Consider the following 144,179-nt stretch of genomic DNA (forward strand, 5'->3'; position numbering starts at 1 on the left):
AAGGAACACCTATGTGAGAATGCTATTCATTGACTACAGCTCAGCGTTCAACAGCATAGTGTCCTCAAAGCTTATCAATAAGCTAAGGACCCTGGGACTAAACACCTCACTGTGGAACTTAATCCTGGACTTCCTAACAGGCTGCCCCAGGTGGGAAGGGTAGGTAACAACACACTGATCTTCAACACAGGGGCCCTTCAGGGGTCCGTGCTCAGTCCCCTCCTGTACTCCCTATTCACTCATGACCCCATGGCCAGGCACAACTCCAAAACCTTCATTAGCCAGCAGCATACCACCCTGCATACTACTGCTGGCTTGCTTCTGAAGCTAAGCAGGGTTGGTCCTGTTTGGTCCCTGGATGGGAGACCAGATGCTGCTGGAAGTGGTGTTGGAGGGCCAGTAGGAGGCACTCTTTCCTCTGGTCTTAAACAAAGTGTCCCAATACCCCGGTGCAGTGATTGGGGACACTGTGTAGAGTGCTGTCTTTCGGGTGGGACGTTAAACGGGTGTCCTGATTCTCTGAGGTCATTATAGATCCCAAGGCACTTATTGTAAGAGTAGGGTAGTTAACTCCAGTGTCCTGGCTAAATTCCCAAGCTGGCCCTCAAACCATCACGGTCACCTAATAATCCCCCAGTTTACAATTGGCTTATTCACCCCCTCCTTTCCCCTGTAACTATTCCACAGGTTGTTGCTGTAAATGAGAATGTGTTCTCAGTCTACTTACCTTGTAAAATAAGTTTGCCGATGACACAACAGTGGTAGGCCTGGACAACGATGAGACAGTCTGTAGGCAGGAGGTCAGTGACCTGGCTGTGTGGTGCCACAAAAAAATTAGAGTGGCCTGTGTAATGATCATTACACTAGTTATTGCAGTAAATAAAGAGTAAATAAAGAGGTTTGTGGTAAGAAGAGGGAACGAAGAAGGAAATTCCACCAACGTGGTATTTAAACCCCCCAAAATAAAATAAAATCTATTTAGAATGGTTTACAGTCTAGTGAGCTTCAGCAGCCCCATCAATGGAGAGCTGGATGGGGAAAGGAGCTGTGTATTGGTTGTCATTTACATTTACATTTACATTTAAGTCATTTAGCAGACGCTCTTATCCAGAGCGACTTACAAATTGGTGAATTCACCTTCTGACATAAACTACATTGACTCATAGATAAGAGTTACCTTCTCCAACATTGTCCATACTTGTCCACTGCCTTCCACACAGGTAAACATACTGTAGACGGAATGCAATTACATTGTATCCTTCTGTAATCCTTTTATCTCAGCAGATGACACCACAGAGCATCTGCCACACAATGGATGATAGCTGTGGTCTCTTGTGGAGAATGGGGAGTAGAAAGGGAATGTTTGACCTCAAAATGTAAGTGACAGGCTCATACACATCCATGTATACCAGGGCTGTTCAATGTCGCTCCTGGAGGGCCGAAACACTTCTGGTTTTCATCTTAAGGGACTAATTCAGACCTGGGACCCCAGGTAAGTGCAATTAACTACCAGGTAGAATCACCAACCAGAAGTGTCTTGGCCCTCCAGGGCTGAAACTGAACCGCCCTGATATATACAAAAAGGTTACAATTTGTGCATTAATCTTAAGACAGTTAGGTGAGACATCAACATATCACAATCGTATCATGTACATTTTCCTTCAACAAAGTATTTATCAGCAAAACCAGTGCTAGTAGGAAAAGATAAGTGCCTTTTCTACTAACCAAGCTTCATCTTTGTGATGACCAAGAGGTGTAGTGGAATGTCAGATGTGTTGACTTGTAGACACCCCTCAGGCAACTCAGGACCTGTGCACATTGGTTTCCCTGTGTTTGATGCCATTCCATTGGCTCCATTCCATCCAGTATTATGAGCCGTCCTCCCCTCAACAGCCTCCACTGGTCTGGACACTCAATAAAATGACATGGCATTCCTGTCATTCCACAGGGGAGGTAATACAGTGGTTATCCTCATACATACCCCTTTTCTCTCCCAATGTTTACTGGTCAGGACTGCCACCCATTGTATGCATGGCTCCCTGCCCCTGTTTAGCCGCTGGAGAGGGGAGTAGGGGAGGAAGGGGTTAGGTTTAGGGTTGTGGTTGAGACTGGGGTCAGGGTTGAACTGGGATGTGGACATGAAGCTAGGGTTAGGTTTAGGGTTGTGGTTGAGGCTAGGGTTAGGGTTGAACTGGGATGTGGACATGAAGCTAGGGCTAGGTTTGTGGTGGAGGGTTGTGACTCAACTAGAATGTGGACTTGAAGCTAGGGTTACATTTAGGGTTGAGGCTGAGGTCAGGGTTGAACTGTAATGTGGACATGAAGCTAGGGTTAGGGTTATGGTTGAGGTTGAGGTCAGGGTTGAGCTGTGATGTGGACATGATGCTTGGGTTAGGGTTATGGTTGAGACTGAGGTCAGGGTTGAGCTGGGATGTGGACATGATTCTTGGGTTAGCGTCATGGTTGAGGGTGAGGTCAGGGTTGAGCTGGGATGTGAACATGAAGCTGGTGTTTGGGTTATGGTTGAGGCTGAGGTCAGGGTTGAGCTGGGATGTGGATATGAAGCTGGAGTTAGGGTTGAGGCTGGGGTCAGATTGGAATTGGGATGTGGACATGAAGCTAGGGTTAGGGTTATGGTTGAGGCTGAAGTCAGAGTTGAGCTAGGATGTGGACATGAAGCTAGGGTTAGGGTTATGGTTGAGGCTGAGGTCAGGGTTGAGCTGTGATGTGGACATGATTCTTGGGTTAGGGTTATGGTTGAGGCTGAGGTCAGGGTTGAGCTGTGATGTGGACATGATTCTTGGGTTAGGGTTATGGTTGAGGCTGAGGTCAGGGTTGAGCTGGGATGTGGACATGAAACTAAGGTTAGGGTTATGGTTGAGGCTGAGGTCAGGGTTGAGCTGTGATGTGGATATGATGCTTGGGTTAAGGTTATGGTTGAGGCTGAGGTCAGGGTTGAGCTGGGATGTGGATATGAAGCTGGAGTTAGGTTTATGGTTGAGCCTGAGGTCAGGGTTGAGCTGGGATGTGGATATGATGCTTGGGTTAAGGTTATGGTTGAGGCTGAGGTCAGGGTTGAGCTGGGATGTGGATATGATGCTTGGGTTAAGGTTATGGTTGAGGCTGAGGTCAGGGTTGAGCTGGGATGTGGATATGAAGCTGGGGTTAGGGTTATGGTTGAGGCTGAGGTCAGGGTTGAGCTGGGATGTGGATATGAAGCTGGGGTTAGGGTTATGGTTGAGGCTGGGGTCAGGGTTGAGCTGGGATGTGGATATGAAGCTAGGGTTAGGGTTATGGTTGAGGCTGAGGTCAGGGTTGAGCTGGGATGTGGATATGAAGCTCGGGTTAGGGTTATGGTTGAGGCTGGGGTCAGGGTTGAGCTGGGATGTGGATATGAAGCTAGCGTTAAGATGATGGATGTAAATGAGACTAGGCCAGTCGTATGGTGGTGGGAATCTTCTGCCTAAATCTTTTAATGACAATTTCCACCGTTTCTTTTCATCTTTATCTTTTAAGATTCTTTGAATGATGTGTTTCAATAATAATAATGCATTTGTTATATATAAATAATAATGTTAATGTATGTTATATCCATAAAACAATACATTTGTAATTTTAATTGAATTAATCTACTAGTCAAATTGTGGGGGAAATGTGGGAAATCTTTGGTTAGCCTGAGGGCCCTGAGGATCGACACATTCCTTACAAATCTTTGAACCTTTCGTAACCCATAAACCTTTCATAAGTCACGCTATACGAGGATGAGTCACACTATCTTACCACCTTTCATAACCCATAAACCTTTCATAAGTCACGCTATACGAGGATGAGTCACACTATCTTACCACCTTTCATAACCCATAAATCTTTCATAAGTCACGCTATACGAGGATGCGTCACACTATCTTACCACCTTTCATAACCCATAAATCTTTCTGTAGTCACGCTATACGAGGATGCGTCACACTATCTTACCACCTTTCGTAACCCATACATCTTTCTGTAGTCATGTTATTTGAGGATGTGTCACACTACTGCCAAAGCAAAACTTACGACAGGACAGGGAGTCGTGTCAAGGTTCCTCTAATCTCGAGAAGAGAGAACTGCCAGCTTGGAAGTGATAAACGAGTGGTGAGAACTATGGGGAAAGATTCATCCCACCTACTGTTTGTGTGTATGTATGTGCAAGTAATAGGTAAGGAGGGAGTGAGTTATAAAATTGCATGTCTTTGTATTATGGACTTTAGCACGTTCTCTGAATAAACTTTACGGACCTTTTGCTTAGTCTTTGCCTAATTATTATTAAACCCAGGGTCTTACAAACCTCGAGGATTGGTCAAAGCTTAAGTAATTGTTAGTTATCATCATTGGGATTGAACATTCTCGTGACACCTGCCTAAATGACTACTGACCCATGGCACTCACGTCTGTAGCCATTTAGTGATTTGAAAGGCTGGTCATGGCTCACATCAACACCATCATCCCAGAAACCCTAGACCCACTCAAATTTGCATACCGGCCTAACAGATCCACAGATGATGCAATCTCTATTGCACTCCACAATGCCCTTTCCCACCTGGACAAAAGGAACACCTATGTGAGAATGCTATTCATTGACTACAGCTCAGCGTTCAACAGCATAGTGTCCTCAAAGCTTATCAATAAGCTAAGGACCCTGGGACTAAACACCTCACTGTGGAACTTAATCCTGGACTTCCTAACAGGCTGCCCCAGGTGGGAAGGGTAGGTAACAACACACTGATCTTCAACACAGGGGCCCTTCAGGGGTCCGTGCTCAGTCCCCTCCTGTACTCCCTATTCACTCATGACCCCATGGCCAGGCACAACTCCAAAACCATCATTAGCCAGCAGCATACCACCCTGCATACTACTGCTGGCTTGCTTCTGAAGCTAAGCAGGGTTGGTCCTGTTTGGTCCCTGGATGGGAGACCAGATGCTGCTGGAAGTGGTGTTGGAGGGCCAGTAGGAGGCACTCTTTCCTCTGGTCTTAAACAAAGTGTCCCAATACCCCGGTGCAGTGATTGGGGACACTGTGTAGAGTGCTGTCTTTCGGGTGGGACGTTAAACGGGTGTCCTGATTCTCTGAGGTCATTATAGATCCCAAGGCACTTATTGTAAGAGTAGGGTAGTTAACTCCAGTGTCCTGGCTAAATTCCCAAGCTGGCCCTCAAACCATCACGGTCACCTAATAATCCCCCAGTTTACAATTGGCTTATTCACCCCCTCCTTTCCCCTGTAACTATTCCACAGGTTGTTGCTGTAAATGAGAATGTGTTCTCAGTCTACTTACCTTGTAAAATAAGTTTGCCGATGACACAACAGTGGTAGGCCTGGACAACGATGAGACAGTCTGTAGGCAGGAGGTCAGTGACCTGGCTGTGTGGTGCCACAAAAAAATTAGAGTGGCCTGTGTAATGATCATTACACTAGTTATTGCAGTAAATAAAGAGTAAATAAAGAGGTTTGTGGTAAGAAGAGGGAACGAAGAAGGAAATTCCACCAACGTGGTATTTAAACCCCCCAAAATAAAATAAAATCTATTTAGAATGGTTTACAGTCTAGTGAGCTTCAGCAGCCCCATCAATGGAGAGCTGGATGGGGAAAGGAGCTGTGTATTGGTTGTCATTTACATTTACATTTACATTTAAGTCATTTAGCAGACGCTCTTATCCAGAGCGACTTACAAATTGGTGAATTCACCTTCTGACATAAACTACATTGACTCATAGATAAGAGTTACCTTCTCCAACATTGTCCATACTTGTCCACTGCCTTCCACACAGGTAAACATACTGTAGACGGAATGCAATTACATTGTATCCTTCTGTAATCCTTTTATCTCAGCAGATGACACCACAGAGCATCTGCCACACAATGGATGATAGCTGTGGTCTCTTGTGGAGAATGGGGAGTAGAAAGGGAATGTTTGACCTCAAAATGTAAGTGACAGGCTCATACACATCCATGTATACCAGGGCTGTTCAATGTCGCTCCTGGAGGGCCGAAACACTTCTGGTTTTCATCTTAAGGGACTAATTCAGACCTGGGACCCCAGGTAAGTGCAATTAACTACCAGGTAGAATCACCAACCAGAAGTGTCTTGGCCCTCCAGGGCTGAAACTGAACCGCCCTGATATATACAAAAAGGTTACAATTTGTGCATTAATCTTAAGACAGTTAGGTGAGACATCAACATATCACAATCGTATCATGTACATTTTCCTTCAACAAAGTATTTATCAGCAAAACCAGTGCTAGTAGGAAAAGATAAGTGCCTTTTCTACTAACCAAGCTTCATCTTTGTGATGACCAAGAGGTGTAGTGGAATGTCAGATGTGTTGACTTGTAGACACCCCTCAGGCAACTCAGGACCTGTGCACATTGGTTTCCCTGTGTTTGATGCCATTCCATTGGCTCCATTCCATCCAGTATTATGAGCCGTCCTCCCCTCAACAGCCTCCACTGGTCTGGACACTCAATAAAATGACATGGCATTCCTGTCATTCCACAGGGAGGTAATACAGTGGTTATCCTCATACATACCCCTTTTCTCTCCCAATGTTTACTGGTCAGGACTGCCACCCATTGTATGCATGGCTCCCTGCCCCTGTTTAGCCGCTGGAGAGGGGAGTAGGGGAGGAAGGGGTTAGGTTTAGGGTTGTGGTTGAGACTGGGGTCAGGGTTGAACTGGGATGTGGACATGAAGCTAGGGTTAGGTTTAGGGTTGTGGTTGAGGCTAGGGTTAGGGTTGAACTGGGATGTGGACATGAAGCTAGGGCTAGGTTTGTGGTGGAGGGTTGTGACTCAACTAGAATGTGGACTTGAAGCTAGGGTTACATTTAGGGTTGAGGCTGAGGTCAGGGTTGAACTGTAATGTGGACATGAAGCTAGGGTTAGGGTTATGGTTGAGGTTGAGGTCAGGGTTGAGCTGTGATGTGGACATGATGCTTGGGTTAGGGTTATGGTTGAGACTGAGGTCAGGGTTGAGCTGGGATGTGGACATGATTCTTGGGTTAGCGTCATGGTTGAGGGTGAGGTCAGGGTTGAGCTGGGATGTGAACATGAAGCTGGTGTTTGGGTTATGGTTGAGGCTGAGGTCAGGGTTGAGCTGGGATGTGGATATGAAGCTGGAGTTAGGGTTGAGGCTGGGGTCAGATTGGAATTGGGATGTGGACATGAAGCTAGGGTTAGGGTTATGGTTGAGGCTGAAGTCAGAGTTGAGCTAGGATGTGGACATGAAGCTAGGGTTAGGGTTATGGTTGAGGCTGAGGTCAGGGTTGAGCTGTGATGTGGACATGATTCTTGGGTTAGGGTTATGGTTGAGGCTGAGGTCAGGGTTGAGCTGTGATGTGGACATGATTCTTGGGTTAGGGTTATGGTTGAGGCTGAGGTCAGGGTTGAGCTGGGATGTGGACATGAAACTAAGGTTAGGGTTATGGTTGAGGCTGAGGTCAGGGTTGAGCTGTGATGTGGATATGATGCTTGGGTTAAGGTTATGGTTGAGGCTGAGGTCAGGGTTGAGCTGGGATGTGGATATGAAGCTGGAGTTAGGTTTATGGTTGAGCCTGAGGTCAGGGTTGAGCTGGGATGTGGATATGATGCTTGGGTTAAGGTTATGGTTGAGGCTGAGGTCAGGGTTGAGCTGGGATGTGGATATGATGCTTGGGTTAAGGTTATGGTTGAGGCTGAGGTCAGGGTTGAGCTGGGATGTGGATATGAAGCTGGGGTTAGGGTTATGGTTGAGGCTGAGGTCAGGGTTGAGCTGGGATGTGGATATGAAGCTGGGGTTAGGGTTATGGTTGAGGCTGGGGTCAGGGTTGAGCTGGGATGTGGATATGAAGCTAGGGTTAGGGTTATGGTTGAGGCTGAGGTCAGGGTTGAGCTGGGATGTGGATATGAAGCTCGGGTTAGGGTTATGGTTGAGGCTGGGGTCAGGGTTGAGCTGGGATGTGGATATGAAGCTAGCGTTAAGATGATGGATGTAAATGAGACTAGGCCAGTCGTATGGTGGTGGGAATCTTCTGCCTAAATCTTTTAATGACAATTTCCACCGTTTCTTTTCATCTTTATCTTTTAAGATTCTTTGAATGATGTGTTTCAATAATAATAATGCATTTGTTATATATAAATAATAATGTTAATGTATGTTATATCCATAAAACAATACATTTGTAATTTTAATTGAATTAATCTACTAGTCAAATTGTGGGGGAAATGTGGGAAATCTTTGGTTAGCCTGAGGGCCCTGAGGATCGACACATTCCTTACAAATCTTTGAACCTTTCGTAACCCATAAACCTTTCATAAGTCACGCTATACGAGGATGAGTCACACTATCTTACCACCTTTCATAACCCATAAACCTTTCATAAGTCACGCTATACGAGGATGAGTCACACTATCTTACCACCTTTCATAACCCATAAATCTTTCATAAGTCACGCTATACGAGGATGCGTCACACTATCTTACCACCTTTCATAACCCATAAATCTTTCTGTAGTCACGCTATACGAGGATGCGTCACACTATCTTACCACCTTTCGTAACCCATACATCTTTCTGTAGTCATGTTATTTGAGGATGTGTCACACTACTGCCAAAGCAAAACTTACGACAGGACAGGGAGTCGTGTCAAGGTTCCTCTAATCTCGAGAAGAGAGAACTGCCAGCTTGGAAGTGATAAACGAGTGGTGAGAACTATGGGGAAAGATTCATCCCACCTACTGTTTGTGTGTATGTATGTGCAAGTAATAGGTAAGGAGGGAGTGAGTTATAAAATTGCATGTCTTTGTATTATGGACTTTAGCACGTTCTCTGAATAAACTTTACGGACCTTTTGCTTAGTCTTTGCCTAATTATTATTAAACCCAGGGTCTTACAAACCTCGAGGATTGGTCAAAGCTTAAGTAATTGTTAGTTATCATCATTGGGATTGAACATTCTCGTGACACCTGCCTAAATGACTACTGACCCATGGCACTCACGTCTGTAGCCATTTAGTGATTTGAAAGGCTGGTCATGGCTCACATCAACACCATCATCCCAGAAACCCTAGACCCACTCAAATTTGCATACCGGCCTAACAGATCCACAGATGATGCAATCTCTATTGCACTCCACAATGCCCTTTCCCACCTGGACAAAAGGAACACCTATGTGAGAATGCTATTCATTGACTACAGCTCAGCGTTCAACAGCATAGTGTCCTCAAAGCTTATCAATAAGCTAAGGACCCTGGGACTAAACACCTCACTGTGGAACTTAATCCTGGACTTCCTAACAGGCTGCCCCAGGTGGGAAGGGTAGGTAACAACACACTGATCTTCAACACAGGGGCCCTTCAGGGGTCCGTGCTCAGTCCCCTCCTGTACTCCCTATTCACTCATGACCCCATGGCCAGGCACAACTCCAAAACCATCATTAGCCAGCAGCATACCACCCTGCATACTACTGCTGGCTTGCTTCTGAAGCTAAGCAGGGTTGGTCCTGTTTGGTCCCTGGATGGGAGACCAGATGCTGCTGGAAGTGGTGTTGGAGGGCCAGTAGGAGGCACTCTTTCCTCTGGTCTTAAACAAAGTGTCCCAATACCCCGGTGCAGTGATTGGGGACACTGTGTAGAGTGCTGTCTTTCGGGTGGGACGTTAAACGGGTGTCCTGATTCTCTGAGGTCATTATAGATCCCAAGGCACTTATTGTAAGAGTAGGGTAGTTAACTCCAGTGTCCTGGCTAAATTCCCAAGCTGGCCCTCAAACCATCACGGTCACCTAATAATCCCCCAGTTTACAATTGGCTTATTCACCCCCTCCTTTCCCCTGTAACTATTCCACAGGTTGTTGCTGTAAATGAGAATGTGTTCTCAGTCTACTTACCTTGTAAAATAAGTTTGCCGATGACACAACAGTGGTAGGCCTGGACAACGATGAGACAGTCTGTAGGCAGGAGGTCAGTGACCTGGCTGTGTGGTGCCACAAAAAAAATTAGAGTGGCCTGTGTAATGATCATTACACTAGTTATTGCAGTAAATAAAGAGTAAATAAAGAGGTTTGTGGTAAGAAGAGGGAACGAAGAAGGAAATTCCACCAACGTGGTATTTAAACCCCCCAAAATAAAATAAAATCTATTTAGAATGGTTTACAGTCTAGTGAGCTTCAGCAGCCCCATCAATGGAGAGCTGGATGGGGAAAGGAGCTGTGTATTGGTTGTCATTTACATTTACATTTACATTTAAGTCATTTAGCAGACGCTCTTATCCAGAGCGACTTACAAATTGGTGAATTCACCTTCTGACATAAACTACATTGACTCATAGATAAGAGTTACCTTCTCCAACATTGTCCATACTTGTCCACTGCCTTCCACACAGGTAAACATACTGTAGACGGAATGCAATTACATTGTATCCTTCTGTAATCCTTTTATCTCAGCAGATGACACCACAGAGCATCTGCCACACAATGGATGATAGCTGTGGTCTCTTGTGGAGAATGGGGAGTAGAAAGGGAATGTTTGACCTCAAAATGTAAGTGACAGGCTCATACACATCCATGTATACCAGGGCTGTTCAATGTCGCTCCTGGAGGGCCGAAACACTTCTGGTTTTCATCTTAAGGGACTAATTCAGACCTGGGACCCCAGGTAAGTGCAATTAACTACCAGGTAGAATCACCAACCAGAAGTGTCTTGGCCCTCCAGGGCTGAAACTGAACCGCCCTGATATATACAAAAAGGTTACAATTTGTGCATTAATCTTAAGACAGTTAGGTGAGACATCAACATATCACAATCGTATCATGTACATTTTCCTTCAACAAAGTATTTATCAGCAAAACCAGTGCTAGTAGGAAAAGATAAGTGCCTTTTCTACTAACCAAGCTTCATCTTTGTGATGACCAAGAGGTGTAGTGGAATGTCAGATGTGTTGACTTGTAGACACCCCTCAGGCAACTCAGGACCTGTGCACATTGGTTTCCCTGTGTTTGATGCCATTCCATTGGCTCCATTCCATCCAGTATTATGAGCCGTCCTCCCCTCAACAGCCTCCACTGGTCTGGACACTCAATAAAATGACATGGCATTCCTGTCATTCCACAGGGAGGTAATACAGTGGTTATCCTCATACATACCCCTTTTCTCTCCCAATGTTTACTGGTCAGGACTGCCACCCATTGTATGCATGGCTCCCTGCCCCTGTTTAGCCGCTGGAGAGGGGAGTAGGGGAGGAAGGGGTTAGGTTTAGGGTTGTGGTTGAGACTGGGGTCAGGGTTGAACTGGGATGTGGACATGAAGCTAGGGTTAGGTTTAGGGTTGTGGTTGAGGCTAGGGTTAGGGTTGAACTGGGATGTGGACATGAAGCTAGGGCTAGGTTTGTGGTGGAGGGTTGTGACTCAACTAGAATGTGGACTTGAAGCTAGGGTTACATTTAGGGTTGAGGCTGAGGTCAGGGTTGAACTGTAATGTGGACATGAAGCTAGGGTTAGGGTTATGGTTGAGGTTGAGGTCAGGGTTGAGCTGTGATGTGGACATGATGCTTGGGTTAGGGTTATGGTTGAGACTGAGGTCAGGGTTGAGCTGGGATGTGGACATGATTCTTGGGTTAGCGTCATGGTTGAGGGTGAGGTCAGGGTTGAGCTGGGATGTGAACATGAAGCTGGTGTTTGGGTTATGGTTGAGGCTGAGGTCAGGGTTGAGCTGGGATGTGGATATGAAGCTGGAGTTAGGGTTGAGGCTGGGGTCAGATTGGAATTGGGATGTGGACATGAAGCTAGGGTTAGGGTTATGGTTGAGGCTGAAGTCAGAGTTGAGCTAGGATGTGGACATGAAGCTAGGGTTAGGGTTATGGTTGAGGCTGAGGTCAGGGTTGAGCTGTGATGTGGACATGATTCTTGGGTTAGGGTTATGGTTGAGGCTGAGGTCAGGGTTGAGCTGTGATGTGGACATGATTCTTGGGTTAGGGTTATGGTTGAGGCTGAGGTCAGGGTTGAGCTGGGATGTGGACATGAAACTAAGGTTAGGGTTATGGTTGAGGCTGAGGTCAGGGTTGAGCTGTGATGTGGATATGATGCTTGGGTTAAGGTTATGGTTGAGGCTGAGGTCAGGGTTGAGCTGGGATGTGGATATGAAGCTGGAGTTAGGTTTATGGTTGAGCCTGAGGTCAGGGTTGAGCTGGGATGTGGATATGATGCTTGGGTTAAGGTTATGGTTGAGGCTGAGGTCAGGGTTGAGCTGGGATGTGGATATGATGCTTGGGTTAAGGTTATGGTTGAGGCTGAGGTCAGGGTTGAGCTGGGATGTGGATATGAAGCTGGGGTTAGGGTTATGGTTGAGGCTGAGGTCAGGGTTGAGCTGGGATGTGGATATGAAGCTGGGGTTAGGGTTATGGTTGAGGCTGGGGTCAGGGTTGAGCTGGGATGTGGATATGAAGCTAGGGTTAGGGTTATGGTTGAGGCTGAGGTCAGGGTTGAGCTGGGATGTGGATATGAAGCTCGGGTTAGGGTTATGGTTGAGGCTGGGGTCAGGGTTGAGCTGGGATGTGGATATGAAGCTAGCGTTAAGATGATGGATGTAAATGAGACTAGGCCAGTCGTATGGTGGTGGGAATCTTCTGCCTAAATCTTTTAATGACAATTTCCACCGTTTCTTTTCATCTTTATCTTTTAAGATTCTTTGAATGATGTGTTTCAATAATAATAATGCATTTGTTATATATAAATAATAATGTTAATGTATGTTATATCCATAAAACAATACATTTGTAATTTTAATTGAATTAATCTACTAGTCAAATTGTGGGGGAAATGTGGGAAATCTTTGGTTAGCCTGAGGGCCCTGAGGATCGACACATTCCTTACAAATCTTTGAACCTTTCGTAACCCATAAACCTTTCATAAGTCACGCTATACGAGGATGAGTCACACTATCTTACCACCTTTCATAACCCATAAACCTTTCATAAGTCACGCTATACGAGGATGAGTCACACTATCTTACCACCTTTCATAACCCATAAATCTTTCATAAGTCACGCTATACGAGGATGCGTCACACTATCTTACCACCTTTCATAACCCATAAATCTTTCTGTAGTCACGCTATACGAGGATGCGTCACACTATCTTACCACCTTTCGTAACCCATACATCTTTCTGTAGTCATGTTATTTGAGGATGTGTCACACTACTGCCAAAGCAAAACTTACGACAGGACAGGGAGTCGTGTCAAGGTTCCTCTAATCTCGAGAAGAGAGAACTGCCAGCTTGGAAGTGATAAACGAGTGGTGAGAACTATGGGGAAAGATTCATCCCACCTACTGTTTGTGTGTATGTATGTGCAAGTAATAGGTAAGGAGGGAGTGAGTTATAAAATTGCATGTCTTTGTATTATGGACTTTAGCACGTTCTCTGAATAAACTTTACGGACCTTTTGCTTAGTCTTTGCCTAATTATTATTAAACCCAGGGTCTTACAAACCTCGAGGATTGGTCAAAGCTTAAGTAATTGTTAGTTATCATCATTGGGATTGAACATTCTCGTGACACCTGCCTAAATGACTACTGACCCATGGCACTCACGTCTGTAGCCATTTAGTGATTTGAAAGGCTGGTCATGGCTCACATCAACACCATCATCCCAGAAACCCTAGACCCACTCAAATTTGCATACCGGCCTAACAGATCCACAGATGATGCAATCTCTATTGCACTCCACAATGCCCTTTCCCACCTGGACAAAAGGAACACCTATGTGAGAATGCTATTCATTGACTACAGCTCAGCGTTCAACAGCATAGTGTCCTCAAAGCTTATCAATAAGCTAAGGACCCTGGGACTAAACACCTCACTGTGGAACTTAATCCTGGACTTCCTAACAGGCTGCCCCAGGTGGGAAGGGTAGGTAACAACACACTGATCTTCAACACAGGGGCCCTTCAGGGGTCCGTGCTCAGTCCCCTCCTGTACTCCCTATTCACTCATGACCCCATGGCCAGGCACAACTCCAAAACCATCATTAGCCAGCAGCATACCACCCTGCATACTACTGCTGGCTTGCTTCTGAAGCTAAGCAGGGTTGGTCCTGTTTGGTCCCTGGATGGGAGACCAGATGCTGCTGGAAGTGGTGTTGGAGGGCCAGTAGGAGGCACTCTTTCCTCTGGTCTTAAACAAAGTGTCCCAATACCCCGGTGCAGTGATTGGGGACACTGTGTAGAGTGCTGTCTTTCGGGTGGGACGTTAAACGGGTGTCCTGATTCTCTGAGGTCATTATAGATCCCAAGGCACTTATTGTAAGAGTAGGGTAGTTAACTCCAGTGTCCTGGCTAAATTCCCAAGCTGGCCCTCAAACCATCACGGTCACCTAATAATCCCCCAGTTTACAATTGGCTTATTCACCCCTCCTTTCCCCTGTAACTATTCCACAGGTTGTTGCTGTAAATGAGAATGTGTTCTCAGTCTACTTACCTTGTAAAATAAGTTTGCCGATGACACAACAGTGGTAGGCCTGGACAACGATGAGACAGTCTGTAGGCAGGAGGTCAGTGACCTGGCTGTGTGGTGCCACAAAAAAATTAGAGTGGCCTGTGTAATGATCATTACACTAGTTATTGCAGTAAATAAAGAGTAAATAAAGAGGTTTGTGGTAAGAAGAGGGAACGAAGAAGGAAATTCCACCAACGTGGTATTTAAACCCCCCAAAATAAAATAAAATCTATTTAGAATGGTTTACAGTCTAGTGAGCTTCAGCAGCCCCATCAATGGAGAGCTGGATGGGGAAAGGAGCTGTGTATTGGTTGTCATTTACATTTACATTTACATTTAAGTCATTTAGCAGACGCTCTTATCCAGAGCGACTTACAAATTGGTGAATTCACCTTCTGACATAAACTACATTGACTCATAGATAAGAGTTACCTTCTCCAACATTGTCCATACTTGTCCACTGCCTTCCACACAGGTAAACATACTGTAGACGGAATGCAATTACATTGTATCCTTCTGTAATCCTTTTATCTCAGCAGATGACACCACAGAGCATCTGCCACACAATGGATGATAGCTGTGGTCTCTTGTGGAGAATGGGGAGTAGAAAGGGAATGTTTGACCTCAAAATGTAAGTGACAGGCTCATACACATCCATGTATACCAGGGCTGTTCAATGTCGCTCCTGGAGGGCCGAAACACTTCTGGTTTTCATCTTAAGGGACTAATTCAGACCTGGGACCCCAGGTAAGTGCAATTAACTACCAGGTAGAATCACCAACCAGAAGTGTCTTGGCCCTCCAGGGCTGAAACTGAACCGCCCTGATATATACAAAAAGGTTACAATTTGTGCATTAATCTTAAGACAGTTAGGTGAGACATCAACATATCACAATCGTATCATGTACATTTTCCTTCAACAAAGTATTTATCAGCAAAACCAGTGCTAGTAGGAAAAGATAAGTGCCTTTTCTACTAACCAAGCTTCATCTTTGTGATGACCAAGAGGTGTAGTGGAATGTCAGATGTGTTGACTTGTAGACACCCCTCAGGCAACTCAGGACCTGTGCACATTGGTTTCCCTGTGTTTGATGCCATTCCATTGGCTCCATTCCATCCAGTATTATGAGCCGTCCTCCCCTCAACAGCCTCCACTGGTCTGGACACTCAATAAAATGACATGGCATTCCTGTCATTCCACAGGGGAGGTAATACAGTGGTTATCCTCATACATACCCCTTTTCTCTCCCAATGTTTACTGGTCAGGACTGCCACCCATTGTATGCATGGCTCCCTGCCCCTGTTTAGCCGCTGGAGAGGGGAGTAGGGGAGGAAGGGGTTAGGTTTAGGGTTGTGGTTGAGACTGGGGTCAGGGTTGAACTGGGATGTGGACATGAAGCTAGGGTTAGGTTTAGGGTTGTGGTTGAGGCTAGGGTTAGGGTTGAACTGGGATGTGGACATGAAGCTAGGGCTAGGTTTGTGGTGGAGGGTTGTGACTCAACTAGAATGTGGACTTGAAGCTAGGGTTACATTTAGGGTTGAGGCTGAGGTCAGGGTTGAACTGTAATGTGGACATGAAGCTAGGGTTAGGGTTATGGTTGAGGTTGAGGTCAGGGTTGAGCTGTGATGTGGACATGATGCTTGGGTTAGGGTTATGGTTGAGACTGAGGTCAGGGTTGAGCTGGGATGTGGACATGATTCTTGGGTTAGCGTCATGGTTGAGGGTGAGGTCAGGGTTGAGCTGGGATGTGAACATGAAGCTGGTGTTTGGGTTATGGTTGAGGCTGAGGTCAGGGTTGAGCTGGGATGTGGATATGAAGCTGGAGTTAGGGTTGAGGCTGGGGTCAGATTGGAATTGGGATGTGGACATGAAGCTAGGGTTAGGGTTATGGTTGAGGCTGAAGTCAGAGTTGAGCTAGGATGTGGACATGAAGCTAGGGTTAGGGTTATGGTTGAGGCTGAGGTCAGGGTTGAGCTGTGATGTGGACATGATTCTTGGGTTAGGGTTATGGTTGAGGCTGAGGTCAGGGTTGAGCTGTGATGTGGACATGATTCTTGGGTTAGGGTTATGGTTGAGGCTGAGGTCAGGGTTGAGCTGGGATGTGGACATGAAACTAAGGTTAGGGTTATGGTTGAGGCTGAGGTCAGGGTTGAGCTGTGATGTGGATATGATGCTTGGGTTAAGGTTATGGTTGAGGCTGAGGTCAGGGTTGAGCTGGGATGTGGATATGAAGCTGGAGTTAGGTTTATGGTTGAGCCTGAGGTCAGGGTTGAGCTGGGATGTGGATATGATGCTTGGGTTAAGGTTATGGTTGAGGCTGAGGTCAGGGTTGAGCTGGGATGTGGATATGATGCTTGGGTTAAGGTTATGGTTGAGGCTGAGGTCAGGGTTGAGCTGGGATGTGGATATGAAGCTGGGGTTAGGGTTATGGTTGAGGCTGAGGTCAGGGTTGAGCTGGGATGTGGATATGAAGCTGGGGTTAGGGTTATGGTTGAGGCTGGGGTCAGGGTTGAGCTGGGATGTGGATATGAAGCTAGGGTTAGGGTTATGGTTGAGGCTGAGGTCAGGGTTGAGCTGGGATGTGGATATGAAGCTCGGGTTAGGGTTATGGTTGAGGCTGGGGTCAGGGTTGAGCTGGGATGTGGATATGAAGCTAGCGTTAAGATGATGGATGTAAATGAGACTAGGCCAGTCGTATGGTGGTGGGAATCTTCTGCCTAAATCTTTTAATGACAATTTCCACCGTTTCTTTTCATCTTTATCTTTTAAGATTCTTTGAATGATGTGTTTCAATAATAATAATGCATTTGTTATATATAAATAATAATGTTAATGTATGTTATATCCATAAAACAATACATTTGTAATTTTAATTGAATTAATCTACTAGTCAAATTGTGGGGGGAAATGTGGGAAATCTTTGGTTAGCCTGAGGGCCCTGAGGATCGACACATTCCTTACAAATCTTTGAACCTTTCGTAACCCATAAACCTTTCATAAGTCACGCTATACGAGGATGAGTCACACTATCTTACCACCTTTCATAACCCATAAACCTTTCATAAGTCACGCTATACGAGGATGAGTCACACTATCTTACCACCTTTCATAACCCATAAATCTTTCATAAGTCACGCTATACGAGGATGCGTCACACTATCTTACCACCTTTCATAACCCATAAATCTTTCTGTAGTCACGCTATACGAGGATGCGTCACACTATCTTACCACCTTTCGTAACCCATACATCTTTCTGTAGTCATGTTATTTGAGGATGTGTCACACTACTGCCAAAGCAAAACTTACGACAGGACAGGGAGTCGTGTCAAGGTTCCTCTAATCTCGAGAAGAGAGAACTGCCAGCTTGGAAGTGATAAACGAGTGGTGAGAACTATGGGGAAAGATTCATCCCACCTACTGTTTGTGTGTATGTATGTGCAAGTAATAGGTAAGGAGGGAGTGAGTTATAAAATTGCATGTCTTTGTATTATGGACTTTAGCACGTTCTCTGAATAAACTTTACGGACCTTTTGCTTAGTCTTTGCCTAATTATTATTAAACCCAGGGTCTTACAAACCTCGAGGATTGGTCAAAGCTTAAGTAATTGTTAGTTATCATCATTGGGATTGAACATTCTCGTGACACCTGCCTAAATGACTACTGACCCATGGCACTCACGTCTGTAGCCATTTAGTGATTTGAAAGGCTGGTCATGGCTCACATCAACACCATCATCCCAGAAACCCTAGACCCACTCAAATTTGCATACCGGCCTAACAGATCCACAGATGATGCAATCTCTATTGCACTCCACAATGCCCTTTCCCACCTGGACAAAAGGAACACCTATGTGAGAATGCTATTCATTGACTACAGCTCAGCGTTCAACAGCATAGTGTCCTCAAAGCTTATCAATAAGCTAAGGACCCTGGGACTAAACACCTCACTGTGGAACTTAATCCTGGACTTCCTAACAGGCTGCCCCAGGTGGGAAGGGTAGGTAACAACACACTGATCTTCAACACAGGGGCCCTTCAGGGGTCCGTGCTCAGTCCCCTCCTGTACTCCCTATTCACTCATGACCCCATGGCCAGGCACAACTCCAAAACCATCATTAGCCAGCAGCATACCACCCTGCATACTACTGCTGGCTTGCTTCTGAAGCTAAGCAGGGTTGGTCCTGTTTGGTCCCTGGATGGGAGACCAGATGCTGCTGGAAGTGGTGTTGGAGGGCCAGTAGGAGGCACTCTTTCCTCTGGTCTTAAACAAAGTGTCCCAATACCCCGGTGCAGTGATTGGGGACACTGTGTAGAGTGCTGTCTTTCGGGTGGGACGTTAAACGGGTGTCCTGATTCTCTGAGGTCATTATAGATCCCAAGGCACTTATTGTAAGAGTAGGGTAGTTAACTCCAGTGTCCTGGCTAAATTCCCAAGCTGGCCCTCAAACCATCACGGTCACCTAATAATCCCCCAGTTTACAATTGGCTTATTCACCCCCTCCTTTCCCCTGTAACTATTCCACAGGTTGTTGCTGTAAATGAGAATGTGTTCTCAGTCTACTTACCTTGTAAAATAAGTTTGCCGATGACACAACAGTGGTAGGCCTGGACAACGATGAGACAGTCTGTAGGCAGGAGGTCAGTGACCTGGCTGTGTGGTGCCACAAAAAAATTAGAGTGGCCTGTGTAATGATCATTACACTAGTTATTGCAGTAAATAAAGAGTAAATAAAGAGGTTTGTGGTAAGAAGAGGGAACGAAGAAGGAAATTCCACCAACGTGGTATTTAAACCCCCCAAAATAAAATAAAATCTATTTAGAATGGTTTACAGTCTAGTGAGCTTCAGCAGCCCCATCAATGGAGAGCTGGATGGGGAAAGGAGCTGTGTATTGGTTGTCATTTACATTTACATTTACATTTAAGTCATTTAGCAGACGCTCTTATCCAGAGCGACTTACAAATTGGTGAATTCACCTTCTGACATAAACTACATTGACTCATAGATAAGAGTTACCTTCTCCAACATTGTCCATACTTGTCCACTGCCTTCCACACAGGTAAACATACTGTAGACGGAATGCAATTACATTGTATCCTTCTGTAATCCTTTTATCTCAGCAGATGACACCACAGAGCATCTGCCACACAATGGATGATAGCTGTGGTCTCTTGTGGAGAATGGGGAGTAGAAAGGGAATGTTTGACCTCAAAATGTAAGTGACAGGCTCATACACATCCATGTATACCAGGGCTGTTCAATGTCGCTCCTGGAGGGCCGAAACACTTCTGGTTTTCATCTTAAGGGACTAATTCAGACCTGGGACCCCAGGTAAGTGCAATTAACTACCAGGTAGAATCACCAACCAGAAGTGTCTTGGCCCTCCAGGGCTGAAACTGAACCGCCCTGATATATACAAAAAGGTTACAATTTGTGCATTAATCTTAAGACAGTTAGGTGAGACATCAACATATCACAATCGTATCATGTACATTTTCCTTCAACAAAGTATTTATCAGCAAAACCAGTGCTAGTAGGAAAAGATAAGTGCCTTTTCTACTAACCAAGCTTCATCTTTGTGATGACCAAGAGGTGTAGTGGAATGTCAGATGTGTTGACTTGTAGACACCCCTCAGGCAACTCAGGACCTGTGCACATTGGTTTCCCTGTGTTTGATGCCATTCCATTGGCTCCATTCCATCCAGTATTATGAGCCGTCCTCCCCTCAACAGCCTCCACTGGTCTGGACACTCAATAAAATGACATGGCATTCCTGTCATTCCACAGGGGAGGTAATACAGTGGTTATCCTCATACATACCCCTTTTCTCTCCCAATGTTTACTGGTCAGGACTGCCACCCATTGTATGCATGGCTCCCTGCCCCTGTTTAGCCGCTGGAGAGGGGAGTAGGGGAGGAAGGGGTTAGGTTTAGGGTTGTGGTTGAGACTGGGGTCAGGGTTGAACTGGGATGTGGACATGAAGCTAGGGTTAGGTTTAGGGTTGTGGTTGAGGCTAGGGTTAGGGTTGAACTGGGATGTGGACATGAAGCTAGGGCTAGGTTTGTGGTGGAGGGTTGTGACTCAACTAGAATGTGGACTTGAAGCTAGGGTTACATTTAGGGTTGAGGCTGAGGTCAGGGTTGAACTGTAATGTGGACATGAAGCTAGGGTTAGGGTTATGGTTGAGGTTGAGGTCAGGGTTGAGCTGTGATGTGGACATGATGCTTGGGTTAGGGTTATGGTTGAGACTGAGGTCAGGGTTGAGCTGGGATGTGGACATGATTCTTGGGTTAGCGTCATGGTTGAGGGTGAGGTCAGGGTTGAGCTGGGATGTGAACATGAAGCTGGTGTTTGGGTTATGGTTGAGGCTGAGGTCAGGGTTGAGCTGGGATGTGGATATGAAGCTGGAGTTAGGGTTGAGGCTGGGGTCAGATTGGAATTGGGATGTGGACATGAAGCTAGGGTTAGGGTTATGGTTGAGGCTGAAGTCAGAGTTGAGCTAGGATGTGGACATGAAGCTAGGGTTAGGGTTATGGTTGAGGCTGAGGTCAGGGTTGAGCTGTGATGTGGACATGATTCTTGGGTTAGGGTTATGGTTGAGGCTGAGGTCAGGGTTGAGCTGTGATGTGGACATGATTCTTGGGTTAGGGTTATGGTTGAGGCTGAGGTCAGGGTTGAGCTGGGATGTGGACATGAAACTAAGGTTAGGGTTATGGTTGAGGCTGAGGTCAGGGTTGAGCTGTGATGTGGATATGATGCTTGGGTTAAGGTTATGGTTGAGGCTGAGGTCAGGGTTGAGCTGGGATGTGGATATGAAGCTGGAGTTAGGTTTATGGTTGAGCCTGAGGTCAGGGTTGAGCTGGGATGTGGATATGATGCTTGGGTTAAGGTTATGGTTGAGGCTGAGGTCAGGGTTGAGCTGGGATGTGGATATGATGCTTGGGTTAAGGTTATGGTTGAGGCTGAGGTCAGGGTTGAGCTGGGATGTGGATATGAAGCTGGGGTTAGGGTTATGGTTGAGGCTGAGGTCAGGGTTGAGCTGGGATGTGGATATGAAGCTGGGGTTAGGGTTATGGTTGAGGCTGGGGTCAGGGTTGAGCTGGGATGTGGATATGAAGCTAGGGTTAGGGTTATGGTTGAGGCTGAGGTCAGGGTTGAGCTGGGATGTGGATATGAAGCTCGGGTTAGGGTTATGGTTGAGGCTGGGGTCAGGGTTGAGCTGGGATGTGGATATGAAGCTAGCGTTAAGATGATGGATGTAAATGAGACTAGGCCAGTCGTATGGTGGTGGGAATCTTCTGCCTAAATCTTTTAATGACAATTTCCACCGTTTCTTTTCATCTTTATCTTTTAAGATTCTTTGAATGATGTGTTTCAATAATAATAATGCATTTGTTATATATAAATAATAATGTTAATGTATGTTATATCCATAAAACAATACATTTGTAATTTTAATTGAATTAATCTACTAGTCAAATTGTGGGGGAAATGTGGGAAATCTTTGGTTAGCCTGAGGGCCCTGAGGATCGACACATTCCTTACAAATCTTTGAACCTTTCGTAACCCATAAACCTTTCATAAGTCACGCTATACGAGGATGAGTCACACTATCTTACCACCTTTCATAACCCATAAACCTTTCATAAGTCACGCTATACGAGGATGAGTCACACTATCTTACCACCTTTCATAACCCATAAATCTTTCATAAGTCACGCTATACGAGGATGCGTCACACTATCTTACCACCTTTCATAACCCATAAATCTTTCTGTAGTCACGCTATACGAGGATGCGTCACACTATCTTACCACCTTTCGTAACCCATACATCTTTCTGTAGTCATGTTATTTGAGGATGTGTCACACTACTGCCAAAGCAAAACTTACGACAGGACAGGGAGTCGTGTCAAGGTTCCTCTAATCTCGAGAAGAGAGAACTGCCAGCTTGGAAGTGATAAACGAGTGGTGAGAACTATGGGGAAAGATTCATCCCACCTACTGTTTGTGTGTATGTATGTGCAAGTAATAGGTAAGGAGGGAGTGAGTTATAAAATTGCATGTCTTTGTATTATGGACTTTAGCACGTTCTCTGAATAAACTTTACGGACCTTTTGCTTAGTCTTTGCCTAATTATTATTAAACCCAGGGTCTTACAAACCTCGAGGATTGGTCAAAGCTTAAGTAATTGTTAGTTATCATCATTGGGATTGAACATTCTCGTGACACCTGCCTAAATGACTACTGACCCATGGCACTCACGTCTGTAGCCATTTAGTGATTTGAAAGGCTGGTCATGGCTCACATCAACACCATCATCCCAGAAACCCTAGACCCACTCAAATTTGCATACCGGCCTAACAGATCCACAGATGATGCAATCTCTATTGCACTCCACAATGCCCTTTCCCACCTGGACAAAAGGAACACCTATGTGAGAATGCTATTCATTGACTACAGCTCAGCGTTCAACAGCATAGTGTCCTCAAAGCTTATCAATAAGCTAAGGACCCTGGGACTAAACACCTCACTGTGGAACTTAATCCTGGACTTCCTAACAGGCTGCCCCAGGTGGGAAGGGTAGGTAACAACACACTGATCTTCAACACAGGGGCCCTTCAGGGGTCCGTGCTCAGTCCCCTCCTGTACTCCCTATTCACTCATGACCCCATGGCCAGGCACAACTCCAAAACCATCATTAGCCAGCAGCATACCACCCTGCATACTACTGCTGGCTTGCTTCTGAAGCTAAGCAGGGTTGGTCCTGTTTGGTCCCTGGATGGGAGACCAGATGCTGCTGGAAGTGGTGTTGGAGGGCCAGTAGGAGGCACTCTTTCCTCTGGTCTTAAACAAAGTGTCCCAATACCCCGGTGCAGTGATTGGGGACACTGTGTAGAGTGCTGTCTTTCGGGTGGGACGTTAAACGGGTGTCCTGATTCTCTGAGGTCATTATAGATCCCAAGGCACTTATTGTAAGAGTAGGGTAGTTAACTCCAGTGTCCTGGCTAAATTCCCAAGCTGGCCCTCAAACCATCACGGTCACCTAATAATCCCCCAGTTTACAATTGGCTTATTCACCCCTCCTTTCCCCTGTAACTATTCCACAGGTTGTTGCTGTAAATGAGAATGTGTTCTCAGTCTACTTACCTTGTAAAATAAGTTTGCCGATGACACAACAGTGGTAGGCCTGGACAACGATGAGACAGTCTGTAGGCAGGAGGTCAGTGACCTGGCTGTGTGGTGCCACAAAAAAATTAGAGTGGCCTGTGTAATGATCATTACACTAGTTATTGCAGTAAATAAAGAGTAAATAAAGAGGTTTGTGGTAAGAAGAGGGAACGAAGAAGGAAATTCCACCAACGTGGTATTTAAACCCCCCAAAATAAAATAAAATCTATTTAGAATGGTTTACAGTCTAGTGAGCTTCAGCAGCCCCATCAATGGAGAGCTGGATGGGGAAAGGAGCTGTGTATTGGTTGTCATTTACATTTACATTTACATTTAAGTCATTTAGCAGACGCTCTTATCCAGAGCGACTTACAAATTGGTGAATTCACCTTCTGACATAAACTACATTGACTCATAGATAAGAGTTACCTTCTCCAACATTGTCCATACTTGTCCACTGCCTTCCACACAGGTAAACATACTGTAGACGGAATGCAATTACATTGTATCCTTCTGTAATCCTTTTATCTCAGCAGATGACACCACAGAGCATCTGCCACACAATGGATGATAGCTGTGGTCTCTTGTGGAGAATGGGGAGTAGAAAGGGAATGTTTGACCTCAAAATGTAAGTGACAGGCTCATACACATCCATGTATACCAGGGCTGTTCAATGTCGCTCCTGGAGGGCCGAAACACTTCTGGTTTTCATCTTAAGGGACTAATTCAGACCTGGGACCCCAGGTAAGTGCAATTAACTACCAGGTAGAATCACCAACCAGAAGTGTCTTGGCCCTCCAGGGCTGAAACTGAACCGCCCTGATATATACAAAAAGGTTACAATTTGTGCATTAATCTTAAGACAGTTAGGTGAGACATCAACATATCACAATCGTATCATGTACATTTTCCTTCAACAAAGTATTTATCAGCAAAACCAGTGCTAGTAGGAAAAGATAAGTGCCTTTTCTACTAACCAAGCTTCATCTTTGTGATGACCAAGAGGTGTAGTGGAATGTCAGATGTGTTGACTTGTAGACACCCCTCAGGCAACTCAGGACCTGTGCACATTGGTTTCCCTGTGTTTGATGCCATTCCATTGGCTCCATTCCATCCAGTATTATGAGCCGTCCTCCCCTCAACAGCCTCCACTGGTCTGGACACTCAATAAAATGACATGGCATTCCTGTCATTCCACAGGGGAGGTAATACAGTGGTTATCCTCATACATACCCCTTTTCTCTCCCAATGTTTACTGGTCAGGACTGCCACCCATTGTATGCATGGCTCCCTGCCCCTGTTTAGCCGCTGGAGAGGGGAGTAGGGGAGGAAGGGGTTAGGTTTAGGGTTGTGGTTGAGACTGGGGTCAGGGTTGAACTGGGATGTGGACATGAAGCTAGGGTTAGGTTTAGGGTTGTGGTTGAGGCTAGGGTTAGGGTTGAACTGGGATGTGGACATGAAGCTAGGGCTAGGTTTGTGGTGGAGGGTTGTGACTCAACTAGAATGTGGACTTGAAGCTAGGGTTACATTTAGGGTTGAGGCTGAGGTCAGGGTTGAACTGTAATGTGGACATGAAGCTAGGGTTAGGGTTATGGTTGAGGTTGAGGTCAGGGTTGAGCTGTGATGTGGACATGATGCTTGGGTTAGGGTTATGGTTGAGACTGAGGTCAGGGTTGAGCTGGGATGTGGACATGATTCTTGGGTTAGCGTCATGGTTGAGGGTGAGGTCAGGGTTGAGCTGGGATGTGAACATGAAGCTGGTGTTTGGGTTATGGTTGAGGCTGAGGTCAGGGTTGAGCTGGGATGTGGATATGAAGCTGGAGTTAGGGTTGAGGCTGGGGTCAGATTGGAATTGGGATGTGGACATGAAGCTAGGGTTAGGGTTATGGTTGAGGCTGAAGTCAGAGTTGAGCTAGGATGTGGACATGAAGCTAGGGTTAGGGTTATGGTTGAGGCTGAGGTCAGGGTTGAGCTGTGATGTGGACATGATTCTTGGGTTAGGGTTATGGTTGAGGCTGAGGTCAGGGTTGAGCTGTGATGTGGACATGATTCTTGGGTTAGGGTTATGGTTGAGGCTGAGGTCAGGGTTGAGCTGGGATGTGGACATGAAACTAAGGTTAGGGTTATGGTTGAGGCTGAGGTCAGGGTTGAGCTGTGATGTGGATATGATGCTTGGGTTAAGGTTATGGTTGAGGCTGAGGTCAGGGTTGAGCTGGGATGTGGATATGAAGCTGGAGTTAGGTTTATGGTTGAGCCTGAGGTCAGGGTTGAGCTGGGATGTGGATATGATGCTTGGGTTAAGGTTATGGTTGAGGCTGAGGTCAGGGTTGAGCTGGGATGTGGATATGATGCTTGGGTTAAGGTTATGGTTGAGGCTGAGGTCAGGGTTGAGCTGGGATGTGGATATGAAGCTGGGGTTAGGGTTATGGTTGAGGCTGAGGTCAGGGTTGAGCTGGGATGTGGATATGAAGCTGGGGTTAGGGTTATGGTTGAGGCTGGGGTCAGGGTTGAGCTGGGATGTGGATATGAAGCTAGGGTTAGGGTTATGGTTGAGGCTGAGGTCAGGGTTGAGCTGGGATGTGGATATGAAGCTCGGGTTAGGGTTATGGTTGAGGCTGGGGTCAGGGTTGAGCTGGGATGTGGATATGAAGCTAGCGTTAAGATGATGGATGTAAATGAGACTAGGCCAGTCGTATGGTGGTGGGAATCTTCTGCCTAAATCTTTTAATGACAATTTCCACCGTTTCTTTTCATCTTTATCTTTTAAGATTCTTTGAATGATGTGTTTCAATAATAATAATGCATTTGTTATATATAAATAATAATGTTAATGTATGTTATATCCATAAAACAATACATTTGTAATTTTAATTGAATTAATCTACTAGTCAAATTGTGGGGGAAATGTGGGAAATCTTTGGTTAGCCTGAGGGCCCTGAGGATCGACACATTCCTTACAAATCTTTGAACCTTTCGTAACCCATAAACCTTTCATAAGTCACGCTATACGAGGATGAGTCACACTATCTTACCACCTTTCATAACCCATAAACCTTTCATAAGTCACGCTATACGAGGATGAGTCACACTATCTTACCACCTTTCATAACCCATAAATCTTTCATAAGTCACGCTATACGAGGATGCGTCACACTATCTTACCACCTTTCATAACCCATAAATCTTTCTGTAGTCACGCTATACGAGGATGCGTCACACTATCTTACCACCTTTCGTAACCCATACATCTTTCTGTAGTCATGTTATTTGAGGATGTGTCACACTACTGCCAAAGCATCATGTTGCTCATTTTTCAGTCCAGCATACAGTATTTTGAACCACAGATTGTTTCAATAATTAAACCCACTTCTAGCAACTGGCGATGACATTTTCTTTACTGTGTTTTAGTGGGAGATGATGTGAAAGGTGTGTGTAATTTACGAGTGGCTGAGAGCGGAGCGCCACAGCTTGGGACAGGAATGTCCCCTAAGGCTCTCCCGTCTAGGGGACCTGTCAGTGAGCTGGCTCCTAGGAGGATGAGAGGAGGAGGTGGCGCTCTGTTTCAACATTCATGAAAGCAGTCAGAAAGGTTTTGCTTACATTTTTGTGAAGTTGTTTGAGTGATCACCTACGGCGTAAAGAGAAGTGTGAGTAATTGCTCTGTAACTGTCAAGTTCAAGACACCGGGTCATATATTTAATTAACACGTGAGTGACAGTATAAAATAACTACTCGGTTTGAACCACAGAGACATTTACTGCGCAATGGAGTTCATGAAAGAAGCTCTGGCTTGAACGTGGGACAATTTTATTGGTCCATTTGGTGTCTTTATGTAAAAAGCATGAGGTCATGTTGCAGTTAGGTTCCATAAGAACTCTTTATGCACCAATCACAAATCCCCAAATGTTGTTTGTAATAGAAGATTCCCTCAGATTGCTCTGCGTGCCCCCTTGTGGTAGGAGAAGTATATTTTATGCAACAGGCAGTAACAAAACTCTCAGCAGGGTTGCTAAAGACCTTCAGAATGTTTTGCTGCCATACACTGGCCATAAGAGAAAATATTTCATAACTCCAAGCCATATGCTATAAATATATTTGATTCATAGAGTAAAAATAACCATTATGTATGGACATTATGAAAATTACATGATACTCCTGGAGAGAGTGATTCCTGAAGAGAGTCTTGCCTGAACAAGTAGTACAATGTGGCTGCGTTCCAGATCAGTGTGTGAGAAATATAGAGAGAAAGAAAGAGGGAGAGAGAGAGAGATTGTGTGTGTGTTAGTGTGTACAGGAAGGCATCAGGCCACAGGCCCTTCCACTTCATTAAGAAACAAATACAAGTATATGTGAATAGTAAAATGTAAACATCCAAATCATCTTTGGTATTTTTATTTTGTCGAGGCTTATGGTTAACTAAAGAAACACAACATCACTTCTCAATACACTAACAGCAACAATGCAGTAGGACTGAGTTTAATAATATTCTCACCCTAGGCATTGTATTATCAGGTTTTAAAAGGGGCATCAAGTCTGACGAGGTCTAATGCTTCGATGCCTTGTACAGTCGTGGTCAAAAGTTTTGAGAATGACACAAATATTAATTTCCACAAAGTTTGCTGCTTCAGTGTCTTTAGATATTTTTGACAGATGTTACTATGAATTACTGAAATATAATGACAAGCATTTCATGTGTCAATTTCAAGTGTCAAAAGCTTTTATTGACAATTACATGAAGTTGATGCAAAGAGTCAATATTTGCAGTGTTGACACTTCTTTTTCAAGACCTCTGCAATCCGCCCTGGCATGCTGTCAATTAACTTATGGGCAACCATCCTGACTGATGGCAGCCCATTCTTGCATAATCAATGCTTGGAGTTTGTCAGAATTTGTGGGTTTTTGTTTGTCCACCCACCTCTTGAGGATTGACCACAAGTTCTCAATGGAATTTTAAAATCTGGGGAGTTTCCTGGCCACAGACCCAAAATATCAATGTTTTGTTCCCCGAGCCACTTAGTTATCACTTTTGTCTTATGGCAAGTTGCTCCATCATGCTGGAAAAGGCATTGTTCGTCACCAAACTGTTCCTGGATGGTTGGGAGAAGTTGCTCTCGGAGGATGTGTTGGTACCATTCTTTATTCATGGCTGTGTTCTTAGGCAAAATTGTGAGTGAGCCCACTCCCTTGGCTGAGAAGCAACCCCACACATGAATGGTCTCAGGATGCTTTACTGTTGGCATGACACAGGACTGATGATAGCGCTCACCTTGTCTTCTCAGGAAAAGCTTTTTTCCGGATGCCCCCAAAAAATCGGAAGGGGGATTCAACAGAGAACATGACTTTACCCCAGTCCTCAGCAGTCCAATCCCTGTACCTTTTGCAGAATATCAGTCTGTCCCTGATGTTTTTCCTGGCGAGAAGTGGCTTCTTTGCTGCCCTCCTTGACACCAGGCCATCCTCCAAAAGTCTTCACCTCACTGTGCGTGCAGATGCACTCACACCTGCCTGCTGCCGTTCCCGAGCAAGCTCTGTACTGGTGGTGCCCCGATCCCGCAGCTGAATCAACTTTAGGAGATGGTCCTGGCGCTTGCTGGACTTTCTTGGGCGCCCTGAAGCCTTCTTCACAACAATTGAACCACTCTCCTTGAAGTTCTTGATGATCCGATAAACGGTTGATTTAGGTGCAATCTTACTGGCATCAATATCCTTGCCTGTGAAGCCCTTTTTGTGCAAAGCAATGATGATGGCACATGTTTCCTTGTAGGTAACCATGGTTGACAGAGGAAGAACAATGATTCCAAGCACCTACCTCCTTCACTCTAACACTCTACTCAACAAAGTGGATGCAGTCTAAAAGCCCCATATGCTACCCACCACTGCGACCTGTATGCTCTCGTTGGCTGGCCTTCGCTTCATACTCATCGCTAATCCCACTGGCTCCAGGTCATCTTCAAGACCCTGCTAGGTAAAGCCCCGCCTTATCTCAGCTCACTGGTCACCATAGCAGCACCCACCCGTAGCATGCGCTCCAGCAGGTATATATCACTGGTCATCCCCAACGCCAATTCTTACTTTGGCCGCCTCTCCTTCCAGTTCTCTGCTGCCAATGACTGGAACGAACTGCAAAAATCTCTGAAGCTGGAGACTTACCTCCCTCACTAGCTTTTAAGCACCAGCTTTCAAAGCAGCTCACAGATCACTGCACCTGTACATAGCTCATCTGTAAATAGCCCATCCAATCTACCTCATGCCCATACTGTATTTATTTATTTTTCTTGCTCCTTTGCACCCCAGTATCTCTATCCTACCGTTATTGTAATGTGAGAGGTTAGCATGTCTTGGGGGTTTGATATTTGTGTGTTTGTAACTTCCTCATACATTAGTAAGAACCCGAAAACCATCAGGCTCTGGACCTCATAGGGCAGCGTTTCCAAAACTCTGTCCAGGAGATCCCAAATGGTGCACTTTGTAGTTTTTGCTAGATGATAAGTTGATTATTTGAATCAGCTATGTAATGCTAGGGCAAGAAACAAAATGTGCACCTCTTGGGGTCCCCAGGACCGAGTTTGGGAAACCATGTCATAGGGTAAGAGCTGAATACCCCTGCTGTACACTCATGCTTGAGCAGAGAATATAAAATGTTTTCACATATACTGTCTCAATATAGAGCATATGTGTAGTGTAAACAAACATGTTAATCTAAAATGTGTCAGTGGTTTCAAATCAGTTTTAACCGTACAAAGTTTAAGAATAAAGCACCGATGAATCTAATGTGAATGTGCTTGTGTTAGGCAATAGATCTACAGACTGGGGGATAAACAAGTGATCTGGGCTTGGAGGTCTAAGAGCAAGCCAGCGGTTATGTAGAGAAATATTTTCCTTTGGATCAAGTAAGCTACAGAAAGGTGTGTTTGGAGAGGAGACAGAGGGGCGCTTTGTGCCCCTCTCTGCCAGGTCAGCTTCCTCGATCACCCTTCCCCATTCCCCCTCCCTCTCTCTCACTTGTTAACCTTCCTTCCCACTTTTTCTTTCACAAGCTCCCAGAGCTCACATCAACCTGAGTACTTAAAAGATGCTATCTCTGCTCTGCTCTGCTCTTCGCTCTTGGTCATTCTAGCTCAACAGGTGAGAGCTGCGACTTTCCGTTTCTCTTGCCTCACAATAATGATGAGTTGTGTCTCTGACAGGACGGGGCTTGATGTGATACTCAACACCTGCTTTCTAGGGAGAACCAGGAAAAGGGTGATGACAGCAAGTCACAGAGAAAGATGGTAGGGTTGGTATTAGAGTAAGGCCTTGGGTGTATATGTTATTCATACGTTACAATATGTTGAACTTGCAATGGTTACTTTCTAGGTTATTTTATTTGAGTGAAAGTATTTTCTTGTCCTTATTTATTTAAAAAAAATGTAATGAATTGAGTCGCCAAGTCTTCAGTTGCAGGAAATTACTATTGAGCCTTGTTGAGTGAGAGGTAATGTTGTAGTAAAGTTGCAGTAAAGAGGGTTCCCTTTGCATCCCTTTTGAATCTCCTAGAGTCGATTGACACACCGGTCTGTCAATCTAAGTTACATACCCAAATATTCCCCATCATAATATGTCCGTTCAAGCTACAGATATCAGGTTGTTTGCATTGGATGCTTCTGAATCCACTGCATCCGCCAGTCTCACATTTCTACATCTGCAGTGAAAGGTGGCAGAGCTAGAGCTGTGTTTGTCAGACCATGAGACATCCTGACTTCAGACCATGAGACATCTTGAAAATTGGTCTTCTCGCGAAAAAGAACGGTTTGACCTACACAACTATTGACTATGACCACTCTACGGAAAGAGGAAACTCTCACGAAGACGATGGTGTTCTCCCCCACAAGTGTCAGGAGACGCGTCTGAAGTTGGTACCGTCGATGTTTGGTAGTGTCCAAACTCTTGGCTGATTTCTTTTGATTTTCCCATGATGAAGGTAGGCCTTGAAATACATCCACAGGTACACCTACAATTGACTCAAATTATGTCAATTAGCCTATCAGAAGCTTCTAAAGCCATGACATCATTTTCTGGAATTCTCCAAGATGTTTAAAGGCGCACTCAACTTAGTGTATGTAAACTTCTGACCCACTGGAATTGTGATACAGTGAATTATAAGTGAAATAATCTGTCTGTAAACAATTGTTGGAAAAATTACTTGTGTCGTGCACAAAGTAGATGTCCTATCCGACTTGCCAAAACTATAGTTTGTTAACAAGAAATTTGTGGAGTGGTTGAGAAACGAGTTTTAATGACTCCAACCTAAGTGTATGTAAACTTCCAATTGCAATTGTATGTTTGACAGTTAATGAAAAATACAAAAATTCTGTAATTTACACATCAGGAATGTATGATATATTGTAAAGTGTGTACCAAAACGTTAATCAAAATTATAGCTCCTTTGACTAAGATAGATTTTTCAAATTGATTTATGGAATTTGTTGATACTTTTACTAATCATACTTTGTTTTGGTGTTCTGTTCTTTGTATCCTTGTTTTATCCTTTAGCCTCTTAACTGTTGTGAAATGTGAATGTTCTGAATGTTTTAACCATAGGTGACTTCTTGGTGAACTTTAAACTTTATCAAGAACTTCTATATTATGTCACATAAAGCAACACTTTCAGAACAGTATATCACAGGCTTTGTATAATATTGTTTGCTTTAGTAGGGCAGCAAGGCCATGTTGGAGAGGAAACAGTTCTGTCAGTGGCCCTGTAAGTGCAGGGTTAAGCCCCAGTGCCCCCCTGGGGTCAGCTCTGTGCTGGACGGCTGTGGCTGCTGTAAGAGCTGTGCCCAGCAGATCAGAGAGGCCTGCAATGAGAAGGACATCTGCGACCCCCACAAGGGCATGTACTGCGATTTCTCTAAAGACCAGCTGCGATATGAGGCTGGAGTCTGTGCTTTTGAGTGAACGTGTCAAATCTAGCCCATGGGCTATCAACAGAGTTAAGTCAATGTACAATTGAATGTCTCAAGGTCAATTACTTATTTTCAAAGGGGGAAGGAGCTGTACTGTGTAATAGGACTCTGCTACTTCAAAGAACTGGCTAGAAACGTTAGTACATGAAAATACTTCAATCCCATGCGATTCACTCAGGATTGGAGATTTGCATAAACCTGTAGTTCCACAGGACTGGTTTACTCATTTACCCATGGTCTCTTTGATCATCAAAGGACCCCATTAGGTCAAACACACATTTCAAATCAGGCAAATACCCCAAGGCTGACCACACTTAGAGACACGCTAACACCACAAGAATGTGGCAAGCACTGCACAGGCCAGTCAACTGAGTTGAGTGTTGTTTCCCTTATCTCCTGCTTCTAGACTTGATGGCAGTGGGCTGTGACTTGAACGGGGTCCACTATGAGAACGGCGAGGCCTTTCAGTCCAGATCACTGTTTAAGTGCACATGCACTATCGTCTGCACCCTGGCCTTCATACTCTGGCCTGCTGTTCTCCTGGGTCCTGCCCCTCTGAGGAGCAACACACCCCTCCCAGCCGTCCTCCAGAGCGCCCCCGGTGCTTCTAGGAAGCACCAGCAGGATACGACCTACATGGCCGCCATGCCAGGTGTATGTTAGTAGAGAAAACCAGGGCCAGGATTGCCAGCTTGTCTGCCCTGGAATGCTAATTGCTGTGAAAGTAAGCTGGATGGAAAGAGGGAGCAGAGGGCTTTTAATGACTTTGGCTGGGAAGTACAGAGAGGATGGAGTGTGCCTGACTGGCTGTTAGGGAGTAGGGTGCATGGTTCCAGTCATGAACGAATGTCCATACAGAGCTGGAGCTCACTTTCCATCATAAGCAACAAGGCCTCTTTTAAGTATGTTTTGATATATTTGAATAAATGTCTGCTTTGCTTGGCTTGAAAAACAAGAAACATCCTGCTTTCTAGTGAATCTGAAAGGTTAGCAGCCACTTGGTCTTGATGTTTTTGATATTGCCATTACACAACTCAAATACAGTATATCTTCAATCGCTGAATTCAAACCATACAAATAGGCAATTGAAACTATCTTGGCATCATGGCCTGCCTAAAGATTTATCTCCAACTGGGTTATCCAATAGTCTTTAGCAGGAAGAATGATTGAGGACTGAGGGCTCTTGATTCTCTCTGAACAGCATGTGCTCTGTGGTAGAATGGCAGGTACAGGCGGGTTTCTTCCTCTAGCCGTCTGGGTGTTCACCCGGTGCCCTTTAATACTGAAAGCTTACAGGGATCCTCCTTTAGTCTGGAAGAAGAACTGCCTGACCCAGACCACTCCATGGAGTCCCTGCTCCAAGACCTGCGGCCTGGGTATCTCAGTCCGGGTCAACAACGACAACGGCAAGTGTGAGATGAGGAAGGGCCGCTGCCTCAGCCTGCTGCGGCCGTGTGAGAAGAGCATCATGAAGAACGTCAAGTTGACCGACCACCAGCCAGACTCTCTAGGGGTTGATGATGCATTGTTGAGATGGTGATGATGGGTGAAATGTAAAAAGAATTCCCCCTATGCCCACAACACCCTGAATATGACAGTGGTCTTGGATCGACTGTATACCTTCACATTCACAGGTTCCTATGTGAATCTTAAGTAATCATTTGGTGGGTGCTTACATTTGTCTTATTTCAGGTGTGTATTAATATGCATGTGTGAATTGGATATGTGTTTTTTTGCATATCCCAACTCTCCCTAAGACACCCTTGGAGTGTGGGATCATGGCCAGGTTCAATCTAACTATGTCCTTTTCCCCTCTAGATGCAGAGAGGAAAGATGTGTAAGTCCAAGTTCCAGGCCAAGAAAACTGAGAAGCTGACCTTGTCTGGGTGTAGCATCACCAAGAGTGTCGAACCCACTTACTGCGGCATCTGCACCGACAAATGCTGCTGCGTCCCCAACAAATCCAAAATGGTGGCCGTCAACTTCAAGTGCAATGGCGGCTCCAACGTGCGCTGGAAGATGCAGTGGATAACGTCCTGCGTGTGCCAGAGTTTGTGCGACGACCCTGGGGACATGTTCGCAGAGCTACGCTTCTTCTAGCACCTTCTCTAGCATCTATATCAACCTTTGAGCCTCATCCATATTGATGCCTACAGACTCCAACACAGGCCTTACTGCCTCTGACCGAGTCATGGTGGTTAAGCGGACAGGACTTAACCTTCAGTCTGGACATCAACTGCTGCTGAACAGTGCCTGTGTTCTCTGGCTAGATGCACGTGGGCTGATATGAAAGTTGAAACACGTAGAACCTCAACTCATGAAGTGTGACTGGATAGAGACAACTAGGGTTTGGCTGATTACTTAACAATTAACATGAAGGGAAACGTAATGTAAGTAATGACAATTTGGAGTTGAACCTCAAATGCTATGGTTTTTACAGTACCTCATTAACAGTAGGGCTGTCCCTGAGGCCAATAGTGGTAACAGGGATAGATAGAGCAAACATGTTCTGGGTCAGTTATCTTCTTAAACCTTTTTTATGATCTAGAGAACAACTGATCGTAACCTCTTATCAATACCAAACACAGTGTTATACCAGCTGGATAAAAAATGAATCTTTCTACCAGTTAATTCTCAACCAAGTGAGCTCCAAAATATCTTACAATCTCACATCCACTTTGATTCACTACATATTTGGATTGTTAGTTTGAATTGTTAGTTTGGTATAAATGTTTATTTGTATTGTTGACATGATAACCTTTTGTGTCAAGGTATACATACTCACTACTCAGCAAACCATTGTCATTTATTTTGACGGGTGAGTAATATAAATTATACACAAAAGTGTATGAAATCGTTTGAAACTTGAAAACAAGAAATAAACCAGTTATTTATAAAATGACAGTACTATTTTCTTCTAGTAAAATACTAAATTGCTTTGCACGTATACACCGACACATTACCACACATGGTCCACTGTGTGTACAGTCTGCTAGTGCTAACACACTCACACAGAGGAACTTCAAGTGGCAATGTTGAGTCTGGCAGCGTCAGGCATTAGTCTGTCCTTGGTGTAGTCCTCTATCACGGAGGAGAGGGAAGAGATGGGCCCCGTGAAGCAGCCCTGCTCCATCCTGTCCATCAGAGAGAAGATGGCTTCGGTGAAGCAACCCTTCTCCATCCCGTCCATCAGGGAGGAGATGGCCTTATTGAAGCAGCCCTGCTGCATCCTGTCCACAAACAGGTAGTGATGCAAGTGAGCCTGCCAAAACAATACATTATGTCAGATAGGGATGTACTCTACACTGATCACAGGGAAAATCCTGATGCCTACAGCCTTGCTTAGAGAACCGCTTCTCCTTCTTTAACAGAACTCTGCTATTGTCCTCTGTGAAATGGAAATGGTCTTGTTGCTGTCTTTACCTCTCAATGTTCTGGACCCTAAACACTTCTTTGCAACAGAGTTTAAGGTTGTTGTGATTGAAGATTAGGTTCGGATGCACCTTCTTCCTGTAGAGCTTGGTGATGTGGTCTCAGAGCTCTATGAAGGTGGGCTTGACGCAGGTGTTGTTGGTCAGGGCCAGTAAGGAGTGATCCACATGGGGCATAGAACACAGCCCTGACTTCCATCCCTCCTGGTTCCACGACACAAAGGGCAGTGGGCCTCAGTCTGAGATGAAGAAGAAGAGAGAATAAATATGGGGCTACCATTGGTCAACCTGCTTTTCGATGAAAACATATAGGGTCGATTTCTCATTCTCAAAGGAGAAGTTTAGGCGCCTGGAAATGAGCCCATAGGTGACCAGACACGGAATCAGCCCACATTTCCAGGGTTTACTTTAAATCACATCTAGATGTACAGTCTAATTGAACAACCAAAGTATATAATACTGTCACTATCCAAAGTCACCTAAATGTGCCACAAGGTGTCTGTGCTCCAGGAGATTTCTCCTCCAGATTTACATGGTGGTCATCCACAGGTATGTGCTCTCATAAAACCTCCTGTTTCTGCTCTTGACAACATGCCACATGAAAAAGATCTCTGCAGGGAGAGGAGAAGGTGGGAGCTGAATTGGTCAGTCATGATTCAATGGCATCTATAGTGGAACACAAACACACAGCGGTGAATTGGAACACTATTTGAGAGTGAGCAGCTGGGAAGGTCTTTTGCAACAGGTTGTTGTGATTGAAGATTAGGTTCGGATGCACCTTCTTCCTGTAGAGCTTGGTGATGCGGTCTCAGAGCTCTATGAAGGTGGGCTTGACGCAGGTGGGCTTGACGCGGCAGTGTAGCCTAGTGGTTAGAGCATTGGACTAGTAACCGAAAGGTTGCAAGTTCAAATCCCCGAAAGTTTGCAAGTTCAAATCCCCGAGCTGACAAGGTACAAAATCTGTCGTTCTGCCCCTGAACAGGCAGTTAACCCACTGTTCCTAGGCCGTCATTGAAAATAAGAATTTGTTCTTAACTGACTTGCCTAGTAAAATAAAGGTAAAATAAAAAAATAAAAGGTAATCTCTGGGCCTTACGAGTATGGATGAGTCTGGGTGAACAGGCAGTTTGTCACGACTCCCACCGAAGGTGGCTCCCCTGCCTGTCCGGGCAGTGCTCGGCGGTCGTCTAGCCGCCATCTATCCCTTTTTCCTTTTCTGTTAGTTTAGTCTTATTAGTTGCACCTGTTCCTTTTTGTGTTTCTTGATTTTTGGTCTATTTAAGCTTGTTAGGCCCGCTTAGGTTTGTGCAGGATTAATTTTGTTCTCTGTCGGTTGTGGATGTGTTCTCATTTTCTCCGGGCCGTTTGTCCTGTGTTTTGGGCTGGTCAGTGTTATGCGCCCTGTATTTGGCGTGACCGTTTTGTGCTGGAGAATAAATACAACAAATCACCAAACCCTCTGCTCTCTCTGCCTGACTCCTACCCACCACTCCTTGTAACCTGTGACACAGTTGCAGTCCTTTTTTATTAGAGATTGGAAACAGGAATGGGGGGATAGCTGAAATCAGACACCTGCATGTTGCCCCAGAACCCGAGGGCACAGGCCAGGTATTGGTCTTTACTGGAGGCATCAGTGAACATCTGGTCCAGTCTGAGGTAGGATAGACACAGACAGTATTGAATGCATACATTTTCATACGGGTCCCTCTTGGGAATCAAACCCACAACCCTGGCGTTGCAAGCGCCATGCTCTACCAACTGAGCCACACAAGACTGCAATGTACCGTAACTAAATTTGTATTTTTTTCAATTTTTCTTGGGTCACTATAACTATACTGTCACGAATATTACCGAAGGTGACTCCCCTTCTTGTTCGGGTGGCGCTCGGCGGTCGTCGTCGCCGGTCTACTAGCTATCACCGATCCATTGTTCTGTGTTCCTTTGGTTTTGTCTGATTGGTATCACCTGTTTCTTGTTTGGTTGTTAGGGTGGGGTTATATATAGTTTGTTCAGCCCGCTTCTGTTTCGTGCGGGCTTGTACGTCTGTTCTGTGTTTGAGTGTATTTTGTTTGTATTTTGGGTTTCGCGCTGTCCGTTATTATTTCTGATCATTTGTTTTCCTACTTTTGTTCATGTTATTTTTCCTGGACATTAAAGCGTGTTTTTTCCCACATCTTTTGCTCTCTGCGCCTGACTCCACACCTCCTCACTCATTTGTCGTAACATATACAGTATATATTTTGCCAATTGGATTGATCCCCTCTACCACACGGAACCCCACTAATCTACCGACGGAAACGCACAAATTGGCTAAAAACAGACCTCCATCCTATGCTAGCTTGCTACCGATGGCCCGGCTAGCTGTCTGAATCGCCATCACCCCAACCAACCTCACTACTCACTGGACCCTTATGATCACTCGACTAAGAATGCCTCTACTTAATCTCAATATGCCTTGTCCATTGCTGTTCTGGTTAGTGTTTATTGGCTTATTTCACTGTAGAGCCTCTAGCCCTGCTCACTATGCCTTATCCAAACTTTCAATTCCACCACCCACACATGTGATGACATCACCTGGTTTCAATGATGTTTCTAGAGACAATATCTCTCTCATCATCACTCAATACCTAGGTTTACCTCCACTGTATTCACATCCTACCATACCACATCCTCTGTACATTATACCTTAAAGCTATTTTATCGCCCCCAGAAACCTCCTTTTACTCTCTCTTCCGGGTGTTCTAGACGACCAATTCTCATAGCTTTTAGCCGTACCCTTATCCTACTCCTCCTCTGTTCCTCTGGTGATGTAGAGGTGAATCCAGGCCCTGCAGTGCCTAGCTCCAGTCCTATTCCCCAGGCGCTCACTTTTGATGACTTCTGTAACCGTAATTGCCTTGGTTTCATGCATGTTAGCATTAGAAGCCTCCTCCCTAAGTTTGTTTTATTCACTGCTTTAGCACACTCTGCTAACCCAGATGTTCTAGCCATGTCTGAATCCTGGCTTAGGACGACCACCAAAAATTCTGAAATTTTTATCCCTAACTACAACATTTTCAGACAAGATAGAACGGCCAAAGGAGGCGTTGTGGTGCAATCTACTGCAAAAATAGCCTGCAGAGTTCTGTCCTACTTTCAAGGTCTGTACGCAAACCATTTGAACTTCTACTTTATAAAATCCACCTCTCTAAAAACAAGTCTTTCACTGTTGCCGCCTGCTATAGACCACCCTCTGCCCCCAACTGTGCTCTGGGCACCATATGTGAACTGATTGCCCCCCCATCTATCTTCAGAGCTCGTGCTGCTAGGCAACCTAAACTGGAATATGCTTAACACCCCAGCCATCCTACAATCAAAGCTTGATGCCCTCAATCTCACACAAATTATCAATGAACCTACCAGGTACCACCCCAAAGCCGTAAAAACGGCACCCTCATAGATATCATCCTAACCAACTTGCCCTCTAAATACACCTCTGCTGTTTTCAACCAAGATCTCAGCGATCACTGCCTCGTTGCCTGCATCCGTAATGGGTCAGCGGTCAAACAACCTCCACTCTTCACTGTCAAACACTCCCTGAAACACTTCAGTGAGCAGGCCTTTCTAATCGACCTGGCCAGGGTATCCTGGAAGGATATTGATCTCATCCCGTCAGTAGAGGACGCCTGTTTTTTTTAATGCCTTCCTCACTATCTTAAATAAGCATGCCCAGGAACAGATATAGAACCAGGAACAGATATAGCCCTTGGTTCTCTCCAGACCTGACTGCCCTTAACCAACACGAAAACAACCTATGGCGTTCTGCATTAGCATCGAACAGCGCCCGTGATATGCAACTTTTCAGGGAAGCTAGAAAGTTAGAAAAGCCAAGCTAGCTAGCTTTTTCAAGGAGGAATTTGCTTCATGCAACACAAACTCCAAAAAGTTCTGGGACACTATAAAGTCCATGGAGAATAAGATCACATCCTCCCAGCTGCCCACTCCACTGACGATAGGAAACACTGTCAACACCGATAAATCCACTACAATTGAGAATTTCAAGAAGCATTTTTCTACGGCTGGCCATGCTTTCCACCTGGCTACCCCTACCCTGGTCAACAGCACTGCACCCCCCCACAGCAACTCGCCCAAGCCTTCCCCATTTCTCCTTCTCCCAAATCCAGTCATGTAACTGCTTTCCTCCTCCTCTTCTTCTGAGGAGTAGCAAGGATCAGACCAATGCGCAGCGTGGTAAGTGTCCATGATACTTTAATAATAACTGAACACGACTCAATACAAAAATAACAAAGTGAATGGAAACGAAAACCGAAACAGTCCTGAATGGTGACACAAACAACAAAACAGGAAACAATCACCCACGAAACACAGGTGGGAAAAGGCTACCTAAGTATGATTCTCAATCAGAGACAACCAACACCACCTGCCTCTGATTGAGAACCATACCAGGCCAAACACAAAACACAACATAGAAAAACGAACATAGACAACCCACCCAACTCACTCCCTGACCATACTAAAACAAAGACATAACAAAAGAACTAAGGTCAGAACGTGACAGTACCCCCCCTAAAGGTGCGGACTCCGGCCGCAAAACCTGAACCTATAGGGGAGGGTCTGGGTGGGTGTCTGTCCGTGGTGGCTGCTCTGGCGAGGGACGTGGACCCCACTCCATCATAGTCTTTACCCGCTTCTTAACCCGCCTCCGTGGCACCTTTCGAGCGGCGACCCTCGCCGGACTGGGGAACCTAGCAACGGGTCTCGAATGGATGGGAGAATCCGGCAGCACCGGACAGACGGGAGACTCCGGCAGCGTCGGAGTGAAGGGCGACTCCGACAGCGCTGGAGTCATGGGCGATTCAGGCATCTCCTGGCTGATGGACAGCTCTGGCAGCTTCTGACTGACGGGCGGCTCTGGCAGCTCCTGACTGACGGGCGGCTCTGGCAGCTCCTGACTGACGGGCGGCTCTGGCAGCTCCTGACTGACGGGCGGCTCTGGCAGCTCCTGACTGACGGGCGGCTCTGGCAGCTCCTGACAGACGGGCGGCTCTGGCAGCTCAGGACAGACGGGCGGCTCTGGCAGCTCAGGACAGACGGGCGGCTCTGGCAGCTCAGGACAGACGGGCGGCTCTGGCAGCTCAGGACAGATGGGTGGCTCTGGCAGCTCAGGACACACGGGTGGCTCTCGCAGTTCAGGACAGACAGGAGACTCTGGAAGCGCTGGACAGGCGGGAGCACCTGGAGGAAGGATAGACCGAACCGTGGAGGTGCACTGGAGGTCTCGAGCACAGAGCCTGCACAACCCTACCTGGCTGGATACTCCCCGTAGCCAGGCCAGTGCGGCGAGGTGGAACAGACCGCACTGGGCTGTGCTGGCGAACCGGGGACACCTTGCGTAGGGATGGTGCCATGTAGCCCGGCCCGAGGAGACGCACTGGAGACCAGATGCGCTGAGCCGGCTTCATGGCACCTGGCTCGATGCACACTCTAGCCAGGCCGATACGAGGAGCTGCAATGTAACGCCACCTCTCTCCACGGTAAGCACGGGGAGTTGGCTCAGGTCTAGAGCTCAGGTCTCCTAGCCACCCCCCCCCCCAATCCAGCCGCGCTGCCGTACTTCCTCCTTATATCGCCGCCTCTCAGCGATATTCCCCAGCCTGTGCCCAGGGTCCTTCTCAGTCCAGAATCTCCTCCCATGTCCATGAGTCCCGAGATTTCCGCTGCTGCCCGATACCACGCTGCTTGGTCCTTTGGTGGTGGGTGATTCTGTAACGTCTTTCCTCCTCTTCTGAGGAAAACTAAGGTCAGAACGTGACAACTCAGCTGATGTTCTGAAAGAGCTGCAAAATCTGGACCCCTACAAATCAGTGGGGCTAGACGATCAGGACCCTTTCTAAAATGATCTGCCAAAATTGTTACAACCCCAATTACTAGCCTGTTCAACCTCTCTTTCGTGTCGTCTGAGATTCCCAAAGATTGGAAAGCAGCTGCGGACATGCCCCTCTTCAAAGTGGGTGACATTCTTGATCCAAACCGCTACAGACCTGTATCTATCCTACCCTGGCTTTCTAAGGTCTTCGAAAGCCAAGTCAACAAACAGATTTCCGACCATTTCGAATCCCACCATACCTTCTCCGCTATGCAATGATGGCTTAGGCTTTCGACTCTGTCAATCACCACATCCTCATCGGCAGACTCGACAGCCTTGGTTTCTCAAATGATTGCCTCGTCTGGTTCACCAACTACTTCTCTGATAGAGTTCAGTGTGTCAAATCGGAGGGTCTGTTGTCTGGGCCTCTGGCAGGCTCTATGTGGGTGCCACAGGGTTCAATTCTTGGACCGACTCTCTTCTCTGTATACATCAATGATGCCGCTCTTGCTGCTGGTGAGTCTCTGATCCACCTCTACGCAGACAACACCATTCTGTATACTTCTGGCCCTTCTTTGGACACTGTGTTAACAACCCTCCAGATGAGCTTCAATGCCATACAACTCTCCTTCCATGGCCTCCAATTGCTATTAAATACAAGTAAAACTAAATGCATGCTCTTCAACCGATCACTGCCTGCACCTGCCCGCCTGTCTAACATCACAACTCTGGACGGCTCTGACTTAGAATATGTGGACAACTACAAATACGTAGGTGTCTGGTGAGACTGTAAACTCTCCTTCCAGACTCACATCAAACATCTCCAATCCAAAGTTAATTCTAGAATTGGCTTCCTATTTCTCAACAAAGCATCCTTCACTCATGCTGCCAAATATTCCATTGTAAAACTGACCATCCTACCAATCCTTGACTTCGACGATGTCAATTACAAAATAGCCTCCAATACCCTACTCAATAAATTGGATGCAGTCTATCACAGTGCCATCCGTTTTGTCACCAAAGACCCATATACTACCCACCACTGCGACCTGTACACTCTCGTTGGCTGGCCCTCGCTTCATACTCGTCGCCAAACCCATTGGCTCCAGGTCATCTACAAGACCCTGCTAGGTAAAGTCCCCCCTTATCTCAGCTCACTGGTCACCACAGCAGCACCCACCGTTGCTATGTTGTATTTACTTCGCCACCATGGCCTTTTTTTTGCCTTTACCTCCCGTATCTCACCTCACTTGCTCACATTGTAAATAGACTTATGTTTCTACTGTATTATTGACTGTATGTTTGTTTTACTCCATGTGTAACTCTGTGTTGTTTTATGTGTCAAACTGCTTTTCGAACTTGTTCTCAACTTTATTTACCTGGTTAAATAAAGGTGAAAAAATTGCATCCAACAAAAGATAATATGCTACTGTATAGCACTTTCACACTACACTATACATGCCAGGACACACCACTGGCATAATGGGCTATTCATAGGTCTCTCTAGTATTCCTGGTTTACTGTGAGATTCCACTTTGAGACACCAGAATATATAATGAGTGCATGATATCATGCTATCACTATCACGTCACTATCACTCACTGTTTTTGTTATAAAGTGATAAATGATGCTGGCTCATCTAACCAATATGCGGCGCTATCACCTGTCCTAGGTTGGTAACCGTTCTGTGAGCAATAGAGATAGTTAGTTGAGTATTGGTCTCCGTGATAGATGGTGGTGTAAATCAGTTCCTAATAAATGACAAGTAAAGATTACATCCAGTGTCCTCCAATTATATGTTGGTCTATTCAAGATACTACAATTTTATATAGCATAGAGTAGACAGCATCAGTGAGACGGAGCTTTGCTATTCACTGAGTGTCAACAAAGGGCACTTGTACAGAGGGCAGTGGGCAATGTAATATCCTGAGTTCCAGAGAAGTCTATGGGTAAAAATAGCTGTTGGGACAGGAGAGCAGATATCCTAGTGGGGAAGTTAACATCAGCCAGGGTGTAGAGAGGGGTAACACTGGGCACCAGGTAGTAGGTCCATGTCATTCAGGTCCATGTTGAGCGATCCTTCAAAACGAGCCGAACTACAGCAGCAGAGAAACATAAACAGTGAATTGGTAGCACATCAGCCATGTAAGAACCAAGCAGACATATGCTAACAGCAGCAGAGAAACATAAACAGTGAATTGGTAGCACATCAGCCATGTAAGAACCAAGCAGACAGATGCTAATACCTCAGACAAACAAACATGATTCTTTATTGACACAAATAACCTCCAATTAACAGTGCAATGACTGCACTGTGCAATTACGTTGTTGGTAGTGGGGTGGTTCTTTTGTAATTCTATTATAGCACTTTTATAACTCCGAATTTTCTCTCAATTTTCTTAAAAAGGGCTTTTTTATGTTTTTTTAAATCCAAAAACAGATGTTGGTTTTTACAATGGCAGTAAAATGCACTGGAGGAGACCAGACTGCAAACACCTGGGAGGCTCAATGAAGAGGCCTAGTGCCACAGACTGCAGCCTGTCTATCTCCAATAGTCTACCTGGTGATATTGAGCAGCAGGTTGGCTACGACATTGTTCATGGCATTCTCCGCTCCACTGACGCCTCCCTGACCTGAGACGATGGCAGTGTCCTTCTTGATCACAGAACCTACTTTTCCACTGTGGGGCATGTGCTTTATCTTGTTCACTCTGCCTACCAATGACTGGAAGAAGAACAACAAAAATGGACAAAGGAAGTAAATCACTGCGGTTTAACTTTAACTGTCAGAAACAGAATGGAGGACATGCATAATGAGGAAAGACCTGAGCACTGAATCAAAGTCTAGGATTACACTTTAACCCTGACACACAGGCAGTAACACACCTGATTCTCCACGAGGAGAACACAAGTCGGCATGCCCGGTGAGCTACTGCATGGCCAAGACACTGTTGTAGGAGGAGGTGATGACGTCAAGTTTTAACACACAGTTGCCCAGTCCCTGGCCATCACAGCATAGGACACAACACATTATGCTCATCCCAAACTTTACACTGGAAAAACAATTGAAAGCACCAATGCTGTTCATGCAGTTATAATGTGTTTATTAATGTGGTTCAGTAGTTATGAGACTATGAATGCATTTGTACACTCCGAGTCCTCACCTCCAACCATTGAGTGAATGAGAAAGCATTGCAGCCAGTCACAATGCTCTTCTGCCCTCTTCAACTGGTCCACAATCTGTTCCCTGTAGGCTGAGCCAAACGTCCAGCGGCCCACTGCCCTGCAGATAAATTAATGAGGTTTGCACACTTGCTGTACAGAAGAAGTTTGGCATTGTTTGACCACAGAATTACCTCAATAATTAGAAGTTTATTGACTAGTCCTAATGTTCAGGTTTTAGCCAGAAACCTATCGTCAGTGTCAGTGGTGCTTGACAATTAGTGCTGAGCGATTAACCAACGATGTCGGTTTAAATATCTGAATGCCATTTAGTTTTTTTTTCTTTCCGTGAGCTAGATGTGCAGTTTCTTTAGAGATAAATTAGGTCAAGCCTGAACTGTGCGATGTAGTAGGGAGTTGTAGTTTCCAGCAGGACAATATTCTACATAGTTTAGCGCAGAGAACGTTGTAATTAATTACAACAACCATAATACATTGCAAGTCAGCTTAAACTTGTCCGGTCTGTGCGGAACACATGACCGAGAGGGTTAGAAAGCAGGTGCTTAGTGAGCCGAAGATGCATGATCTATGTGATTGATAGTTTGTATAAAAGTAAGCCTTATTTACTTTGAAGAACTACTAAATAGTGATTTTTGTCAGACAGCATAGGCAGCAGCTCTATAGAGATGATGACTTGGAATGAAATAATATAGTCATCAACTAAAACAAATATTTTATTAAAGTAAAGTAATGAGAATAAATTATGGTTAATGAGTGATAAGCAATAATGGGCAGTGCCCACCATCAAGGGACTTTTGTGAATTGTTTTATTCTGTGTTGTTACAGCATTAAACCCACATAATGCATAGTGCATTTAATGTCTAAAAAATAAATAATCGTAACCGAAAACCATGATCATTTTTTATAATCGTACCGAAACCGAACAGACATAAAAAAGCACTAATCACTACACACCAAACTACTGACAATGCTGTCTACACTGAAAAATACTATTTATGTGCCATATAATGAAGCGATTACCATGTAAAGCTCAGGGGTACTGAACTCTTTACCCCTACAAGGTAATAGGTGTTCTGTTTTTCTGTGATACCTGATAATTAATTGCACCCACTTCGAGACCTACTGTAGGCCTAAGTCAGTCCCTGATTAGGTGAGAACAATGGAAAAGCACATTGAAACTAACTTTGAGGTGCCTAGCCTATACAGAACTTTTACAAAAAAATGAGTTTCATAATCTGCATGTGAGATGGCAGAGGCAGGCATGCAGACAGAGAGACAGTCAGTCACTCAGTTAGTCACTCAGTCCCTCACCAGGACACGTCAATGAGCAGGACACGTCAATGACATCTCTCGCATGCGGGCCCTGTAGGATCTCATTTACCATGCCCTCCTCCACTCCTCCATGTCTACCAACACCGCCTGTAGAGAGGGCATTCCTCTTGTCAGAGGGTGTGTGAAGCTGACACACACACACACAGACATAAATCAAGCAGAGACAATAAATCATCACTGGAATTTACCCTGGGATCGTATCCTCCCACCGGTGATGTCACAAGCTCCTCCATTGCTTCTGCTGGAAATACATACATAGCAGGGAACAACAATGGTCATTTGAGAAGGTGAGTGAAGGTTGACTGACTGACTGAGCATGCACATTTCACAGGCAATGGGTCACAGCAAAAGATGGGCGGGATGGAATTACCTTGGGTCAACATTCTGGGAAAAGCTGCTCAGAGCCTCATTGTAGATTACTTTCTAAATGACAAAGAAAATAGGAAAGAAATGTGAGAGATACTGTAGCCCAGTTATGAATATGTCAAATGAGAACATACCACTAGCCTTACTTCCTGTCCCATTTTACACAACAGGGGGTAAAAACCACAGGTGACTGGCATTCATCTAGAATACATTGTTAAACATTATGAAATATTTTCTCCACTACTGGTAGCCTTGACCTTTTCCCATCAAATCAAATCAAATAGATGTACCTTTTAATAACTACAATTATTTTTAAGGAAAAGTTTACTTACCTTGTTGACATGAATGCTCCCGCAAAGCAAGATCCCATAAACTGCAGCCCACCTGGTTACCACACTGTCCAACTGCAGAACACAGCTAACCCATGTTACATAAATATTAGCGAGCTCTTCCATTTTAAAGCAATGCTATATTGCTACCTTACTCAACATCTGACGTCAGCATGCCTGAGTGGACAAAACATTAGGAACATCTGCGCTTTCCTTGACATTGACTGACCTAGTGAAAGCTATGATTCCTTATTGATGTCACCTGTTAAATCTACTTCAATCAGTGTCGATTAGGGTTCATAATAAATTATTTATATGAACAGCATAGCGTGAAATGGAAAATTAAATTATATGCTATGTCTAAATCTTCTCTATGGCCTCTGCATGATAAATCAGCGCTCAGGGTGGGACAGACAGCCCAGCACAGTACGGAAAGCAGTTTTTGCCCAATTATATTTAAAAGTATAAATCAAATTCGCTAGCCTACAGCATACTTGAAACTTTGTGGGCCGCATGTGCTGCACTAGAATCGCATGTTCTCTTCTGCTTTATCATGGGTTGAAAGATGTGCATAATTCCATTCCATATAATACACTATTTTACAATACAGGACAGTAATACAGTTCACACTAAAAAAGATTAGGCTACTGGAGCTAGTTTCATTTATCTACTCAAGATAGAATATAGTTAGCTACATCTATGGGCTTTATGTTTTTCTGTAATGTGTAATGTGCAGTAGCCTATATCATATATGAAATGGATAACAGCACAATCATTTGGGCTAATTAAAAATCATTAATGCAGGCTCATAAAGTGTATTTAATATATGGCTCATCAGCAGGGTTGGGTAGGTTACTTTCTAAATGTAATCTGTTACAAGTTAAATTGTAATCAGTAACGTAACTTTTGGATTACCCAAACAGTAATGTAATCTGATTACATTCAGTTACTTTTAGATGACTTTCCCCTTAAGAGGCATTAGAAGAAGGCAATGTCATGGATCCCTCTGGAACTTTTTTTTTACGCACACCTGGCCCCTATTCCCAGTGATTAGTAATTGTATAAGTGTGCCCTTGGTTTACCAGTGTCCTGTCGATTATTGTTACAGTGTCCGTTGGTTCGTGTGAGTACCTGTCTGTGTGTTATGGCTTTCGTGCCATTGTGGATAGCGCAGATGATTACGGGTCTCATCCCGTGTGTTAATCATTGTGCTCTTGTGTTATTTATTTGAGTTACACCTCACTCTTTTGTTTGGGTTTCTAACCTGTATTTGTATAGTGTTCTTTTGGTCTTTTGGTCTTTGTCCCCGTGCCTTTACACGGCACGCCGTAATTTGGGTATAATAAAAACACCTATTACGCATTCCTGCGTCTGTCTCCCGAATCATTCATACCAGCGTGACAGACAAAAATGTATGTTACCAATTGAACAACATCTATTGCATGATAAATCAATGTTAAAGTTTACATAGCTGGCCATATACGGATGTTACATTTTACCTTATGGCTTGGTTATGTATGCTTCTATCCCATCACTTTCTACTGCATGTAATAATATGATTAAATTATATAATTCCCAATAAATGTTAGAACCCTTGATCTTCAAGAATAGGACTTGAAAATCTGGAAGTATAGTTTAGCCAAATTGTTTTACCTGAGCACGACCCCAGAACTATGGACTTATTAGCCACCTCTACTCTGTTGTTTATGATTTTGTTGTCATGGAGGATTGATTGGGCTCATTGATTTGAGTTGAAAAATTAATGCAGCGCTCATGGAATGGCATGTTTTGCCAAGAGTGTGCAAAATGTATTAAACCCTAGCGTAGATGAAGAGGAGACAGGTTAATTACAATTGTTTAAGCCTTCAGACAAAGATTGTGTATGTGTGCCATTTAGAAGACAAAATATTTAAGTGCCTTTGAACAGAGTATGGTGGTCGGTGCCGTTTAAGTGTGTCAAGAACTGCAATGCTGCTGGGTCAACATGGCACTCCACAGCACCCCTGTGGAACACTTTTGACACCTCCTAGAGTCCATGTCCCGACGAATTGAGGCTGTTATGAGAGGACAGTGTTCCTAATGTTTTGTACACTCAGTGTATATTAACACTGGATTGTTGCTATGTATTGGCCATTGAGAAGCTTGGAAACCACCTGTTGGCCATATTATCATTCCCTACTAAGAGCAGTCCTCCATATAAATGAATAGAATTGTACAGTACTTCAATTAAATGTTTGAAGGACAAAATTACATGTATTTAAGTATTTTCGTTGTTGTTGTGAGAACAATAACATTAGTAATCTCAAACAATGATACTTTAAGGAATTCATTTTGTTTTTGTTTAGAGCACCTAATATAATTTACAAGTATGCAGTAAGGTGTTTGTAATAGAATAAACGTCCCAAAAACGAAAGGAGACATTAACTTGTTATGGCTGGGGGCAGTATTGAGTTCCTTGGATGAATAAGGTGCCCAGAGTAAACTGCCTGCTACTCAGGCCCAGTTGCTAATATATGCACATTATTAGTAGATTTGGATAGATAACTCTGAAGTTTCTAAAACTGTTTGAATGATGTCTGTGAGTATAACAGAACTCATATGGCAGGCAAAAACCTGAGGGAAAAAATCTAACCAGGAAGTAGGACATCTGAGGTTTGTAGTTGTTCAACTCTTTGCCTATCAAATACGCAGTGTTCTGCCAGAGAGGCATGAGCTGACCACGCGCGTTCACGTGAGAGTTGTCTTCAGAAATGCAATGGAACTCAAGCTAACGGAATTCTCCGGTTGGAACATTATTGAAGATTTATGATAAAAACATCCTAAAGATTGATTCTATACATCGTTTGACATGTTTCTACGAACTGTAATAATATCATATATTTCGTCGGAACTAAGCAATCGCGCATTGAGCATTTGGATTACTGGGCTAAACGCCCAAACAAAAAGAAGGTATTTGGACATAAATTATGTACTTTATCGAACCAATCAAACATTTATTGTGGAACTGGAATTCCTGGGAGTGCATTCTGATGAAGATCATCAAAGGTAAGTGAATATTTATAACGCTATTTCTGACTTCTGTTGACTCCAACATGGCGCATATCTGTATGGCTTGATTTGTTGTCTGAGCGCCGTACTCAGATTATTGCATGGTTTGCTTTTTCCATAAAGTTTTTTTGAAATCTGACACTGCGGTTGCATTAAGGAGAAGTGTATCTATAATTCCATGCATGATAGTTGTATCTTTTATCAATGTTTATTATGAGTATTTCTGGAAATTGATGTGGCTCTCTGCAAAATCACCGGATGTTTTGGAACTACTAAACATAACGTGCCAATGTAAACTCAGGTTTTTGTATATAAATATGAACTTTATCGAACAAAACATACATGTATTGTGTAACATAAGTCATATGAGTGTCATCTGATGAAGATCATCAAAGGTTAGTGATTAATTTTATTTCTATCTGATTTTTGTGACTCCTCTCTTTGGCTGGAAAATGGCTGTGTATATTTTTGTGACTAGGCTCTGACCTAACATAATGTTGTGCTTTCGCTGTAAAGCCTCTTTGAAATCGGACACTGTGGTGGGATTAACAACAAATGTATCTTTAAAATGGCGTTAAATACTTCTATGTTTGAGGAATTTTAATTACGAGATTTCTGTTGTTTTGAATTTGGTGCCCTGCACTTTCACTGGCTGTTGTCATATCGATCCCATTAGCGGGATTCAAACCATAAGAAATAACATTTCTATAGCTTCCAAAATATTTTTTACAGTGGTGGGGGAGTGACAAGATGGAGGCATGATGGCTTCAACACAGCACCCCCTTTGCAAGGTGTTGCAGCCATAGACATTAAAACAGTTAGAGCAGGTAGAGCAAACAGATATAAGAAAGTATCAAGCTCACATGGTACACCAAAGGATTGTCATTTCTTCATAGAATATCAGACGATAACTTCTTGGAATATTATAATTTACAGAACTTCATATATCAAACTTTCAGACCAATGTACAAGGCAGTTTGAGAATTTGAGCACAGAGTTTCTAAACCCAAAGGCGCAACATTGTCTACTTGGTCAGCGATGCAGACCAAGTAGAGAGGGCAGGGGTCTGGGGTTTGAGAAATCAATAAGAGAAGTGAAAAATTATTCTTCAGTTGTTCATTTTCTCAAAATCTGAAGGCACAACCTATTCTGAATGAAAATGTAATGCAACATGTAAAGTATTGAGTTAAAGCATTGTACGGGACTTGACTTACCCCTAACCAATAGAACTATAAAAGCTTAGAATATTTCCTGCACCTTGGTAATGGATTGTGAAATAAGCCCAAACCCTGTTCAAAAGAACCAATGTGTCACGCCCTGGTCTAAATATATTATGTTCATCTTCATTTATTTGGTCAGGCCAGGGTGTGACATGAGTTATTGTGGTGTGTTTTTGTCTTGGGGTTTTGTGGGGTGTCTAGCGTAGTCTATGGCTGCCTGAGGCGGTTCTCAATCAGAGTCAGGTGATTATCGTTGTCTCTGATTGGGAACCATATTTAGGCAGCCATATTCTTTGAGTGTTTCGTGGATGATTGTTCCTGTCTTTGTGTTTATATTCACCAGATAGGCCTTATAGTTTTTTCACGTTTCCGTCTGTTGTTTTTTGTACATTTCAGTTATTTCATGTCTCGTCATTTTTTCATCAATAAACATGAGTAACCACCACACTGCATTTTGGTCCGCTCCTCATTCAACAGAAGAACGTCGTTACACAATGAATGTTGAACATGTTGAACCTGTTAAAATGTCTTTAGGATCATTGGGTCTCCCCCCACGGGACGGTTGAGCTAACGTGGGCTAATGTGATTAGCATGAGTTTGTAAGTAACAAGAACATTTCCCAGGACATAGACATATCTGATTTTGACAGAAAGCTTAAATTCTTCTTAATCTAACTGCACTGTCCAATTTACAGTAGCTATTACAGTGAAAGAACACCATGCAATTGTTTGAGGAACTTGAACTAGAAAAGTTATATACCAATCAGGCACATTTGGGCAGTCTTGTTACAAAATGTTGAACAGAAATGCAAAATGATTCATTGGATCAGTTTAAAACATTACACTGCTACCATCTAGTGGCCAAAATCTAAGTTGCGCCTGGACTGGAATAGTACATTACAGCCTTTCTCTTGCATTTCAAAGATGATGGCACAAAATTAAAAAAAAGGTGTTTTTTTTCTTTACATTTTCTTTTACCAGATCTAATGTGTTATATTCTCCTACATTAATTTCATATTTACACAAACTTCAAAGTGTTTTCTTTCAAAAGTTATGAAGAATATGGATATCTTTGCTTCAATGCCTGAGCAACAGGCAGTTAGATTTGGGTTTGTCATTTTAAGCGAAAATTGAAGAAAAGGGCTGGATCCTTAGTTATTAAGAGGTTTTAAATAAACTTAAAAGGCTACAATTTATTGTACTTCCGATGGAGTTGTAGTTGATATCTCAAATGATGAAGTTATAAAGCAATTTGTAAGTCGGGAAAATGGAGACTGCGTCTGTTTCACTATTGTCTCAGGTGCCAGACTTATTATGGACAGAGAGTGACATCTGCTGGGCACTAAGACAGTGCAACCCAGTTACAGTTTTTCTCAGTCGCTTTGGTGCATTTTTCACATCATCCCTAACATGTGCAAAATAATAAGTGCATTTCTCAGAACAATTTGTACAAACTGCAATATACAATAGATATGTTTCTAAAGCTAGTCAGTCACTAAAAATCCTTAATACATCTCTCAACAGTAAATATTCATGCCAATGATCATGTCAGTGTCATAAGAATGATAAGTCATTGAGTCATTGTTCACGAACAAGGTCGTCAAAATGTTTAGGCATGTTGTCAATGTAACTGTGTGACAGTATTACCTGATGTAAACTTAGGCTACAGTTTGGATGACAGTTACTGTATTGAAAATGCACAAGGCTGAACTTCTATGGCATATATCAATTTCAACAGTACTATTTACATATTCCTGTATGTGGGTTATTGATTGAAAGAGACTGGACAACCCAAGGGGCACAAAGGAAAAAACACTAAATTAGAAAGAAACACAAGAAACCACCCCTAAGGCACAACTTTGCCCGCAGCACTGTTGTGCTGTCTCTACACAGCCAGACGCTCCTGTCTGTCGGCCCACATATTCTCATCCACATCACACCGGATATTTTCCCTTCCAATGGAATGTGGAAAGAATCTTTTGGAATGCCTTATCCATCCTCTGCAGGCGTCTACTGTGATGTCCTCACATGCTGCATCCATTGCAGCCAGCAGGGTCATCTGTGTGTGTGGCTGACGATCGTACACCTTCCACCTCCATGCTGAAAAGAACTCCTCAATTTGGTTAAGGAATGGTGAATAAGGTGGGAGGAATTCTATGAGCATCCTCGGGTGGGTCACAAACCATTGCCTTATGATGTTTGATCAATGGAAACTCACATTATCACAAATGACCACATACTTTGGCAAATCCTCTCTAAACAGACCCCTCTCATCATCAGGGATGAGAGCCCTGTAGAGAGTCTCTAAAAAGTTAAGTAGATGCTGGGTGTTGTATGGCCCTATAAGGGGAATATGGGTTAGGACACCATGCTCCGCAATAGCAGCACACATGGTGATACTTCCTCCCCGTTGGCCTGGCAAATCCACAGTTGCTCTGTGACCGATGATATTCCGACCCTTCTGCATTTGGTCAGGTTGAAGCCAGCCTCATCCACGTATACAAAGTTGTGAGAGGGTTCACTTGATTCCAACTCCATTATACGCTATATCCCAGAACACACAGTTGAATTTGTTTTGGTAAGGAAGAGTGACATAAAATGTACATATATTGCATGTTCCTTCCACAGCCATGGAAATGTGTGCAGGTTATGTTTACTGTACTATGTATCACTATAAAATGTTGCTGTAAAGTAGTTACATAGATATATGTTTTACCTGTACATACTGGTACCGTAGCTCCTTAACTCTGTCCTCATTCCTTTGGAATGGTACACGGTACAGCTGTTTCATACTCATCTGGTTTCTATGCAGCACCCTGTCGATGGTTGAGATGCTAACCGTATGGATGTTTTCAAAGACATTGTTGTCTTCAATAATGGTCCTTTGTATTTCCCTGAGTCTCATGGCATTGTTTGCTAGGACCATGGTGCAAATAGCCTCCTCCTGTTGAGGTGTGAAAAGGTGTCCTCTGCCACCGGTTTGAGGTAATCTTGCAGTCCTATGTGGGGAAAAATGCAGTGATGCATCGCACACTTTCACATAGACAAAAACTATGCGAACACACATTTTACTGTAAAACATACAGGTGGGTGCATGCAAGGTGCAGTATGTATCTGTATAGAGTATCTTTCTGTACGCTGTGAAATGCAAGTGGACTACTGTAATATGAATCATTGTAGGAAGTATACAGTATACTGCTTATATACAGTAACAGTGCACTGTACATTGGTGGACATACCCGTTCTCTCTTCGAAACGTTTGAACGATTGAGGACACGGTTGATCTCCCAATATTCGGCTGCACCCTTCGACCCGCCTCAGCCATTGTAAGGCCATGATTAACAACATGGTCTAAAATACTGGCCCTTATGTCATCAGATATGCGCCTATGTCCTCTTCTGCCTCTTCCTCTGTTTTGCCTTCCACCACGCATCCTTGCTCCTCTTCTTCCTCCTCTTGGCTGTTGACCCTGTTCGTTTCCTGGTCCCTCCATTATTGGAAAATTGCAACTCTGTTTTGTGTCTGTCTATATATGCTTGCCAATTGATTCTTCATGAGATGCACCTTTGAGCAATTTAGACAACTGGTTGATTGTTGGTTGAACTAACACTTTACATTCCTTCATGAGTGAGGGTCAATTTCACCTGCACAATTCATCAATTCACGTTTTTGTACAAAAGGTCTAATAGAAATGTGTAAAACTATGCTTGACAGATTATGACAAAATAGTTCAACAATTTTGCATGTAATGGCTTATGCAAGGAACTAATGCCCTAGATGTTTTGAGGGGTAAGACTATTCAACAGAAAACCATCTACTATAGTTTGATCAACATGACATGAGCAATTGCTAATGTGGAAAAAAGCTGACACTTGTACATTATCAATTGCAATTTGTTCAAAGGAATAAGAAATTGCTTTAATGATGTGCACAAGTGACTAGATGATTTGGAATTTGTACAAGTAGTATCAAGAATTGTACTTTTGATCTAAGAAATGCACCAAAGCGACTGAGAAAAACTGTAATACATATTGATCCCTCCAAAGCATTACATATGAATCTTAAAATAATAGACATTTAATTAATATTGAAGCAGAAAGTGAATATCCAACAGAGATTGGTAATAAAAATAGAGTAACCTTTTGAAGTGAAAACAATGCCTTCCAATATGTAGAAAGTGATCATATGTCACACCCTGATCTGTTTCACCTGTCTTTGTGCTTGTCTCCACCCCCCACCAGGTGTCTTCCATCTCCCCTCATTATCCCCTGTGTATTTATACTTGCGTTCTCTGTCTGTTGTCAGTTCGTTTTATCCATCAAGCCTACCAGTGGTTTTCCCCTGGCTCCTGTCTTTTTCTATAATTCCTGTTTTCTAGTTTTCCCGGTTTTGACCATTCTGCCTGCCCTGACCCTGAGCCAGCTTGCCGTTCTGTACCTTGTCATACCGCCCTGGATTATTGACCTCTGCCTGCCCTGACCCTGAGACTGCCTGTGTCACACCCTGACCATAGTTTGCTTTGTATGTTTCTATGTTTTGTTTGGCCAGGATGTGATCTGAGTGGGCATTCCATGTTGTGTGTCTAGTTTGTCTGTTTCTGTGTTTGGCCTGATAAGGTTCTCAATCAGAGGCAGGTGTTAGTCATTGTCTCTGATTGGGAACCATATTTAGGTAGCATGTTTGGTGTTGGGTTTTGTGGGTGATTGTCCTTATGTCCTTTTTTCTGTTGTGTGTTACTTAGCACCAGTGTTAGGCTGTTTCGGTTTTCGTATTACGTTTATTGTTTTTGTATTTGATTCGTGTTCACTTTGTTTTCATTAACCATGGATCGAAATAGCCACGCCGCATTTTGGTCTGACTCTCCTTTGCCTACAGAAAAGCGTGACAGCCTGCTGTTCTGTACCTTTAGACTCTGATCTGGATTACTGACCTGTCTGCCATTGACCTCTCGTTTTGCCTGCCCCTGTTCTAGTAATAACTTTTGTTACTTCGACACTGTCTGCATCTGCATCTTCCCTAAACCGTGAGAGTACGAATTGGCCATGACTGACCCAGCAAACACAGACCAGCTCCACAATGCCATCTCCCTGCAAGGAGCCACCATTGGACGACACAAGGAGTTACTGCAAAGTCTTATGGAGGGACCATACCCTGGCAGAATGCCATGACCAGGCGTCCAAGACTTTTCTGGAGCAATTCCGTGGATTCCCCACTGGGCAGCGGGTCACACCTGTAATCTCCCAGCCTATCCCAGTGTCCCGAGAAGTCCGCATACCTCCTCCGGAGCGCAATGCTGGAGATTCTGGAACCTGCCAGGCATTTATCTCCCAGTGCTTCCTCATTTTCAAGCTGCAGCCTTCTTCGTTCCCCTCGGACCCACGGGGATAGTGTACATCATAACGCTGATGTCCGGGAGGGCACTTGCCTGGGCTACGGCGGTGTGGGAGCAATAGTCCGCCGTCTGCCTCAGTCTAGAGGAGTTTGTGGCTGAAGTTCGGAAAGTGTTTGATTCTCCGTTGTCCGGGAGAGAGGCTCCCACTGCTTCAGCTACGTCAAGACTCCCGTAGTGTGGCAGACTACGCAGTGGATTTTCGTACGTTGGCGGCTGAGAGTGCCTGGAATCCGGAAGCATTGTTCGACATGTTCCTTCACAGATTATCGGAGGTGGTCAAAGATGAGCATGCAGCCTGGGAGCTGTCGATGGATCTTGACTCCCTCATAGCCTTGACCATCCAGATTGATGAGCGGATTCGAGAACATAGGAGAGAGAATCTGTGCCCTGTCACCCTCGTTCGTCCACCTCGCCTCCAAAAAAATCACAAGAGACCCCCAAAGCCTACATGTTCGAGTGAACCCGACGTCACCCGGGTTCTCTGAGGAATCACAGAGGGCTGTCGACTCGCCACTTTCAGATTCCAGGCACCTGGGCAGGGCGAGATTGACGCCGGCTGAGCACTTACGCCGACTCCACACCCAGAGCTTTCTATATTATGGAGTGACGGGACATTTTGTAGCTACCTGCCCATCAAAAAACCAGGCTCATCAAGAAAGGGCGAGTACTCTGATGGGCCTTTTCTTGTTTTTGGGATAGGGGGCAGCATTTTCACTTTTGCATGAATAGCGTGCCCAAACTGATCTGCCTCCTACTCTGTCCCAGATGCTAATATATGCATATTATTATTAGTATTGGATAGAAAACACTCTCAAGTTTCTAAAACTGTTTGAATGATGTCTGTGAGTATAACAAAACTCATATGGCAGACAAACAGGAAGTGAGAAATCGATTTTCAAAACAGTGCTTATTCAAATCCCTGATAGTTATGGATGTGCTTGTACTTCCAAGGGCTTCCATTTACATTTACATTTAAGTCATTTAGCAGACGCTCTTATCCAGAGCGACTTACAAATTGGTCTTCCCTTAGATGTCACCGTCTTTAGATCCTAGTTTTAGGATTCTACTATAAAGGAGGGGCTTATAGGAGCTCTTTAAGTGAGTGGTCTGGCAGAGAGCCTCCGTCTCATGACGCGGGGTCACGAGAGAGTATGCTCTGCTCCAATGCTTTTCTTCAGACAAAAGTTCCGGTTGGAACCTTATTGATGATTTAAGATAAAAACATCCTAAAGATTGATTGCAAACATCATTTGACTTGTTTCTACGACCTGTAATGGAACCTTTTGAGTTTTTGTCTGGAGGAAGTGCTCGCTCCTCATGAAGATGGATTACTGGGCTGAACACGCTAACAACAAGTGGCTAAATGATGGGCTTTATGGAACTTTATGGAACAAATTAGTCATTCATTGTTGATCTGGGATTCCTGGGAATGCCTTCTGATGAAGATCATCAAAGGTAAGTGAATATTTACAGTGTTTTTTCTAACTAATGTTGACACCAAAATGACGGCTATTTCTTTGGCTGAATTGGGTACTGAGCGCCAAACTCAGATTATGTTTTATTTTATTTTATCTGACACAGCGGTTGCATAGAGGATAAGTCTATCTTTAATTATGTGAATAACACTTGTATCTTTTGTCAATGTTTATGAGTATTTCTGCAAAATCATCAGATGTTTTGGAATCAAAACATTACTGCACGTAACGCGCAAAAACTGAGATTTTTGGATATAAATATGCACATTATCGAACAAAACATACATGTATTGTGTAACATGATGTCCTATGAGTGTCATCTGATGAAGATCATCAAAGGTTAGTGATGAATTTTATCTACAGTGGGGAGAACAAGTATTTGATACACTGCCGATTTTGCAGGTTTTCCCACTTATAAAGCATGTAGAGGTCTGTATTTTTTTAATCATAGGTACACTTCAACTGTGAGAGACGGAATCTAAAACAAAAATCCAGAAAATCACACTGTATGATTTTTAAGTACTGTACGCCGTGCCTGGACTGGACATTGGCACAGAGGAAGGCTCCTGCCATGGAGTGGGACTGGACGCTGTGCCTGGACCTGGCACCGGCGCAGAGGAAGACTCCAGCCTTGGAGCGGGGCTGGACGCCGTGCCTGGACAAGGCACCGGCCTTGGAGTGGGACTGGACGTCGTGCCTGGACGCCGTGCCTGCTGGGCACCTGCGCAGAGGAAGGCTCCTGCCTTGGAGCTGGACTGGACACCGTGCCTGGACTAGGCCCCGGTGAAGAAGAAGGCTCCGGCCATGTAGCAGGACTGGACGCCTTGCCTGGAAGCTCCGGACCGCTGACCCTCGCTGGAGATTCTTGAACATGGACCGTCGCTGGAGGTTCCGGACCGTGGACCGTCGCCAGAGGCTCCGAACTGTGGACCGTCGCAGGAGGTTCCGGACCGTGAACCGTCGCCAGAGGCTCCGAACCGTGGACCGTCGCAGGAGGTTCCGGAACGTGAACCGTCGCCAGAGGCTCCGGACCGTGAACCGTCGCCGGAGGCTCCGGACCGTGAACCGTCGCCGGAGGCTCCGGACCGGGGACCGTCCACGGAATCTCCAGACTGGGGTCCATCGCCGGAAGCTCTGGACTGTTGACACGCACTTCAGGGCGCGTGCGAGGAGCAGACACAGGACGTAACGGACTGGGGAGGCGCACAGGAGGCCTGATGCATGGTGCTGGTACAGGTTGCACCTGACTGGTGACACGCTCTTCAGGGCGCGTGCGAGGAGCAGACACAGGACGTCCCGGACTGGGGAGGCGCACAGGAGGCCTAATGCTTGGGGCCGGCACAGGTTGCACCCGACTGGTGACACGCTCTTCAGGGCTAGTGCGGAGAGCTGGCACAGGACGTATCAGCCTGGGGAGGCGTACTGGAGGCCAGATGCGTGAAACCGGTGCAGACTGGTGTCACGCTCCTCAGCACGCCTGTGCTGCAGCACTCTCATCGCTACCACCTCTCTCCGGAATCTCTCATCGAATTCCTCCTTCGACTCCCTGACTGGCTCTGGTTCACCGCCGGCTCTGCCGACCACCCCATGTGCCTCCCCCCCAACAAATGGTTGTCTTTTGGGCTTTCTTTGTGGCCGCGAACCCCGGCGTCTTCACTATACTCCCTTCTCTCCTTGAGTCCTTGTTTCCACGGAAGGCTTTCGTCTTCTGCCATAACCCATCCCAAGTCCAGGATGTCTTCACCTCCCAGCCACGCTGCTTGGTCCTGGTGTGGTGGGATCTTCTGTCAGGATCGTAGCTGTAATCATACTCAGACCAAAGCGCAGCATGGAATCGGTTCGACATCTATTTATTAGAAGAGAACCAAACAAAAAAACAATAAAGAATACACGACACGTGAAGCTCATGCAGTGCTCACAGGCAACTACACAGAAACAAGATCCCACAAAACACAGTGGGGAAATGGATGCCTAAATCAGAGACAACGATAAACAGCTGCCTTTGATTGGGAACCATACCAGGCCAACATAGAAAAAAACAACCTTGATTACCCACCCTAGTCACACCCCGACCTAACCAACAGAGAATATGAAGGCTCTCTATGGTCAGGGCGAGACAGTAAGATGTTACCTCTCTCTCTCTTTCTCTCGCTGTGTCAGTTTATGGAAAATGTTGAATAAAAAGGCTATAATATTATTGTATTAGCTGCATGTATATTTTATGACCACATCTGTAAATCAGACCAGTGTCTTTCATGTGGGAGGGGAATAAATTATTAACAGCATGGATTTTACAAAATCTATTTTATTCAGCAGAACAAATGTAGAAAAACAACAAGGTGACAAAGCAATGAAGACTATTTTGTCCCTTCTAGTGACTGCCATTTCCTTACCACCTATTTATTTATTTTTCTTAGTTTTTAGTCTACTGTCTGTGTTGTATCATGTTATGTATTGTCTGCCTGTTTTGTTTTGTTCTCCCAAATTTGAAAAATATATACACTACCGTTCAAATGTTTGGTGTCACTTAGAAATATCCTTGTTTTTGAAAGGAAACCATTAAAATAACATCAAATTGATCAGAAATACAGTGTAGACATTGTTAATGTTGTAAGTGACTATTGTAGCTGGAAACAACAGATTTTGTTAATGGAATATCTACATAGGCGTACAGAGGCCCATTATTAGCAACCATCACTCCTGTGTTCCAATGGCACGTTGCGTTAGCTAATCCAGGTGTATTATTTTAAAAGGCTAATTGATCATTAGAAAACCCTTTTGCAATTATGTTATCACAGCTGAAAACGGTTGTCCTGACTAAAGAAGCAATAAAACGGGCCTTCTTTAGACTAGTTGAGTATCTGGAGCATCAGCATTTGTGGGTTCGATTACAGGCTCATAATGGCCAGAAACAAAGAATTTTCTTCTGAAACTCGTCGGTCAATTCTTTTTCTGAGAAATGAAGGACACTGTCATGACTTCCACTGAAGTCGGCTCCTCTCCATTACACACCTGGTTTTCATTCCATAATTACTGCATGTATTTAGTCCTTTGTTCCCCACCATGTCTTTGTGTGTAATTGTTTATTGTTATGTGTATTTTGTCAGGCGCTATACTTTTGCTGTGTTCTGTGTTTTTGGCACGTTATTGTTCTTATGTGCTATAATTTTTGGACCGGAATTAAAGTGCGCCTGTTTATTACACTCTGCTGTCCTGCACCTGACTTTCTTCTACCGTACACACCTCTGACAGCTATTCTATTCATTGGCAATTCTCAACGTCAACAGTGAAGAGGCGACTCCAGGATGCTGGCCTTCTAGGCAGAGCTGCAGAGATAAAGCCATATCTCAGACTGGCCAATAAAAAGAAAAGATTCAAAATGGGCAAAAGCCTTAATTTCTCAGAACAAGAATAGACTGACGAGTTTCAGAATGGTGATGGTTGCTGACAATGGGCCTCTGTACGCCTATGTAGATATTCCATTTTTAAAAATCAGCCGTTTCCAGCTACAATAGTCATTTACAACATTAACAATGTCTACACTGTATTTCTGATCAATTTATTTTAATGGACAAACAATGTGTTTTTCTTTCGAAAACCTAGGACATTTCTAAGTGACCCCAAACTTTTGAATGGTAGTGTATATATATATATATTATTTGAAATAAAATTATACATTAAATGAATAAAAACATAGAAAAGACAAAGATGTGGCTACATTGAGATTACAAAATAGGGTAGTGGAAGCATTGTCTGGAACTGGAGTTTGTTGCACTTCTACAGTACATTACAGCTCTCGTAGACTAAACAAACCCGTCCCTTTGGAGTGAGAGTGGGATTTATGAGTACTGTCAATGTAGATTAAGAGAATGAAGTTGGCTATAATATGAACACCATAAATGCAGTGGCCCTTAATCACAACATGTTGCAGTCCTTCAAAGAAACACAGACTCTTTTATAAACAGTTTTTTCTCATGTGAAACTAGACTAATTAATAGGGAGGGTGGTTTACATTTCTGGGTCATTCTCTTACCAAAGAACACCAAATGTTGCTTTGGTGAACAAGGATAGATAGTTATGAAGCAGAATTTGGTCAGTCTTGTTGCTGGAGAGCTGGCCTGTATTGGTTATGACAGGCCCTTTAGGCAGCTGGACAGGAGCCCACACTGACGGCCCCGCTGACCAGGGCAGCTTTACTGAAGCTCACTTGGCTCTCATTCACAGTCAGCTTCCTCATACAGCCCGTGTAGGCCCTCCTAGTCGCAATGCCCTCTGGAAGAAGAGATTCTAGGACGATAGATAATAAATAACACTATAAACACATTCATTACTACTTAAAGACACAGCATAAGAAGTAATTGGATGAAACTACTATAGCTGTAATGTAGTTCATATGATTTTTTTGTATACCATCCTTTTTTTCTTAATTTCACCCCCCAGCAACCTATACAAAGTTGTTACAGTTTGGATGTGATTTGTGGATGGGTTCTCAGGAATCAGGGTTATAAGTACTGTTTAACCACTAGTATGAGAGTTGAGTAGTCTAGAGATGCATGTGCTTGCTACTGACCTGGAGCTCCACCAATGAACACAGGGGTCCTGGCACTCTTGGTGCTGGGGTTGAGTGGTCCCACCACGTGATTGACCTCTGAGTCCACATCCAGCTGAACAACATTGGCATCTCGAATCACTGTGAACCAGAGGAGGCAGGAAGGAAATGCACATATCAGTCACCGCACATAACATTAGGGCCGGATGATACCAGTATCGCGATACTCATTAGTATCATGGCAAGAAAACAAAACGTGAAGCGGATTTAACTGGAATGCTGGAAACAAACATCATTATGTTGTCAGTCACATTCGTTTATTTTCCAAGCTATATCACACAATATTTTATTTACAGCAGATTTTTTAAGGAACCAAATAGTAAAGTCTGCTTCATCTTTTCTTTTTTGACATGGAAAAAACATTGCAATACTGGTATCGTCATGGACCTACATAACATGGACCAATCAGTGTAAATAAATCATGGTCCCATCCTGTTTAAATCAGGGCAGTCAGTGAAGGGAAGCCTCTTACCTGTGATCCTGTGCCAGCTCCCATCACACAGGCCTAGTCTAGGAGTGACCTGAGTGAAGAACTCACGAACTCCGTTGTTAACCAGCACCATCACCTGTGAGCATAGAACAACACTTGCATTGATGACAAGTCCAAGATCTAAAAATAGAAAATCAGCAAATTAATACAGATGACTTTGTATTAGTGGCTTACTGCTCCTTGATGGATATACATGGTGAGGTACTCCTCGGCTGCTGTGTACACATGCAGTAGCACCCCTGATGCCACACGGGGGCGCACCTCTACCACCAGTTCAAACTTCAGTCCCAGGTTGAACGTGTCATCTGAATGAGACGGATGCAAAGAGAAGTTCAAGCAAAGTCTGCTTTACAACCCCCTCGTATTCTGAACCTCCCCTTTAACGTCTGTAACCTGGAATATTTCACTGCCCTTTGGCCCAATGAGGTATGTCCACGTGTGAAACTTAGCTGGCCACAGTAGGGTGTGAAATTGCTCTGTCCTCATTCAAACAGCTGCAGCTCGGCTCCCAAGAGTTTTGGGTCTGCAACTGTCCTCCGTGCCCTCAAATTTTCCACCAGGCCCAATTTTCACCACAGCTGCACTGGGGATATTGTATTCCTCTATCCTGACTACAGTTTCTCTGCTTCACTGTCTGTGTGGGGATTGGTGAGCGGCCCAAGGGTTTTGTCTGCTTTCCAGAGGAAATATAAAATGGCGTGTGATATAATTGACTCATTGTTTCCAAACAGTTCCAGACCCTGCCAAAACTATTAGTGTACAACGATACGATGTCCTGAAGATTGCCGCAAATCAATGTTTCACAAGCTTTTCCTTTGGTTTCATACTTCAAATTAATCTGGAATGGTTCAACCACAGTATGAAGCCAGAAGGGCTTTGAGAGGAATAATATGTGTTTGTGTATTACCCAAAACAACATATCCACCCTCTTCAGAGAAGTATGTCCCCGGCTCGGAGAGTCCCTCGAAACACGGCGTCACCCCAAAGGTCTGGGACACGGAGGACAGCCATTGGCCATTCAGCTGGAGGTTCTTCACACAGCCAGTGAAGCTGTATGCAGAGTTTCTCTATAAGGAGACAAATACAGCACATGGAAGCGTAAATGAGTAGTACTAGACTGGTCCTATCATGGTAGTAGAGTAGAGTGGTAATGTCTGGAAAATATGTTCCACTAACAAATACGGTCTTGCAGAGAGGGGTCCCATTGGTGGTTTCCTGTTCTCTGTGGGAACCGTATCATCTGAAGACAGCAGTCTGAAGTGAAAATACTTGGATGGCACCCAGTGTGAACAGTGTATGAACATATGTGAAGTGTGAACCAGTGTGAACATATAATGCCAGAAAAGACTAGAGGACCATAAATCACCCAAACATCTCTTGCAATGCTCTGTTTGGAGTGGTCAGGATCTTAACTATTTTATCCTACTTCAACATTATTGGCCAGGCTTTGTGTTTCCAGAATTCCACTGTAAAAACTTTGGAACATTCTGCTCCATTTGCCTTCAGTAGGCTACTAGGCTACAAATGACACCTTATTCCCTATGTAGTAAGTGCACTACTTTTGACTGGTACTACCCCTGGGTGCTAAGAGGTGTATCTTACCTGTATGTTCCTCTGGGCCCTCCCTGGGGGCACCCCCCCCAAGTAGAGTTGGCTGCTGACGTGCCAGGAAACGTTGGAGCCCTGAGCTCTTTCCTCCAGCACTGTCAGCCCATCAATGACTAATCGGCCCAGATTCCCATCACGGATAAAAATAACCTGCAGGAGAGACAGAACAGAGCTGCCACACTGAAGTGTTGGAGTATTTTACTGCTACAAAGTAGTGGTTTATCTTAATATAGAATTATATATTTCTGTAGGGGAGAGTGGAGTAAGTTGAGCCAAAGCGGTAAATTGAGCCACCCTTGTTTCTATACACAAATGAATAATTTGACAAAATATTTTGGAAGTCATTATTTTATGGAGTATATGAAGAAAGAAACCACACAGAAAAAGTGGTTAGGTCCAAGAAACAGATTTTTCACCAAGTCAAATAAATGTATTGTGTTAGAGGTTTCATGATGCTCATATCTAAACAAAAGTAGATACTTTTAAGATTGTTCAATTGAGGTCTGTATAAGCTTCAATATGAGGTCTTAAACCTAGCATAAAAGTGCATCCTTGTAGCTGCGTGGGTTAATACAGTCAAATGTTTTGCCATGGGGTAGGTTGAGCAGATGGTTGAGCCAATGGCAAGTTGAACAAATTGAAGTGTTGTCTTCACAGGCATAATGCAAGGCATTATTGCTGGGACGTGAGGTAACAACAGGGCCTGACCTATGTTAAGTGTTTTAAAAAGTTCAAAGTGTTGTTAGGTGTTAAAAGACCCCCGTAGGGGAAGTTACCCGTAACTATGTCCATGTAATTTCCTGTCCTAGAGATGAAACGTGCCTTTGGGGGGGCTCCCGAGTGGCGCAGCGGTCTAAGGCAGTGCTAGAGGAGTCACTACAAACACCCTGGTTCCATTCCAGGTTGTATCACAGCGGTCTAAGACACTGCATCTCAGTGCTAGAGGAGTCACTACAAACACCCTGGTTCCATTCCAGGTTGTATCACAGCGGTCTAAGACACTGCGTCTCAGTGCTAGAGGCGTCACTACAGACACCCTGGATCACAGCGGTCTAAGACACTGCGTCTCAGTGCTAGAGGCGTCACTACAGACACCCTGGATCACAGCGGTCTAAGACACTGCATCTCAGTGCTAGAGGCGTCACTACAGACACCCTGGTTCCATTCCAGGCTGTATCACAGCGGTCTAAGACACTGCGTCTCAGTGCTAGAGGCGTCACTACAGACACCCTGGATCACAGCGGTCTAAGACACTGCATCTCAGTGCTAGAGGCGTCACTACAGACACCCTGGATCACAGCGGTCTAAGACACTGCATCTCAGTGCTAGAGGCGTCACTACAGACACCCTGGATCACAGCGGTCTAAGACACTGCATCTCAGTGCTAGAGGCGTCACTACAGACACCCTGGTTCCATTCCAGGCTGTATCACAGCGGTCTAAGACACTGCATCTCAGTGCTAGAGGCGTCACTACAGACACCCTGGTTCCATTCCAGGCTGTATCACAGCGGTCTAAGACACTGCATCTCAGTGCTAGAGGCGTCACTACAGACACCCTGGTTCCATTCCAGGCTGTATCACAGCGGTCTAAGACACTGCGTCTCAGTGCTAGAGGCATCACTACAGACACCCTGGATCACAGCGGTCTAAAACACTGCATCTCAGTGCTAGAGGCGTCACTACAGACACCCTGGATCACAGCGGTCTAAGACACTGCATCTCAGTGCTAGAGGCGTCACTACAGACACCCTGGTTCCATTCCAGGCTGGATCACAGCGGTCTAAGACACTGCATCTCAGTGCTAGAGGCGTCACTACAGACACCCTGGTTTCATTCCAGGTTGTATCACAGCGGTCTAAGACACTGCATCTCAGTGCTAGAGGCGTCACTACAGACACCCTGGTTTCATTCCAGGTTGTATCACAACCGGCCGTGATTGGGAGTCTCATAGGGCGGCGCACAATTGGCCCATAATTGCCTGGGTTTGGCCGTTGTAGGCGGTCATTGTAAATAAGAATTTGTTCTTAACTGACTTGCCTTGTTAAATAAAGGTTCAATAAAAAATAAATGGATGTTTAGGTTCCACCTCCAAAGAATGATGAAGGCAATTGATACATGTTCACAAACTGGGTGTGGGGAAGTTCCACATGGAGTTGATACACATCAATAAATAGGGCGTAGCTAGCTAGCATGCTAACCTTATCTGGCTAGCTATCTTGCTGATCTTATCTACTTAGCTATCTTGCTAACCTTATCTAGCTAGCCATCTTGCTAACCATATCTAGCTAGCTATCTTGCTAACCATATCTAGCTAGCTATCTTGCTATCTTTCAAACCTTATCTAGCTAGCTATCTTTCTAACCATATCTACATAGCTAATATTTTATCTGTTGTTGCCGATTATTTTTTTTTAACTCCACCATATTCAAAAGATTAGCCAGCTGGCTCTGTGGCTTGTTCTCGCACTGGATTTGTCATAGCATTGATTTAGGGAAAACTTCACCACAGAAGGAAACCACTGGCCTATCTTTGACTTTGCCATCTATTGTTATCTTCAATGTTTTGGCATCTTCCATAAATTGTGTCTGCGAATACGCCATAGAAATAGTAAGAAAGTATAAGATGAAGCTCCGGTAATATGGATAAGTATTTAAAGATAGCTGATATGTGTTTTTCTACATTGTAATGGACACGGTGCAACCTTTGGTAGGCTCCTGGCAGGCTTCAGCTGGGGTACAGCAAAGCCAAGTCAGCCCGAGCTCATGGTTCTCACAAGGGAAGTGAAATGATCGGCTACAATGATTTTGCTCATGATTATGTACGACGTGCCTTTTCATTATCTGGATAGACACTCGTGGTTTTTAACTAACGTTACACCAATCAAAGCAGTGGACCGATGGGGGGAGTGGGTATGTAAAATGCTTTAATATCACGCAATTATACAATTTATGAAATGGTCATATACAGTATATATTTGTTTTTATAAAGACTAGCTAAAAAATAAGTGAAAATTGACAAATTATCAAATGGATTAAGATCATTTTCAGTTAAAAAAAGTACAGGGGAACAGATCTGTATTTAATAGTTTACAAAAGTTGTAGTTTTTAGGATCTGTATTCAAATAGTTGTAGTCAACTATTTGTTCCCCTGTTTCTTATATTTTTCTAAAGCATAGTTAAAACTATAGTTATCCCAGGTCTGGTATACTGTATGTGACTGTCAGAGTTCAAAGTAAAGTATTTTTGTATGGATAGTGGGGAATAAGTACATCCACTTACATTGTGCCATGCTCCATCATTGTACTTCTCCAGGCTCTTGATCTTGACCCTCTGCTGACCCAGGTTGAATGTGTACACCAGCTTGCCATGGGCCAGGAAGAGAGCCATGAAGTTGTCCTCTGCCTCATCTGATGCATAAAAGATTAGGCCAAAGGAGGACTGGGTCTTCAGGGACAGGGAGAAGTGAGACCTGGGGGAGTATGGTGCGTAAGAACTAGTACTTAGACCAGAGAGCACGTGACTAGTACTTAGACCAAGAAACCAAAGTAGAGTTGTAGTTCAGAGTGGGTTCAGCATTGACCTCTGGTTGACTTCTGGTCAACCTATGTACCCACAATGTTTTCCTAGCCCCGGCATTACCTCTTAGAGAGGGACCCTGGGATGTATGTGAACTCCTGCCTGCTGTTGGCAGTGCCCCCATAGTGATGGGCATGGCGGGTGGCACGGGGCCTGGGGGACAGGTAGCAGGGCGTCTCCTCTGTCTCTCCTGGCTCCTGGTCATCACTATTCAGTCCCAACAGGCCTTTTGGGAGTTTGGACTTATCTCTGCCCACCTTTGAGAGACAAAGGAAGTCACTTGACTGTTAGTAGTGGGTCAATGCATGCATGCCTCTAGTTCAATATTCACTGATTAATTCTGTACTCCTTCCGCATTGATTATACCAAGATGGGCATGAATAAAAATGAAAATTGACATTTCGTAGCAAACTGTGTTCACTGACATGTATAGAAATGAATGAATGTCTTTATACCTTCCTTGTATGGCCCTGCTTGGGTTTGGCAGAGTTTTTACTTTGCTTCGAGAACAGGGCAGCGGGTGGTCGCTTCACAGGGCAGTCCTGCAGAGAGGTCTGGACATTCTCAGTGTACTTCTGAAAGTCCTCTGGCTCAATGTCTCTGTCTTGTCTGAAGAGAAAGAGAGAGGGAATAACATCTAAGTGCCAAAGACCTAAGAGCCATAGAGATACTCACACACACAACTGTCTCCATGGAAACACACTCCTTGTCCTCCCACTCAGCTCTCAACAGCAGCTCTATTTGTGAGCCTGGCTTTCCTCCTCTCATAGATAAAGCTAGGCAGCTAGGTTTTCACCAACCAACCTAAGCCAAATGATCAATTAGCATGCTCTCATAACAGCAGTCCCTGGAGAAAGGAAACAGGCTCACTAACAGTGTGCAAACTTGGACTTGTTCACTCGCTAATAAAATGCTCTTTACAGAAACACATTCAGCATTGACTGGTGGTGGACGAGGTCAGCTCACCCATAAAATTGCTTTATTTTAAATTGTTTAAATGTAACCTTTAACTCGGCAAGTCAGTTAAGAACAAATTCTTATTTACAATGGCGGTCTACACCAGCCAAACCCGGCCGACGGTGGGCCAATTGTGCGCCGCCCTATGGGACTCCCAATCAGTTAAGTGACTTCTCTATATAGATGCAATCCACGACAATCCATTTCATCAAATGCATTAGGCTACGAGGCCACTTGAGTTGCAATCCTGTCTATGTATTTCTAATGTGATCTGAGTGCTGTGGCAGGGACAGAGTGTGACCTGCTGATGTAGGCATAGCTGATGCAGCCAGTGAAGTTCTTGATGCTGCTGCTGGGAGAGCCTCCGAAGTAGAAGTTCCTCACTGTGGATGCTGACAGGGCAGCAGTCGGACGTTTCTTCTCATGCTTGTCTTTGTCATCCACCACCAACTCATACCTAGGATAGCATTAGATGGTTCATAAGCCAATTAGTGCAATGAATAATGATAACCTATTCTATATTCAAAGAAACCTTTCAAAAATGAAGAAATCTCAAAGTGCCTTAATTAACAGCAGGGCAATCCGTAAAAGCACATTGTACATGGGAGCCATACATTGGATTCTTACTTGTCATTATTCACTGAAGCTACCAGGAAATGGGTGATTCCATCATTGTACTCCTTCTTCTGTGATTTGACTCTGGTGCCTCTGGAGTTCAATACCACTGCTCCATTCTCAAGGGTGATGGTAAACTCATCAGACTGGAGGAGAAAGACAGGAGAGTTTATAACAGTTGTATTTCCTTTGTAGTTCCTTTTGGAACTCATTAAAAAGAGAGCATTCTTGATTTAAGAATAAATCAGTATACCCCTTCGCTGTGGTAGAACAGGAGACCAGTGGGCTGCAGTGTCCTGAAGTTAAGGCCTCCCTCGAAGGAGTCGAAAGGAGATATCTTTGCCGCAGAGCCTAGGTAGCTCTCTCCAGTGAAATAGGCTTTACGGGACATCTGTGACAATCCATGACACAACAGGGATATTGTCAACTATTGTAGTTCAGTTGATTCTGTATATGCTTTGTCTAGTAGAGTTTAATGTGGACTACAGTACATACAAAGTACTCCTCAGGACAACCGCTGCTGATGCCAATAGTGCCAGGTTCTTCCAGGAGGTTGAAGTCTTTCTTCTGGAACTGGAAGCCCTTCACACAGCCCTTCAGCCCAACCAGGGAGGACAGATCAGGCCTGGGGGAGAGGGAACAGGCTCATACTTTCATAGGGCATAGCTGTCTAATGCCAGTATTAGAATCTGTTGATATTGTGTTACAATTGTCAATTGCTTTTAAGGTTATACCTCTGTCAAAGTCCTTGGATTGGTGTGAGAAAGTGCATGATTGTGGTGTTGGTTGGACAACTCACCTGGAGAGGAGAATGTGTGAGGGGGCTCCTCCTATGTAGATATCAGAGAAGGGCAGAGTCTTTTTCTCATTCTCCATGGACTTCACGTGACTCTTGTCCACCAATAGAATGAACTTCTTGGAGTAATGGTAGATCACTGACACCTATAAAAAAACAGCGTAGATTAGATTACTGTTGAGGACATTTATTTTATTCTCACAGTTGTAGAATGCACACCCCTGCAGACACAAAGGGAGTGGGCTGATTTAGATTTACCTCATGGTATCTTGCGTCGTTGATTTGTAGTTTGGGTGAGTTACTCTCCATGGCGATCGGGCCTCCGCTGAAGCCAAAGTCATACATGAGACGTAGGAAGCCATTCTTCAACTCCAACATGAAGAAGTTGTCCTGGAAAGAAGATAGAAGAATTACAAAAAAATTGTTCACAGTTACATTTACATTTAAGTCATTTAGCAGACGCTCTTATCCAGAGCGACTTACAAATTGATGAAGAACAATTATTGGTAAATCTCTATGCTCTCTGAAGTATTACAAGGCATAGCATTGCATCACGGACTGACTGTGTTGCTTGGTCAAATATAAAAGGTGACATTTTTGTTGCTATATTTACCCCATTGACCATGAGTAACAGGATACCGTTGTTTGCCACTGTCCGAACAGCAATGTCAAACCGGGTGACGATGCCAAATTTACCCCTCCTCTCCATGTTGTTGATGAGGGCATATCCAGTTCCGTCAAACAGGTAGCTGGCGATACGACTTTGTGAGAATGCCAGCTTATACCTGATAGGGCAAAGAAAACAATGTTTGATTTAAGTCAACATTAAGTGACTTGTCTGAACAAGCCTCAGATGTAGATGTGGACTCTTTAAAGGCAGAGGTAATATCTAAAGTTCCCAACAAAAATGTTTGGACAAGATGCAGTATATCATACCTGGGACAAGGTGTTGAAGCAACTACATCCATCTTGTGGGTCTGTTTGAAATTGTACATACTGATGACATCGTTATTCATAGAGGCCAACTCGATGCAGCCCACAAAAGGAGCTAGGCTGAGTGCAGGTGGAAGCTACAAGAAAAACAAATAAACAACATTCAGAATCTTATCTTGGAAGGGAAGCGTAAATACAGAATCATTGCAATACTGATTCAATCCTGCTGTGTCAATGGGTCTTGTGTGAAGTACAGGTTACATCAACACTGTATGATGAAAACGGTCGGCTATGCATTCGCCAATGCCACAGAACTCTGATCAGAGGCTGGTGTCATATCCTGTTAGAAAGTAATACTGTACCCTGACATCAGCGGGGACGCCACCCACAAAGAAGACAGTGTCTTCAGGATCCAGGTCGAACAGGGAGTCGGTGCCAAAGGCCTCTCCCTTCTGGATGAATTTCTGCTCATCTGTGGATGTCTGACTGGGTACGGTCAGGAACACTTTGCCATGTCTGCCCAACCTGTCAAAACAGAGACACAAAGCAGCGTGAATAATCAGTTACATCAACACCATTACCTCCTGCATGGGCAGATCAGCCTCCTAGCTCCCTGTGAGTGGTTAGACTAGACAGATGTATTGACTGTGTGAATGGATGGATGACCTTTAGCCTGGTCGCAGATCTGTACTCAGTGGTGTAAAGTACATAAGTAAAAATACTACTTAAGTAGTTTTTGGGGGTATCTGTACTTTACTATTTACAATTTTTGACAACTTTACTTTTACTTCACTACATTCCTAAAGAAAATAATGTACTTTCTAACTCCATACATACACCCAAAAGTACTCATTACAATTTGAACGCTTAGCTGTCACGTTCTGACCTTAGTTATTTTGTTATGTCTTTGTTTTAGGTTGGTCAGGGCGTGAGTTGGGGTGGGTTGTCTCTGTTCGTTTTTCTATGTTGTGTTTTGCGTTTGGCCTGGTGTGGTTCTCAATCAGAGGCAGGTGTCATTAGTTGTCTCTGATTGAGAATCATACTTAGGCAGCCTTTTCCCACCTGTGTTTCGTGGGTGATTTTTTTCTGTCTTTGTGTATGTCATCAGACAGGACTGTTTAATTTCTTGTCTTTCTCTTTGTTATTTTTGTTTTAGTGTTCTGTGTTTAATAAGTTCATCATGAACACGTACCACGCTGTGCATTGGTCCTCCGATCCTTCATACTCCTCAGACGAGGATGACAAACGTTACATTAGCAGTACAGGAAAATGGTCCAATTCATAGACTTATCAAGAGAACGTCCCTGGTCATACCTACTGCCTCTGATCTGGCAGACTCACTTAATTTACAAACTAAGAATTTGTATTATGTCTGAGTGGTGGAGTGTGCCCCTGGCTGTCAAAAAAATACAATAATAATAAGGAAATTGTGTTGTTTGGTTTGCTTAATATAAGGAATTTGATGTATAGCATTTACTCTTACTCAAGTATGATAGTTGAGTTCTTTTTCCACCACTGTACTTAAGTACATTTAATACCAGATACTTTTAGACTTTTACTCAAGTAGTATTTTACTGGGTGACTTTCACTTTTACTTGAGTCATTTTATATTAAGGTATCTTTATTTTTATTCAAGTATGACAATTCAGTACTTTTTCCACCTCTGTCTGTACTGTATGTGCTTTAGCCAAGTCCTTTGTCATTGGTTGTCAGTCGTGATGCCAAACATGTATGGCATGACAGCAGACACGACAGAAGTCTTGTCTATCAAGCATTAACTGATCTGCTTTCAGAATATGAGAGTCAATCTGTGTGGATCTGTTTCTTAGGAAATACTCTACTGTACCTCTCCACTTTGATGAGGTTGAAGACTGGAGGCCATTGGCTGACAGGCTTTGAACCCAGTGGGATCTCGACATCTTCCTCTCCCAGGTTGTAGACATACACCAGGTTGTCATTCTTGATGGCCAGACCCATGTAGTCCTTCCTACCCTACATGATATATAGGACAAAAACCAAGGTTACAGGTTTTATACAACATATAATGCATGTACTGTAATATGGAATCCCTGCCTGTGCTCTTTTCAGGAAAAGCAAAGCATCCAAATCTTTGGTTTCATAAAACCAACGAATGGTCACTGAGAGTACCATTTCTAAGGAAACACCACTGCCTAATTTACAGCAGTGGCAGAATCACCAGGGTAAGCAGCATCGTTAATGAGAACAGAGAGGCCCAGAGAGGAGAGATCTGCCCTGCTGTCAATAAGCCCCTATGGGTGGGGGTTGACGCCATTTATGTAAAGGATCCCCGACTTTGAAGGCAGTGGCACACACTATTGTTAACAGGGGTTTCCTGGAAACCTTTCAAAAACGGCAACCGTCTGCTTTCAAAGGCCTCTCCTGCTCACATAATGACAAAAAACCATTCATCTGCACACAAGCTGCTCTCTCTTTCATCTCAGGCCGTCCTCAGGGTCCAAGTCTGGGAAGTTTCAATAGCAGATCTGGGCCATTCTGCACCCCTCTCCTCCCACCCATCCACTTCTTGTACACAACAGAACAATGCCTCAGTCAGATCACAGGATCCATTGTGTTCTATGCTGCTATCCTGATCCCAGATGTGTTTATGCTGTATTGCAAACTCCCATGGTAGTGACATCACGAGTTGGCTATACAGGACAAACATATCTGCTTTATAGAAGAGCCAAGCTGCTGAACCCAGCACCAGCCCTGTTCCCTGTCCCTCCTCTCCCCCAAGCATCCTCACGTTTCTGTCTCCCAGATAGAAGATGAAGCGGTCCTCGATAGGGTCCTTATCTGGGTCCACTCTGATGAACAGGCTGATGGTGGTCACTGTCTTCAGGTCCTCCAGGTTGGTGTGGGGCTGCACCTGAACCGATGACTGACCGTTGAACTTCATGGACACTTGGACCTATGGTGTGACAAAACATGATATATCCATGTCATACGACCTTGATTACGAACAAGACTTGGGATTATAGTAACGTGAGACTAAATAGAATTTTACTCATCATAGGTGGTTGAAAGTACATTTCGGTTGTGATATAGTGATTGTTAAGATGATAATATTGACCTTCTTGGCCACACTCCTGGCCTGGGCAATGAGCTCTCTGATCCTCATGATGTTAGTGGTCACATTGTTCACTTGGTTCTTCTCCTCCACCACACGCAGCTTATCCAGCAGTTCAGGGACCAGCTCAGACAGGTTCTCCACTAAAAACACCAACATAGATGGAGAGGAAGATGACAATTTACAACAATAATTCAACTACTTTTTTTCTATTAAGCCACCACAACCACAGAGCATTTTTTTCTGAGAATCTCTTCAGTTTTACACTTACTAGTTTCAGTGTAATGCTTAGTCATGAAGTCTTCTCTGTTGAGGATTGAAATGCTGTTGTCTGTATGGATGTACTGTACCTGCTTCCCCAGCAGAGACTACAGCGCGGTCAAAGGCTGCAGCAGAGTAATCTTGGTTCTTCATGTTGGTGGCCCACTCCTCCACCTTCTCGTGGATGGGGGTGATGGTCTGCAGGACCTCCACTGACCGGTTCAGGGTGCCTTCAGCCACCTCCTCGGTGAGCTCCAGACGCTTGGTGGTTCTGCCTGGAAGGTCAGAGTGGAATTCAGAACAACAACAAAAATGTCACTAAAGAGATGAGACCAACCTTGGAAGGGAAGTGAATACAATGATGTGTATGTCAGAGACCCTAGATAGGCTACGGGCCAGAAAAATAATGTTTTACCTGGCTCAATTCCCTTGATATCTTTCAGTACTACCGCTAGTTTTTTGGTGTAATCCCCCATGGTCTCCTTGGTCTCCTCAATGTATTTCATCTTGTCCAGAACCTCAGCTTCAACCTCTGTGGAGATAATTCACACACACATCATCACTGAGGATAACCTGTACAAGCTAGTCTCTAACAATAATCAAACAGTGCTGAACCAGAAAATGTGTTATACCGAATTGCTCAGAGTGCAATGAAACAGATTCCTTGAAGACATTCTCACTCTGGGTCTTCAGAAACCCCAGCTGGGTGTTGATCCCATCGCTGGCCTGCCATAGACAACACAGTTTTAGGTTACCAAGCGAAAATCACAGTACAGTAGCCTAAATATATGATATGTAGCTAATTGCGCATTTCAGACAACCTACATCCTCAGCTCTTGTTGCTAAATCCATTGTTGTCAGTCCAGTGATGTTGGCCTCTTCGATGTACTGTACTATGTTGTTGTACACATTGGCTGTTACCAGAGCCTTCTGCACGAAGCCGTTGGCATCACTGCGTTTCAGATCACTAGGTGAAAAGAAACATACCACAAAATCAATGTCTGGTTAGAATGTTTGTAAAGCATTGAGGATAAGGAACATAGCTGAAGTGCTGGCTTACTTTTAACTGCTGCTACTACTGTACATTAAAGGGTGGCCTTTCAATGGTGCTTTAATCCCGTGTTGGATAAACATGTTCAGTGGTGATTTTGTATCTTGAATGTGGTGTCCATTATCATGGAGTAGAGGATATTCAAGTGTTGTCGTACTTAATACTTGGTTCTACAATGTGATGTGCATTTATAATGGACTAAGGAGTAGTGTTTAGAGTGATGCAATGATTAGATCACTACTATGTAACATCACTACTGCTCACTACTCCAGCTCGTCCGCTTGACTCTGGAGGTCCTCTGCGTGGTCCTGGGCTCTCAGGACCAGGTCTCTGTCTGTCAGGGGCAGCACCTCAGTCTTCTCCTGTAGCCCCTTGCTGGCGCCGTCGATCGCAGCGTGGTATTCAGTCACGTTCTACACAGACAAAGACCCCATTCCAGGACTTAACTAACAATATTACCTCTGAATGATTATATTTCCCTACTGAGTAACCCAATAGAGAGGCAATTGACTTAAAGGGGAATTGTTCAAAGAAGCAGTGGCTTTTTCGATCCCAATCAATTCCAAAAATGAGTCTCTCATTTTGTCTGTCTGTTAAATGTGTTATGGATTGCATAGACTAGTACATGGGACTCTCCCTGTCAGTCCATATTCAACACATGAACTGAAACATTACATGATGACCTCATTGAGGGGGTCCAAAACACAAAGCTTTCAGGCATAGCAGGTTAATAGTGACTATGGTGTGTACACTCTTAGCCTTTTTTTCTATCTAGAACCTAAAAGTGTTCTTCGGCTGTCCTCATAGGAGAACCCTTTGAAGAACCCTTTTTGGTTCCAGGTAGAATACTTTTGTGTTCCATGTAGAACCATTTCCACAGAGGATTCTAAACGGAACCCAAAAGGGTTCTACCGAGAACCAAAAAAGGTTCTCCTATTGGGACAGCCGAAGAACCCTTTTGGAAGCCTTTTACAGGCCGAGAACAGGCCTTACCTGCACCAGGAGATGCATCTCGGCCACAGTATTTTCACTGTCCATGATAAGGTCTTTAGCCATCTGCAAGGTGTCATTCACATCTTCGTAGTTCTCTATCAGTTCCTGCTGCTTGGCCTGGGAGTGAGAGTGGACAGGATTAGTGAATACCAAGAGAACCAAGAATATACATTGTGTAGAGAGTACAGGTTATGTATCTCTCCCATATGAACACTTGTATCATAAAAGTACATAAATCATAGGTAGAATCGTTTCAAATGTCAAATGAAAGCTGCAAGCCTAATCGATGCAGAACATCAACATTTAATTTATAGAACTCCCTTTAACAACTTGTATTTTGCCCTAAAGAGGCAAGAGAGAGATATGTGTTGACAGTAGTTATGAGTATGGTACAGTAACATTCTCTTTCCCCCACAGTAACCCTTACTGTGTTTCTCCTGCAACGACTTGTGTTGACTAATCTGCTATGGGAAGGAAGACCCCCAGATTATGGTCTGCCTCCTGCTAAGAGTGGTGTGGGGGCTGTGCTTTTGCAAAGTTGGTGGGGTTATATCCTTCCTGTTTGGCCCTGTCCGGGGGTGTCCTCGGATGGGGCCACAGTGTCTCCTGACCCCTCCTGTCTCAGCCTCCAGTAATTATGCTGCAGTAGTTTATGTGTCGGGGGGCTAGGGTCAGTTTGTTATATCTGGAGTACTTCTCCTGTCCTATTCGGTGTCCTGTGTGAATTTAAGTGTGCTTTCTCTAATTCTCTCTTTCTTTCTCTCTCTCGGAGGACCTGAGCCCTAGGACCATGCCCCAGGACTACCTGACATGATGACTCCTTGCTGTCCCCAGTCCACCTGGCCATGCTGCTGCTCCAGTTTCAACTGTTCTGCCTTATTATTATTAGTCGACCATGCTGGTCATTTATGAACATTTGAACATCTTGGCCATGTTCTGTTATAATCTCCACCCAGCATAGCCAGAAGAGGACTGGCCACCCCACATAGCCTGGTTCCTCTCTAGGTTTCTTCCTAGGCTTTGGCCTTTCTAGGGAGTCTTTCCTAGCCCCCGTGCTTCTACACCTGCATTGCTTGCTGTTTGGGGTTTTAGGCTGGGTTTCTGTACAGCACTTTGAGATATCAGCTGATGTACGAAGGGCTATATAAATAAATTTGATTTGATTTTGTTTGGACAGTACACCATTCACGGAATAGATTTGAAGCTGAGGCCCAGATCAAGGAGATAACACACACATATAGCCCTGCACCAGCTGGTTGTCCTATCTCCAGCCTTCACTGCAGCAGTTGTTTGCTCCTCGCACCAGCCTTCACTGCAGCAGCTGGTTGCTCCTGGCTCCAGCTTTCACTGCAGCAGCTGGTTGCTCCTGGCACCAGCCTTCACTGCAGCAGCTGGTTGCTCCTGGCTCCAGCTTTCACTGCAGCAGCTGGTTGCTCCTGGCACCAGCCTTCACTGCAGCAGCTGGTTGCTCCTGGCTCCAGCCTTCACTGCAGCAGCTGGTTGCTCCTGGCACCAGCCTTCACTGCAGCAGCTGGTTGCTCCTGGCTCCAGCTTTCACTGCAGCAGCTGGTTGCTCCTGGCTCCAGCTTTCACTGCAGCAGCTGGTTGCTCCTAGCTCCAGCCTTCACTGCAACAGCTGGTTGCTCCCAGCTCCAGCCTTCACTACAGCACAACCACAATAGGCCCATAATGTCAATTTGTGCATGACAACAGGGCCAGTCTCTGGTATAAATTAGAATCGCAATCCCTCAGGATTTCACACCATAATGAATAGGAACAACAGGCCTGTTGTATTGTATTTTGGATCTATTATTTAAAATCGTTCAGTTGTCTAACTAGCCTCATGCCTCAGACGGAGGAAACGTTAAGGAGCTGTACAAAATTACTGTACACATTCAAGTAGCTGTGGGCATTCAACTCATATCCTCTTTATATGGGCTATGGGGTTACGCTTATCTACCCCCCACTTTGTGCCTCCTAACAATTCCTAACAGCTGTTTCTGTCTTATTGTTCTCTACTACTAAATACCATGGGTAACTGAGTTCTCTGGCAGATGTTGGGAACAACTACAATCCCCATACTGTATGGCAGAGAGGGAATATCTGGTCTATTCCTTGGAAGGAGATGAACTGTTGCTTTCCAGTGATAAAGTCAAGCTGAATTCCTGCAACAGTCAGAGGGAAGATAAAGGCAAACGGCACTGATGCACCTCAGAGCAGGCTGGAGCTGCACTGATCTCTTTCGCTGGGCACTATCAAATCAAATCAATTGTTATTGGTCACATACACATGGTTAGCAGATGTTAATGCGGGTGAATGAAAATGCTTGTGCTTCTGGTTCCTGACAGTGCAGTAATATCTAACAAGTAACCTTTCAATTCCCCAACAACCACCGAATGCACACAAATCAAAAAGGGGTGAATGAGAATATGTACATATAAATATATGGATGAGCGATGGCCGAGCGGCATAAGCAAGGTGAAATAGATGGTATAAAATACAGTGTATACATATCATATGAGTAATGTAAGACATGTAAACATTATTAAAGTGGCATTAATTAAAGTGGCTATTGTTTAAGTGACTAGCGATCAGAGTGAGCTGTGGTAACGAAACCATGCTGACAAACACAGGGAGCCAGGGAGTCAGGCAAGCAGAGATACAGGGAGTCAGGCAAGCAGAGATACAGGGAGTCAGGCAAGCAGAGAGCCAAGGAGTCGGGCAGCCAGTAGGGAAGGCATAAGTCAGTCAGGCAGCCAGTCAGTCGGCAAGAGGCATTTGGGGAGGCAGGGGGAGAGAGGCTCCAGACGGCACGCTCTGGTCCAAGCTGACCCCGTGGTCGTGGGAAGTTACCTCACTCTTCTGGAATTTGACGGTGTTGGCTTTGTTCATGTCTTCCGTCTCCTTGACAGTGTTGGCAGCCTTCTGGAGGATCTCCTGGGCCTCAGAGAGCTTGTTGGTGAAGCGGGAGAGCACCTCCTGTACCGGGGCCACGCGGCTGTCTGTACTGATCAGCTTCTTCTCCAGCTGACGCATGCGTCTAAGGACTGGACAACACAAACATTTGTAAATACACAAGACCACAAAGCATGTCTCTACCTCCCCATTATGACACGTCTGTAGCGTGTGTGTTTCTTTGTGTAGATGTGTCTATGTGTGAGTGTGTGCGTTTTTTTCTCACGGTCGTGAGCCTCGGTTGACTCATCGGTGGCGATGGGCTCTTGTGGGGAAAGGTCCAGTTTCGTCATCCAGGCCACCATGCCCTCAGCAACAGCTGTCTTTTGAATGACGATCTCAGGGTCCAGATCCTGATGGACACTGTACAGCTTCCAGTCACTGATCATCTCTGTGAGACACAGACACGACACAGAGTACAGGGGGAAGGAAGGCTGGGATGTGGCTATGGGACCAAAAGCACCCTCATAAACAACTGCTGATCAATGGATGGCAGTAGGAAATACAGCAAAGTTGATTTGGATTTAAATCTTAAGGCAAGGCGGGCTTAAAAAGTAATTGGATATCATATATCAACATTTATAACATATCTAGAAGCATTATGAATAATGGGGGAGGTGTACGGTGCTCAGAGAGGCATAGCAGTGTATCTTTAGCAGGCTTAACAATACCTTCAATTAGCACTTTGAGGGCGGTAAGGTTAGTTGTCAGCTCATCAGCCAGAGTGAAGCTCTGTAGTGTGTCGTCATCCACTCTGTCCCCCAAGGACTTCACTACACTCTCCTGGCCCACAGCAAGCACCACACAGATCAATTACATAGTCAAGACATGAAAAACACCACAGAAAACAAAAATAAATGACACATTCTGGACACCACCACCACAAGCTCAACTAAAACAGATTTTATGGCTCAGAGATAACTGAACTGTATAACCTTAGTCTCTCGTGACAGACGTTAACGTTAAAATGTTAAATCGAGTAGTGGGAGATTTGGTTCTGGAACCAACAGGACCCTGAACAGCTTCTACCCCCAAGCCAGAAGACTGCTAAATAGTTTCAATTTTTAGTCTAGACGAGTTGTTTACGAAGCATGCAACAAAAACATTTGAGTTAGTATGAATTAACTCTGTGTTGGTTTTTGCATTTAGCCTAGTGGTTAGAGCGTTGGACTAGTAACCGAAAGGTTGCAAGTTTGAATCCCTGAGCTGACAAGGTACAAATCTGTCGTTCTGCCCCTGAACAGGCAGTTAACCCACTGTTCCCAGGCCGTCATTGAAAATAAGAATTTGTTCTTAACTGACTTGCCTAGTAAAATAAAGGTAAAATTAACACAAAAAAAATTAAAATTATTTCACCTACAGAGAAATGTCAACTTTGAAAGGAAGGAGGAGGAGTGTTAGTGAGTTGGATGAGTGATGAAGGTGTCCTCTTACCGTCTCTGCAAGATGGTTCATGTCTAAGAGTAGAACAGCGCTGGCCTCCTCCAGCTGCCCAGTCTGGGTCCTCATCAGAGCTGACTTATTCCTCCAGTTCACAAACTGTGTCTGGAAACAAAACATATGGGTAATGGGATACACTTCCACAATACTATCACAATACAGTACATTTATGTTAGGATTGTGAGAAGAAAATGATGTGATTCACACAGTACAATGGTTGTTAGATTGCCTGGTGTATGATATTTGCCAAACTTTATTTTTAGAAAAACTCTGCTAGATGAGCTGCTTATTTGTCTTATTTAAATCAAAATGAACTGATAATATAGGTGTGTATAAACATCTTGAGTCCCAACTATATCAGCCTGAGCAGAGAGAAAGGCTGTACGTGGTGTGATCACAACATACAGGAACTCAAGTTCTTTTGTTCACCTGACCTAGAATTCCTTACAATCAAATGCCGACCGCATTATTTACCAAGAGAATTCTCTTCGATCATAATCACAATTTGTGTATATCCCGCCCCAATCAGACACATCGACGGCCCTGAAATAACTTGTTTTGACTCTATGTAAACTGGAAACCACATATCCTGAGGCTGCATTTATTGTAGCTGGGGATTTAAACAAGGCTAATCTGAAAACAAGGCTCCCTAAATTTTATCAGCATATCTAATGCGTGACCCGGGCTGGCAAAACGCTGGATCGTTGTTATTCTAACTTCAGCAACGCATATAAAGCCCTTCCCCGCCCTCCTTTCGGAAAATCTGACCACAACTCCTTTTTGTTGCTCCCAGCCTACAGACAGAAACTAAAACAGGAAGCGCCCGTGCTCAGGTCTGTTCAACACTGGTCCGAACAATCGAATTCCACCCTTCAAGATTGCTTCGGTCACGTGAACTGGGATATGTTCTGCATAGCGTCGGACAATAACATTGATGAATACGCTGATTTGGTGAGCGAGTTAATTAGCAAGTGCTTCGGTGATGTTGTACCCACAGCGTCTATTAAAACATTCCCCAACCAGAAACCATGGATTGATGGCAGCATCCGCGCAAAACTGAAAGCGCGAACCACTGCTTTTAATTAGGGCAAGGTGACCGGAAACATGACCGAATACAAACAGTGTAGCTATTCCCTCCGCAAGGCAATGAAACAAGCTAAGTGTCAGTACAGAGACAAAGTAGAGTCGCAATTCAACGGCTCAGACATGAGAGGTATGTGGCAGGGTCTACAGTCAATCATGGACTACAAAAGGAAAACCAGCCCCATCGCGGACCACGATGTCTTGCTCCTAGGCAAACTAAACAACTTCTTTGCTCGCTTTGAGGACAACACAGTGCCACTGACACGACCCGCTAACAAAACCTGCAGGCTCTTCTTCACTGCAGTCATTCTGAGTAAAACATTTAAACGTGTTAACCCTCATAAGGCTGCCGGCCCAGACGGCATCCCCAGCTGCGTCCTCAGAGCATGTGCAGACCAGCTGGCTGGTGTGTTTACGGACATATTCAATCAATATTTAACCCAGTCTGCTGGTCCCACATGCTTCAAGAGGGCCACCATTGTTCCTGTTCCCAAGAAAGCAAAGGTAACTGAGCTAAACGACTACCGCCCCGTAGCACTCTGTAACGGCTTTCTTTCTGGGAAGGAGAGGCGGACCAAAACGCAGCGTCGTTATAGTTCATGGTAATTTAATAAGGTAACTCAAACATGAACACAAAACGCGAAAACCAAACCAGCCCTATCTGGTGCAGAAAACACAAAGACAGGAAACAACCACCCACAAAACCTAACACAAAACAGGCTACCTAAATATGGTTCCCAATCAGAGACAATGACTAACACCTGCCTCTGATTGAGAACCATATCAGGCCAAACATAGAAATAGACAAACCAGACACACAATATAGAATGCCCACCCAGCTCACGTCCTGACCAACACTAAAACAAGGAAAACACAAAAGAACTATGGTCAGAACGTGACACACTCACTTCCGTCATCTTGAAGTGCTTTGAGAGACTAGTCAAGGACCATATCATCTCCACCCTACCTGACATCCTAGACCCTCTCCAATTTGCTTACCGCCCCAATAGGTCCACAGACGACGCAATCACAATCACACTGCACACTTCCCTAACCCATCTGGACAAGAGGAATACCTATGTAAGAATGCTGTGCATCGACTACAGCTCAACATTTAACACCATAGTACCCTCCAAACTTGTCACACCGCTCTGTGCAACTGGGTCCTGGACTTCCTGACGGGCCGCCCCAAGGTGGTGAGGGTAGGAAACAACATCTCCACCCCGCTGATCCTCAACACTGGGGCCCCACAAGGGTGCGTTCTCAGCCCTCACCTTGTACTCCCTGTTCACCCATGACTGCATGGCCATGCATGCCTCCAACTCAATCATCAAGTTCGCAGACGACACTTTAGTGGTAGGCTTGATTACCAACAACGACGAGACGGCCTACATGGAGGAGGTGAGGGCCCTCGGAGTGTGGTGTCAGGAAAATAACCTCACACTCAATGTCAACAAAACAAAGTAGATGATCGGGGACTTCAGAAAACAGCAAAGGGAGCAGCCCCCTATCCACATCGACGGGACAGTAGTGAAGAAGGTGGGAAGTTTTAAGTTCCTCGGCATATACATCACGGACAAACTGAAATGGTCCACTCACACAGACAGCGTGGTGAAGAAGGCTCAGCAGCACCTCTTCAACCTCAGGAGGCTGAAGAAATTCGTCTTGTCACCAAAAACACTCACAAACATTTACAGATGCACAATGGAGAGCATCCTGTCAGGCTGTATCACCGCCTGGTACGGCAACTGCTCCACCCACAACTGTAAGGCTCTCCAGAGGGTGGTGAGGTCTGCATCACTGGGGGCAAACTACCTGCCCTCCAGGACACCTACACCACCAGATGTCACAGGAAGGCCAAAAAGATCATCAAGGACAACAACCACCCGAGCCACTGCCTGTTCACCCCGTTATCATCCAGAAAGCAAGGTCAGTACAGGTGCATCAAAGCGGGGACCGAGAGACTGAAAAACAGCTTCTATCTCAAGGCCATCAGACTGTTAAACAGCAATCTCTAACATTGAGTGGCTGTTGCCAACATACTGACTCATCTCTAGCCACTTTAATAAAGAAACATTCATTACATCAATTTATCACTAGCCACTTTAAACAATGACACTTTATACTGTATAATGTTTACATACCCTACATTACTCATCTAATATGTATATACAGTACTCTATACCATCTACTGCATCTTGCCTATGCCGCCCGGCCATTGCTCATTCATATATTTTTGTGTACGTATTCTTATTCATTCCTTTACACTTGTGTGTATAAGGTAGTTGTTGTGAAATTGTTAGGTTAGATTACTTGTTAGATATTACTGCATGGTCAGAACTAGAAGCACAAGCATTTCGCTACACTCGCATTAACATCTGCTAACCATGTGTATGTGACAAATAAAATTTGATTGGATTTGAAAATGTACTATACCTGGAGACGTTGGGCGGTGTAGTTGTAGTACTTGAGCCTGTCGTTGGCTGCAGCCCCAGTGGAGATGTTCAACACACTGACCTTCACCTGGTCCAGGGTCTTATTGGACGGCCTCAGGTCACCAATCAGGTGCCAGATACACTCATCACAACCTGTTGGTAGGGAGGAGACAAATTATTTGTGTTTAATTTCCCCAACATCACATCATGCTAAAATCCAACACAAAGGGTTGTTTAAGATAATAATAAAAATGAATGTTTCAGTTGAACTCGACACTCTTACTGATGTTGCAGAGGTTGACCGTGGTGGATTCAGGGAGGCACTCCCCAGTGTGCACATCACAGTGGCTGCTAGCACAGTCACATTCTGGATGGAGGAAACAGACATACACATTTCATATAGTTGATTACATGTCGAGTTCCATTTATCGAGTTGAAGGCTTTATCATCCGGACATAGGAGAGTCAGTCGGAGTACAAATACCAAATATATAATGGAACCCATGGTGGGTCTTTTGGCTGGGAAGTGCTGCTGCATCTCTGTAGTGTGGTTCTGGTTCTCTATAGTGAAGCTGTGGAATGGATGATGGTTCCGGCAGCTGGGCAGATAAATTAGGACTGGGCGGGCGTTGATGTCAGAGGAATGTCGGCTGCCAGCTGCAGTTAGTGTCTGTGGTCATGTGCAGATGCGTACGGATGGTCCCGGTGTTTCAGATCGCAGCAGATGCCTCCCTGACATCATGTATGAGTGGGTGTGAGAATGGTGGACTGGCTTGCTAGCTACAGATAATGTCATCTGTTCTTAATGTTTGACCAACTGGTCTGGGTGGTTGGCAAGATTAGACAGACACAGTACTTACTCTGACACCCTGAGGGGCCATAGTTCCAGTAGTCTGGGAGGCAGCGCTCGCAGTATCGGCCTCCGGCCCCTGGTTGGCACTGGCAGCTGTGGGTCAGAGGATGACAGGTGGGCCGGAGACCGGCAGGTGCGCAGTCACAACTATGGCAGCCCTGGCAGTTATTGAAGCCTGTGTGGCCCTTCTAAAGTACACAATGGATATACAGTATGTTAGACATCTGGTTGTTATTTTTGTTATTCACAGTAGCCTTAATGATTTTGTCTTCTTTCATCTTATTGTCTGCTTTACTGAGCATATCTGTTGTCAGGAAAATCTGTCCAACAGTGTTATTGTGTGGCCACATGGTTGTAAGGCTGTCTCCTTGACAAGGCCCTTGAGCGTCTCACCTCACATTGGTCACAGAGTTGGCCGGTGACACCAGGCTTACAGTGACATGTCCCTGTCCTGTCATCACACGAAGCTGTCCCACACTTACTACACTCACACACTGTAACACAGGATACACTCATAGTTAATACAGTGGGTCAAAAAAACATGACATGGCCACAATGAAAATGGTTATTTCTGCCCTAAAATACAAATGAAAATCCTGCAATAGATTGTGATTTTTCCCCATTTCTTCAGGTGTATTCTTCATAGTTTTCTACAAGTGAGTTATTAGAGCTGGACTTATCTCATCCAAACAGCAACAGTCCGTGTAGACCCAAATTGGTCTACACGGACAAGTTCTGGCCTGGTTTAGATCTTTTTTTCTCGGAATGATATCAGTTTGTCTCTATGAATGGTTTGTCCTCTGACAAATCAACTGTAAATGTTGGTGTTCCTCAAGATTCCGTTTAGGACCACTATTGTTTTCACGATATATTTTACCTCTTGGGGATGTCATTAGAAAACATAATGTTAACTTTCACTGCTATGCGGATAACACACAGCTGTACATTTCAATGAAACATGGTGAAGCCCCAAAACTGCACTCGCTAGAAGCCTGTGTTTCAGACATAAGGAAGTGGATGACTGCAAACCTTCTACTTTTAAACTCGGACAAAACCGAGATGCTTGTTCTAGGTCCCAAGAAACAAAGAGATCTTTTGTTGAAACTGCCAATTAATCTTGATGGTTGTACAGTCGTCTCAAATAAAACTGTGAAGGACCTCTGCGTTACTCTGGGCCCTGATCTCTCTTTTGACGAACACATCAAGACTGTTTAAAGGACAGCTTTTTTCCATCTACGTAACATTGCAAAAATCAGAAACTTTCTGTCCAAAAATTATGCAGAAAAATGAATCCATGCTTTTGTTACTTCCACTACTTCCACTACTATTCCAACAACCACCTGGGCCACTGCCTGTTCACCCCGCTATCATCCAGAAGTCGAGGTCAGTACAGGTGCATCAAAGATGGGACCGAAAGACTGAAAAACAGCTTCTATCTCAAGGCCATCAGACTGTCAAACAGCCACCACTAACATTGAGTGGCTGCTTCCAACACACTGACTCAACTCCAGTCACTTTAATAATGGGAATTGATGTAAAATATATCACCAGCCACTTTAAACAATGTTACTTAATATAATGTTTACACACCCTACATTATTCATCTCATATGTCTACGTATATACTGTACTCTATATCATCTACTGCATCTTTATGTAATACATGTATCACTAGCCACTTTGAACTATGCCACGTTGTTTACATACTCATCTCATATGTATATACTCTACTCGATACCATCTACTGCATCTTGCCTATGCCGCTCTGTACCATCACTCATTCATATATCTTTATGTACATATTCTTTATCCCTTTACACTTGTGTGTATAAGGTAGCAGTTTTGGAATTGTTAGTTAGATTACTTGTTGGTTATTACTGCATTGTCGGAACAAGAAGCACAAGCATTTCGCTACACTCGCATTAACATCTGCTAACCATGTGTATGTGACAAATAAAATTTGATTTGATTTGATTTGATTTGGTTAGACTACTGCAATGCTCTACTCGACTCCTGCTACCTGGAGACTCCTGCTACCTGTTAGACTCCTGTTACCTGGATAAAGCACTAAATAAACTTCAGTTAGTGATAGATACGGCTGCTAGAATCCTGACTAGAACCAAACAAATTTGATCATATTACTCCAGTGCTAGCCTCCCTACACTGGCTTCCTGTTAAGGCAAGGGCTGCTTTCACGTTTTACTGCTAACCTACAAAGCATTACATGGGCTTGCTCCATCTATCTTTCCGATTTGATCCTGCTGTACATACCTACACGTACGCTACGGTCACAAGACCCAGGTCTCCTAATTGTCCCTAGAATTTCTAAGCAAACAGCTGGAGGCAGGGCTTTCTCCTATAGAGCTCCATTTTTATGGAATGGTCTGCCTACCCATGTGAGAGACGCAGACTCGGTCTCAACCTTTAAGTCTTTACTGAAGACTCATCTCTTCAGTAGGTCATATGATTAAGTGTAGTCTGGCCCAGGAGTGTGAAGGTGAACAGAAAGGTTCTGGCGCAGCGAACCACCCTTGCTGTCTCTGCCTGGCCAGTTCCCCTCTCTCCACTGGGATTCTCTGCCTCTAACCCTATTACAGGGGCTGAGTCACTGGCTTACTGGTGCTCTTCCATGCCGTCCCTAGGAGGGGTGCGTCACTTGAGTGGGTTGAGTCACTGACGTGATCTTCCTGTCTGGGTTGGCGCCCCCCCTTGGGTTGTGCCATGGCGGAGATCTTTGTGGGCTACACTCGGCCTTGTCTCAGGATGGTAAGTTGGTGGTTGAAGATATCCCTCTAGTGGTGTGGGGGCTGTGCTTTGGCAAAGTGGTTGGGGTTATATCCTGCCTGTTTGGCCCTGTCCGGGGGTATCATTGGATGGGGCCACAGTGTATCCTGACCCCTCCTGTCTCAGCCTCCAGTATTTATGCTGCAGTAGTTTATATGTCGGGGGGCTAGGGTCAGTTTGTTATATCTGGAGTACTTCTCCTGTCTTATCTGGTGTCCTGTGTGAATTTAAGTATGCTCTCTCTAATTCTCCCTTTCTCTCTTTCTTTCTTTCTTTCTCTCTCTCGGAGGACCTGAGCCCTAGAACCATGCCTCAGGACTACCTGGCATGATGACTACTTGCTGTCCCCAGTCCACCTGGCCGTGCTGCTGCTCCAGTTTCAACTGTTCTGCCTGCGGCTATGGAACCCTGACCTGTTCACTGGACGTGTTACCTGTCCCAGATCTGCTGTTATCAACTCTCTAGAGACAGCAGGAGCGGTAGAGATACTCTTTATGATCGGCTATGAAAAGCCAACTGACATTTACTCCTGAGGTGCAACCTCGACAAATACTGTGATCATTATTATTTGACCATGCTGGTCATTTATGAACATTTGAACATCTTGGCCATGTTCTGTTATAATCTCCACCCGGCACAGCCAGAAGAGGACTGGCCACCCCTCATAGCCTGGTTCCTCTCTAGGTTTCTTCCTAGGTTTTGGCCTTTCTAGGGAGTTTTTCCTAGCCACCGTACTTCTACACCTGCATTGCTTGCCTTTTAGGGTTTTAGGCTGGGTTTCTGTACAGCACTTTGATATATCAGCTGATGTAAGAAGGGCTATATAAATACATTTGATTAGATTTGATTTGAACTACTAGTTAATATTTGGTGAACATGCAGCACTTTTCCATGACTCAAACAATCTGCCTCCCGTTTCTGCATCTGGGTCTCACCTTGTGCCCTTATAACCTGACTTATTCCCTTTAGCTCCTATTGGAGCAAAGGGCCTCAGTATGGTAAGTAATGTCTAACAGTACTCTTGGCAAGCACCTCTGCAATTCTTGGCACTGATGGCGTCGCCGTAGAAACCTGGGGCACACCGTTCACAGTTGGCTCCGGCCGTGTCCCCCCAGCAATTCTGACAGAAGCCGGTCACGTTGTGGCATTCATTGAAGATGTGGTTGGGGTCCGAGTTACCGTTACAGTCACAACTCTTACAGGAGTCACCGATCACCATGGGGTTGCCATAGAAACCTGGAGCACATCTGGGTGAGGAAGATGCAAGGTGGTTACCAATAATTGTTTGATTTAGTATGACATATTACTTACAGTGAAACATCATTGTTATATGAAAGCATTTCCAAATATTTATTGTTCAGGCCCTGAAAAAATAAATAGTGAATTTGTAAGAGCTTTACTTGTGTCTATATGAGCCGATTTAGGATAATAAGTGTAATTGCTCCCACGGTGGTGTTAACTCATGGTGTTGGCCAAGGTTCTGTCAGCACTGACCTCTCACAGTAATGTCCAGCATAGCCCTCTTGGCAGTTGCATCGTAGGATGTTACTGCTTCTGTCACAGTGCTCTGCAAAGCTGGCCAGACACACAGCGGAAAGAATGTCAGTCAGTGAGCTCTGCCCGCCAACACACAGGTCTCTCTCTGCACGGCCTGCACAACAGTATGGTCTGGATGGACGGACGCTATAGCTTACTTGTTGGAGGGGCTGGACAGGGGACAGGCGCACGGCTGGCAGGAGTGACGTCCGTGGTTGGCGACGTCAGGCATGTATCCATCCTCACATATTTCACAGAAATCCCCAGTGGTGTGGTCCTGACATGACTGCATGGTAAAGAGTGGAATAGTTGAAATCTATTACTGATATGATAGTAGATGGTAATCTAGAGACTAGAAGTATTCCCCATGGTGTAATTAAACAATAAGGCACAAGGGGGTGTGGTATATAGCCAATATACCACAGCTTAGGGCTGTTCTTATGCATGACGCAATGAGGAGTGCCTGGATACAGCCCTTAGCCGTGCTATATTGGCCATATTCCACAAACCCCTGAGGTACCTTATTGCTATTATAAACTGGTAACCAACGTAATTAGAGCAGTAACAAGAAATGTTTTGTCATACCTTGGGTAAATGGACTGATTTACCACAGCTTTCAGCCAATCAGCATTCAGAGCTCGAACCACCCAGTTTATAATAACTATTAATAGAGGGGATGGATGTCATACTTACTGTACAAACACCTGTGATATCTTCACATGTTTCTGAATGGCCTTTGCAGTTACATGGTAGGCATTTTTTCTGGTTACTGAGAAAATATAGTTTTGCACACACCTAGGGAGAGGGAACATGAACGAGCTCTTTAAAACAGAGTACAACCTCAGTTTCACACACAACAGTTTTCCCCTGAATCTGATCTAGGATTAGAAATACATTTGATCAGTGATATGGTTCCTGACATTAATGCCAAGTTGCTTACGTGGCACTTTATCATTCTACCTTATGTTCTTTTGAGTATTAAATTGTTATTGATTACTGCACTGTTAGGTTTAGAGCTTGCAAGAAAGGCATGTCTCTGTACTTGTGCACGTGACATTAAAACTTGAAACAGCTATTTCAGAAAGTACGTAGAGCACCTGGAATCGTTTTGGCAAGGCTGGATTAAGTTGTGCGTCATCAATGGTGTACAACGTTCCCCTACTTTTCACAATATCTCTTATCAAACAAACTCACATTCCGTCATGAAAAAAAGGTGCTGTCTTATTTAGCTACTCTAATATGTGACAATAAAGCATAGTACGTGACTAAGACAAAATTATGACATTTTTGAATACTTGCATACTGCTAATAATGGTTCTCTCATTCACAGAATGTTACTTACAAAACTCTCATGGCCAATTCACTCTGCCACTTGTTCTGTAAGGCAGTTTCCTAATGTAGTGTGAAATCAGAGTTCAGCAACACCTCTCCTCCCTCCCCCTCCACAGATCCCTTTGATCTTCAGTCACCCCATTCAAAGATGGTTATGATCCTACAACACTACTGTTCATATTGGCCTGTTGTAAGAGTGCCGTGTTTTCCCCCCTTGTTTCATCCAGTCAATGGAACACGTATGTTGTGTTCCAGAGTGGCAGGCACCAATACATCTCAAACATCTCACACAACTCCCAGTTGTGATGCATAATTCGCCTTGATTTATTCGGTAGCAGGCCGTGAGGTCCGGCTAGCAGGCCGGAGGTCGGGCTGCCTTCTGAAAATAAGTAGCTTCCGTTCTTCTGGCAGTCATTGGAAAATAAAATAAACGACCTACGAGGAAGATTAAACTACCAACAGGACTGTCACACCCTGACCGTAGATTTGGGTGGGCATTCTATGTTCATGTTTCTATGTTTTCCATTTCTTTATGTGGGATCTTGTTCTTCGTTTGTGACCAGGTAGTTTGCACTACGAAGCTGGTCGGTTGTTGTTTTCTTTATTGTTTTGTTTTGTCTAAACGTTTCACTTCAACAATAAATATTATGTGGAACTCAAGGAACGCTGCACCTTGGTCTCATCCTTCCAACGACAGCCTTTACAAGGACATTAAAAACTGTAACATCTTAGTATTAAATGATCAACATACTGTACAGCTGGCTGGTTTTACGCTGCATCGGCAGGATAGAACAGCGGCGTCTGGTAAGACAAGGGGTCGGGGACTATGCATATATAAAAACAACAGCTGGTGCACGATATTTAAGGAAGTCTCAAGTATCTCATGATATGCTGTAGACCACATTATCTGCCGCACTCAATGAGCAGTATTCCGCCATAAGCAAATAGGAAAACACTCATCCAGAGGCGGCGCTCCTAGTGGACGGAGACTTTAATGCAGGGAAACTTAAAACTGTTTTACCAAATTTCTATCAGCATGTAAATGTGCAACCAGAGGGGAAAATACTCTAGACCACCTTTACACCACACACCAATACTCGTACAAATCCCTCGCCCTCCATTTGGCAAATTTGAGCATAATTCTATCCTCCTGATTGCTGCTTACAAGCTAAAGTTAAAGCAGGAAGCACCAGTGACTAGATCAATAAAAAAAGTGGTCAGATGAAGCAGATGCTAAGCGACAGGACAGTTTGGCTAGCACAGACTGAAATATGTTCTGGGATTCTTCCTATGGCATTGAGGAGTACATCGACGACGTTGTCCCCACAGTGACCATACGTACATACCCCAACCAGAAGCCATGGATTACAGGCAACATCCGCACTGAGCTAAAGGCTAGAGCTGCCGCTTTCAAGGAGCAGGACTTTCAAACACGGAAGATTATAAGAAATCCCGCTATGCCCCCTGAAGAACCATCAAACAGGCAAAGTGCCAATACAGGACTAAGACTGAATCGTACAACACCGTCTCCGACGCTCATTGGCTTGCAAACCATTACAGACTACAAAGGGAAGCACAGCCAAGAGCTGCCAAGTGACACGAGCCTACCAGACGAGCTAAACTACATCTATGCTCGATTCGAGGCAAATATCACTGAAACATGTATGAGAGCACCAACTGTTCCGGACGACTGTGTGATCACGCTCTCTTACCCAAGTAAGATGTTTAAACAGGTCAACATTCACAAGGCCGCAGGGCCAGATGGATTACCAGGACGTGCACTGTGAGCATGCGTTGACCAACTGGCGAGAATGCTATTTATTGACTACAGCTCAATGTTCTACACCATTGTGCCCTCAAAGCTCATCCATAAGCTAGGGACCCTGGGACTAAACACCTCCCTCTCCTCTGCAACTGGATCCTGGACTTCCTGACGGGCCACCCCCCAGTTGGTAAGGGCAGGGAACAACACATCCTCCATGCTGATCCTCAACACGGTGGCCCCTCAGGGGTGTGTGCTCAGTCCCATCCTAGACTCGCTGTTCACTCATGACTGCACGGCCAGGCATGACTCCAACACCATCATTAAGTTTGCCGATGACAACAGTGTTAGGCATGATCACCGACAACAACGAGACAGCCTATAGGTAGGAGGTCAGAGACCTGGCCATGTGGTACCTGGATAACAGCCTCTCCCTCAAAGTGATCAAGACACAAGACACAGGAGATGATTGTGGACTACAGGAAAAGGAGAACCGAGCACGACCCCATTCTCATCGACGGGACTGTAGTGGAGCAGGTTGAGAGCTTCAAGTTCATAGGTGTCCACATCACCAATATGGTTATGATGTTATATGACGTCCTGGTTATTGACTACAGGTCATTTCAATCGATTCTACTCACCTTCTGCTCCCACACATATGTTTGCATTACAACTGATTACATACTATAGAGTAGGTGTTATCTATGCCAGTGTATAGGTAAAATTATCTGAATGGGTCCTGAACAGTAAGCAGTCTAGAGATCCATATCACAATTGAGGCTATTGCACTACAGAATGCTAGTCCTCTCAGAGAGTCTTATTGGTTGCTGACAGTGCTGAATAATTACACTTCATTGCTAATGACTAGATTTAGAATGATCTGAACCCCACCCTGTTCAACTGGGTCCTGGATTTCCTGACGGGCCGACCCCAGGTGGTGAAGGTAAGCAACAACACCTCCGCTATGCTGATCCTTAACATGGGGGCCCCACAAGAATGTGTCCTCAGCCCCCTCCTGTACTTCCTGTTCACCTATGACTGCATGCCCATGTATGCCTCCAACTAAATCATCAAGTTTGCAGACAACACAACAGTTGTAGGCCTGATTACCAACAACGACAAGACCGCCTACAGGGAGGAGGTAAGGGCCCTGGTGGAGTGGTCCCAGGAAAATAACCTCAACGTCAACAAAACGAAGGAACTGATCATGGACTCTAGGAGACAGCAAAGTGAGCACGCCCCATCCACATCGACAGGGCCGCAGTGGAGAGGGTGAAAAGCCTCGGTGTGCACATCACTGACAGCCTGAAACGGTCCATTCAAACGGTGTGGTGAAGAAGGCGGAACAGCGTCTCATTAACCTCAAGAGGCTGAAGAAATTCGGCTTGGCCCCTCTGACCCTCACAAACCCTCTACAGATGCACCATTGAGAGCATTCTGTCAGGCTGTATCACTGCCTGGTATGGCATTTGCACTATCCGCAACCGCAGGGCTCTCCAGAGGGTGGTGCGGTCAGCATCATCGGGGGCACACTGCCTGCGCTCCAGGATATCTACAGCACCTGTTGTCACAGACAGCCCAAGAAGATCATCAATGACCTCAGCCATCCGAGCCATGGCCTGTTCACCCCGCTACCACCTAGAAGGCGGAGACAACTTAGTCACTGTTACTGGCCGGCTACCACCCGGTACTCTACCCTGCACATAGTCATTGAACACTGCTCACTTTAATAATGTTTACATACTGTTTTACCCTCTTCATATGTATATACTGTATTCTAGTCAAGCCTCATCCTATATAACTACTGCTGTACACACCTTTTCTATTCATATACTGTCCATAATGTCTATACACAACATCATATACATATGTATATTTCTCGTTCTGATATTTCTTAATTATTTTATTTTATTTGTTGGATTTGTGTGTATTGCTTTCAATTATTGCACTGTTTGAGCAAGGAAAAACATTAGCATTTCACTGCACCTGCGATAACATCTGCAAAATATGTGTACTTGACCAGTAAAATGTGATTTGATTACCCTATGATGAACTACTTTTGACCACCAGGGTCACTACAGAAGGGCTCTGGTCAAAAGTAGTGCGCTATATACTGTATAACAGGGAATAGGGTGCGTTTTGGGATGTAAACTTTAGAAGTGTAAAGTATATAACACAGCAGACGTTTCACCATGTAATATCTAACTACATTAGTTCCTATTTGTTTGGACCAGAATGAGTCTCATTCAAATATCCTTTAGTTCAGAATACCATTTAATTAAAACACCAAACCCCAACTTCCTGGTACTGTTTCCTCTGGGTATAGGGAGTAATCCTGTGATACAGAAAACAAACCCCTCAAGAATATTTTACAGCATGGTAAATGCTCTAATCCGCTCCTAAATGGCATGAACATTGAAACAATTCACATCTGTAGCCTTCTGGTCCACTCCGAATGTCCTCTGTAAAGTGAGCTATTTCTGAACTATTTCTCTGTGCTCCCACTGCCGTAGAGAACAAAGATGACATTCACCATGTAGTGTAGCCTTGCTCTGTTTCATGTGCAGCAGCATGTCCCAAAGACTATGTCACTGTGCTCCACTTCTAAAAGGTGGAACCTCAAATAAATGTTAAGGGCAATTCCACCTTATGATGCAGAGACTCAGATTTTTCACACTCCTTGTGCACAGAGTTTAATGGTTTGTTTAACTTTGCAATCATTCTTATTTTTTGTTGGCATACAATTTAAAGTGAAAAATCTGAATCTCAACATCACTCTGTTATCGGGGAATTGCCAGTATGCATTTATCATTAGCTGTTCATATCATGTGTTCGGAAGTGCTATAAGTTATTTAGCCTACATGAGACTAAGCATGAGTCTGGCTCTATCTCTGCCTCTGGGATAAATAAATACGGTGCCTCCAAACAAGAGTTCAATCCAAAGTCAACATCTTCTCAGGTCTGAGGCTGTGGCAGACTCTCTCTCTCTCTGAAATAGGAACAACAAACCCGGTGCCCCCCTCTCCCTCCCTGCCTGCACCCACTCCTCACAATAAGAGGCAGATAGTTTATTGACTTTGGGCCTAGTGAAGGCTTCACTCTCTGACTTAGTGGTAAACTCCTCGGAAGATACTGAGGATGGGAAAGGGGTATGGCTTGGTAATGTGAATCTCCTCATAATCCAATAACAGAGCAGAGACGATATGTCTGCAGTGGAGAGGCCTCTATATATGGGTCTCTGCTATTAGAATGCTCATGTACACAGAAGAAGTAAACAATTTCACAAGAGGCGGAAGATCGTCAATTCTAAATTTAGACACTGGGGGATCTGCTCCCTGCCCCCTCCCCTTCCCCCCACCCCATCAAAATTCTCTCTACTGCCTTAAATTTAGCAAACAAAAAATAAATATAGTTATTAAATTCATTGTTCTGTGACTCTGTGACCTCTTACACAATGCAAAGTCGGTTTGTGTAACATTTACATTAGTTACATTACTAACATTTACATTAGCCTTGCTCTGGGCACATTGTTTTACCTGTGTGTCCCTGAGATAGAAGGTCTCTCTCTAAGATAGATGCCCATTCTTTGGGCCCCCGTTGGCCCCCAAACAGGAAATATCTGCCTGCACCCATTCTACCCACTATAAATGTGTGAGCAGCACGTCCTGTATTGTTTCTCATGCCATTTCTGCGTGCTATGTTCCCTCTATGTGTGTTGCTCAACACTTGGCAGCTGGTTTCCATTAGGGCTCCACCGGTGGCTAGCGCGGGCCAATGGAGAGTGATATGTCCCTCATCAGGGTCTCGGCTGGAGCTCCTCCACAAACATGCGGACGCCAGGCAGAACACAGAGAGGGTTGAGACGCAGCACTGAGTGGCCAGAGGGCTGCCACAGAGATATGGATCCACACAGCAAGATCCTTTTACACCCAAACCACCACAGCATTTCACAAAACAAGATCTAAGAAGCATACTGACTGACTTACAAACCTGCTTCTCTTGCAGTGACTATCAAAACCCATTAGAGTTTAGCTATAGAAGCATTCAGCACAGTGAATGGGCATAATATCCAATGTGACTGTCTGATTCAGTCATGTGGGAAAAGTGATGTTGACAAGTTTGCAATAACAACAGGTCCTCTGTATTTAGCTGTGATAAGGAACTGGATGCCTGCTATGCTTCCTGTACCAGCCAAGCAGAGAAAAAACTAAATGTCTGGTCTTACTTTCATCACAGACTGCTGTTCCCAATGTAAACCAATGGAAGTCGCTGAGCAGACGATCCCTGAGAGGACGATGGAGAGTAGAAGGCAGAGGCAGGGCAGAGCTTTAGTAGCAGACATGTCTCTGTGTAAGTCCAATGGAGCGCTGCTCCCTCTCGCTCTCTGTCTCACTGTCCTGCCTGTAGTGAAGTCTTTCTGCAACACAGGCAGCTCTCTCTCTCCCTCGTTCTGCAGCACCCGTTGGTTAACTTTTCCACTGGTCCGACCTTGCGGTGCAAGCGCCAGCTCAGTCCAGCCCCAAGTCCTATAAAACAAATAGTGTGCACTTCCTCCTCTCCTTTCCTTTCAACTCCCGCCTATGCCTCCCCCAGTGGACCTGCCTCCCCAGAGCCTGATCATAAATCACATTCAGATGAGAAGTCTGGAGAGGGAGAGAGAAGAGGAGAGAGAGGGGGGAGCAATAAAAAGGGAGAGAAAATGAGAGAGCAACGGGGTGCACTAGACTAGTGTGTATTTCAGACAAGCAGACAGTGCAGTCATCCAGGTGGCATATCTCCCTCTGACTGGCAGAGTCACATTGAGTGTTGTTGGTCAGCAGCTGTCTCCGTCTGCAGGGTCCCTCCATGGTACCCTTGGGGTACCCTTGGGGGGACTGAGCAGCAGACACAACCTCCAACCCCTCTCAGAGCCCTCCTTCCCCCCTCTGGTCGTCCAGGTAGAGAGAGGGGCCGTGATAAGAAAAAGTTCTGAAAAGATAAAAAAGCTGCCCCCCCCCACCCCACCTCTTCACACTTCTCCCCCATCCCCCTCCCTGGCTGGCGCTGCCCCTCTGTTTTTCTAAGCACAGGTCAGACTGTCAAAGAAGGTGATACATTTATGAAAACTATGTTAGTCAGGATGCTTCCTCCACCAGGAAGGAGGCCAGTGACTATGGCTGAAAGTAGCACTCAGTCAGTCAAAGGAGTATTGTAAAAGTTCAACGCTGTGTACTCTAGGATCAAAGTATGGTGTCCGTGTCGGTGCATGTGCTTTATTCATGCCGGAAATGTTCAATGCAGAAACACATGACAATAAAGAGACGTCTCATGCCAGCCATTAGATTGTGACAGGGTGATGTTGTTCTCTCTCCATCTCTCTGCCTATAAAGAGTGTGTTGTAAGTCGTTTCAAATGTGGCGTCTGAGTTATGTGCCATTGGTCCTGACTGGACCATGTGGAAGTTCTACACTGCCCGTCGAACATCTCATTCCAAAATCAGCCTCTACTCTTCTGGGAAAGCTTTCCACTAGATGTTAAAAAACATGGCTGCGGGGACATGCTTGCATTCAGCCACAAGAGCATTAGTGAGGTAGGGCACTGATGTTGGGCGATTAGGCCTGGATCACAGTCGGTGTTCCTATTCATCCCATAAGGTGTTCAATGGGGTTGAGGTCATAGCTCTGTGCAGGCCAGTCAAATTCTTCCACACCGATCTCCAAAACATATTTTGCTTTGTGCACAGGGGCATTGTCATGCTGTTTCCACAAAGTTGGAAGCACAGAATAATCTAGAATGTCATTGTATTACTGTAGAATTAAGATTTCCCTTCACTGGAACTAAGGGGCCTAGCCTGAACCATGAAAAACAGCCCCAGGCCATATTTCCTACTCCACCAAACTTTACAGTTGGCACTATGCATTGGGGCAGGTAGCATTTTCCTGGCATCCGCCAACCCAGATTCGTCCGTCGGACTGCCAGATGGTGAAGTGTGATTGATCACTCCAGAGAATGCGTTTCCTCTGCTCCAGAGCTTTACACTACTCCAGCCGACGCTTGGCATTGCGCACAGTGATCTTAGGCTTGTGTGTGGCTGCTCGGCCATGGAAACCCATTTCATGAAGCTCCCGACAAACAGTTCTTGTGCTGATGTTGCTTCCAGAGGCCGTTTGGAACTCGGTAGTGATTGTTGCAACCGAGGACAGACGATTTTTACACGCTACGCGCTTCAGCACTCGGTGGTCACGTTCTGCATGCTTGTGTGGCCTACCACTTCACGGCTGAGCCATGGTTGCTTCTGGACGTTTCCACTTCACAATAACAGCATTTACAGTTGACCTGGGCAGCTCTAGCAGGGCAGAAATGTGATGAACTGACTTGCTGGAAAGGTGGCAAGTCACTGAGCTCTTCAGTAAGGCCATTCTACTGCCAATGTTAGTCTATGGAGTACACATGGCTGTGTGCTCAATTTTATACACCTGTCAGCAACCGGAGTGGCTGAAATAGCTAAATCCACGAATTTGACTGGGTCTCCACATACTTTGGTATATATAGTGTATGTCTCGAATGATCAATAAACAGGCCGTCACATTCCACTGATGCATGTTAGGGATGTTTCTTTTAATCCTGCCTTTCTTCCATGCAAGAGCAAAACAAGACAACAACATGTCCGTTACCACGCATCAGAGGAGATCAAACGTCAGCCTTTATAATATGATAGGAATTATCTCTCTCACACACTAACACACAGCACACACATTGCTTATGTAAAGCCTGGCCTCAGAACCATAAGAAACATCCTGTGGTGTTTACGGTTTCCCAATCTTATAACTTTACTAGGTTAAATAACAAACGGACGGAGAGGAAAATACGGTTAATGCCCACAGGTGTTTTAGTGTTACACTGCACGGGGTAACGGGGAGCTGCACAAAACCAACAAACCTAGCCTGAACTAGCTAGCCATACCTCCCACTGGACTGTGACAACTGTGCGGCCACGGGGTGCTAGCCTCTCCCGGTATATCACCACTCCAACCTGGCCAACTACGTAGCAGGGACCCACCCAGGTGCTGTCCAGTTTGGGGCTCCTGCCTTTCACTCTCTTGGGGCCGTACACCCACACCAGGTCTCCTGATGTAAAATGTTGCCCCTCACATGCACATCGTACCATGTGCATGTGAGGGGGCAACATTTTACATCAGGATGCAGATTTTCTTCATAGTCTTGGTAATGCCAAAATGTCCTACACCAGGGCGTCCATGGTGTAGCTCCAGCACTTCTTCTCTCAGGACGTAAGGGACGACAAACTGCCAATGAGCCTCTCCTGAGGCTGATTCCAACCAGCTTATTTTCAGTGCTCCATCTCTTATTTCTACCCCAGGCCACTGTGACCACAGTCCCCTCACAGTGGGTGACTGCTCCACCACCTCATCCCAGGGGGCAACGTCCTTCCTCCACCCAGCCAATCACCATATGTAGGTCGGGATCAGTCAATAGATGTCTAGAAATTACAAAAACCAATTTGACAGAGCTTGAATAATTTTTTAAAGAATAATGGGCAAATGTTGCACAATCCAGGTGTGGAAAGTTTACAGAGACTTACCCAGAAAGACTTAACTGTGATAGCTTCCAAAGGTGCTCTACAAGGTATTGACTCAGGGGTGTGAATACTTGTGTAAATTAGATATTTCTGTATCTCATTTTCAATACATTTGCAAATGTCACGTTCTGACCTTTATTTCCTTTGTTTTGTCTTTATTAGTATGGTCAGGGCGTGAGTTGGGGTGGGCAGTCCATGTGTGTTTTTCTATGTTGGGGTTTTGAGTTCAGCCAAGTATGGTTCTCAATCAGAGGCAGGTGTCGTTAGTTGTCTCTGATTGAGAATCATACTTAGGTAGCCTGGGTTTCACTTTTGAGTTGTGGATGTTTGTTTTCCGTGTGCGTGTTTGTTGCCAGACAGTACTGTTTCGTTTATTGTTTTGTATTTCATAGTGTTCAGTTCACGTCTTAAAATAAACGTTATGGACACTTACCACGCTGCACATTGGTCCTCCGATCTGTCTCGCTACTACTCAAAAGAGGAGGAAGAATGTTGTCAATCGGGCTGTCAATGTATACAGTGGGTATGTTAAGAAAATACCTAATCTGTTTCCAGATCCTAAGCGTATGACAAATGACTGGGTTAGAGTCATAAGTGGATTTTTTCACATATGATGGGCTATTAACAACTGCAGGGAGTGAGGAACGTTGACAGGAGGGCTGCTCAATCAAAAGCCATGCAGGCATATCCTTCTGTCAGGTAAGCTTTCCCTCCAGAAAGACACAATGTTCAGATTAGGAGCCCAATAATACAGTTTAAAGTGAGGAAGGCCAAAGCCACCCTCTATTTTGTACTTGCAAAAATTATTCTTTGAAATTCTGGCTGCCTTGTTATCCCATAAAAATGGAGTTACTATTGAATCCAGTTTCTTAAAATAGCTTTGTGGTATGAAATTGGGTAGACGTTGGAAGAGGTAAAGAAACCTGGGTTGGACAACCATTTTAATAGCGTTTATACGACCAACCAAGGAGATAGACAGAGTTTTCCAAAAATCTATATTTTGTTTAAGCTGATATATTTTCATGTCCCAATTCGCTTTCAATAGCTGATCAAGGTCTCTTGTCACTACAATGCCAAGGCTTGTGAACTTGTCCATCACTGTTCTAAACGGGGTAGATTGCAGAAATTGCATATCCACAGGCCGTGATATTGGCATCAACTCACTTTTTTGCCAGTTTATCTTGTAGCCAGAGAAGGAGCCAAATGTGTTTATCAAGTTAAGTAAGGGTGGAATAGAAGTTTTAGGTTTGGACAAAAACAAAAGAACATCGTCTGCATATAGGGACATTTTGTGCTGTGTGTCTTTTATTTTAACAGAAGCTATATCGGCACATGCCCAAATGCGAGTAGCAAGGGGTTCCATGGCTATAGCGAAGAGAGCAGGCGAAATAGGGCACCCCTGTCGGCACCCCTTGAATAAGCGGAATGACTGCGACATTTCTTGATTGGTTACCACGGACGCCATTGGGTGTGCATAAATAATTCTTATCCAATTAATAAATTCCTTTCCGAACCCGAAGTGCTCCAGAACCGACATCATATATTTCCACTCAATCCGGTCAAACGCCTTCTCTGACTTCAAGAAATATTACCATTGCCTCAACCTTATGATCGTGATACATTACGTTGAAAAGACGTCTCAAATTGTAGTGTATATGTCGGCCCGGGATAAAACCTGTCTGGTCAGTGTGTATGATGTCAGAAATATATGTTTTCAATCGGTTTGCCAATATCTTTGTCGTCACCTTGTTTTCTATGGGAAGCTAACTCCTCATGGGTTGGCGACGTTGAAATCTGTTTGCTGTCTATCTCATTCAAGTTATCTTGTTTAGCGCTCCCTTTTCTGGTGCCTTTTCCCTTTGTCATATTTGTTTGAAGATATAGGTCGTGAGAGGTTAAAGATAAATACTAATTTGTTTCAAAATGGAGCGGAGCTCTAGCAAAGCATGTCTACTCCATAGCACGCTCTCTAGCGCCCCCCATTGTTGTGCACTTTTGCTTGGGTTACATCACTGTGTTTTTGTAAACGTGTTTGTTTTGGGCTTCGTCCCTGTCATTCACCTAGAGGCGTTCATACATCTTTGTGCCCATAACTTCATATCTTTGTGCCCAGAACACCATTGAATGGGAGACTTTTATTCCCCAAACTACATTTTATCCTGCCAAAGGCTGTGCATCTGTTGAAGGTCAAAAATATGATAAATTACTATTAGAGTGAAAGCCTTGTAGGGAATCTAACAATGTTTCTCTATCAAATAGAATACATCTTCTGGGTTTGGAATGGAATCCCTTATGCTAGCTGGCTTGCTCATTTTAGATGAGAGTAGCGAAAGTTAGTTACTAGTTATCTCAAAAAGAAAAGACATTTCACCCTTTCCCCAAACGTTTGTTCTTTCTCAATGTTATGAATTTTAGTGAAGTTGACAATTCTTCTTCCAGAATGTATTTATTTATTTGGTCCTCAAACTTGAACTCGAGATATGCCATTTAGAAAGCACCAGTGACCCGGTCAATAAGAAAGAGGTTAGATGAAGCTGATGCTACATTAAGCTACAGGACTGTTTTGCTAGCACAGACTGGAATATGTTCCGAGATTCTTCCGATGGCATTGAGGAGTACAACAAATCAGTCACTGGCTTCATCAATATGTGCATCGATGACTTCATCCCCACAGTAACCATACATACCCCAACCATACCCCAAACAGAAGACATGGATTACAGGCAACATCCGCACAGAGCTAAATGGTAGAGCTGCTGCTTTCAATCCCACATATCCCACCTCTGATGAACCATCAAACAGGCAAAGCGTCCAAGCAGGACTAAGATTGAATCGTATGTCACCGGCTCTGACGCTCGTCGGATGTGGCAGGGCTTGCAAACTATTACAGACTACAGCCGAGAGCTGTCCAGTGACCCAAACCTACAAGACGATCTAAATTACTTCTATGCTCACTTCGAGGCAAATAACACTGAAACATGTATAAGAGTACCAGCTGTTCTGGACGATTGTGTGATCACGCTCTCCGTAGCCGATGTGAGTAAGACCTTTAAACAGGTCCACATTCACAAGGCCGCAGGGCCAGATGGATTACCAGGACATTTACTCTGAGCATGCGCTGACTAACTGGCAAGTGTCTTCACTGACATTTTCAACCTCTCCCTGACTGAGTCTGTAATACAAACATGTTTCAAGCAGACCACCATAATTCCTGTGCCCAAGAACACTAAGGTAACCTTCCTTTAAGGACTATCGACCCATAGCACTCACGTCTGTAGCCATTAAGTGTTTTGAAAGGCTGGTCATGGCTCACATCAACACAATTATCGCAGAAACCACTCCAATTTGCATACCGCCCCAACAGATGATGCAATCTCTATTGCACTCAACACTGCCCTTTCCCACCTGGACAAAAGGAACACCTATGTGAGAATGCTATTCCTTGACTACAGCTCAGCATTCAACACCATAGTGCCCTCAAAGCTCATCCATTAGCTAAGAACCATGGGGCCAAACACCTCCCTCTGCAACTGGATCCTGGACTTCCTTAAGGGCTGCCCCTAGGTGATAAGTGCAGGGAACAACACATCCACCATGCTGATTCTCAACACGGGGGCCCCTCAGGGGTGCGTGCTCAGTCCCCTCCTGTACTCCTTGTTCACGCATAACTGCATGGCCAGGCATGACTCTAACACCATCATCAAGTTTGCCGATGACAAAACAGTGGTAGGCCTGATCACCGACAAAGTAGGACAGCCTATAGGGAGGGGGTCAGAGACCTGGTCGTGTGGTACCAGGACAAACAAACTCTCCCTCAACGTGATCAAGACAAAGGAGATGATTGTGGACTACAAGAAAATGAGGACTGAGCACGCCCCAATTCTCATCGACCTGGCTGTAGTGGAACAGGTTGAGAGCTTCAATGTCCTTGGTGTCCTCGTCCCCAATAAACTATCATGGTCCAAACACACTAAGACAGTCATGAATCGGGCACGACAAAGCCTATTCCCCCTTAGGAGACTGAAAAGATTTGGCATGGGTCCTCAGATCCTCAAAAGGTTCTGCAGCTGCACCATTGAGAGCATCCTGACTGGTTGCATCACTGCCTGGTATGATAACTGCTCGGCCTCTGACCTCAAAGCACTACAGAAGGTAGTGCGTACGGCCCAGTGCATCACTGGGGGCCAAGCTCCCTGCCATCCATAACCTCTATTTCAGGCAGTGTCAGAGGAAGGCCCTAAAAGTGGCCACCCTAGTCATAGACTGTTCTCTCTGCTACCGCATTGCAAGTGGTACAGGAGCGCCAAGTTCAAAAGGCTTCTAAACAGCTTCTACTCCTAAGACATAACTTCTGAACAGCTAATCAAAGGGCTACCCAGACCCCTCTTTTAGGCTGCTGATACTCTCTGTTTATAATCTATGCATAGTCACTTGACTCTACCTACATGTACACTAGCGTTCAAAAGTTTGGAGTCACTTGTTTTTTAAAGAAAAGCACATGTTTTGATCATTAGCCTTTTGCAATTATGTTATCACAGCTGAAAACTGTTGTCCTGATTAAAGAAGCAATACAACTGGCCTTCTTTAGACTGGTTGAGTCTGGAACATCAGAATTTGTGGGTTCGATTACATAATGGCCAGAAACAAAGAACTTTCATGTGAAACTCGTCAGTCTATTCTTGTTCTGAGAAATGAATGCTATTCTATACTATAAATTGCCAAGAAACTTGAAGATCTCGTACAGCGCTGTGTACTACTCCCTTCACAGATCAGCGCAAACTGGCTCTAACCAGAATAGAAAGACGAGTGGGAGGCCTGGGGCAAAACTGAGCAAGAGGACAAGTACATTAGAGTGTCTAGTTTGAGAAACAGACTCCTCACAAGTCCTCAAGTGGCAGCTTCAGTAAATAGTACCTGCAAAACACCATTCTCAATGTCAACAGTGAAGATGTGACTCCAGGATGCTGGCCTTCTTGGCAGTGTTCCTCTGTGCAGATTCTGTGTTCTTTTGCCCATCTTAATCTTTTCCTTTTATTGGCCAGTCTGAGATATGGCTTTTTCTTTGCATCTCTGCCTAGAAGGCCATTGCCCCAGGGGACATTGCCCTGTGTAGGGTGCTGTCTTTCAGATGGGAAGTTAAACAAGCGTTCTGACACTCTGCGGGCACTTAAGATCCCATGGCACTTATAGTAAGAGTAGGGGTGTTAACCCTGTCGTCCTGGCTAAATTCCCAATCTGACTCATGCTATTATGGCCACCTAATCATCCCTAGGTTCCAATTAGCTCATTCATCCCCTCTCCCCTGTAACTATTCCCCAGATTCTTGCTGTAAATGAGAATGTGTTCTCAGTCATCTTCCCCATTAAAATACGGGTTAAAAAACATGAATAAAATATTAATTGTGTAAAACCATTACAATAATAAGGACAGTTGGTGGATTATCATAGCACTGCCTGAGTGTCCTGGGGCAGAAGTTTGGTTCATTAGTTCTGATTATCTTCCATTGTTTAGCATGTTTACAACACCACCTCTCCCAGTCTCTGGGTGAGTTGTTTTAACACTCTTAGCACCTTTAAAATGTAATTGTTGGGACTAATTATACGTTTTCACAGCCATCAGTGCTGAAAACAGGGAGGTATGATAGCTAGTGGTGTTCATTTACATTTCAACAGGTCCCTTGTCAAGCTGCTGCAGCCAGAGTGGAATGATATGCTAATATTGGCTACATTTTGTAAGGTGTGTGTGTGTGTGTGTGTGTGTGTGTGTGTGTGTGTGTGTGTGTGTGTGTCCATCCCTCCTAAGAGAGTTTGGTTAAATGAAAAAGACAAAAGAGATAGAACCCTAATATTTACAGTCCTTGACTTGGGCAGGAGCTCACCGGAGCTAAGTACCAGCACCAACATTTGTCTACTGCTTGAGTTCCTGCACCTGTTAAAGAATATTAACTCAAAAGTGTCGGAGGTCCTGCACCTAAATATTAACAGTACCAGCACTCAGAATGAGTACCTGTACTCATTTTCACATTCACTCTGTTTACTAATGCTTACAAATTGGATCACAACTTTACAAATAACAACGATCCCACTCTGGAACTTTGTTATGCCTGTAGAGTAGGGCTCTCCAACCCTGTTCCTGGAGAGCTACCCTCCTGTAGGTTCTCTCCAACCCTGTTCCTGGAGAGCTACCCTCCTGTAGGTTCTCTCCAACCCTGTTCCTGGATCCTGGAGAGCTACCCTCCTGTAGGTTCTCTCCAACCCTGTTCCTGGAGAGCTACCCTCATGTAGGTTCTCTCCAACCCTGTTCCTGGAGAGAACCTACAGGAGGGTAGCGCTCCAGGAACAGTGTTGGAGAGAACCTACAGGAGGGTAGCTCTCCGGGAACAGGGTTGGAGAGAACCTACAGGAGGGTAGCTCTCCAGGAACAGGATTGAAGAGAACCTACAGGAGGGTAGCTCCAGGAACAGGGTTGGAGAGAACCTACAGGAGGGTAGCGCTCCAGGAACAGGGTTGGAGAGAACCTACAGGAGGGTAGCGCTCCAGGAACAGGGTTGGAGAGAACCTACAGGAGGGTAGCTCTCCAGGGACAGGGTTGAAGAGAACCTACAGGAGGGTTTCCGGGAACAGGATTGGAGAGAACCTACAGGAGGGTAGCTCTCCAGGAACAGGGTTGGGGAGAACATACAGGAGGGTAGCGCTCCAGGAACAGGATTGGAGAGAACCTACAGGAGGGTAGCGCTCCAGGAACAGGATTGGAGAGAACCTACAGGAGGGTAGCGCTCCAGGAACAGGATTGGAGAGAACCTACAGGAGGGTAGCGCTCCAGGAACAGGATTGGAGAGAACCTACAGGAGGGTAGCGCTCCAGGAACAGGATTGGAGAGCCCTGCCGTAGAGTAGATATACAACAGTGTATAGAAAATTTGCCAAATAAGAAAGGATGTGTTTTAAAACCAACATCTTAAAAAGGTCGCTAGGTGTTGGGTTAAGTTCGCTACAATATGTTTTATAATGGACATGTTATAGAATCAGTATCTAATTCTGTTACTTTTTATTTTCCTCGGCATCAGCAGAGAGCGTCTAATATTCCTACACTGATCCTACCAGGAGAACGGTACAAAGCCACCCACCTCAACAACTATCACTGGTCATCCACATAATTCTGTAGCCCCTGCGGCTGCCACTGACCGGCTACGCAAGCCCAGTGCTGCTGCTGCTGCAAAGAAATAGCAAGTCTAGACCAGAAAACTCATATGTATGTTTTATAGACCATTTAGCAGCTTTGACCCCACTGCCAAGGACATTACATGCACATGTCCTGCACTTAAGGAAATAACAGGATGCAAAATGCTTTCAGTATTTATTAGAGAATACATGTTGACATGACACCATACAGTGCATTCTGAAAATATTCAGACCCCTTGACATCCCCCCTTATTCTAAAATTGACTAAATAAAACAATTCCTCAATCTACACAGAATACCCAATAATGAAAAAGCAAAAATAGGTTTATAAAACAGGCAAATGTATAAACATTTTAAAATCTATTTTAGAATAAGGCTGTAATGTGGGGAATGGGTCTGAATACTTTCTGAATGCACTGTAAAGATGGGGTCTTCAGATTTTAGTTTATTATGTAGTCAATAAAATATTTTAATCTACAAATGTTTTTATCCACAATATTTGTCCTGTATACTGCCTTTTCCTGGATGGTCTGATATTGTCAAATTATTATTCACTAGTTTTTAAAATACTGCTCCCACACAGTTACTCTGCGTTGATTATATTTACACACCAATGTGAAGTCACCAAACTTAAGTTGCTGTAGCCTAGTTATACTGTAGCCCAGGCCTATGAAGCACTGTTGGCCAACTGGTAAAATATTGAAGTTATTAAAACCTAGTGAAAATGAAATTTTAGCCTACAGTCTGGTTTACATTTGGTCTGTAGACAGTTGTCCAACACAACTTGTTATGAAAAAGTGACCACACATGACGGGCTGCGTGACATCAACAGCATGGTAGTCCAAATGGCACAACTGCTGTATTTTAACCTCAATAAACCCAAATTTAATTACCTATATTATTATTGTCTGCATTAAACATATCATTAGACCAAGTTTTCAGACCACTAATTATTTTGCAATTTATGGTTCAGCCTTATTTTTTAAAATAAAAAATAAATCCTCAATCTACACAATACCACATGCCAAAGCAAAAATGGGTTTAGAATGTTTTGCAACTGTATATGACTGATACTCTATTTACATAAGTATTCAGACCCTTTGCTATGAGACTCAATGTGCATCTTGTTTTCATTAATAATCCTTGAGCTGTTTATACAACTTGGAGTCCACCTGGGGTAATGTCAATTGATTAGACATGATTTGGAAAGGCACGCCTTGGAGAACCATCTCTGCAGCACTCCACCAATCAGGCCTTTATGCTAGAGCGGCCAGACGGAAGCCACTCCTCAGTAAAAGGTATGTGACCACCTGCTTGGGGTTTGCCAAAAGGCAACTACTAAAGGTCTCAGACCATGAGAAATAAGATTCTCTGGTCTGATGAAATCAAGATTGAACTCTTTGGCCTGAATGCCAAGCGTCACGTCTGGAGGAAACCTGGCACCATCCCTACAGCGAAGCATGGTGGTGGCAGTATGCTGTGGGGATTTTTTTCAGTGGCAGGGACTGGGAGACGAGACAGGATCGAGGGAAAGATCCTTGATGAAAACCTGCTCAGGACCTCAGACTGGGGCAAAGGTTCACCTATCAACAGGACAATGACCCTAAGCACACAGACAAGATTCGGGTCCTGTTTTTGCTCTGTCATTCTGGGTTATTGTGTTGGATTGGGGGGGAAACGTAATACATTTTAGAATAAGGCTAACGTAACAAAATGTGGAAAAAGTCAAGGGATCTGAATACTTTCTGTATGCACTAAACTTTCCTCTACCCTTGCAGCTGGCTACCAAAGGAATTTAGGAAGGCTGTTTTTCATGATAAGAACCCTCTTTTTGGTGACTGTCAATATCCGATGCTATGCGACTCAAACATGAGCGATAAGAGATCAGCACAATGGACAGTGTTTGATTAATTTACCACAAAAAAATATTATATTATCAAGCCACTGCTCTGTATTTTTTTTAAATAGTTTTTGACAATGTTTTTGTTTCTTGTTGGTGTGGTTACAGGTACATTATCCATTTCAAATGATACGTTTATTGAACATACCCGTAGGCTGTTACTAAAAACAAAGAAAACCGTAAGAAATACAGAATTAAAGTGATACGGAAAACATAAATACATTGGTCTCCTCCCTCAACCTCCCCTTCCCTCAACCCCACCAAGGCAACATGTCTTCATCCACCACCCACTCCTTGAAACCATGTTTCCCCCCGCACTTAGCACCTAGGGTTGGTTGTCAGAGAAAACCCTCCCCATTCCACCCCTTCCCCGTTGGCCTGAAAGTAAAGATTAAAGTAGGTAAGGACACTACCGGTCAAAAGTTTTAGAACACCTACTCATTCAAGGGTTTTTCTTTATTTTTTACTATTTTCTACTTTGTAGAATAATAGTGAAGACATCAAAACTATGAGAACACATGGAATCATGTAGTAAGCTAAAAAGTGTTAAACAAATTCTTCAAATAGTCTGCATTTGCCTTGATAACATTCTTCAAATAGCCCCGTTTGCTTTGATGACAGCTTTGAACACTCTTGGCATTCTCTCAACTAGCTTCACCTTAAATGAGTAGGGTGTTCTAAAACTTTTGACTGGTAGTGTATGTGTTGGGCTTTATGGATTGTTTATTTTTGATGGGCTTTAGCAGAGATTGTTCTTTAGAGTCAACCATGGGAACATCTGTGTCATCCTCCTCTTCAATGCGAGGATCTGGACAGCCATGCTATTTGAGGTCATGTGAAGCACTGCTGTTGCAATTATGACAATGCAGCATCTTCTTGGTTGAAAGCGCAATGTGTTTATGAGACATTGGAAATTACTTTTCCATACACCAAACATGTGCTCCACCACACCTCTGGTGCGGATATGAGCTTGGTTGTACCATTGTTGCTCAGGTCCTATTGCATGAAGCTAGGGGGTGACCAAGAAATGGGTCTGCATACCCACTATCACCCAGTATGATTCCAACATGTTGTCCTCCAAGCTGATCATACAAAGAATATTTTTTTCCAACATGCAACAATGTTGAAGAACTGCAAATTGGGAGTGCACTCACTTTGTATATTTATTCAGAAACAGGTTTTTTGATTCCTGTACTCCTCAGCATCTGCAGTAGAGGGACACTTGATGGGAATATGACATCCATCTACACAGCCACTGACGACCATATTCCTAGAACTCCACATCAGGGAACTTGATGTAATTGTCTTTCAGTTCACATATAGCATTGCAGACTTTGTGAATTATTCTGCGTACAGTTGGTTCACTAGAAGCACACAAATCTCCTGTTTCACGATGGAAGGTTCCAGATACCAAAAACCTCAAGTTGATCAGAACTTGTAGGGAAGGAGGGATGGGCTTTCCCCTAAGAGAGTCAGATGAAAGCCTTGGCTTAAGCAAACAAATGATGTCAGCTGCATTGTCTTTCTAAATCATTCAGTGGGTTTCTCCTGTCTGTAACTGTCCTTCTGTCTGTTCTTGGTGGTGCTCTTTGAACATCATTGAAATAGTCCAGGTAATTCATTTTCCTCCATTGCCAAGGTCAACCTGGGGGCCAACATCCATTAATCTGTGTCTGCGGAACCCCCGCCATAATGTTAAAATTGATGGTTCAGATTATGGATGCCAATGTCATATTTTTCCATATCCGGTTCCAGTTATAGGGTTTTTCAGATTCACTTAGATCTGTGGAACATACGTTTTGAATTGCTAGCTCAGAATGTGAGCTTTCCAAAAGTTGTTTATATATTATAGAGATCAGTCCTTTCAAGAGCCCAGATAATGTATAGATCCCATCATTGCATGGTTCAGTGTTTGGGTTTCCCAAGGGACTCCATAGGCCAGTACAGCTGACCTACAGTAAATTGTAAATATAGAAAAAAGGAGTTGCCTGGTGATGTGTATGTGTCTTTCAAATCTTGGAATGTTCTGAAACTGATTACTGTCCATGATTTTGGCAAGGGTACTGATACCACATTTGTGCCATTGGGGGGGATGCAGAAGGCTGCCCTCCAGATTGGAAGGAATTGTTGTGAAACACTGGAGTATGGGCATACCATTTTCATTCCCAGTTACATTGTTTTTACATTTTACACCAAATAGAAATTGTGTGAGAAATAGTAGGACCAAAGCGTAGTTTACACATTGCAAGGTATATATCAGTGAAGACCACCTCTTCCAAGGTAATAGGAAACACCATATTTTTCTCTATACTCAGCCAGGGGGCAGAAGAATCATGTCTAAACCAATTTAGGATGGGACAAAATTCTAGTGCCTGGAAACACAAAAAATGTAGGAACGGCTAGTCATCCCACGTCTTTCCAAGTTTGTTATTTTTTTTCCGGGCTCGCTTACTTTGCAATATACATTTTCTCCCAATATCCAGAAGGGGGAGACAAGGGAAGCATTGAACCACAGAAATTCAGCCTTGACAATATATTCATTTTGACAGTAGATATTCTGCTGTTTAAAACAACTGGGATAATAGTCGGATTGAATTGATTTGAGCTGTTAACGTTTCTGGCAATGGTTTTATCTAAGGAAGGAAATCCAGTATATCTATTCCCAAATACTGTATTTAAAATGGGAAACGATTGAGATTCCATAAGTAGAGACTGAGTCCTCCATCGGGGTCTTGAGAGGCATAAGGGTAGATTTGTTTTATAACTTGAGATGAGGAAAGCCAGTATGAGGATTTGCACTCAGGCTAGAATGGATGGAGAATGGATGGAGGCCGGCGCGTAGGAGAACAAAAATATATCTGTAGAGTTCAAAAGGTACTCGCACTCAAAACCGTGAAAAGGAATAGCACAAGGAGATCGAGATTCATTTCATCCATGCTCAAAATAATACAACAAGTGAAAGTACAAGGTGCAATAAAACAAAAACGGAGCATCTGTTTCGACCTTATGCCTTTATCAGTGCTGTACAAACAAATTAAGACACTGTTTCAGGAGACACACCTGCTGTGCGTAACAGGCGCAAGCGGATAGTTGATTAGATACTGGTAAATAGGTAGTCAATGAATATTTGCAAGGAATATGTAGAAGAATATAAAAATGGACAATTCAAATGTCACATATAATTGAAAGAAGTCAACGGTCTAGGCTACATAACAATATCAGAAGCAATTGATGTGAATTAAATATTCAAGTTGCCTAAAAATCTCAGAGGGCGGGGCATTCAAAGAGGACAGTTTCAAGGGGAATAAAATTGGGTCTAGTTATTGTTCATTACAAGCATACATTTGCATTCGTTCTTTTAAATCTCTTAAAATAGCCTATACTCTTCTTGTGTACTGTATAGCCTACTGTACTGTTTGTCTGTCTGAACTGTCTGCCTGTCTTGGTGAGAATCTTAAGTTAATAAAATACTAAAATATTATAGTTTATATTATAGTTTGTGTGTCTATTATTATTTTAATAGATATCAATATGGGGAATCCCTGCAATAGTGTGTCGTTTGGGACACAGCCATAGAGACCCTATTTTTTTAAGAGCAAGTCACAGGCCGAGGCTATGGCTGCAGAGTTCAGTGACATGACTTCAATGAATTTGCTTGGCGTGTTCCAAGACAGGTGAGCAGACTCAATGGAAGCCCCAAACGGTTCTATTCTTTGTTGGAGGTGTTCCAGTCTGCGAATAATCATTTCTATTCATATATGGGTACGTGCATTACATAGTATTTCACATACATGTAGTACTAGAATCACAACCTAGTGAGCTTAATACTAACATAATAGTAATTGCCTTGAGGTGAAAAGGTTGTAGGCCTATTGGAATGGGATATTATTTCTCTATGAAAACTTGATGTTTGTGGTTTGACTTTTGAATTACATTTCTATACTGATGCCAGTCCCATAAGGGCAGAGGTGGCAGCACAGGTCCAAGAGTAATGGTGTGTTTTTTTTCCTGATCTGGAGACCTAGCTAACTCCAAACCCTAATGACATTGTGATTAAACCTTTTTTTATTTTTTATATATGGGCTATTTAATACTTTGCTGTATTAAATAGCCCATATGAAAAAGGTTTAATGTAATGTAACCAATCAGTCCCCCTTTTACTTGTATCATTTCACACCCTGCAAATCACCAGCGGAGGGTGACCATTTTCACATTCACTCTGTAATGCTTACAGAATTCCTGGAGAGCTACCCTCCTGTAGGTTCTCTCCAACCCTGTTCCTGGAGAGCTACCCTCCTGTAGGTTCTCTCCAACCCTGTTCCTGGAGATCTAACCTCCTGTAGGTTCTCTCCAACCCTGTTCCTGGAGAGCTACCCTCCTGTAGGTTCTCTCCAACCCTGTTCCTGGAGAGCTACCCTCCTGTAGGTTCTCTCCAACCCTGCTCCTGGAGAGCTACCCTCCTGTAGGGTCTCTCCAACCCTGCTCCTGGAGAGCTACCCTCCTGTAGGTTCTCTCCAACCCTGTTCCTGGATCCTGGAGAGCTACCCTCCTGTAAGTTCTCTCCAACCCTGTTCCTGGAGAGCTACCCTCCTGTAGGTTCTCTCCAACCCTGCTCCTGGAGAGCTACCCTCCTGTAGGTTCTCTCCAACCCTGCTCCTGGAGAGCTACCCTCCTGTAGGTTCTCTCCAAACCTGTTCCTGGAGAGCTACCCTCCTGTAGGTTCTCTCCAACCCTGTTCCTGGAGAGCTATCCTCCAACCCCAGTTGAATTAATCTGATTTATTTTATCAACCAGCTAATTATTAGAATCAGGTGCTCTCTTATTTCCCTCAGCATCAGCAGAGAGCCTCTAATATTCCTCCACTGATCCTACCAGGAGAACGGTACAAAGCCACCTCACCAACTACCGCTGGTCGTCCACACAATCCTATAGCCCCTGCGGCTGTCACTGGCCGGCCATGCAAGTCCCGTGCTGCTACTGCGAAGAAGAAATAGCAGGTCTACAGATTATTTCATGTGAATACAGGTATTTTCGCCTCTAGTTTTACATATGACCAGCACTCCTAATCTGGGAAGGCCCCGGTTTCAGCTGCAATCAGTAGTCCAATTTTAGTCTACAAATGTTTCTTATCCCCAATTTGTTTTGCACTGTATACTGCCCTCTACTGGAGGGTCTGATATTGGCAGTTATGTCACTAATTCACTAGTTTTTAAATGACTGCTTCCATGCAGTTACTCTGCATTGATTCTATTGAAACACTAATGTGAAGTCACGAAACTTAAGTTGCTGTAGCCTAGTTTTATTGTAGCCCAGGCCAATGAAGCACTGTTGGCCAACTGGTAAAATATTGAGGTTATTACAACCTAGTGAAAATGACATTTTAGCCTACAGTCTGGTTTATAGTTGGTTTGTAGACAGTTGTCGCAGCGATATGAACATTCTGTTGTCCAATATCAAACTTGCATGACAACAGCATGGCGGTCCAAATAACATAACTGCTGTATTTTAACCCCAATAAACCAATTTGTTTAATATTTAATTTAGTACATGATTTTAATTGTCTACACTAAACATATCCCTAGACCAAGTATACAGTGCATTTGGGAAAATTCAGACCACTTTTCCCACATTTTTTTATGATTGAGAATGTTTATTTTTTTTATATACACGCAATACTCCATAATGACAAAGCAAAAACAGGTTACATTTTGGAAAATGTATAAAAAATGTAAACAAACTGATATCCTACATACGTACATAAGTATATCCTACAATACTTACATAAGTATTCAGACCCTTTGCTATGAGACTCAAAATTGGACTCAGGTGCATCTTGTTTCAAATGATAATCCTTGAGCTGTTTCTACAACTTGATTGGAGTCCACCTGTGATAAAGTCAATTGATTGGACATGATTTGGAAAGGTTCACACCTGTCAATTTAAGGTCACAGATGACAGTGCATGTCAGAGCAACAACCAAGCCATGAGGTCGAAAGAATTGTCCATAGAGCTAAGAGACAGGATTGTGTCGCAGCACAGATCTGGGGGAGGACACCAAAACATTTCTGCAGCATAGAAGATCTCCAAGAACACAGTGGCCTCCATTCTTAAATGGAAGAAGTTTGGAACCACCAAGACTCTTCCTAGAGCTGGCTGCCTGGCCAAATTGAGCAATCAGGGGAGAAGGGCCTTCATCAGGGAGGTGACCAAGAACATGATAGTCACTGACAGAGCTCCAGAGTTCCTCTGTGGACGTTGGCGAAACTTCCAGAAGGACAGCCATCTCTGCAGCACTCTACTAATCAGGCCTTTATGGTAAAGTGGCCAGACGGAAGCTCTTCCTCAGTAAAAGACACGTGACAGTCTGCTTGGAGTTTGTCAAAAGGCACCTAAAGGATTCTAAGACTATGAGAAACAAGATTCTCTGGTTTGATGAAATCAAGATTGAACTCTTTGGCCTGAATGTCAAGGGTCACGTCTGGAGGAAACCTGGCACCGTCCCTACAGTGAAGCATGGTGGTGGCAGCATGCTGTGGAGATTTTTTTCAGTGACAGGGACTGGGAGAGAAGTCAGGATTGAGGGAAAGATGAAAAGTGCAATGTACACAGAGAAGCTCTCAGGACCTCAGACTGGGGCAAAGTTTCACCTTCCAACAGGGACAATGACCTGAAGCACACAGACAAGACAACACAGGAGTGGGTTCGGGTCCTGTTTTTGCTTTGTCATTTTGAGTTATTGCATGTAGATCAGGCTGTAATGTGACAAAATGTGGAAAAAGTCAAGGGATCTGAATTCTTTCTGAATGCACTGAACGTTCCTCTCCCCTTGCAGCTGGCTATCAAAGGAATTTAGAAAGTCTGATTTTACTTCATGATAATAACACTCTTTTCGGTGACTGTCAATATCCGATGCTATGCGACTCAAACATGAGCAATAAGAGATCAGCACAATGGACAGTGTTTCATTAATTCACCACATTTTATTAAGAAACTGCTCTGATTTAAAAAAAAATTATTTTTGACAATGTTTATTTGGTTTCTTGTTGGTGTGGTTACAGGTACATTATCCGTTTCAAATAATATGTTTATTGAATTTGTACTCGTAGGCTGTTACCAAAAACAAAGAAAATGGTAAGAAATACAGAATTTAAGTGATAAATAGGAAAAGAAAAAACACAAATTGGGCCTCCTCCCTCAACCTCCCATTCCCTCAACCCCACCAAGGCAACATGTCTCCATACACCCCCCACTCCTGGAAACCATGTTTCCCCCCGTACCTTGCAACTAGGGTTGCTCATCAGTTACCCCCACTGTTCCTCTTCAGGCAATCAAAAAAACAAGAACCTCTCCATACCACCCCTTCCCCGTTGGCCTGAAAGTAAAGATTAAAGTAGGTATGTACACTACTGGTCAAAAGGTTTAGAACACCTACTCATTCAAGGGTTTTTCTTTATTTTTTTACTATTTTCTACAAAGTAGAATAATTGTGAAGACATCAAAACTATGAAAAACTCATATGGAAGTAACCAAAAAAGTGTTAAATATATATTTTTTAATTTCAAATAGCTACCCTTTGCCTTGATGACAGCTTTGCACACACTTGCTTGGCATTCTCTCAACCAGTTCCACCTGGAATTATTTTCCAACAGTCTTGAAGGAGTTGCCACATGCTGAGCACTTGTTGGCTGCTTTTCCTTCACTTTGTGGTCTGACTCATCCCAAACCATCTCAATTTGGTTGAAGTCGGGGGATTGTGGAAGCCAGGTCATCTGATGCAGCACTCCATCACTCCTACTTGGTAAAATAGCCCTTACATAGCCTGGAGGTGTGATAGGTCATTGCCCTGTTGAAAAACAAATGATAGTAAGACTATGCGCAAACCAGATGGGAAGACGTATCGCTGCAGAATGCAGTGGTAGCCATGCTGGTTAAGTGTGCCTTGAATTCTACATAAATCACAGACCGTGTCACCAGCAAAGCACCATCACACCTCCTACTCCATTCCTTACGGTGGGAAATACACATGCATAGATCATCCGTTCACCCACACCGCGTCTCACAAAGACATGGTGGTTGGAACCAAAAATCTGAAATTTGGAGTCATCAGACCGAAGGACAGATTTCCACCGGTCAAATTCTTGTGTTTCTTGGCCCAAGTAAGTATCTTCTTCTTATTGGTGTCCTTTAGTAATGGTTTCTTTGCAGAAATCCGACCACGAAGGCCTGATTCACAGAGTCTCCTCTGAACAGTTGATGTTGAGATGGGTCTGTTACTTGAACTCTGAAGCATTTATTTGTCAAAGTTCTTAATGTTCCGCATTGACTGACCTTCATGTCTTAAAGTAATGATGAACTGTCATTTCTATTTGCTTATTTGAGCTGTTCTTGCCATAATATGGACTTGGTCTTTTATCAAATATGGCTATCTTCTGTATACCAACCCGACCTTGTCACAACACAACTAATTGGATCAAATGCATTAATTAGGATATCAATTCCACAAAACTTCGGGCACACCTGTTAATTGAAATGCATTCCAGGTGACTACCTCCATGAAGCTAATTGAGAGAATGCCAAGAGTGTGCAAAGCTGTCGAGGCAAAGGTTGGCTGTTTTGAAGAATCTCAAACATAAACAAATCAAAATATATTTTAACACTTTTGGTTCCTACATGATTCCATATGTGTTAGTTCATAGTTGATGTATTCCCTATTATTCTAAAATGTAGAAAATAATTAACAAAAAACATTGAATTAGTAGGTGTGTACACACTTTTGACTGGTGTGTCATGAATCATATTGTCAGCCAGTCCCTGCAGATTAGTTGGGAACAATCTCACACACACACACACATTGTTTGAAGTTGATAACACAGCTTCAGGAGAGTTCAAAGCAATGAGGCGATGAGACATTCATATATGAGCGCTGACCTTTCTTGGACTAGGGACTTGATTAGCAGGAAATGGCTGTGAATTAGGTTGCAAAATCCTGGGATACTTTCAATAACTTCACAGTAAATTCTCCCTATTGTATTGCTTGACTATATTCCTACTGAATGGTTGGAAGAGAGATTGACTTCATCATTACTTGTTTTTGTAAGAGGTGTTGACAAGCTGCATTTACTGAGCTGTCTGTTTAAAATACTTTTACTGAACATTTGTTTCCTCATCTCGCACCTAATTATATAAAACACACATCAGAATTGGGTCAGATTGATACAAGAACCTCCATACCTGAATTAGATTAGAAATTATGGCAGATACTTTGATACTTCAAACACCACACACATTAATATAACCTACCACTCACCACTTTTCTCAGTGTTCTATTCCCACTAGTGCACCTTGCTTTAAAGTGTGCATCTTCAGTTTATAATCTTATGCATCCCTGGGCCGCTGGTGGTCAGCATCGATTAGAAGCAGATGGGGGTGTGTGACAGGAGGGATAGAGAGGAGAGGTCTGAGTTGGTGGGGAAATTAGTCACACATTAAAGACTGGTTTCACATAAATTGCTCCTGTCTACGGCGAAGACATACAATCCGACAAAGAGAGTGAATATGTTCTGCAGTGCATTCATTCTGGCATGTCTCTTATCCAGCCTGTGACTTTGGAATGTGGAACTTATATTTCATTATGAAATGCACAAAATTAAGAACTGCAGCTGTCACAATTCCACTCATACCAAGGGAAAACAGAAGGCATCTTGTATGTGGTCAGATGAAACCCCATATCCTAGGCCCTGTCTTTAACTGGACATCACTTTTTTTAAACCAACCAAAATAAAAGTGTAGAGCTTTCACAGGAGGTTGGTAGCACCTTAATTGGGGAGGAAAGGCTCATGTTAATGGCTGGTGCGGAATATGTGGAATGGTATCTAAACACATGGTTGCCATGTGTTAATATCATTCCATTTACTCCGTTCAAGCCATTATTATGAGCCCTCTTCCCCTCAGCAGCCTCCACTGAGAGCTATGTACTGTATGCCTCAGCCGGTGGGGCAGTGGTGAATGTATCCTTTCATAATGCCTGCCTGCTTGCTTGCCGTGGGTACAGCCTTTGGGCCTACAGACCTCAGAAACATTACTCCACTCCAACGTTAGTCAATTACTAGGTAGGCAAAATGTCACTTAGTTACAAGGTACAGTATATATGCTATGTATCATATTCCTAATGGTTGACGAGCACACTAATTGTTGTTACTGTCATGGCCCGGATCAGGGTACAATGCTTCCCCAACAATAAGCAGGAGAAGCACATCAACAGGAAGTGTTAGTCTGGATGTGCATTCCTCCACTATCTCAGTGTGAAGAGGGACATGGCAGATAGCAACCAGTCTGGATACTAGCAGTGACCCAGGACTTAGGACTCCCTCCTGTCCTACTCTGTGTTCACACTGCTGTATCGTCCTGTTATCAGAGACAATGGCTGACAAGGACATGTTTCATATCCCATCCTGTCACCTTACCATGCACTCACACTCCCAGTTCCACACCAAGGTCCACTGAGTTCTGTTAGTCCATCCCAAAATCCTTAGCAGGAGTAAGCTGTTGCATGATGTAAATTCAGTGCAACGTCTGGGTAGAAGGCTGTCTAATTTCTACTGTATTTTGTGTCAAGCTTGATCATCTTTTAATGACACATGCTTGAGTGTAGTCAAAAGTGTTTCTCTCGTAATGTTAAATGTCATGAATTGAAAATAGACATCACCTTTTTGTACTGTACTCAACTGAGCTGGACTAGTATTTTAGCTACATGAGTGCCCCCCAGTGTTGACAAACTAAACTACAGTTAATTTCTCCCCAGTAGAAGCAGCAGTCCCCTCTTGGGAATCACCACCCTCATTCTTGCTCAGAGAGAAGCATGTTTTTGACAAAAGGCATCGGGGATCTTCACACTGGATATAAAATGCTTCAAATACTGAATACTGTGTGATACATGGTTGAGGGTTTCTAAAATCGAATGTATAAATATTGAATATACTCTCAATCATATTTTCCAAAGCAGAAAAATGAAACACTCCCACACGTGGTTTTTCAAAATCTACTGAAAATCCTGCTGCATCTGTCGGCCCCAATTATCATGAAAAATTATGGAACGATCTTCAGAGGGACGGTCAAAGTCTCCAGTTGATATTGATCCCTTCCCTTCCTCTAGTGAGGTACTGGTGCTGCTGAGCAGGTCAGTGGAGGAGGTGTAATCCCACTATACTTGACAGAGCTCGTTCCCACAGACAAACCCTATCCATCACCCCCACGACCTTCACCTACACACACCACAGAAAGACGACAAATTACATTGATTTACTTTTGGAACAGAGCTACCGCCGCGCTGAGGTTGATTGCGCCTCTCTTCAAAGTGATTATTGTGTTTTTTGGTGGACCAGTGCAGCGGTGTGTGTGTGTCTAATTGTGTCTAATTGGTGAGCTGGCTTGATCAAAGCAGCCCACTCTCCGGAACTGTCAGTGCCCAGCCTTCCGTAGGCAGCTCAGCTCAGCCTGCATTCTGGAGGAGGAAGAAAGTAAATTACTTTTTCTTCATGAGGCCAGGCAGACAATAAGCGTGTTGTGATGCTGTCAAACTAATGAAAAATACCCGGAGGGGAGTCATTGTCTTTTTAATAACTTCATTATGTTTCTTTAGTTCATTAAATGAAAACCTTTGTTCTCTCCGAGGAGTTTCAACGCTCTGACTGGCTATTACAGGCTTATGGCATTGAGCGGTCACCTGTCCTCTTGTTCTTTAGATGAGCACAAAGTAAACTGTGTTTTCTCACTCAGTATATTAGAAAATAAACCTGAGTACCATAGCAACATTTTCCTCAGAAGTTACCTCTGTATGCCTGTTGATTCAAAATTGATTTCTGTAGAATGATACTTCTTAATATGCTAATAATGGAACCCTGTTTCAATCTGAAATGCACAAATGATAAATATGTGAAACATTTGCTTATAATTGTATGAAAAGAGATGGCTGGTGTTCATACTATAGCACACTATTCATATTCACTATCAATTAAGCCTTGCATCAAATCCCCACACATAGAAACAGGCACTACTATATCAAAATCTGCATGGATAAACAACACACTAAATCAGTCCCTAGGATAAACAATCGGATTCGTCACCATCAGCAAACACAACACAGTACAGCACTGTTAGCCCTGATTCAGAGGCGTTGGGATAAATGCCAAAGACACATTTCAGTTGAATGCATTCAGTTGTACAACTAACTTTTTTTTTTCCTTTTCCCATCTCTAAGAGTCAGGTTGGTTAGATGACTGGATGTCTGGACCATATTTTCCCCCAGCCTGCAGTACCCTGCCAGACACTCTAGAGGGCAATACTGCTCACAGATTCAGGCCTGGAACTACCGCAACATCTCCCCAAGGTCTCCCAGAGAAAAGAGAAAAACGTCCTCCATTGTTTCCCAGTTGCTGCAGGATGGGACCCCTGCCAGCCTCCTCCTAAATATTACACACCCGGAGAAGAATAAGTGAAAACTCTATGGAGCAGAAAATACAGGCCGTAAACATTCAGACTTGGCATGGGCCATTTAATGTTATGGTCTTGGGGAGTGGATTTTGAGGGATGTTTTTTCTACTTCAGTAGATAACATAGCCACTATAGTTTGACAGAATTGCACAGAGTTGCAGCCAATTTGTCTGGTTTATTAAAAAAAATACTGATGTAATTCAGAAGAGAGCCAAGCTATAGAAAGCCATAAAGCACTGCTTTCAATAAATCCACCAAGAGCATTCATATTGTGATGTGAAAATGTATCTTTTGAAAGAACAAAATATTCCAAGATGAAGGAAAGACCATAACATGAGATGTCTCTTTACTACAACTGGAATGCTTTTGTCAAAGATGTCAAGCAGGACGTCAGGCAGCTATCAAAGGTTACCAAAGGAAATGTAAATACAGACAACATTCTTCTCTCTGGTCTCCAAAGCACTGTGGGGGTGTAGTCAATGTCAGTGGAGACGCAGGCAGGAGGGGTAGTTGTGGGAGAGCTGTGTTATCCTCCTCTGATTGGGGTGACATTTCCTCTCTAACCCACACAGAACGTCAGTCCTGTCAGTCTCCACAGGCGCTTAGCTGTAAATCAAACACATCATGCAGCTCCCAGACCCATTTCTGACACATAATGACAAAAACATATTTCAAAGTCACTCCTGTCTAATCCTTATTCGAATATCTCAGGGGAGACGAGGAGAAAGGTCAAGGTTGAGGTGAAAGCAACCAGGCACAGAGACGTCTTTGAAATAATGATCAGAATTTCTCATTCTGAATCATCAATCATGTTTGGTCAGATATGTCCTGCTTGAATATAAAAGATCTTTCAAGGGTGCAAAAAATAACAAACAAAATATGGGGAATTGTAAATGAAACGGCCGGGCACTCACACCCATAGCATTGTTGTATACGCTTCTATTTCCGGCATTAAACATGCAGGAGCGGATTAAATCAGATGAGTCCTTTCCCTGGATTGGTGATTTTCCAGGTGATTTCTGTGACCATACGTTATATGCACTGATATGATGATTATAGACATGCTCTATGACTATACACTCACATATACTGCATGTGTGAATATACATACAAACATAATAGTTTAAGATGTTGTGTTTTAATTGTCACATACACCGGACAGGTGCAGTGAAATGTTTTGTTTTACAGGGTCAGCCATACTAGTACGATGCCGCTGGATCCAATTAGGGTTAAGTGCCTTGCTCAAGGGGGAGTGTTTAATGTGAGAATAAACACAGAGTAGTTCCGAGTCCCCCTTGGCCCCCATAGTCTACACAAAAACATAGCTCTCACATGAGTCATTATCCATGAATTTCACAGAGTGTAGTATTTAAAATACACATTTTGATTTTGATTTCCCCCAAGTGACCACAGCTCCTTATGATTCTTCTCTGACTGAGAGCACGAATGTACCCATTGCTCTCTGGGTGCAGCGGAGGCAGTTGTGGTAGACCTTAACCATTGATTTATTATTCCCCAGCACGGTCTATTACATTATGCCATTACACCGTTTTGTTTGTGCCCCAGAGCGTTGCACATGATCTCAAAGGAGACACGTCCTAAAATACAGTAAACACAGCATTGACATTACAAAAGGTGGCTTAGCGATTTATGAAAGCATCATTCAATTAAGTATGTTTTTGAAAAGTGGCCCAACTCCCCTAAACCTTGCTGCTTTGGCCAGTCAGCCTTTATCTTCTCACTTCACAGAACTCTCCACTTCTATCTTCTAGAGATATTGATGATTTATGCCTCCATTACACTCCTTGGCTTGTGTAGAGAGATAGGACACATTTTTTTCCATCTGTTTTTCCATCAAAACAGAAAATTCATACATCTTTACCTCATCTGTTATGTGTAGAATTGACTAATACGTTATACGTGCAATATGTTATAATGGGAACTGACATTTAAATGCCCAGATGTTAGTCATAAGACATCTCCATGCTCTACATTACGCTCCACATTCCAATGTCTCTGTATGTTCTAGTTTCACCATGCGAGGCTTGCTTTAAAAAAATAAAATAAAAGCCTCCATGTGAGTGCTCCTGTCCAATGATAGTGACAGTAAATAAAGTGTGTTTGGAGTGAGTGGCCTAGGGATAGGCCCAAACTGCACCCTAGTCCCTATGTAGTGCAATACTTTTGACCAGGGACTATAGGGAATAGGGTGTCTTTTGTGACCGGGCCATGGTATTAAGCTGATGTTGTGCAGCATGAACGAGACCAGAGGCTGCATGGTGCTGTGAGCTGTGTCAGGGAGGCTCAGCCAGCAGGACTCTATCCACCAGAGCATGATCAACTCATACACAGCGGTTGGTTATTAAACAAATCAGTCTTTAGACTAACATTATTGTTAAAACACATTTTATGGGTGCACTCATAATGAAACAAATATTCACCCCCAACTTATTATTTCGGCAACATATAAAAAAGAAACCTGCGAATGATTTATGCTTATTCATATTCTAGGCATCCCACCCGTTTCTTCTCTCTTCACTCACATCAACCTCACATTGTCGACACCCTGTCTCCTTTGCTGTTACTGACAACTAACCCCAGGAACATGATGGCGGTGCTACCTGAATCTAAATCTGCCCAACAAGAGGGAAATGACATTATAGAAGCAGTCAGATACAGAAAGCCCTGGTGACTTTCCAACAAGATCCACTTGTGATTAGTCAGTGTGAAGGACTCCTGCTCCACCAGTTCCTTGGCTCACTGGCTTTCTAATGGGATTAAACTACTACCTCAGCCAGATACACTGGATTCCCATATCCCTCCTGGCAGGAGGGCCTAGGTTACAATCACTGGAGGAGGTACTGAGTGGAGGAGAGGTGAGGGAGAGAGGAAGAAGAGGAGAGGATTAAAGATGGGATGTGATTAGGCTAGTTTAGGGGCCCTGGTGTCCACATCTCAGCTCTAATCAGTCCAGGAGGAGGAGGAGAGGAGAGAGGAAGGAAGGAAGAGACAGGATTCTAATCAAAATGATGAGCCCAAAAAAGCAGCGTTGCCCTACAGAGAGGGAAGAGAGGAGTAACTACGGTAATCAGTCCAGTCTCCTATGAAATGGACAGTAGAATGGCAGAACAGCTGCAATGAGAGCCTTCATAGGACTGGACAGAAGTTCTACAGTCTTATTCCCACCATTATTGTCATAAGCTTGAGTCTCAACTAATGTAAACAGAAACATTTACAACTAACTAAGGACCAAAAAGAATGCTTGAGCTAAATAGCAACCTACAGTATTTTTTGTTGATGTATTTTATTAATTTAACCTTTATTTAATTATATAACACAGTGGTTTGCTTGGTAACAGGCTGTATACAATGACACCCCTCTGCACCTTACAGTAATAATTCAGCACTATTCCTCATTTGCATGATACAGTATCACCATGACAATGGTTCTCATTCAGGGCTTTTGGAAGAAAAATGCTTCTCCTATAGAATTAAACAGGTCTAATTCTATGGCTTCTCCCCCTCCCCCTTTCTTCAGCAGTGTGTACTGTAGCAGTTTGCATTGTAGCATACAGTATACTGTAGGTGGCAGTTGGTGCCGACCCTCCTGGACTGTAAGCAGTGTAGTAGGAGTGATGGTTGGAGATGCCAGACCACATGTGAATAAATAGAACCCTGTATGCTGGCCCAGCTGCTCCTGGTTGGCCTCTGCACAGTCAAAGGCAAACAGCGGGCCTCTTACAGTTTACACTCCACACAGATAACACACTCTGCTCTGTCACTGGCCGGTCATAGGCCAGTATAGGCACACAGCCAATCACAGCTGAGCATGGCATGTGGCGATATCTCAGGCCCCTGCCCATCTGCTTTCATGGCCTGGGTGACCTTGGCAGTGACCTCTCTTGAAGGATTTGAGAGTCCTCGGATGAAGACTGTAGACTGAGTGCAGGACTGTGTTACATCAGGGTTTTTTTCAGATCAGCATGCATTTATGTACAACACACCAATAACTCCATCCTGTTTGGATCTCACTCTCCTTCCTCTGTTGAAAATCAGAGGCCTGTGTCTGAAGCAGTCTTCCGATGGGGAGACTCAGCCAGTGAGACAAAACAGAAACACCTTCTGACAGTCAAAAGACAGCTATTGACCTGACGTGATAAAGACAGAGCTTCACTGCTCTCCTGTCAACGTGTGAACGGCGCAGAGCAGACTGACGGACATTTCACCTGTGCAACATAGCTGCAGTGTGCATAGAGCAAATCAATGGAACGTCAACCAATAAGTCAAGTAAAAACTGAGCGAAGGTGACAAACGATAAAACACAAAAAGCGGCGCGCTGGGAAACAGGAGGAGAGGAGAGGCCCTAGCTTAGGGGGAATGCTTACCAAACACATAGATCAATAGAGTCTAGGCACAGAACAGGAACATGTCTCACACAGGTGGGGTGGCTGTGATTAGAAGTGCATGATCATTCCCTTGCATGCTAAGTTTAACCCATGGTGCACAGAGGAATGGCCTGGGATCTGGGACGTGGGAAGGGTGTCTGGGGGGTGGATGACAGGAAGCAGGGGCACCACTAGAGGGGAATGTTTTCCCTGGGCCCAGGCCTGAGGGGTAGAGGGGCGGTGGGATCACACCCCTGAGGGGAAGGTAGGCAGTTTGTGGAGGGGGTGGATGAAGGGAAAATGGTGGGTGGATGAAGTGATAGATTTATGATGTGAGGGAACTGGGTGGTAGGTCTAAGGAACTAAGTATGGTGGGTGGTACTGTAGAAAGGTGGTTGAAGCAGGGTTCAGTCAGCACACTGTACAGCAGCTGGAAGTGGACTACACCACACTACATTGCTGTGGCTCCACTCTCAGGAAGTCAGTCTTCTCTGTCCCCACATTCCTCCAACAGATGTTTGACAAAGAAAATATTTTCACAGCTGGGAGGGAAGGGAGGGAAAATATGTGTTTCACACTGGAGTTGGCAAAGGAGAAGAAGAAAAAACAGATACACAAGATGGTCTGTTACTGTTCTCGCAGCGTCTTCACAGGTTTGGGCCAGAACGCTGTATGTCCATTCAGAGTTTCTTCAATCTTGAGCAGGTTTCACTGTGTCACTGCTCTGGTGTGTAGTCCAGCTGATTTGGCCCATCCATCCTTCATACATCAGCCTTGTGAAAGTAGTGTACATTGGTCCATCCCAAATGGCACCCTTTTCACTATATAGCGCACTACTTTTCACCAGAGCCTTATGGGCCCTCGTCAAAAGTAGCGCACTACGAAGGAAACATGGTGCCATTTGGATTTCAGCCCATGTCTAATGATGAATCCACTCTACCGCAGCAACCTCTGGTCTCTCTTCCAATGATGATGATGATGATGATGGAGGATTTTACAGCAGACAACTAAATAGATGATTACCATACAATAATAAAAACCATACATTTAGGAAGATGCATGAATGACCTAATATGGATTTGGAACTAAATTATTCTGTAGGACTATTGCATCGGAAGTAAAACCATGCCATATCAATGTACCTTCTGCAAAGCAGTTGGATGTAATTGTGTGCAGTAATTGGATGACTTTATGTTTTCTTTAGAATCATGTCAGATGGGAGAAGCTAAGTGGTCTTTATCTTCTTATGGGCAAGTGGGATGGTTTGTCCTCGGGGTTTCGCCTGCCATGTCCTCGGGGTTTCGCCTGCCATGTCCTCGGGGTTTCGCCTGCCATATCCTCGGGGTTTCGCCTGCCATGTCCTCGGGGTTTCGCCTGCCATATCCTCGGGGTTTCGCCTGCCATATCCTCGGGGTTTCGCCTGCCATATCCTCGGGGTTTCGCCTGCCATGTCCTCGGGGTTTCGCCTGCCATGTCCTCGGGGTTTCGCCTGCCATGTCCTCGGGGTTTCGCCTGCCATATCCTCGGGGTTTCGCCTGCCATGTCCTCGGGGTTTCGCCTGCCATATCAGTTCTGTTATACTCACAGACACAGTTTTAGAAACTTTAGAGTGTTTTCTATCCAAATCTACCAGTTATATGCATATCCTAGCTTGTGGGCCTGAGTAACAGGCAGTTTACTTTGGGCACGCTTTTCATCCGGACGTCAAAATACTGCCCCCTACCCAAGAGAGGTTTATCAGAAAGACTAAGAGTGATAGCCAGTCAGCCCAGTACAGGGTGCTTTAGAACGTAGAATGACGCCAGAGAGGATGGCTGACGTTTTTCATGCTCCTAACCAACTGTTATTTTCTTAATTTAAAAAAAAAATTGTAATGTGATTAACATCTTCAAGGTTAGGAGAGTTTGTCACAAATTAAGCGGGAGACCATCACCAAAATCACCCCAGTATGAGAGCTCTTTCAAACAGGACAGTACCTGTATGTAGGTTTCTCCGTCCTGATTTGCCCAGGCCGCAGGCACAGTCAAGGATTGTAGGGTTCGGTACACAAATCGGGTTCTCGGTATGTCCAGGTCCAAATGCCAACAGGTAAGTCCAAACAGTCCAGGTCATACACTGTAAATCCACCTGATATATATTGTCCCGTTCTCTATGGTTCACATATCCCCAGCCCCTTCCTCTCTCTCATCCTGGCCAGGACAGCGGAGTCAATCACCACCTTCCGGAGACACCTGAAACCCCACCTTTTCAAGGAATACCTAGGATAGGATAAGTAATCCTTCTCACCCCCCCCCCTCCCCCTTAATGATTTAGATGCACTATTGTAAAGTGGCTGTTCCACTGGATGTCAGAAGGTGAATTCACCAATTTGTAAGTCGCTCTGGATAAGAGCGTCTGCTAAATGACTTAAATGTAAATGTAAATGTTTGTCTTGACCCCTTATCTGTGGGTCGGCCCCACCTTCCTAGTGTTCCCCGTTGCTTCTGGGGATTGTAGTTTTTGGCAGTTGTACATTTTGTGATCTGTAGTTCTGGTCAGGGTGGCCATTTTAGTGAGAGGGCAGGGCCCGTTTATTAGTTCTGCCATCACATTTCTGCCATTTATGACTTGGCAACCTTCTTTGCCACATATCTGCCCCCTAGCTTCAACCTCCTAGGTCAGGCTACCGCAGCAAAATAGGCGTGCATGCAGGATAACCCATCCACATTTCTCATTTCCTTCCTTGTTCTGTTTCAAGACCCCAAAAAACACAGCATCACCCGATCATTCTTCACTTTAGCCCTATGCATCCAGGTGAGTGGGGCATGGTCACTGATGAGGGTGAAGTGGCGCCCTAGCAGGTAGTATTTCAGGCTTTCTACCGCCCACTACTGCCAGCGCCTCTTTCTCAATGACTGGGTAGCTACCTGTACCCAAGGTAATTGGGATTCCCAATCTGGGCTGTAGATCCCCACGTCATCTAAATAGGCTGTTTTATAAGCTCAGTACGGTGTTGGGCCCTGGTCCATTAGCCATTGAAGGGTGGCTGCGTAAGCCGAATGGCATGACGGTGTATTGAAACAAACTGTCAGGGGTTGCAAAGGCTGTATTTTCTTTGGCTCTTGGGGTCAGAAGAATTTTCCAGTAACCTTTGGCTAGGTCCAGGGTCGTAATGTACCGAGCTTTACCAATTTTCTCCAACAGTTAATCTACTCAGGGCATGGGGTAGGCATCAAACTAGGAGATTTAATTTACCTTCCGAAAATCATTACAAAACCGCAGACCTATCGGGCTTGGAGACCATCACAAGTAGGCTAGACCACTCACGATGTGACTTTTCGAACACTGCCAACATTTTCTCCATCTCTGTTTTTCTGGATCAGGGTCTTTACTTCCTGTACTTGTGCTGGGTACAGAGTGGGTGAAAAATGCACTTCAGCTGCCTCGTGAGTGGGTGTGGGGTACGTGGCAATTAGTGTTTCTCTCTTTGTCCATGCTTTTAACAGGTTTATGTGTTAGATCTGTTCCGGAGGACGACGACCTGGCTGTCGGGATCAGATAATTAACTTCTCCTATTCTCTCCAGCACTTCATATGGTCCTTTTCATGTGGCTAATAGTTTACACTCTACCGTGGGGACCAGCGCTAACACCTTATCTCCCGGTTGAAATTCCCTCAGGCTATCCTGCTGGTTATGTGTTTCGCTGATGCTCTTGTGCTTGACTCATGTGCTCTCTGACGACGGGTGTGACTGTGGATATCCTGTATTGCATTGCCGTGACATGCTCTATAACACTAGTATAAGGGGTGGATTGGTGCTCCCGGGTTTCCCGGGCGAAGTCTAAGATTTCCCGGCTCAAGGGGTGAAAACCCCACTGAGGCTTGGAGAACCTCTCTAATAGCAAACATCAGATACGGCAACATGAAATTCCCTTATCGATTTACCTTCCTGAGAATTGATTTCAGGGTGCGGTTGAATCTCTCAACCAGCCTGTCTGTCTGAAGATGGTAAACCGATGTCCTCAACTGTTTCATCTGCCACAACTTACAAACGTCTGCCATAAGGCGGAACATAAACGGGGTCCCCTGGTTAGTAAGGATCTCCTTTGGAATCCCTACCCTGGTAAACAGGAGCACTAACTCCATGGCAATATTTTTGGAAGCCATCGTCCAAAGGGGATTGGCTTCTGGGTAGCGAGTGGCATAATCTAGGATGACTAGAATGTATTGGTGCCCTCTGGCAGATTTGGGTAGTGGGTCCACTATATCCATCGCTATCCTCTCAAATGGCGTTCTGATTATTTTGATTATGGGGAGTGGAACTAACAGGCTTCTAACAGCTGCATGGGGAGCTGTTAACTGGTACTCTGGGCACTCTCTACAATGTCGAGCCACCTCAGCCTGAATTCCTGGGCAGTAAAACCTTCTCACAAGCCGTTCTCAGCATTTATCGATACCAAGGTGTCCACCCAGATTATGCCCATGAGCTAGGTCCAGTACTGTTCTCCGGTACCAGGTGGGGACCAACAACTGTTCCACCACATCAACTCTTATTTTTGAGACTCTTTACACCAAACCCTTTTCATGATGAAGTGGGGAAACTAGTAGGCATCGTCCTATCATTTATGGGGGTACCATCTACGACCTGCACATCTGCTCTGGCTTGCTGCAGGGTTGGATCCTGGGTCTGGGACGTCCCAAAGTTAGTCAGGGACCCTGCCGGGTCTGTTGGTTCTAGATAGTCGCCATCTGGATCCAGATCAACCCAGGCCCCACTAGTACCGGACTACTCGTTATTGACGGGGTCTGCCCCCTCTTTCTCATCCTCCCCTACTAGCATCTGTGAGGTTGGTCCCTGGGAGACCTTTTCTTTTCTTGGCTTTGGTTGAGGGCTACAGGCTACTTTCTGCATGGTCAGGGGTGTTGGCTTCAAGGATAGCAGGGTTTGTTACACAAATCAGGTTCTTGGTAGGTCCCTGTCCAAACGCCAACAGGTAAGTCCAAACAGTCCAGGTCATACACTGTAAATCCAGCCAATATACTGTCACTTTCTCTTTGGTTCACAGATCCCCCAGCCTCTTCCTGACTCTCTTCTTGGTTTGTCTTGACCCCTTATCTGTGGGTCGGCCCCACCTTTTATTAGTTCTGCCCTCGCATATCTGCTATTTATTTCTCTGCACCCTTCTTTGCAACAATGACTTATTTTGTACATAATGTTGCTGCTACTGTCTCTTATGACCGAAAATAACTTCTGGACATCAGAAGAGCTATTACTCACCATGAGCTGGAAGAAGCTTTTTCTTTTAAACAGGTCAACATTCAAATGGCTGCCGGGCCAGACAGATTATCAAGACGTGTACTGTGAGCATGCGCTGACCAACTGGCAAGTGTCCTCACTGACATTTTCAACATGTCCCTGTCTCAGTCTATAATACCAACATGTTTCAAGCAGACCACCATAGTCCCTGTGCACAATACCATTAAGGTAACCTGCCTAAATGACTACCGGCCCGTAGCACTCACGTCTGAAGCCATGAAGTGTATTGAAAGGCTGGTCATGGCTCACATCAACACCATTATCCCAGAAACCCTAAACCCACTCCAATTTTGATACCGCAAAAACAGATCGACACAGATGATGCAATCTTTATTGCACTTCTCACTGCCCTTTCCCACCTGGACAAAAGGAACACCTATGTGAGAATGCTATTCCTTGACTACAGCTCAGCGTTCAACACTATAGTGCCCTCAAAAGCTCATCACTAAGCTAAGGACCCTGGGACGAAACACATCCCTCTGCAACTGGATCCTGGACTTCCTGACGGGCCACCCCCAGGTGGTAAAGATAGGTAACAACACATCCGCCATCCTCAACATGGGGGCCCTTCAGGGGTGCGTGCTCAGTCCCCTCCTGTACACTCATGACTGCACGGCCTTGCACAACTCCAACACCATTATTAAGTGTGCCAATGACACAACAGTGATCACCGACAACAATGAGACAGACTATAAGGAAGTCAAAGACTTGGCCGTGTGGTGCCACAACAACCTCTCGCTCAACGTGATCAAGACAAAAGAAGATGATTATGGACTATAGGAAAAGGAGGACCGAGCACACCCCCTTCTCATCGATGGGGCTGTCGTGGAGCAGGTAGAGAACTTGAAGTTCCTTGGTGTCCACATCACCAACAATCTAACATGGTCCAAGCACACCAAGACAGTCGTGAAGAGGGCACAACAAAACCTATTCCCCCTCAGGAGACTGAAAAGATTTGGCATGGGTACTCAGATCCTCAAAAGGTCTACAGCTGCACCTTCGAGAGCATCTGGTTGCATCACTGCCTGGTATGGCAACTGCTCGGCCTCCGGCCACAAGGCACTACAGAGGGTGGTGTGTACAGCCCAGTACATCACTGGGGCTAAGCTTCCTGCCACCCAGGACCTCTATACCAGGCAGTGTCAGAGGAAGGCCCTAAAAATGGTCAAAGACTCCAGTCATGGACTGTTCTCTCTGCTACCGCATGGCAAGTGGTACCGGAACGCCAACTCTAGGTCCAAGAGGCTTCTAAACAGCTTCTACCCCCAAGCCTTAAGACCCCTGAACATCTAATCAAATGGCTACCCAGACTATTTGTATTGCCCCCCTCTTTTACGCTGCTGCTACTCTCTGTTATTATCTATCCATAGTCACGTTAATAACTCTACTTACATGTACAGTTGAAGTCAGAAGTTTACATACACCTTAGCCGAATACATGTAAACCAGTTTTTCACAATTCCTGACATTTAATCCTCATAAAAATTCCCTGTCGTAGGTCAGTTAGGAGCACCACTTTATTTTAAGAATGTGAAATATCAGAATAATAGTAGAGAGAATTCTTTTTTTCAGCTTTCACATTCCCAGTGGGTCAGAAGTTTACATACACTCAATTAGTATTTGGTAGCACAAATTGTTTAACTTGGGTCAAACGTGTCAGGTAGCCTTCCACAAGCTTCCCACAATAAGTTGGGTGAATTTTGGCCCAGTCCTCCTGACAGAGCTGGTGTACTTTTTCAGTTTTGCCAACAAATTTTCTATAGGATTGAGGTCATGGCTTTGTAATGGCCATTCCAATACCTTGGCTTTGTTGTCCTTAAGCCATTTTACCACAACTTTGGAAGTATGCTTGGGGTCATTGTCCATTTGGAAGACCCATTTGCGACCAAACTTTAACTTCCTGACTGATGTCTTGAGATGTTGCTTCAATATATCCTCAAAAATGTCCTCCCTCATGAGGCCATTTATTTTGTGAAGTGCATCAGTCCCTCCTGCAGCAAAGCACCCCCAGAACATGATTCTGCCTCCCCCGTGCTTCACAGTTGGGATGCTGTTCTTCAGATTGTAAGCCTCCTCCTTTTTCCTCCAAACATAACAATGGTCATTATGGCCAAACAGTTCTATTTTTGTTTCCTCAGACTAGAGGACATTTGTCCAAAAAGTACAATCTTTGTCCGCATGTGCAGTTGCAAACAATAGTCTGGCATTTTTCTGGCGGTTTAGGAGCAGTGGCTCCTTCCTTGCTGAGCAGCCTTTCAGGTTATGTCAATATAGGACTCGTTTACCTGTGGATACAGCTACTTTTGTACCTGTTAGCTCCATCATCTTCACAAGGTCCTTTGCTGTTGTTCTGGGATTGATTTGCACTTTTCGCACCAATGTACATTCATCTCCAGGAGACAGAACGCGTCCCCTTCCTGAGCGGTTGTCATGCCCTGACCTTAGAGATCCTTTATTCTCTATTTTGGTTAGGTCGGGGTGTGACTAGGGTGGACATTCTAGTTTCTTTATTTCTAGGTTGGCTTGGTATGGTTCCCAATCAGAGTCAGCTGTCTATCGTTGTCTCTGATTGGGGATCATATTTATGCAGCCTTTCCCCACCTGTTTGTTGTGGGATCTTGTTTTTGTGTAGTGCCTGTGAGCACTGCATTTGCTTCATGTTTCGTTACTCTTTATTGTTTTTTTGTGAGTTTCATTTAATTAACATGTGGAACTATACGCACGCTGCGCCTTGGTCCGAGTATGATTACCACGACAATCGTGACAGCGGTATGACGGCTGCTTGGTCCCATGGTGTTTACACTTGCGTACTATTGTTTGTACAGATGAACGTGGTACATTCAGACATTTAGAAATTGCTCCCAAGGATGAACCAGACTTGTGGAGGTCTACAATTTTAGTGTCAATTAGCCTATCAGAAGCTTCTAAAGCCATGACATAATTTTCTGGAATTTTCCAAGCTGTTTAAAGGCACAGTCAACTTAGTGCATGTCATCTTCTGACCCACTGGAATAGTGATACAGTGAATTATAAGTGAAATAATCTGTCTGTAAACAATTGTTGGAAAAATTACTTCTGTCATGCACGAAGTAGATGTCCTAACCGACTTGCCAAAACTATAGTTTGTTAAGAAGAACTTTGTGGAGTGGTTGAAAAACAAGTTTAAATGAATCCAACCTAAGTCTATGTAAACTTCCGACTTCAACTGTACATATAACCTCAATTACCTTGACTAACCGGTGCCCCCGCACATTGACACTGTACCTCCCTGTATTTAGCCATGCTATTGTTATTTTACTGCAGCTCTTTAATTATTTGTTACTTTTATTACTTATTCTTAAAAAAAATTACCTGCATTGTTGGTTAAGGGCTTGTAAAGTAAGCATTTCACTGTAAGGTGAAATGCCTGTTGTATTCGGCGCATGTGACAAATAAAATTTTACTTGATATATATGGGAGACTTTGACACCCTATTCCCTTCATAGTGTACATTTGACCGAAGTCTAGAGACCTCTCCTCTTGTCTATTTAGGACTCAGTCGTGGTTTTATTCACCCAGAATATGAGCGCCAGCCAGCCCAGTACAGGGTATTTTATATGGGAACCTCTGTCTAGGGGGGAGGCCTCAGTGAGCTGAGCTATCTGAACAGAAACAACTAGATCACCAGGGACCAGTTAAGCTCTATTTCCGGGGCTGGATGAGGGCCGTTTTGATCCAAACTAAAAGAGAACAACCTGCGCTGAAAGAACAATTTTCTCCTCTCAGAAAAATGTGCCCGGTCAATTATCCAACCCCTCCTTAACCATTCAGTGTTTTATCTATGAATTCAAGTCAAAACAACCAGTAACGAACAGCACTCTGGTCCCTCTAATATCGTAAACATGCATCTGTCCAAGGGAAGGATGAGTTGTATCTGTATTGCTGTTCTTATTTAACCTTTATTTAACTCGGCAAGTCAGTTAAGAACACTTTCTTATTTACAATGACGGCCTACAATACATGACGTAGTCAATTGGAGTGTTATGACATCTAAATCATAATGAACATTTACCCCCAAGTTGAACCCTCTCCTCTCTCTCCTGTCTCGTCACAGCTGTGTCTGCGAGTTTGAAGATCCTCATAGTGGAAGGAAAACATGGGCTGGGAGAGATCAAAACCCATCCTGTTTTTATTGCTGCTGTGGCCTGGAGATGCTCGTGGAGCCTCTCATGGAGCTTGGCCAGAGACAGCAGGCAGTATGTCAGCCAAAGACCAGAGAGGAAAATCCTGTCTGTGAGAAACACGTTAACAAACTGGACACTCAGGACAAACAGATAATGCCCTATATCCCAACTTTGATGTATAGTAATAACGGAGTATGCATGTTGAGGGATGATGTAAGGATGGTGATGATAATGCTGCCGCTGCTGATAATGATGATGATAATCATCATTATTAAATTGTGTTTATGTCTATGGAATTTCTTTTCTAGTACACCTACATGAATGGGGATAACATACATATTTGTCATCTTACTTCTTACCCTTACCCTTGAATAATATACGCCGAAGTGAAAAGGGAAAAGTGCCCCCATTTTACCACGGTTTCCTAACATGGCAGAAATTAGTTTCCTGTTGCCTCCAGCTGCTTCCATGTTAGTCCTGCCTGCTGACCGGTAGTGTCATGCCCCCGTAGTCTGTACTGGTGTCATACACCCCACTGTGTGTGCTGCTGTCCAGACTGACCAGACGCCCTCCTAGAGCAGTGCTGGGTGTTTGACCTCCTGTCCAGACTGACCAGACGCCCTCCTAGAGCAGTCCTGGGTGTTTGACCTCCTGTCCAGACTGACCAGACGCCCTCCTAGAGCAGTCCTGGGTGTTTGACCTCCTGTCCAGACTGACCAGACGCCCTCCTAGAGCAGTCCTGGGTGTTTGACCTCCTGTCCAGACTGACCAGACGCCCTCCTAGAGCAGTCCTGGGTGTTTGACCTCCTGTCCAGACTGACCAGACGCCCTCCTAGAGCAGTCCTGGGTGTTTGACATCCTGTCCAGACTGACCAGACGCCCTCCTAGAGCAGTCCTGGGTGTTTGACCTCCTGTCCAGACTGACCAGACGCCCTCCTAGAGCAGTCCTGGGTGTTTGACCTCCTGTCCAGACTGACCAGACGCCCTCCTAGAGCAGTCCTGGGTGTTTGACCTCCTGTCCAGACTGACCAGACGCCCTCCTAGAGCAGTCCTGGGTGTTTGACCTCCTGTCCAGACTGACCAGACGCCCTCCTAGAGCAGTCCTGGGTGTTTGACCTCCTGTCCAGACTGACCAGACGCCCTCCTAGAGCAGTCCTGGGTGTTTGACCTCCTGTCCAGACTGACCAGACGCCCTCCTAGAGCAGTCCTGGGTGTTTGACCTCCTGTCCAGACTGACCAGACGCCCTCCTAGAGCAGTCCTGGGTGTTTGACCTCCTGTCCAGACTGACCAGACGCCCTCCTAGAGCAGTCCTGGGTGTTTGACCTCCTGTCTAGACTGACCAGACGCCCTCCTAGAGCAGTCCTGGGTGTTTGACCTCCTGTCCAGACTGACCAGACGCCCTCCTTGAACAGTCCTGGGTGTTTGACCTCCTGTCCAGACTGACCAGACGCCCTCCTAGAGCAGTCCTGGGTGTTTGACCTCCTGTCTAGACTGACCAGACGCCCTCCTAGAACAGTCCTGGGTGTTTGACCTCCTGACCAGACTGCCTTGAGCCAAGATACAGTCACTAGGCTAGAGCAGTGAGGACTGGCTGGCAGTTACAGTATCAACTCTACTCTGTGTTTTACTAATACATTAAGCAGTTGTGGATTGACTACTGAGTGCATACAGTACGGCACTTATTGAATGTAATGCAATAACACAACTCCAAAAGTGATTGATTCCAAGTGGAGACTCAATAGCCCCTGCTAATCACACGTTTTTCCAAATCACTAGAGCACATCAATCTCTGTAGTCAGATACAGCCTCTGTTAGCTAGGCATTGAGACCTGCGGGGGCAGGATTGTGAAACATGGATGGTAAATTGTGTGTTTCCCAGGATGTTGCCTGTTAGAAACTAAAGGCCCCCCACACCCCTGCCTGCCTCCGCTCAGCAGTCTGAGGATCTTAGATGTTTATTAGCAATTTTTCTAGTTGGCTGGTACCATGTGTCAGGAAGAGAGGTTTATAATTTGCTTCCTTTGTATGTCCCATTCCCTGTTTTGCACACTCACATATGCTATCGAATTTGAGACGAAGCCCTGCAAGTATTTTTTTTTAAGTATATTTCTTTACAATTTTTTGTTGTTGTCATTTAGCAGATACTCTTATCCAGAGCGACTTTCAGCAGCAATTAGGGTTAAGTGCCTTGCTCAAGGTCATATTAACAGATTTTTCACGTCGTCGCCTTGGGGATTTGAACCAGCGATATAGTGTCATGTCTTGTTATGTCTGTTCCTGTCCTTTCTCTTCATTCTCTCTCTCTGCTGGTCTTTTTAGGTTACCTTCTCTGTCTCTCATTCCTCAGCTGTTCTACATCTGCCCTAACTAGCTCTTTCACTCTTCCCCACCTGTTCTCTCTTCCCCCTCTGATTAGGTCTCTATTTCTCTCTCTGTTCCTGCTACTTTCAGTGTCTGATTCTTGTTTGTGTTTTTTGATGCCAGAAGCAAGCTGTCGTCTCGTTTGCTTCCACCTTGTCCTGTCCTGTCGGAGTCTGCCTGGCAGGAGCTATCCTGCACTATACTAACGTTCTTTTTGTTCCGCTGACAACGTTGGAAAAGGATTTATGCCATTCCTGTATTTTCATTAAAGAACTCTGTTTTCTGTTAAAACCGCTTTTGGGTCTTCACTCAGTTCATAACAGAAGAATCAGACCAAGAATGGACCCAGCGGCTCCGGACCCTTTTCACTCCGCCGTCGAGATCCAGGGAGCGATGCTAGGCAGACACGAGGAGGAATTGTCTGCTGCTCAACATGCCGTTGAGACCCTGGCCGTCCAAGTCTCCGACCTCACAAGACGGGTTCACCAACTCCACCTCGATCCACCGCCCACTTCCAGGGTTTCCGAGTCGCCGGAGCCCAGGATCAACAACCCGCCGTGTTACTCTGGGGAGCCCACTGAGTGCCGCTCATTCCTCACTCAGTGTGATGTGGTGTTCTCTCTCCAGCCCAACACCTACTCCAGGAGCGCAGCCCGCATCGCCTACGTCATTTCTCTCCTTACCGGACGGGCGCGTGAGTGGGGCACGGCAGTCTGGGAGGCGAGGGCTGAGTGTATTAACCAGTATCAGGACTTTAAGGAGGAGATGATACGGGTTTTTGACCGTTCTGTTTTTGGCGAGGAGGCTTCCAGGGCCCTGTCTTCCCTATGTCAGGGGAATAGATCCATAACGGATTATTCTATTGAGTTTCGCACTCTCGCTGCCTCTAGTGACTGGAACGAGCCGGCTTTGCTCGCTCGTTTTCTGGAGGGTCTCCATGTCGAGGTTAAGGATGAGATCCTCTCCCGGGAGGTTCCTTCCAGTCTGGACTCCTTAATAGCTCTCGCTATTCGCATAGAGCGACGGTTTGATCTTCGTCGCCGAGCTCGTGGAAAGGAGCTCACGTTCTCCGTTGCTCCCCTCTCCACATCACTGCCACCTGCCGCATCACTGCCACCCTCCTCCGCCGGCTCGGATGCTGAGCCTATGCAGCTGGGGGTATTCGCATCTCGGCCAAGGAGAGGGAACGGAGAATCACCAATCGCCTCTGTCTCTACTGCGGCTCCGCTGGTCATTTTGTCACCTCATGTCCAGTAAAAGGCCAGAGCTCATCAGTAAGAGGAGGGCTACTGGTGAGCGCAACTACTCAGGCCTCTCCTTCTGGATCACGCACTACCTTTCCGGTCCATCTCCGCTGGCCCGGTTCATCTGCTTCCTGCAGTGCCTTGATAGACTCTGGGGCGGAGGGCTGTTTTATGGACGAGACCTGGGCTCGGGAACATGACATTCCTCTCAGACAGTTAGGGGAGCCCAGGGCCTTGTTCGCTTTAGATGGTAGTTCTCTCCCCAGGATTCAGCGTGAGACGCTGCCTTTAACCCTCACTGTCTCTGGTAATCATAGCGAAACCATTTCTTTTTTAATTTTTCGTTCACCTTTTACACCTGTTGTTTTGGGTCATCCCTGGCTAGTGCGCCATAACCCTTCTATTAATTGGTCTAGTAATACTATCCTATCCTGGAATGTTTCTTGTCATGTAACCTGTTTAATGTCTGCTATCCCTCCTGTTTCCTCTGTTTCTTCTTCACAGGAGGAGCCTGGCGATTTGACAGGGGTGCCGGAGGAGTATCACGATCTGCGCACGGTGTTCAGTCGTTCCAAGGCCACTTCTCTCCCTCCACACCGGTCGTATGACTGTAGTATTGATCTCCTTCCGGGAACTACTCCCCCCCGGGGTAGATTATTCTCTCTGTCGGCTCCCGAACGTAAGGCTCTCGAGGATTATTTGTCGGTTTCGCTCGACGCCGGTACCATAGTCTCCTCCTCCTCCCCCGCCGGAGCGGGTTTTTTTTTTGTTCAGAAGAAGGACGGGTCCCTGCGCCCATGCGTGGATTATCGAGGGCTGAATGACATAACTGTTAAGAATCGTTATCCGCTTCCTCTTATGTCTTCAGCCTTCGAGATCCTGCAGGGAGCCAGGTTTTTCACCAAATTGGACCTTCGTAACGCCTACCATCTCGTGCGCATCAGGGAGGGGGACGAGTGGAAGACGGCGTTTAACACTCCGTTAGAGCACTTTGAATACCGGGTTCTTCCTTTCGGCCTCGTTAACGCTCCAGCTGTCTTCCAGGCACTAGTTAACGACGTCCTGAGAGACATGCTGAACATTTTTGTTTTCGTTTACATGGACGATATCCTGATTTTTTCACCGTCTCTCTCGATTCATGTTCAGCACGTGCGACGCGTCCTCCAGCGCCTTTTGGAGAACTGTCTTTATGTGAAGGCTGAGAAGTGCACTTTTCATGCCGCCTCTGTCCCTTTTCTCGGTTCCGTTATTTCCGCTGAAGGCATTAAGATGGATCCCGCTAAGGTCCAGGCTGTCATTGATTGGCCCGTTCCTAAGTCATGCGTCGAGCTGCAGCGCTTTCTGGGCTTCGCTAATTTCTACCGTCGTTTCATCCGTAATTTCGGTCAGGTGGCAGCTCCTCTCACAGCCCTTACTTCTGTTAAGACGTGCTTTAAGTGGTCCGTTTCCGCCCAGGGAGCTTTTGATCTTCTTAAGAATCGTTTTACATCCGCACCTATTCTTGTTACACCTGACATCTCTAGACAGTTTGTTGTTGAGGTTGACGCGTCAGAGGTGGGCGTGGGAGCCATTCTTTCTCAGCGCTCTCTCTCTGACGGCAAGGTCCATCCTTGCGCGTTTTCTCTCATCGCTTATCGCCGTCAGAACGTAACTATGATGTTGGTAATCGCGAACTGCTCGCCATCCGCTTAGCCCTAGGCGAATGGCGACAGTGGTTGGAGGGGGCGACCGTTCCTTTTGTCGTTTGGACTGACCATAGGAACCTTGAGTACATCCGTTCAGCCAAACGACTTAATGCGCGTCAGGCTCGTTGGGCTCTGTTTTTCGCTCGTTTCGAGTTTGTTATTTCTTATCGTCCGGGCTCAAAAAACACCAAACCTGATGCTTTATCTCGTCTCTTCAGTTCTTCTGAGGTCTCCACCGACCCCGAGGGATTCTCCCTGAAGGGCGTGTTGTCGGGTTGACTGTCTGGGGAATTGAGAGGCAGGTAAAGCAAGCACTCGCTCACACTCCGTCGCCGCGAGCTTGTCCTAGGAACCTTCTGTTCGTTCCCGTTCCTACTCGTCCGGCCGTTCTTCAGTGGGCCCACTCTGCCAAGTTAGCCGGCCACCCCGGCGTTCGGGGTACGCTCGCTTCCATTCGCCAGCGTTTCTGGTGGCCCACTCGGGAACGTGACGCGCGTCGATTTGTCGCCGCTTGTTCGGTCTGCGCGCAGACTAAATCTGGGAACTCTCCTCCTGCCGGCCGTCTCAGACCGCTTCCCATTCCCTCTCGACCGTGGTCTCACATCGCTTTAGATTTTATCACCGGACTGCCTTCATCAGCGGGGAGGACAGTTATTCTTACGGTTGTCGATAGATTCTCTAAGGCGGCTCATTTCATTCCTCTCGATAAGCTCCCTTCTGCTAAGGAGACGGCTCAGATCATTATCAAGAATGTTTTCCGAATTCATGGCCTTCCGTCTGACGTCGTTTCCGACAGAGGTCCGCAGTTCACGTCTCAATTTTGGAGGGAGTTTTGCCGTTTGATTGGGGCTTCCGTCCGTCTCTCGTCCGGCTTTCATCCCCAGTCTAACGGTCAAGCCGAACGGGCCAATCAGACTGTTGGTCGCATTTTACGCAGTCTTTCTTTTCGTAACCCTGCGTCTTGGTCAGAACAGCTCCCCTGGGCAGAGTACGCCCACAACTCGCTTCCCTCGTCTGCTACCGGTCTATCCCCTTTTCAGTGTAGCCTCGGGTACCAGCCTCCGCTGTTCTCATCTCAGCTCGCCGAGTCCTGCGTCCCCTCCGCTCAGGCTATTGTCCAGCGTTGCGAGCGCACCTGGAAGGGGGTCAGGTCGGCACTTTGCCGTAATAGGGCGCAGACTGTGAGGGCCGCTAATAAGCGTAGGACCAAGAGTCCTAGATATTGTTGCGGTCAGAGAGTATGGCTCTCCACTCAGAACCTTCCCCTTAAGACAGCTTCTCGCAAGTTGGCCCCGCGGTTCATTGGTCCGTTCCGTATTTCCCAGGTCATTAATCCTGTCGCAGTGCGACTTCTTCTCCCGCGCTATCTTCGTCGCGTTCACCCGGTCTTCCATGTCTCCTGTGTTAAGCCCGTTCTTCGCGCCCCCGCTCGTCCCTCCCCCCCCATCCTTGTCGAGGGCGCACCCATCTACAGGGTTCGTAAGATTTTGGACATGCGCCCTCGGGGCCGTGGTCATCAGTACCTAGTTGATTGGGAGGGGTACGGTCCTGAGGAGAGGAGTTGGGTTCCCTCTCGGGACGTGCTGGACCGTTCGCTGATCGATGATTTCCTCCGTTGCCGTCAGGTTTCCTCCTCGAGTGCGCCAGGAGGCGCTCGGTGAGTGGGGGGTACTGTCATGTCTTGTTATGTCTGTTCCTGTCCTTTCTCTTCATTCTCTCTCTCTGCTGGTCTTTTTAGGTTACCTTCTCTGTCTCTCATTCCTCAGCTGTTCTACATCTGCCCTAACTAGCTCTTTCACTCTTCCCCACCTGTTCTCTCTTCCCCCTCTGATTAGGTCTCTATTTCTCTCTCTGTTCCTGCTACTTTCAGTGTCTGATTCTTGTTTGTGTTTTTTGATGCCAGAAGCAAGCTGTCGTCTCGTTTGCTTCCACCTTGTCCTGTCCTGTCGGAGTCTGCCTGGCAGGAGCTATCCTGCACTATACTAACGTTCTTTTTGTTCCGCTGACAACGTTGGAAAAGGATTTATGCCATTCCTGTATTTTCATTAAAGAACTCTGTTTTCTGTTAAAACCGCTTTTGGGTCTTCACTCAGTTCATAACATATAGGGCAAGTTGTATAGGTCAGGTTTCCATGAATCTAATGACTGCTGTCATCTGAAGTGACAGATAATGACAATTTCAGGGGCTGCTGCTCTCTTGTTGTACTCCTCCCCCCCAACAGTAGTAAAACAAAGGAAAATAGCATCTGTGAAAAGACCGATGTAATGTAATTCTCTAGTTGTAATTCTCTAGTTGTTACATGAGTCAAACTATATAGTGATTGCTGTTTAGTGATACTTGGAGAATTGGAGCCATTTCCCCTTTTGATTGTCAGAGCTTGTTATAACAGGATCCCCAGCCCACCTGGGGCCAAACCGTCTCCCAGACAGCCAGGAAAATATTAATAACATTATAATATGCTGCTTCTCTCCGGAGGTGGGAACAAATCCTTAC

General features: G+C 44.7%; 1 protein-coding gene and 2 pseudogenes across 1 annotated transcript; 1 reads left to right on the forward strand and 2 right to left on the reverse strand.

Moving 5' to 3' along the window:
• The first annotated feature begins 32,372 nt into the window (after positions 1-32,372).
• On the forward strand, positions 32,373-34,711 carry LOC135505635 (cellular communication network factor 6-like; annotated as a pseudogene).
• A 922-nt stretch (positions 34,712-35,633) lies between these two features.
• LOC135505636 (tubulin epsilon chain-like) lies at positions 35,634-56,726 on the reverse strand (annotated as a pseudogene).
• A 4,149-nt stretch (positions 56,727-60,875) lies between these two features.
• LOC135506050 (laminin subunit alpha-4-like) lies at positions 60,876-97,927 on the reverse strand. Its single transcript, XM_064925422.1, has 40 exons — positions 97,635-97,927; positions 91,009-91,110; positions 90,474-90,601; positions 90,274-90,354; positions 89,812-90,026; positions 86,390-86,490; positions 86,004-86,184; positions 85,428-85,511; positions 85,146-85,297; positions 81,621-81,731; positions 80,858-80,969; positions 80,413-80,577; positions 80,085-80,278; positions 77,232-77,348; positions 76,503-76,651; positions 76,013-76,154; positions 75,820-75,913; positions 75,603-75,719; positions 75,277-75,462; positions 74,930-75,069; positions 74,603-74,767; positions 73,682-73,827; positions 72,198-72,360; positions 71,839-71,972; positions 71,516-71,687; positions 71,161-71,292; positions 70,906-71,048; positions 70,602-70,731; positions 70,360-70,497; positions 70,119-70,252; positions 69,793-69,948; positions 68,990-69,143; positions 68,598-68,791; positions 68,238-68,427; positions 64,953-65,108; positions 64,258-64,417; positions 63,525-63,655; positions 63,333-63,426; positions 62,822-62,941; positions 60,876-62,538 (listed from the first exon to the last, which is right to left on the reverse strand). The coding sequence occupies exons 1-40, from the start codon at positions 97,749-97,751 to the stop codon at positions 62,393-62,395; spliced, it is 5,646 nt and encodes a 1,881-aa protein (XP_064781494.1). The 5' UTR covers positions 97,752-97,927; the 3' UTR covers positions 60,876-62,392.
• Positions 97,928-144,179: the final 46,252 nt, after the last annotated feature.

This window comes from Oncorhynchus masou, chromosome 19 (assembly GCF_036934945.1).
Source record: "Oncorhynchus masou masou isolate Uvic2021 chromosome 19, UVic_Omas_1.1, whole genome shotgun sequence".
NCBI lineage: Eukaryota > Metazoa > Chordata > Actinopteri > Salmoniformes > Salmonidae > Oncorhynchus > Oncorhynchus masou.

Coding starts and splice junctions, on each gene's coding strand:
- LOC135506050 (XM_064925422.1), bottom strand. CDS start 97,751: ATGTCTGCTACTAAAGCTCTGCCCTGCCTCTGCCTTCTACTCTCCATC. Junction 80,970..81,620: donor TGAACCATCTTGCAGAGACG/GTAAGAGGACAC, acceptor GCTGTGGGCCAG/GAGAGTGTAGTGAAGTCCTT. Junction 76,652..77,231: donor AGATGCATCTCCTGGTGCAG/GTAAGGCCTGTT, acceptor TTGTCTGTGTAG/AACGTGACTGAATACCACGC.